The 142,258-nt window shown below is 48.1% G+C and overlaps 3 protein-coding genes and 1 long non-coding RNA gene across 8 annotated transcripts in view; 1 reads left to right on the forward strand and 3 right to left on the reverse strand.

Annotated features, from left to right (window-relative positions):
* Nucleotides 1-1,391: 1,391 nt before the first annotated feature.
* On the reverse strand, nucleotides 1,392-6,863 carry AEN (apoptosis enhancing nuclease). Of its 2 annotated transcripts, XM_077317702.1 has the most exons (4): nucleotides 6,648-6,863; nucleotides 4,056-4,767; nucleotides 3,252-3,452; nucleotides 1,392-2,081 (listed from the first exon to the last, which is right to left on the reverse strand). In XM_077317702.1, the coding sequence occupies exons 1-4, from the start codon at nucleotides 6,698-6,700 to the stop codon at nucleotides 1,878-1,880; spliced, it is 1,170 nt and encodes a 389-aa protein (XP_077173817.1). In that variant the 5' UTR covers nucleotides 6,701-6,863; the 3' UTR covers nucleotides 1,392-1,877. The 2 variants fall into 2 exon arrangements, with proteins under 2 accessions (XP_077173817.1, XP_077173816.1); XM_077317701.1 differs by lacking the exon at nucleotides 6,648-6,863 and having other exon boundaries at nucleotides 1,395-2,081; nucleotides 4,056-6,588.
* An 11,594-nt stretch (nucleotides 6,864-18,457) lies between these two features.
* On the reverse strand, nucleotides 18,458-67,133 carry LOC143827848 (uncharacterized). Its single transcript, XR_013227419.1, has 4 exons — nucleotides 66,933-67,133; nucleotides 64,417-64,482; nucleotides 21,086-21,229; nucleotides 18,458-18,790 (listed from the first exon to the last, which is right to left on the reverse strand). It is a non-coding gene; the product is annotated as an uncharacterized LOC143827848 (long non-coding RNA).
* A 35,614-nt stretch (nucleotides 67,134-102,747) lies between these two features.
* DET1 (DET1 partner of COP1 E3 ubiquitin ligase) lies at nucleotides 102,748-123,038 on the forward strand. Of its 4 annotated transcripts, none has more exons than XM_077317344.1 (5): nucleotides 102,748-103,067; nucleotides 107,473-108,269; nucleotides 113,755-113,945; nucleotides 115,504-115,695; nucleotides 119,497-123,038. In XM_077317344.1, the coding sequence occupies exons 2-5, from the start codon at nucleotides 107,541-107,543 to the stop codon at nucleotides 119,684-119,686; spliced, it is 1,302 nt and encodes a 433-aa protein (XP_077173459.1). In that variant the 5' UTR covers nucleotides 102,748-103,067; nucleotides 107,473-107,540; the 3' UTR covers nucleotides 119,687-123,038. The 4 variants fall into 4 exon arrangements, with proteins under 4 accessions (XP_077173459.1, XP_077173456.1, XP_077173457.1 ...); XM_077317341.1 differs by having other exon boundaries at nucleotides 102,750-103,067; nucleotides 107,473-108,623; XM_077317342.1 differs by having other exon boundaries at nucleotides 102,750-102,979; nucleotides 107,473-108,623.
* A 17,068-nt stretch (nucleotides 123,039-140,106) lies between these two features.
* Nucleotides 140,107-142,258, reverse strand: part of MRPS11 (mitochondrial ribosomal protein S11) — an 8,512-nt gene continuing 6,360 nt past the window's right edge. The window contains exons 5-6 of the mRNA XM_077317392.1: nucleotides 141,451-141,516; nucleotides 140,107-140,382 (exon numbers count right to left, since the gene is read on the reverse strand). Coding sequence (XP_077173507.1) covers nucleotides 140,275-140,382; nucleotides 141,451-141,516 — 174 coding nt within the window. The 3' untranslated portion in view covers nucleotides 140,107-140,274. The remainder of the gene's footprint in view (nucleotides 140,383-141,450; nucleotides 141,517-142,258) is intronic.

Consider the following 142,258-nt stretch of genomic DNA (forward strand, 5'->3'; position numbering starts at 1 on the left):
CCTGTGGTCCTCCAGATGTTCAGGGACTGCTGCCAGGGACTCATGGGAATTGTAGTCCTTGAACATCTGGAGGACCACGGGTTGACTACCCCTGCTCTGGAGCATCAACAGTAAAAGGGTCCAATGTGAGACGCTGACACCAGCTCCTCCTTAAAAGTACAAGGCCCTCTAGGCTCTAACTGTAGGTCTTCAGCTGTCCATGGACTACAATTACCAGAAGTCCCTGCAGGCCAGAATGCTATGGACCAAGTTTACCTTGATTTCATTAAAGCTTTTGATAAGGTACCACATTAAATTCTAGAACAATTAACACAGTTGGTCCTTGAGCAGCTAGAGCAGGTGGCTGTAATTACTAAGAGTCAGCATGGCTTTCCCAAGAACAGGTCATGTCAGACTAACTGTGCCTCTTTTTGAGAAAGTTACTACCTTGCTAGATCAGGGGAATGCTGTGGACATAGTTTACTTTGATTTCAGTAAGGCTTTCAATAAGGTTAACCATGATATTCTTATTGACAAGTTGGCAAAATGTGGTACGAATCCTATTAGGTGGATTGAAAACTGGTTGACAGAGCGGGCTCAAATGCTGCTTTGTAGTTGGTTCATCATCTTGGAGAGGAGCAATGAGTGGAGTGCCTCAGGGGTCTGTCCTGGGCCCTGTGTTGTGCAACATATTTATAAATGATTTAATTCTGCACTTAGGTAGGAAAAATCATTTGCATCACTATAGGTGAGACTTGTCTTGGGGGATCACTTGGGCATGAAATTGGGGTCACTATAGGTGGTTAGGTAGTTGTGAGTTCCTACATTGTGCAGGGGGTTGGACTAGATGACCCTGGAGGTACCTTCGAACTCTGTGATTCTATGAACCATGGATTGCAGAAGCCCTTCTTTAATCATCGCTATCAGAGGCTTTCTTTTAGATTCAAGTGGGCAGCTATGTTGGTCTGCAGAACAAATCTTGACTCCAGGGGCACCTTTAAGACCAACAGAGTTTTATTCACGGTCTGAGCTTTCGTGGGCTTCCTCAGATACAAGGCCATGGAATGGAAGTAATTTGAGGTTGTGTGACTACACATGAAAGCTCTGGTTTTCTTTGAGAAGTTCTAAATTAGTGGTTCTCAACCTTCCTAATGCCGTGACCCTTTCATATAGTTCCTCATGATGTGGGGACCCCCAACCATGAAATTCTGCAGGTGTCCTTTCACAGAAATTAAACCAAAACTGACCAATAGTGTGAAGATCCATTGTTCATGATTGTATATAACTTGTGCATAAATTGGCGGGTGCCTTCAGGAAGAGTGGCATCAGTGGCAGTGTGCCCCCCCCCCAGCCAAGCTGCTTGCCCAAAGAGGTCCCAACCCCCAGGTTTAGAACCACGGCCCTAAAAGCTCCCCCACCCATAAAGTTTATACACTCCAAATAAGATGGTCTTTATTTATTCGTTGTTATTTATAGTCTTTCTCACTTGGACCGAAAGCAGACTTCACAGAATGAGTCAATGCAGCAGCAGAAGACATTCCATGCACAATGTCAGGGAGTGGACGGTGCGGTCCAGCTGCAACTGACTGTCAGCAACCCAGCAGGGTTTTCAAGGCAAGGCAAGAGACTTAGAGGTGGCCTGTTGCTGCGTCACAACCTTGGGCTTCCTTGGATGTCTCCCATCCAAATATGAACCAGGGACAACCCTGCTTAGCCTTCAGGATCTGGCTAGCCTGGGCTAACCAGGTCAGGGGGCGGAGTATTGTTAAATAAAGGATCAACTCTATCCCCCCCCCCCAGTTCCTACAGTGGCGCCAAACCTAAAGCAACTGTCCAGAGCGTTTTTAACAGGTCTCTCTTCAACGCCCGAAGCAAGCTCATCCCTCAAGAGGGAGCCTTCATTTGCAGTCCAGGTTCAGATCCTCAGGCCAGTACTGATCGTCCATATAGTGGTCATTGTCGGTGCAGTGCCCTGGAGGGCTGGAGGGAAGACTCGGGGGCAGCTGGCCACTCATGTCCTCCTCCCACTGTCTCTCCACCAATCTGTACAGTTCCATAGAGGCCTGAGCATCTTCTACTGACGAGTGCCCCTTTGGGCTCACCTAGCAGGAGGGAGAGGAAAAACAGAAACCTGCTTTGAACACAAAGTTCCAGGCCTTACGGTCCACGGCCACTCCGCATACCTCAAGCTGACTGTTTCTCATTGTCGTTTATGCCACCCTTTTGCAGCACAACCCAAAGAGTTAGCGGTACTTTGTGCTGAGAGGAAGCACCCCCTCTCCGGAAAGGCCCAAGGGGAGTCACGGGGATCAACTCACCTGGCCTGGAAAAATAAAACCCCTTGCTTTGAATGCTGAGCCATTTGTGGGAACTTGGGGGAGAAGCCATGGCAGAGCATCTGCTTGGCTCGCAAAAGATGCCAGGTTAAGTCCCCGGCATCTCCCCCTAAAAGCATCTGTCAGTTGGTGGACGTGAAAGTCCTCCTCCTGAGACCCAGCCTGAGTAGACCGTTCTAGCTTCAGTGGACCCGATTCTTGACTGACCATGGACAGCCTTACGAGTCCTGACTGTATTCAGTGATCTCATCTGCCTACTTCAGACCTATCTGCCACTTGGCTGAACTAGACTTTTTAACCTCTGACTAGCCACATACCTCACTGTCCAACATGAGAACATTTGCTGGAGGGGTGGGGTGTCCTCAATAGGAACATGCTGAGAAGCAAGAGTTGGAGAGGCAGGATGGGGCCCGACTGCAGAGAGCTCCAAGGGAGTTTTGGCTGGGCATTGAACAGGATGATGTCACAAAAGCTGTAATGTTCATACACGCAAGCCTACCCTGGACCCCAGATGATGGGTGTGTGGGTGTGAAGCAGTCCACAAGTTCAGTTTTAGGCACCACAACTGAAGAAAGATGTAGAGAAACTGGAGTGCGTCCATGGGGAAGGCTATGAAGAAGGTGAGGGGTTTGGAGACCAAGAAGCGCCCAACCCTAATTATGAGTGGGTGGGCAGGAAGGGATATGTCACTGTTTGCCTCTTGTGGCCCTTCCTTGCATACCTAGGGAACTGCTGGTTGCCACTGTGGGATGGTAGAAGAATTTCCCCCAGGCCAAGCTGGATTCTGGAGACTTTGTGTGTGGGTTAGGGTTAGGGCATCACTTGGGCATGAAATTGGGACCACCATGGGTGGGCAGGTAGTTGTGAGTTCCTGCATTGTGCAGGGGTTGGACTGGAGGTCCCTTCCAACTCTGATTGTGAGATTCACACGATTACCTGGATGTGTTTGTGCAGCAGTGTCTTTGCTAAAGTCTTGAGAGAGACATTGGCTTTCAGAGGCAGCCCCCCGTTCCCTCTCAGGAGGGGGCACTGGCTAGTGTCCCGCGTCCATTCTTGGGGATGGAAATATTTCAGGGCTCGGAAGTCATTGTGAACGGCATGTCCCACCACTATTTTGCCTTTTAAAATCTGCAGGACCTGCAAGGGAGAAAAGACTGTCAGTCCACTCTAGGCCAAGTAGTCAGGAGTGATGAAAATACGCTCCTTACACTTAAAGATTATGCGAAAGCCAGCGTGGTGGAGTGGCCACAGTGTCCCAACTGGACCCATTTCTCAACTGCATGCCTCTCTCAAATGGCAGCACTTAATAGATTATTTTTAAAAGGACACAGATGCTAGCCAATATGACCCAGGAGAAACTCCAAAAAGACAGAAACCAAGAAGCAGATGCCCTGAACCAAGGTTATCTCCTCATTCAAGTCAACAGAGGACAGTAAACCTCCAGCCATGGTTTCGTTTCTTTGATAGACTGTCATCTTGCAGCAGTTAGCAGGCCTTGGTGGTGGAGGAAAGTGCGATCAAGGCACAGCTGACTTATGGTGACCTAAGAGACAATTAGAGTTGTTTTGCCACTGCCCCCCCCCACTGCCCCCCAACCCTGAGATTCCATGAAGGTCCTATCCAGGGTTGCTGATGCTTAATTTCCGAGTCCTGATGAGCTCTGACTATCCTGGGCTCTCCAGGTCATGGCGGCAAGCCTTGGTTACCTCAGCCCTAGCTCTGGGAGGACCTCGCTCTCACCTCTGCCCGTGCCGTCATGAAGGGAATTGCCTTCTGCAAGTGGCGCCAGGTGATGCCACTCCACCGAGTCCTATAATCCACCACGGGGAGCTGTGGCCGAATGTACTTGTCATAGATCACGTCGCCGTCGTAGCTCACCACTGAGCACCGAGCCAGCTCACTCACTTTCCCGGCAGGGCCCGTGCCCACCATTTCACAGTCTATTGCCACCGGCTTGTTAGACCTGGGTTTCACCAAAGAGGATGAATCTGCGTCTGCAGCAAAGCTAGAAGGAAAGGGGACCGCATCCGTAAGGCCTTGGGAAGACGAACATTGCCTGGCTGTTCTTGCTGGCAGGACTGATGCTGCTGCACAGAGCGTGCTCCGGTCCTTCTCCGCCTCATCCTTGGTCCGCTGGCTGACTTCCCCACCCGGCGTTTTGCAGGTCTTGGAGGGGCCTGGTGCCCTGCACAGGGCCTCTTCCTGCAATGTGTGTCTCAACAGCTCCTTCCATTCCAGCAATCTACGCGTCATGCAACGTTGATGTTTTCTGGACTTCTTTTTGTTTTGTCGACCAGCTTCAGCACCTGGAGGAGCTTTATGGGGAGTCTGGCCTGGATCCCATTGACGGCAGGGGCATTTGAGAAGCCGGCCACCCACCCCCAAACCACCCGCCTGCTCCCCTTTTTCTGGATCCATCCCTCCTAATGGATGTTTGCTGCTAGAATGCTTCCTGACAAAAAAAGAAAGAAAGAGCAACACAGTTAACCATGCCAGTGCAGAAAAGCTATGGACCCACATAGGGAAGGAGCGTGGTTCAGTGGTAGGACATCTGCCAGGCACACAGAGGGTCCCAAGTTCAATCCCCGGCATCTCCAGTTCAAAAGAGTTAGTGATGTGAAAGACTCTGGTTAGCTACTCCCAGTCAGAATGGGCAATGCTGACCGTGAGGGACTAATGCAGGGGGGGGGGCAACTGTGGCCCTCCAGATGTCCATGGACTACAATTCCCATGAGCCCCTGCTAGCATTCATGGGAATTGTAGTCCATGGGCATCTGGAGGCCATAGGTTGCCCACCCCTGGACTAATGTAGTTAACGTAATTAGGGAGGGAAATATTTACCACAAACTCATTTTGTTTGGATATCATGAGATTCCTTATCAAACAGCTGAAAAGGGATTGTTCAGAAGGAATGCTTTCAGCCCCCGCTTTTAAGACACTCCCCCTTCAGAGATAGAGGTACCCAGTAAGAAGGAATAGGGCCTTTTCTGCAGAGGCATCCTATTTATGCAAGACTCTTTCCACAAAGACTTCCAGGGCACATCCCTTGTCTGCATTCAGTAGTCAGGAAGAGACCTGTTCTTCCTCACGCCTTCAGGGAATTAGTGGCTGCCCCAATAATTTTCCCCCCAATGGTTATTATTTATTTGACTTTTTATTATTTATTATATTTTAAAGTTATTATAATAAGGTTATCATTTTTATTATTATCCAGTTATTTTTAAACAACTGTAAGCCTCCTGAGAGTTGGTTTTTATTAAGCAGAAAAGCAAAATATAAACATTTTAAATAAACAGATCCGGACTGTGACTGGGATACTGGCTTCGTGATGTTGCCATCACATCTCTGAAGACCCCGGCCAAGCGAGGCTCATCCTTCCAGGTCACTGTCACCGTTCGGAGGAGCGGCACGCGTGTCCTTTCCCAACTAGCTTTTTGCATTCCCAGCCTGGCCTCTCCCAAGCTGTCGTCACTCGCCTGTCAGCCCCAAGTGGACAAAGGGCAGAATTCACGCAGCCTGTCCCAAGCGGAGTGCAAAATCTGAGCCTCCACCATTCTTACTCCTCTACTGTTCCGCATTTTATATAGTTCTGTTTTTGCCTGGTCTGTGGGAACCAACATAATGATCCCCCCCCCCCATACTAGTAAAGGCTCCAGTGATCCACCAAATTGCTCAGGGCATCAAACATCTGCTGGAACACATCACAGCTCTCCCAATTACACTCACCTGACACCCAACCAAATCCCTTTCTCTTCCTCTCCTTAGTGCTGGGTCACTCTGCTTAAGGCAGCACAGGAGAGCCAGAGGAAGGGCTACGAGCTTCAGAGTGGCTGTTTACTGATTGCCAACTCTAGCATGGGAAGTCCCTGGAGGTCTAGGGGCAAGTGCCTGGGGGTGAGTGGGAAGAGTCTGGGGAGGGATGTCACCTGGGATCTCTGGCAGACCAGAGTTGTCTCTCCCACCCACCCCAATCAGCCCAGTGCCGGGAGAACTCCCAAGCTCCACCTGGAGGCTGGAAGCACACACCCTCCCTCGACGAGCAAAGGCATTTAACTTCCTTCACTGAGGTTTCTTTAAGTTTTGTTTTATTTGACATTTATGTGGAAACCTTTTTAGGGTTGCCGGGATCTTACGCCTTGCACTTTCTCGCATGCCAATAAAGGTGACACTGAATGACAGCTGAGGACGCCGAAAGTGAACCCGGGGCCTCCTACATACGAAGAGAAGCCCCACTACGGAGGCTCTCTGGCCGGGGCTCCCTTCGCACGGCCGCCGCCCTCTCCCCCTTACCTGCCCCAATGGCCCGGGGCTGCCCACCTGCGTCCCCCTTACCTGGCCCAGCCGGCTCCCCACGTGGCGCTCCCGGAAGTCAGCGGCGCCGGCATGCCCGGGCAAGTCCGCCGGCCGGCCACGCCCCCTCTCGAGGATTGGCCGCCGTAGCCGCGGGGGCGAGCGCGATCTGCATAAGGGGCGTGGCCTAGGGGCGGCGCCGCGGCTGAGGCTGGCGGGGGCCGTGTTGGTCTGAAGCAGCGCAATACAACGCGAGTCCAAGAGTGCCTTTAAGACTACCAAGACTCGCATTTTTTCCCCCAGCTGCCCTCCAAAGAAAGAAGTCAGTTCCAAGACTCTTTAAATTGGAAGCATCTGCCTCTGAACATGGAGGTTCCGTTCAATTCTCGTGGCCAATAGTCCACTGAGGGATGTAACCGAACGCAGATTACATGCACTGAGTTAATACAGCCAGTAGGATGAGAGAGCTAATGATAAGCGATATAAGAACAGGGTTATAAGCGATATAAGAACAGGAACATACAAAACATGAGTATTAGAATAATAGAATCCTAGAGTTGGAAGCCCCCTTCAAGGATCGCTGCCTTGTTGTGGCAAGGGGGCTTGCGTAGTTCAGTGAAGCTATGAGCTATGCCGTGCAGGGCCACCCAAGACGGACAGGTCATAGCTGAGAGCTCTGACAAAAGGTGATCCACTGGAGAAGGAAATGGCAAACCACTCCAGTATCTTTGCCATGAAAACTCTATGGACAGTTCCAATAGGCATAACGATATGACGCTGGAAGATGAGCCCCTCAGGTCGGAAGGTGTCCAATATGCTACTGGGGATGAGCAGACGGCTAGTACGAGTAGCGCCAGAATGAATGAAGCGGCTGGGCCAAAGCCGAAAGGACGCTCAGTTGTGGAAGTAACTGGTGGCGAAAAGACAGTCCGATGCTGTAAAGATTTTTATTCCATAGGAACCTGGAACGTCAGATCCATGAATCAAGGCAAGCTGGACGTGGTTAAACAAGAAATGACAAGACTGAACATCGACATTTTAGGAATCAGTGAACTAAAATGGACAGGAATGGGTGAATTTAATTCAGATGACCATCAGGTATACTACTGTGGACAAGAATCTCGCAGAAGAAATGGAGTAGCCTTCATAATCAATAAGAGAGTAAGAAAAGCAGTCTTGGGATACAATCTCCAAAATGACAGAATGATCTCAGTTCGAATCCAAGGCAAACCATTCAACATCACAGTGATCCAGGTCTACGCCCCAACCACTGCTGCTGAAGAGGATGAAATTGATCAGTTCTATGAAGCCCTACAACACCTTCTAGAAGCAACGCCCAAAAATGATGTGCTTATCATCATGGGGGATTGGAATGCTAAAGTAGGAAGCCAAAAGATAACTGGGATAACAGGCAAGTTTGGCCTTGGAGTACAAAATGAAGCAGGGCACAGGCTGGTAGAATTTTGTCAAGAGAATACAATGGTCATAGCAAACACTCTTTTCCAGCAACCCAAGAGACGACTCTACACATGGACATCACCAGACGGTCAACACAGAAATCAGATTGACTATGTGCTCTGCAGCCAAAGATGGAAATGTTCTATCCAGTCAATAAAAACAAGACCAGGAGCTGATTGTGGTTCAGATCATGAACTTCTTGTTGCAAAATTTAGGCTTAAATTGAAGAAAGTAGGGAAAAGCACTAGGCCACTCAGGTATGAACTAAATCATATCCCCGACGAATACACAGTGGAGGTGACAAATAGATTTAAGGAATTAGATCTGATAGACAGAGTGCCTGAAGAACTATGGACGGAGGTTCGCAACATTGTACAAGAGGTAGCAACTAAAACCATCCCAAAGAAAAAGAAATGCAAGAAATCAAAATGGCTGTCTGAGGAAGCTTTACAAATAGCTAAGGAGAGAAGGGAAGTGAAAGGCAAGGGAGAAAGAGAAAGATACACCCAACTGAATGCAGAATTCCAGAGAAAAGCTAGAAGAGATAAGAATGCCTTCTTAAATGAACAGTGCAAACAAATAGAAGAAAACAATAGAATGGGGAGGACCAGAGATCTTTTCAAGAAAATTGGAGATATGAAGAGAACGTTTCATGCAAAGATGGGTATGATAAGGGACCAAAATGGTAGGGACCTCACAGAAGCAGAAGAGATTAAACAAAGGTGGCAAAATTATACAGAAGAACTATACAAGAGCGAGCTTAACATCCCTGATGACCACAATGGGGTAGTTACTGACCTGGAGCCAGACATCCTGGAATGTGAAGTCAAATGGGCCTTAGGAAGTCTGAGCAACAATAAAGCTAGTGGTGGTGACAGCATTCCAGTTGAACTATTCAAAATCTTAAAGGACGATGCAGTAAAAGTGCTACACTCAATATGCCAGCAAATTTGGAAAACTCAACAATGGCCACAGGATTGGAAAAGGTCAGTTTACATTCCAATCCCAAAGAAGGGCAATGCCAAAGAATGTTCAAACTACCGCACCATTGCACTAATTTCTCATGCTAGCAAAGTTATGCTCAAAATCCTACAAGCTAGGCTCCAGCAATATGTGGACCGAGAACTTCCAGAAGTACAGGCAGGATTTCGAAGAGGCAGAGGAACTAGAGATCAAATTGCCAACATACGCTGGATCATGGAGAAAGCTAGGGAGTACCAGAAGAACGTCTACTTCTGCTTCATTGACTATGCAAAAGCCTTTGATTGTGTGGAGCACAACAAATTGTGGCAAGTTCTTAAAGAGATGGGAATACCAGAGCATCTTATTTGTCTCTTGAGAAATTTATATGCAGGTCAAGAAGCAACAGTGAAAACTGAACATGGAATCACTGACTGGTTCAAAATTGAGAAAGGAGTTCGGCAAGGCTGTATACTGTCGCCTTGCCTATTTAACTTGTATGCAGAGCACATCATGAGAAATGCGGGATTAGAGGAGTCACAAATTGGGATCAAGATTGCAGGGAGAAATATCAACAACCTCAGATATGCAGATGATACCACTCTAATGGCAGAAAGTGAAGAGGAACTAAAGAGCCTGTTGATGCGGGTGAAGGAGGAGAGTGCAAAAGTTGGCTTGAAACTCAACATCAAGAAAACAAAGATCATGGCATCCGGCCCTCTCAATTCCTGGCAAATAGAAGGGGAAGAAATGGAGATAGTGACAGATTTTATTTTCCTGGGCTCCAAGATCACTGCAGATGGGGACTGCAGCAAAGAAATTATAAGACGCTTGCTCCTGGGGAGGAAAGCTATGGCAAATCTAGACAGCATCCTAAAAAGCAGAGACATCACCCTGCCAACAAAAGTGCGTTTAGTCAAGGCTATGGTCTTCCCAGTTGCAATGTATGGCTGCGAAAGTTGGACCATAAGGAAGGCCGAGCGTCAAAGAATTGAGGCTTTTGAACTCTGGTGCTGGAGAAGACTCTTGCGAGTCCCTTGGACTGCAAGGCGAACAAACCGGTCAGTCCTAGAGGAGATCAGCCCTGACTGCTCTTTAGAAGGCCAGATCCTGAAGATGAAACTCAAATATTTCGGCCACCTCATGAGAAGGAAGGACTCCCTGGAGAAGAGCCTAATGCTGGGAGCGATCGAGGGCAAAAGAAGAAGGGGACGACAGAGAATGAGGTGGATGGATGGAGTCACTGAAGCAGTAGGTGCAAACTTAAATGGACTCCGGGGAATGGTAGAGGACAGGAAGGCCTGGAGGATCATTGTCCATGGGGTCGCGATGGGTCGGACACGACTTCGCACATAACAACAACAGAGTTGGAAGGGGCCATACAAGCCATTGAGTCCAGCCCCCTGCTCAACGCAGGATGGCAGTCAAGAAGAAGAAGACTTGGTTCTTGTATGCCGCTTTTCCCTACCCGAAGAAGGCTCAAAGCGGCTTCCACTCGCCTTCCCATTCCTCTCCCCACAACAGACACCCTGTGAGGGGGGTGAGGCTGATAGAGCCCTGATATCACTGCTCGGTCAGAACAGCTTTATCAGTGCCGTGGCGAGCCCAAGGTCACCCAGCTGGTTGCATGTGGGGGAGCGCAGAATCGAACCCGGCATGCCAGATTAGAAGTCCGCACTCCTAACCACTACACCAAACTGGCTCTCAAGCAGCCTTTCTCAAGTTTTTCACTGTTGAGAAAACTCAAGAAACTCAAGGCTTCAAGAGACCCCAGAAGTTGCGCAACCATACAGAATATGGTCAGGAAGCAGAGCTGTGTGCATGCCCACCTGGGGCTCCACCCCTTCCTACTCCCTCCAGGCCCATCACTGGCCATCAGGGAAGGGGAGGTCGCCATAACCATACATGGTTCTATCACCCGATAAATGTTTAATAAATTAAAAAAAAAACACCTTCCAAGCACTTGGGAAACCCTCCCAGGGCCTTCAAGAAACCCCAGGGTTTCACCAGACCCTGATTGAGAAAGCCTGGCCTAAAGGATAAATCCAGCAACTTCTTAAAGACCACCAGTGAGGGGGAGCTCACCACCTCCTTAGGCAGCCTATTCCACTGCTGAACTACTCTGACTGTGAATTTCTCTCTCCCTGATATCTAGCCAGTACCATTCTACACAGTTTAAAACCATTACCGTGGTTCCTCTCCTCTGCTGCCCACAGAAACCTTTCCCTGTCGTCCTCCAAGTGACAACCTTTCAGATACTTAAAGACAGCAATCATGTGCCCTCTCAACCTCCTTTTCTCCAGGCTGAACATTCCCAAGTCCCTCAACCTATCTTCATAGGGCTTGGTCCCTTGGCCCCAAATCAAATTCGTCGCTCTCCTCTGTACCCTTTCAATTTTATCTACGTCCTTCTTGAAGTGAGGCCTCCAAAACTGCCCACAGTACTCCAGGTGTGGTCTGACCAGTGCCGTATACAATGGGACTATGACATCTTGTGATTTTGATGTGATGCCCCTGTTGATACAGCCCAAGACTGTATTTGCCTTCTTTACTGCTGCATTACACTGCCTGCTTATATTTAGCGTATAGTCTACAAGCTCCCCAAGATCTCATTCACACACATTGCTCCCCAGAAGGGTCTCTCTCATGCTTCTCATTTTTGTGACCCAGATGCAGAACTTTGCACTTGTCCTTATTGAATGGCATCTTGTTCTCATTGGCCCACTTTTCCCGCGTATTCAGATCTCTTTGAACTCTATCTCTATCTTGTGGGGTGTTCACTGTTCCTCCCAATTAGGTGTCATCTGCAAATTTATTGAGGAGTCCCTCTGCTCCCTCATCCAGATGATTGATAAAAATGTTGAAAAGTACCAGACCCCATCCTGAGTCTTGTGTCACCCTGCTGCTCACCTCCCCCCAATCTGGGGTAATACCATTGAGAAGATCTAAGAGTTAGCTATGGTGTGTTAAATAATACATGAAAATGGCATTGCATAGGAATGAAACCAGTGCAGTGAAAGCAAGATAAGAGTAAGGCAAACAGATAACATGCTATGAGTTGCCCTATAGTCCTGTTCTGTTTTTCAAATCCCATCCTAGGTTATTTGATAGGCTTCCTTTTCCCCTGCTGCTCGCAGGAAAAGCTCCCCTTTCCCCAGCATCTGGGAAGGAACCTCTTTTGGTCTGGGGTGTCAGGCTTGAAGTGCGGCCTGTAGACCCTAACTTAGTAGCCAAAGGAGCACTTACTGCTTTGTCCAGTATGAAGCTGCCCAGCCCTTGCAGAAGAGCTCTGTGCTTTGTTCCAGCTCCCGAGCAAGCACGTGGCCAGGGCTCACGGCATGTTGCCCCTGTCTGGAAGGACTTTCATTAGCAGCTCTGCCTGGAGCAGAGGGTCTGGAAATTGCCTGCGATGGCATGCCATGTTTTTCCTGTCTCTTCCTGCCTTGTCGTCCCCCAGCAGATGGGATAGTCTCATCCCGCCGCAGCCAGATATGCTGGCAGAGTGCAAGTGACTTTGCATTAAGGCCCGCTGGCCTGCCCATGGCTTGACTAGCGGGCGACTGAGACAGAACACGCTGGTGTCCGCGGAAGAAGCTAGTAGGGAAGTCTGACAGAAGCTTTCTTTAAAGCTTTTCAAAGAGAAGAAGCCTGACAAATTAGTCTTCTGGCCTGTCTGGTTCCCTACCATGCCCCGCAGAGGAGTTGTCTGTCTTTGTGCCATGAGGATCCTTCTTTCAAGTGAGACAGCGGTTGTCCGTCTCTAGGCTTTCTTTTTGCCTCTCAGCCCACGACGGTTTCGTGAATTCTGCCTGAAAAGAAAATTGCATTCTTCTTCATTGCACTTATTCCTGCACTAGAGGAGTTCTTGGAGAAATGATCGGAAAGTACAAATGTCTTGTGTGATTTTTTAAGAGGTGGATTCTGCCACCCTCTACCCTTGCTTAGCTTTCTTTGTTTTACATTTATTTGTTCATTTACAACAAGTGCACATAAGCATGGTATACATGTCCAAGGCCTGGGTGCTGGAAGGCAAAAGGGTCACCCTGAAAGAGCTGACCCCATTTGGTGACTCAGTCTGCCAGTTGCAGACAAAAAAAAAATCAGGAGTGGGAGGAGTCACAATATTGATTTGGGAGTCTTTCTTCTTCAGGGCACTCCCCCTCCAACAGTCCCAGGCACTGAACGTGTGGGCCTGATGTGGGACACAGAGGAGAGTTTGGCCATCTGGCTGGTGAACCAACCGCCTAATGCACCAGCGGATGCTCTGCCAAATCTCTTGGAGCTGGTGGCCGAGTGGACAGAATGATAGTCCTGGGGGTCACAGATGTCACTTTCCAGGTGTTCTGTTACCTTCGCCAAGCCCTGTCTGTCTGCACCTGACCTAGCCACTGTGATCCATGCCACAGTCTCCTCCAGGCTGGATTACTGTAACTCCCGTTATGCAGGGCTACCCTTGAAACGGTTCCAGAAACTTCAACTGTTCCAGAAACTTCAGAATATAGTTTCACGGGTCCTTACCGGGACTCAACAGAGGGCTCCTATATAACCTGTCCTCACCCAACTGCACAGACTTCAGATTGAAGACTGGATCACCTTCAAGGTTTTGTAATGGAGCAAAATGGGCAGCGGCCCATGACTCGCTAGGATGAAGAACCTCACGGCTGGTCACGGCCCATGGTCAAGTAGACATAGAGATGGGGGCAGCCCAAGACATGGCCGCCATGCAAGTGCACTGGATGTCTTCTTTCCTTAATAAAGACACCCTCTTATACAGAAGTTTGGCTTATTGGGAAATTGAGCACTCTGACAGGTTTTAGTTCTCACTTTCCAAGCCCTAAACAGTCTAGACCAGGGGTAGTCAACGTGTGGTCCTCCAGACGTTCATGGACTACAATTCCCATGAGCCCCTGCCAGTGAATGCTGGCAGGGGCTCATGGGAATTGTAGTCCGTAAACATCTGGAGGACCACTGGTTAACTACCCCTGGTAGAGACCACTGTATCTATGGGACCGCCTCTCTTACTATGTCCCTCCAGAGAACATTAAGTCAGCAGACCCTGCTCAGGATCCCTGACCTCAAAGAGATCAGATCAGCCTCAATCAAAGTCGAGGTCTTTTTGGTCCTGGCCCTGCCTGGTGGAATGTTCTGCCGACTGAGATCAGAGCCCTGCAGGAACTCAGACAATTCTGCAGGGCTTGTAAGACAGAGCTGTTCTGCCAGGCCTATAGCTGAGGCCTAAAAATATCCAATCGACTGGTTTCTCCACTACCCAACTCAAGAGGCCGTCTTTATGATTCTATGATAGAAGAGTGGGCTATTAGTTTAATGCTTGTTCTAATACTTATGATTTTATATGTTTTTATCCCATTGCAATGCCCCCTGACTCTTACAAGATAGGGCAGAAAATAAGTGTAACAACAACAACATTAACAACAGAGCCAGTGTGGTATAGTCAGACTGTTGGACTGGGTCAGGGGGCCCCTATCTCTTTGAGCCTGTGGGCCCCTTAGGAATTCTGTAGAGGATGCTGAGTGCAGCCACAACACGAGTGCCATAAAACAGCTACTGTAGGATTCGGGGCTAACTACACAACGGCCAGCGTCACTTCCCTTCAGCCGCACCGTGAAGATCTGTGCGCTGTAGTAGTACCTGCTGCTAAAGCAATATATTTTTTAAAATCTGCCCAGCCAATCAATGGCCAGTCAGAAACCTTGCTGAGCAAAAGTTGAATCTGCCGTGTCCACTTTGAAGAACCACTTTGGGGACCCTGGAACGAGGATCTGGGAAGAGACTCCCGCTCCAGATCTCATTGCTGCTGTGGAAGCAAAATGTGTCATGGATTGTCAGCCTATCCCACCAAAATCAAAATCAGTCGAAAGCTCACGCATTGAATAAATCTTTGTTGGTCTTAAAGGTGCTATTGGACTCTGATTTTGGTCTGCTACTTCAGACCAACACGGCTACCCACTTGAATCTAGCCCACCGCACAGGATAAAAAGGGGACGAGGAAAACAGTGTGAGCCACTTCCACCTGGGGGAAAAGATGGGATATAAATGAAATAAATGAATAAATAAAAATATTCTACTCTCCCATTGCTCGGAGCAACTGGGAACGGTAGATCTGCAGTTCAGTCCTCAGCAGGAACACACCCTTCCTAAGCCCATGGATTGAGAAGAGTATAACTTTTTTTGTATTGTACCGTAAAAGATTTTCACAGATTAGATTTCTTCCACAAGCAATCCAGCACATCGCCCCAAGTGACACTGAGAACTTTCTCAGCCACACAGAACTTTACAAAATGGGTCCCCCGATTAACCTGTACTTATTTATTTATTTATTTATTTATCATACTTCTATACCGCCCTCCCCGGAGGCTCATGTATGTAAATGCTGTCATTTACATACATGTAAATGCTGTCAAGTTACAGCTGATTTATGGTGACCTCAGCAAGGGGCTTCCAAGGCAAACAAAAAGTAGATAGTTTGCTGTCATTTTCCTCTGCAGAGTATGCATTGGTGGCCTCCCATCCAAGTGAAAAGCCTCCCTAGTTTCTGAAATCTGTTGAGAGCAAGCTATACATTGCCCTCTTCCCTCCTAGCCTGTATTCTACACCAGGGGTAGTCAACCTGTGGTCCTCCAGTTGTCCGTGGACTACAATGACCATGAGCCCGTGTCCTAGAGCAGGGGTAGTCAACCTGTGGTCCTCCAGATGTCCATGGACTACAATGACCATGAGCCCCTGCCAGCAAATGCTGGCAGGGGCTCATGGGAATTGTAGTCCACGGGCATCTGGAGGACCACAGGTTGACTACCCCTGTTCTACACCCTAAAAATTATGCCATTTTGAAGTTGCAGGTCTCTGATCGGTATCTCCTCCACGTTCCCTCCTGTGATTGCAGGCTGCTCTCAGCACAAGTGCAAAAGGCTGCTTCCCTTACCTGAATGATGAGTATTTGCAAAGTAGGGTCAGAAACTGTTTGACCCAGACAGAAAGCAGCATCCTGGGACCGGCCAAGTACGCTTTGTACAAATAGATCACCCCAGGGCCAACCTTTGGTATATTCACTTAGACTTAGTAAGTGAGGTCTGGGACACAGGTACACTTGGTCCAGGCTAGTCAGATCTCAAAAGCTAAGCGAGGTGGCTCTAATTGTTACTTGACAGGAGACAAATGAGGAAGTCCAGGTTTGCTAAGCAAAAGTAGGCAATGGCAAACCAGCTCTGCTGGCAGGGGCTCATGGGAATTGTAGTCCAAAGACATCTGGAGGGCCACAGTTTGCCCACCCCTGACATAAAGCAATGAGAAATAAAATTCCAGGCAAAGACAGATTACAGTGAAAGTGGCTTATGTCCTGCAGCCGATTTGCGTCAGAGGTAGATTGGACCTTAAGGTAATCAACAGGATTGTTGCAGTGTCCCCTATCCGTGAAGGCTCCTCACACACAGCAACATCTTTACCAGGTGTTTCTCATCAGCCCGCAAATACTTCAGCCCCCCAGATAATGATGGTACATCTGAAATTTGGGGCAGCTGAATAATAGAAGAAGAAGAAGAGTTGGTTCTTATATGCCGCTTTTCCCTACCCGAAGGAGGCTCAAAGCGGCTTACAGTCGCCTTCCGTTCCTCTCCCCACAACAGACACCCTGTGGAGTGGGTGAGGCTGAGAGAGCCCTGATATCACTGCTCGGTCAGAACAGTTTTATCAGTGCCGTGGCGAGCCCAAGGTCACCCAGCTGGCTGCATGTGGGGGAGTGCAGAATCGAACCTGGCATGCCAGATTAGAAGTGCACACTCCTAACCACTACACCAAACTGGCTCTCAATAGGTGGGGAACGGTAGCTGGTACATTACATCCGTGCAGGCAACTTCTCTCATTTCGGGGAATTTGAAGGTAATGACCGCTTGATAGATTTGAAGGTGCAAGGAGAAAAGCCCTTTTTTTTGGGGGGGGGGGTAATCATCTAAAACTTATAGGCATAAAGATATTGATTTGTAGGACCAGGGGATGTCCCAGTGACCAGGTGAACAGATCCTATAAGCTGATGTGCCAATTATATGAATATCCTGGTCTTCTAATTTTTTTGTAATTAACTTTACGACTGTACACTCATCATACTTGACTAGAACTGGTAGATCTAATCCTGAGCAACGGAGTTTATGGGAAATTATTTCATTAAAGCCCTTAATAAAATCAGGATCTCCTAACAAATTAGAAAGTAAAGACGCTATCTTTTGGTGACCATTTAACACATTTCTATGTCCCTGGTCTCAAAAGCGAAAAGACTCCATAGGGCAGGGGCCTTCCAGTTTTTCCCAATGACATACTATCAGATAACCAGACATTATCATTGTTACTAAAACAGGACGGCCAGCAAAAGGAATGTCCCGGGGTTTCATCCATTTTACACGGCTGCCTCCTGCCCCCCTCTTACCCTTCCACCTGGTCACTCATTAATTTGCCACGCTTCCCAATGTGCCGAAATGTCCAGCCATCCTCCCTCCTCCCTCCTCCCCTCTCGCAGTCCAGCATGGAGGAGAGAGATGGTAATTTGCACTCTCCTCTTGTGCAAATAAGATTTCTAATAGGGACGGCTGCCTGCTGCTTTCATTGGCAGAGAGATGATGGGAGGCAAGGGGGCGGCAGAAGGCTGCTCCCGGGTCAGCCCCTTCTCTGTGCTCAGACCAAGCAGGGTTGGGGGTAGGACAGGGGCACGGAGGCTGCAGGGAGGCCAAGCCACAGGAAAGAGAGCAGCTGCCAACCAAGAGAGTGGGCTTAGCCCCACCCCCGGGTTAAAATGCGGTAGAAAGCGGCTTTCATTGCTTGTGGTCGTCTCCACGGCTCTCACCGATCCCCCCTTTCTGCTAAAATGGATCTTGCAGGGGATGTTTTTAGTTTGTTGTTTTCAAAAACCTTCAACACCCCTTTAACCCAATCCAGCAACTTCACCGTGTCCTGCAGAATTTTGGAGGGCCCGCTGGGGAGAATCCGGTCGCGTTGATGTTCAGCATGCAAAAGCCAGTCTTCTATTCTGTTTCCACGGCTCCCCTTCCATGAAGGAGGACAGCTCCTAATTCCAAGCTGCTGTCCCTGGGAAGTCACTCTCTGATTTTTCCCAATTGCCTTTGAACATCTTCCAGGGACAGGATGTGTGCCCCCAAATTCTTTGCCTGCTGCCCTCCTCCCTCTGGGGCTGTGGAAGTTAAAGCTGGGTGGATCACACGCTTTCCTTCTGATGACAGAAGAAGGACAGGCCCTTGACTTGCAGCCGGCTCACATGGGATGAGCAGAGGTGGTTGGTGATTCCCTTCCCTTGGGGGGGGGGGTCTCCAGCCAAGGACTGACCGGTCCACCCTGCTGAATTCCCAGCCCTGACGAGCTCAAGCTCAGCTGGGCTACTGGACTGAAATTTGACGACAGCGAGGGATACAAACTGAAGGCAACATTTTATTTACCACATTTTTTTGAACTTGAAAAATAACACCGGTGAGAACAAATTAGAAACAAAAAGCATAGCAATTATATGTGGAGCTTTTAGCGCTGAGAGATTCATGCATGTTTCCTTGCTTTGATCCTTACAGTGGCTGGGGAAGGCATGCCCTGTGATTATGCACACGGCACATCTTTTAGCTAAATGGGGCTCGGTCTCATCAGCGTGTGAATCAGCAAGCTCCGAGGAATCGTTTGTACGCGTGACGGCAGTGAGATCAGAAGCGGGAACGTGCTGAAGGCCATCTAATTTCTGAGCCATTATGCCGACCACCGCCCTGAAATAAATTAAAGGGCATCAGTCTGAATCACGGTGGTCGTCATTCGTTTTTAGTTACCTGTGCTTAGTTACCTGCCTACCACATTTCTGTCCTTCCCTCTTGCCAAGGACCAGACACAAGATTCTCCCCTTCTCCTTTCAGCATCCCTGTGAGGCAGGTTAGCCTGAAAGAGGGCCCAGTGACACCCCCTAGCTGAACAGGGATTCGAACCTGGGTTTCCAGTTCCTAGGCTGACACGCTAACGTAGACTTTGTTTTGAATGAACAACTGACAGACATCAAGACCATCCATATGAAAAAGTAAAGTATTAGCTACACCAATAATCTACTTCCTGCTAATTTTGAACTGACATCTATGGTTCTTGGTCTTTAAGAAGGTGCCCAACCTCTTGCTTCTTGGGTTGCATGTTTCTGTAACTCTTCCAGTCCCTGGAAAGAGGCTGAGATTTGGGGCAGCCATCGTGCCTTTCAGAACACCAGATCTACACTTGCCATGGGCCAGGAAGACGCTCACCCTCTGTGGTTAGTTGAAGCCTTCCCATGGATTTGGTTGTGTTTCCTACTAACTCATCCTGGCTCCAGAACCTTCAAGATTCTGGGACAGCAACATGGTTCTTCTTGTGGCTGATGTGGTTGATTTCAGACCTGCCTTCTCATTGCTTTCCCGTGTAAGACTCACAAAAGCAACAATGGAGGTGATCAGAAACAGAATGGCGGTATTGTCCCACACCCGTGGACAGCTAACTTCTCCCGTGAGAAGAGCATGGAGAGATGAGTAAGACCATTGATGAGTTCCATGGTAGCTACTGATGCAGAGGCCAGACGCTCTAAGGCAGACTGGGACTTGTTGTCATGAGATGAGCTACAAAACAACAAAATCACTAGTCTTCCATAAGGAGCCAGGCGAGGAGGTTCCTTGGGGTCTTGAGATTAATGCATCTGTCAGAGATGAAGAACTGCCCAAGCCCAAACCCCAAAGCATCCCAGAAAGGAGAGAGTTTGGACTGGACCTACCTGGAACAGAATGGTCAGAGCCATCCTTCTTGACCTTCAAGAAATGGGAACAGGAAGAGGAGATTCTTTGGGGCAGGAAATGGGATGAAAGGGGTGGGGGTAGGAGAAGGAGGGACACCATTTCAGTATTTGGGTGGTAAAAGGTGCCATGTTTCCCTTTGTCAATAACAATATTTTCAACAGAGTAAAGTAGCAAAGGCCGCTGTACTTTGTGCCCCAACTTTCTGGGGGATGGTAGAGTGAAGTCCGTCTCTAAGGTGGGGTCTCCACACTGGAATGCCCCCCACAGCTATTTGCTTGAATTTGAGGCACTGGATGACCCCCCCCCCACCCGCAACCTCTGTTTTCTGGTTCTTGATTTTTGTGTGTGTGTGTTTTTTTTAATTTTTATTTCATCTTCCTGTGTTGGTTTGATTGTTACAGATATTATTTTTCATGTTGCTGTTGCTGATTCATGTTGCTGTCTAGCTGATATCATTTTATCATTTTATCATTGGTTCTTGGAAACCACCTCAGGTGCCTATGGGTTAACCGCGTGCAGTGTAAGAATTTTAAATAACCGTTTCTTTGTCTTTACCGCAAACACTGAGGCCTTCCATATGCAACACCCTGGCTGTAGCTTGATACAACCCAGGAATAATTTATCTGTTCTTCAGGTGAATTTCCTCCAGGCCAGGCTGGATTCTGGAGATTTCTGGTGGAGCTGGCTGATTCTTATCTGGGTTTGATTCCCCACTCCTCCACATGCAGCCAGCAGGTCAAAAGTTCTCTTAGGGCTGATCTCACACAGCAGTTCTCTTAGAGCTCTCTCAGCCCCACCTACTTCACAGGATGTCTGTTGTGGGGAGAGGAGGGGAAAGGTAAACCATTTTGAGACTCCTTTGGGTAGCAAAAAATGGGGTCTAAAAAACCAGCTTCTCTGATGGGAATCTTCAATTAATCAAAACTTCCTATGCTAATTTTCTCACAAATGTTGGCCTTGTCAAAGTTTTTTGAGCATTTTGAGATTCTGAACCTAATTGTGGCATTTGTCAGAAAATATTGATTAAAATTTTGTGTGCTGTAGAATCTAAACTAAAATGTCATCGGCGGATGCAGATACTTTCTGCTGGCCTTTTTACTTCCACCTTGCATGCTTGAGAAGCAGTGAGCTGTTGTTTGTGTCCAAACAAATTTCTTGTGCAGCTATAATATTTTTTCATAGCAGCCATTTCCCCCCGCCCCCAGCTATAAGACACCTGGTTAGAAGAAACAAAAATATGTTTGAACCAAGACTTACTATTTAAGTGTCTTCCAGTGTGTTTGGTGTCTGCTCTTGATGAACATGGATCTCCTTTCCTCCCTGTTGGCTGACGTTGGCCTCTTCAACTATTTCCATTTTGACTTGATGGTTGCTGTTCTGCCAGGACATGTGGGGCGTCATCTAACAGCAGAAACAGAATAAAACTGTAATAATGCCAATTTCATTTTTTTACAAAACAGCGATTGCAACCAGCAGTTAAGATACTGACAACTGAAGAAGCAGCCATCTGGCCCTCTAGAACTGAGCAAGTACATCTGCTCAACATGAACTTGAGCAGTAACCAATGAGGTGATCCTATTGTGAACTCACCTTGTACCTATCTGAGGGAGTTGAGCAAGGTAGGTTTCACCTGGCAATTGTGTCTGTGCAGAAGAGTGCCACCTGTCACTTTTCAAGGTGTTCTCTCTACTTTTTTATGAATGTACAAACCTGCCTTATACCAGATAATAGCATACAGAATCATCGATTTGGAAGGGGCCATACATCCATCTAGTCCAACTTCCTACACAGTGCAGGATAAGTGTCTGTCCAGCTGCTGCTTAAAGACTGCTAGTGAGAAGAAGAAGAAGAAGAAGAGTTGGTTCTTATATGCCGCTTTTCTCTACCCGAAGGAGTCTCAAAGCAGCTTACAGTCGCCTTCCCTTTCCTCTCCCCACAACAGACACCCTGTGAGGTGGGTGAGGCTGAGAGAGCCCTGAGATTACTGCTCAGTCAGCACAGTTTTATCAGTGCCATGGCGAGCCCAAGGTCACCCAGCTGGTTGCATGTGGGGGAGCGCAGAATCGAACCCGGCAAGCCATCAGCTTGTGAATTGGCAAGCTCCGAGGAATCGTTTGTACGCATAATGGCAGTGAGATCGGAAGCTTTCGCTGGCAGGGGCTCATGGGAATTGTAGTCCATGGACATCTGGAGGGCTGCAGTTTGGCCACCCCTGCTCTATAGTGTGCTGCTGTGAGTGGCTGGGCCAAGCCCAGGGTAAACATGGCTGCAGTATCATAGAGGGACTTGTTTCAGGGTCTCAGGTCAGAGACCCGATCTCTCAGGCCAAGGCCTCAACAGTTGCTCTGCAGGATCTCAGGAAGAAAAGAGCTCTACTCAGCACCTGCTACTCAAGATCCTTCAGCTGCCATGTTAGGGTTGACTGAGGCCTTCTGCATGCAAGGCAGGGGTGTGGTAGCAAAGGGCCATCAACTTGCCGCTGATCTCTCGGGGCCCTCCCATGGGGGTTTCTAGGCTAGAGACAAGTAAGAGGAGCTCTGCCATAGCTTCTGAGATCTGGTGAGACAGGACAGCCTGATCCATCTAGGACAGGGCAGCCAAACAGGTCCTCTCCCATAAAACTATGACTCCTCCCTTACGCTGGTTTCCTACCATTTCAGGTTCTGGGAGCTGCACCTTCCCTCCTTTTTGAAACCTGACAACGGTCTGAAAGTATGAGCACTTTCGCCTTCCAGCCACCTGAGGCCATGCTCCTTTTCTGGAGGAAATAAGGAAGGTAGCAAATGGCTTCAGACTCTGGATTTCCTGTGGTTTTCTTTTCATCGCTGCTAGCCCTCGTCCCTGAATCTCTCCCTCTCTCTCCAATCTAAGCAATTCTTTCATTGAGCTCTCCCCAGCTGCTCAGCTAATGAATGCTGTCCTAATGATCAAGTCCTTAAAAAGGCACCACAATAACTTCCTAGGAAGTCACAGAAGGTCATTTGGTTTCGTAGGAAATCTCTAATCTTGTTTATTATTCCCCTGCGAAATAGTGGGGGAGAGGCAGGAGGTAATTATCCACATGCTGTTCTTTGGGAATCTTAAGCCCAGTCTTGTGCAGCCAAAGGGTTGTTTGGAAGCAGGGGCCTGGCCACAAAACACGCCTTCTGTCTGTTGAGAAGAAAGGGAATTTGGACGCAGAAGAAAGGAAAATGAAACCCATACAAACACAGTCAAGAGGGTCAACACTAAATGTCAGATGCTGCAGCAGGGAATAGGCCCTGGGGCTCAGCTTCCTGGACCACCAGACCTCCAGAGGGTCAATGTGGTGTGATCGTTAGAGGGATGGACTAGGAGAAGGCTGGCCAAACTGTCGCTCTCCAGATATATATATGGACTACAATTCCCGTGAGCCTCTGCTAGCAAATCTGAGAGACTCAGATTCAAATCTTCACTTGGCCTGGGTGGCCCCAGCGTGGGAGCCCTCCCCCCCCCCATCAGCCATCATCCCACCGGCACTTTTCCCAGTAGCTTTCACAGCCAATTTGCCCGTGCTTCTGTGGTTGTGCAACCAGAATCTCATAAGAAGTACATATCTGTTTGGTCCCCTTGCATCCCATCCATTCTCCCAGGGCTCTTTCTGCTTCATGTTATCCTTACAGCAGGGATGTGAAGCGTGGTGAGCTGACTGGCTCCCGGTGTTCCCTCACGTTTCGTGACAGGGTGGGCAGTTCAAGATCACGTCTCACCGCCCACTGGCTCTCCCCTTAGAGCAGGGGTAGTCAAACTGCGGCCCTCCAGATGTCCATGGACTACAATTCCCAGGAGCCCTTGCCAGCATTCGCCAGCGAATGCTGGCAAGGGCTCCTGGGAATTGTAGTCCATGGACATCTGGAGGGCCGCAGTTTGACTACCCCTGCCTTAGAGCTTCAGATAAAGGCTCATCTAGGCCTGTCCTCTTTTTTTATGTAGCAGCCAGGAAAGTGATCCACGGCTTGTCCCTAACATCTGATATTAAAATTTGATTCCAATAGCGCCTTTAAGATCACTTGAAAGCTCATCTTTTCAATAAATCTTTGTTGGTCTTAAAGGTGCTATTGGAATCAAATTTTGTTGTGCTACTTCAGACCCACTTGAATCTTTCAGCTATTAAAGTTTATTTATGTAATTGTACTTATATCCCGCCCTCCCTTGAGGCTCAGGGCAGTTCATGTGAAACACACAATGCATCAAACTCAGTTATTATGTCAGATAGAAATAACAATAATGATAATAGTAATAACAAAGAGAATAGCATTTTAACAGAACAACAAGCCAACAGCCCCATGGTTGGTCAGTTCAGGTGCATGGTTTCATGGGGCCCAGTGGAAATTGTTGGCTCCGTTTGACCTCAACCAAATGCCTCATGGAGGAGCTCCCTTTTGCAGGCCCTGCAGAATCGTTTAAGCTCCAGGAGCTCATTCCACCAGGTGGGGGCCAGGACAGAGAAGGCTCTGGCCCTGGTTATACTGCCTCTGTCCATGAAAGTTTAATTGAGCTGTTGAGGTATGGGATTCCTTAACTGAATAATTCCCCAAAGGATTAAAAAATACTAATTATGGCAAAGGAAGGGCTAACCTGTGTTTCTTCTAGTTGCTGATTCTCTACTTGCAGGGATTTTTTTCTTAATGCAGAAGAGTATTCAGTAATGATTCCTCCCCGAGACAAGTGGAACAGTCCAGGGGTGGCCTTACCAGTGTGGTATAATGGTTAAGAGCAATGGACTCTAATTGGCAAAGAAAAGTCAGTGAAAAGTGAGTTTCAGAAACCACTGTGATAATACACTGAAAGCACCCATGGCAGGGTTAATAGTGCATGACATTGTTTTTGGTAGTGTTTTTGCTACTTTTTCGTAATGCAGAATTCCCCCCTGGCCCCGACCTGGTGGAATGAGCTCCCACAAGAGCTAAGGGCCCGGACAGTTCCGCAGGGCCTGCAAGATGGAGATCTTCCACTAGGCATTTGGTTGAGGCCAGGCTAAGAAGAGATGCTGAACATGGTCCCTGGAGCCCAAAAAGACATTTTGTGTTAATGATCAGCTTAAAAACAAGGTGCTCAGACCCCTGTATGAATGGGAGAAGGCTGCCCGATCACCCCCCTCTTTCCCAGCTCATTTCCCACCTCCAGAAAACAGAAATGGGGCTGTTTTCACCTGCCCAAGTTGTGAGAAGGCTGCACATGGTCCCTGGAGCCCCAAAAGACATTTTGTATTTATGGGTGGCTTAAAAACAAGGTGCTCAGACCCTTGTATGATTGGGAGAAGAATGTTTGATCATCCTCCCTTTCCCAGCTTATTCCCCACCTCCAGAAAACAGAAAAGGGGCTGCGTTTTGCCTGCCTGATCAAAAGAAGACACTTTAAAGATTTTATTTTACCTTTGACAATGTAGGTTTGCAGTCATGCTGTAACATTAGAGCAGAAATGGAGAGAGAAGAGCAGGACAAAGCTGCTAAGACTATCACGTGTTTCTCCTTCCATATAGGCTTATCCCTGGTTGCTCACTGGTTGCTTAAATTAATGCAAAAGAAATTCTGTCTAAACATCTGGAAGAAGTTCATCACAGAGTGGTTTCTCTGTGGAACAGGCTTCCTCGGGAGGTGGTAGATTCTCCATCTTTGGAGATTTTTAAACAGAGGCTGGATAGCCATCTGACAGAGAGGCTGATTCTGTGAAGGTTCAAGGGGGTGACAGGTTACAGTGGATGAGTGATAGGGTTGTGAGTATCCTGCATAATGCAGGGGGTTGAACTAGATGACCCAGGAGATCTCTTCCAACTCTATGATTCTATGATTTCTATGCTCACTGATGGGACGCATGATTTAGGATGTAAATACAGTTTTGGCGATTCCTAAAATAGCAAGTATAAAATGGCCAAAACTCAACCCAGCTACTGGACAGCCTCGAGATGCAGGTGACGTCATGTGGAGGGGGCTCTAAAAGCTGCCAACATTCAAATGCTGTCCAGGAATAGATTCCTCATGCGGAAATGGTTCAGCTCTTTGTCTATCATGTGATAAGCTGTTTGTTTAGTGCCTAGTAGCCATCCCTATGCACAGGGAAAGTGATTTCAACAGGCTAGTTATGTGACTACAGGCTACATGATCTTACAGCAAACTGCAAAATCAGGTACAGATCTCCTAGTACTAAAGTGCTAGAGATCTTATTATGTTCTTAAATAATTATTTTTTAAAGTGTTTGCGCCTATCTTAACAGCACAATTTAATAGATTTCTTCAGTTTATATCCCCATCTGTGCTAACCAAGCTTCTTATTTAGAAAATGTATATGTCACATCCCCAGAGACCTGCATATAAAGAAACTTGCAAGACAGAAAGAAATAAGAACTGTAACAAGTCAAGTAAACAACATGATTTCATGCTTTTTGTTCATGTTTCTAGAGGCTGAAAAGGCATTTTAAAAACATTTAGGAGCAGATTAGAAGAAAGGTAACGTAATGCAAGAGATTAGTGTTGGCCATTAGCTGCAGCTTTTGCTTCAGAAATTCTGTAAGTGGCTTTTATCCAAGTCAAGAAATTATTTCAAAATTCCAGCTTCCCCTTTGGAAGATTTTTAATTAAAAAAAAAAAATAAAAGCCATTTGCCAAACTTGAAAGCTACCCCCTCTGGTTGCCTAATGGCCAGCCCTTTAATCTGTTGTGTTTAGGCAAAAGAATCAGGGAAGGAGGTTCTCCTCTGCCAGTGCTGGTGGGTTGTGATTTCTGTAGAGCTCTTTGCAATTATATTTCGAGGCAACTGCGACATAAAAAAACGATACATAAAATCTGCTTCTACTCAGGCGACATTATTCTATCAGTGATGGATCCTGTGAAGCACACGCCTGCTTTGCAGAAGATAATTTCTGAATTTTGTTATCTTGCTGGTCTCAAAAATTATGATTAAACAGAAACGCTGGATACAGGCTTACAAAAATTACATTACCCAGCAAATGCAACAAGGCTGACTTTACCTGTTCCTCCATTTAGCTAAAATAGAACCAGAATGTTGACTGGGTACTTTTTCAAGTAAAAAAAAAAATCTTTTGACAAATTATGTAAGAAAACAAGATTCCATACAGGTGAACTTGAACTACTGCTGAATAAACCCACTGCCAAAGGGAGTCCCATGAATGCTGCAGACCTGCCTCAGTTTCCCCCTTCTGCTACACCCCAGAGTGCCCCCCAAATGTTGCTCTTTGTGGATCCTCAAAACAGCGTGGAGGAGGAGGAATCAGAGGCAGATGAGAACTGGTAAAAGTCTTCCACAGTGTCTAAAGGATGTTGCAACCATCAAAATTACAATTCTTCCACCAATTGTGCAGGGGGGTGGACTAGATGACCCTGGAGGAACCTTCCAACTCTATGATTCTATGAATTCTTTTCTAAATGCAGTTAGGAGTCTCTACACTGAAGTGTTGACAATGGTTCACTGCCACACTTTACAAGGAATAATGTTTTAAAAACAGAAGAATTAAACACAACAAAAAGTTGCAATGCAGGATGAAAATAAAGGTCAAACAGCCAGTCCCAAACCCTGAAATGTATTACCGTGCAAAAGCCACCCAATAGGTATCCCTGTAGAAATGGTCCCTTTATCCAAATATGTGTGACAGAAGTCATACAATGGTGCTGTTGACCATAGACATGGGAGGACCACCCAGATATGCTGAAGAACACCTGGAAATTAGTCCTAAGGAAAATGGACAGCCTTGCCAATAAAAAAAAAAAAGAAGTCCTGATGAAGACTCAATAGTGTCATGGAGGTACCAGCTATTGAGAGGAACTTAGCATCTGTTAAATAAAAAATAAGAGCCTCTTGTGGCGCAGAGTGGTAAGGCAGCCATCTGAAAGCTTTGCCCATGAGGTTGGGAGTTCGATCCCAGCAGCCGGCTCGAGGTTGACTCAGCCTTCCATCCTTCCGAGGTCAGTAAAATGAGTACCCAGCTTGCTGCTGGGGGGTAAACGGTCATGACTGGGGAAGGCACTGGCAAACCACTCCATATTGAGTCTGCCAAAAAAACGCTGGAGGGAATCACCCCTAGGGTCAGACATGACTCGGTGCTTGCACAGGGGATACCTTTACCTTTACCTTAAATAAAAAATAAGACAGGGTGATGGCCACACAGCCAAATTAGGGTTCCTTTTGCCCATCCCAAAGAATCACAAGGAGAGAAAAATACAAGCTGGGCCTTCTGATTACGAAACAGTTCGAAACGCCAAGTTTCTCTTTACAGAACAAAAATTAAAGAGAGTTATTTCACTCCTCACTCCATCAAGGGGGAGGAAAAACTGGCCCATTGAAGCTCTGATCGTTTCGACTGGGGTATCATAGAATCATAGAATCATAGAGTTGGAAGGGGCCATACAGGCCATCTAGTCCAACCCCCTGCTCAACGCAGGATCAGCCCTAAGCATCCTAAAGCAATGCTGGCAGGGGCTCATGGGGATTGTAGTCCATGGACATCTGGAGGGCCGCAGTTTGACTACCCCTGGTAGCAAGTCCAATGTGCTTGGGAGCAGGATCTATCTGGCAGAAGGCCAGATACATTTAATTTCTGGTATCTCTGGTTAAAAAAAGATGAAGTAACACATGATGTGAAAGGACTCAAGCTGAGACCCCTGATGCCATGCACAGTGTGGCAGCTGGAACATTGCATTAGGATCTGGGGGGACCCAGGTTCGAATCCCAACTCTGACACGGACACTTGTTGATGACCTTGAGCCAGTCAATTCTCTCTCAGCCTAAGCTACTGCACCTGTCTGTAAGCTGCTTTGGGATTCCCCGCTGGGGAGAGAAGCAAGGCATAACCTTCTAAGTAAACAAATAAAACCTGTAGTGACCCAGATAGAACCATGGCCTGACTGACTCTACCTAACGTTGTGAGTATTAGTGAGGGAGAACTGTTCTTCCTGTGGGCCTCCCGAGAAGCGTTGGGAGGGGGCCGTGGTTTGCAGCAGCGGGAGAAGGGAAGGGAGAGGCTGCCTCTTTGTGCTCGAGATGGGTGTGGGGACTGTACTGGCACCCCACGCCCCTTGGGACCATCTCCGAGGGAAATGAAGCAAAATACGTATTTCATATAGCAGGAAGATAATGGAACGGAATCAAGGGAGGTTTTCTCCCAGCTTCCAGGGGGTGGTAGAGGCCATAGCAATGCCCCAGTTGCTCACATCCAGAGCAGTTCTGCATCCGGTCCTTTTCCTTCCCTCCCTCCCTCTGCTCCTGCCAACACGGCTCTTAGTTCCAGTTCGCATACAGCGATCGAGGTTGGATAGCATTTTCTGACCTTTTCGCTGAGTTGCCTTGTCTCCCTCAGTGACCTGGAAAGCACAGAGCGATGTACCTGCGAGAACTCCCAGGGCGAGAGAGACGGGCCCCTTCCTTTAGTGATCCGTCTTCAGAATACCAGGTACTGTCTACACAGTGTCACATGAACCTTAACAAAATGGATGGTATCGTCACACCAACTGTTGCCATCAAGAGTTTCGCCCTTGGCAGGGAAAGCAGGAAGGTGCTAGCTATGCCCCAGGGCTAGGACTATATTTGCAAATGCAGCTTCCCCACTGCCTGGAAATCCCACTTAAAACACGGCACTTCCCCTCAATGATGCAAAGAAATGCATGCAAGAATGCAGGCCACGCCGACCAGAGAAATCACACCACATAAAAAAGCATCGGGTGCTTCCGATGATGTGCTGGGCCTCTGAATGGCCCTTGCTGGGTGACATGCCCCCAATAGGTGACAGCACTCGCCCACTGAGGGCCAATCTCTGAATCATGTCCTTCTCCCAAGTCCTTTGCATCCCCCTGTGTGTGAATTTGTGATCTAATTGGGCTGGACTTGACTAGTATTTGAGGGGTAGGAAGTGCACATTCTGCACAGCATGTTTTTATGGATGACTTCACTTCCCCCTTGATCTTGCACAAATAGACAAGTGTGAAATAGAAAAATTTGATTTTTCTGACCTTGGATTTTGTTTCTGATGCAAAAGAAATATTGGGGAAGCCGTTTTCCCTCCTCTGCAGGATTGCCTTCCCACCCACTCCTTGACAAGCGACGAGAAAAATTATGAATTGCTCCAAAGCTTTAAATGGGAATATTTCTAATACAATGTAGCCCCTTTCTTTCCAGCCAGACCCCACCTCTTTTATGGATTGTTTTGTTAAGGATCGCTCTGAATCATTTTTCTGGTGCAGGCTGTCCTTGAAAAATCGGTGCCCAGTTTTATATCTCAGAAGGACTCGGAGATTTCTTTTTTCCTCCACCCCACCCCCCCCAAAGCAGGAAAACAGCTGCTCTGCCATCTGTTTGCAACCAAACGCAGGGCTTGAATTATGCAAAATATAGTCTCTCACACCCACTATATCAGTTTATGTTCCTGATCCTGCAGCTCTGTTTATATCACAGCTTTTAAACATTAATGTTTCCCCTTGTAGTCTCATGGAGGACTGCTTTGGACCTGGGGTACTTCTTGTTGAATCTGGTGATAACAGGCATGCAAGGTTTTCCCTTTTCCAGAAGCAAAGGAGTCTCAGACGCAGGTGGACTATGCAGCATGGCTACCTGGCTGCCGGCAACACAAGGCTCCTCTGGATCCAGGGAGAAAGGGATGGTGTATTGCAGGGGTGGGCAAACTGTGGCCCTCCAGATGTCCATGGACTACAATTCCCATGAGCCCCTGCCAGCGAATGCTGGCAGGGGCTCATGGGAATTGTAGTCCAGGGACATCTGGAGGGCCACAGTTTGCCCACTGCTGGTGTATTGATCCAGATGTTATTCCTTCCCCAAACCTAGGCTCATCCCACACAGAGAAACCCCAGAAGTGGCTCAATCATGCAGAATATGGTTGGGAAGCAGGATATGGGTGGAAAGTGCATGCCTACCCAGGGCCCCTCCTTCCCCCTCCAGGCCCATCATTGGCCATTTTGGGAGGGGTGGGTGGGTCAACAGGACCACATGTGGTCATATCACCTGGCAAATGTTTAATATTTTTTTAAATATAAAAAATTAACTCCTGCCCATTCAGGAAACCCTGGTTGAGAAAGCCTGCCATGGATAATGCATTTCCAATGCCCTTTAGAAATAGATGTTCTTGTTTGACGCAGGGAAATCCAGTTGCAAAAAGCACATTGAAAGTGGATGGTACAACAAATGCGGAACACAAGCCGCTTCAGATATTCCTGCAAAAATACCTCTCACAAACCATTGGAACTTGCTGGGAGGCATTACCACAATAACCTGTGTGCAGGTCTAATTTGGTTCATCAACTCTCCTTATTTCTGGTCCTCCTTTAACCCTCCATGGAATTTCTCCCCCCCCACACACACACACTTTCACTCTCTTCCTATCTTTCTCCTCCCCTAATCAAAGCCAGATTTGGGATCCAGACACCACCCGCACTGGCAGGGGGAAGGGGGGGGGAGGCGTGGCCGGTGTCCCAGCACCGGGAGGGAATGCAGGAGCTGCCTGCCCTTCTGGCAAGGCAATTAGCAGGATCATGTTTATGAATGTGGATTAGTAATTCCAGGTAGAGTCCCCCGGAGCCCTAATGCCAAATAACAATGCCTCGTCCCTGCCTGCGGAGTAGCGTGGCAAGCAGAGGGCTTGGATGATGCCAGCAGGTTCCTGACGTGACTCCAAAATGCCTCATTTCCCAGCCCCAGCCTGGATGCGTCTCATCCCGTCTCCTTGAGAAGCCATTATCAGGGCGTCCGCATTGCTAACTTGCCGAGCCCAAAGGATCTGATGCTTAATCTGGTTGTTTGGTCACTGGGGAGGTCTTTGTCCACCTCTGCCTTTCCCTTTTGTTTGCAGCGGCCTTGATCCCACCCTTGCGGCTGCTGTGGTCATTGGGTGATTAGGGAAGAGCTGGCTAAGGGGAAAGAGCTCTTCTAGGAAAACAGAATACACTTATTCGGAGTAGTGGGACATTTCAGAAGGGGAGTTTATTTTCTTGAAGAAAATGTTTCCATGAAAATAATACTGCAACCGTGTGGTGTCCTACCACAAGTGTTGACCTAGGACTGGAGAAACCCAAGTTCAAGTCCCCACTCAGAGCCCAGGGGATAGATTGTTTAGGGCAGGGGTAGTCAACCTGTGGTCCTCCAGATGTTCATGGACTACAATTCCCATGAGCCCCTGCCAGCATTTGCTGGCTCTGGGTTCGATTCCCTGTTCCCCCACCACAGCACTGATAGAGCTGTTCTGACCAAGCAGTAATATCAGGGCTCTCTCAGCCTCACCCACCCCACAGGGTATCTGTTGTGGGGAGAGGAAGGGAAGGCAAATGTCAGCTGCTTTGAGCCGCCTTTGAGTAGAGGAAAGCAGCATATTAGAACCAGCTCTTCTTCTTCAAGTGCAAAATATTTCACAAGAAGATAAAATACAAACTTTTCGCTGTATGCTAGGAAAATACAGCAAAGCATCCACCATATGTAAGATTAAAATTTGACTATATGTAAAAATTGGAAGTTATTATTTATTCTCCTCTAGTTCAGCTTTTGTAGGTCCTTCCGAATGCTGTATACTTGGGCACAATATCTGGCAACATGCAAAAGTTGAGGGTTTATCTTTCCATCGGAGGAGTTTGATGTTTCCACCAACAACTGGGGGTATTTTCAATTGGGACAAGTATTTTCAATTAGGGCAAAATTCAGCCTTGTTCTAGTGGCTTTATAGAGGGTCGTATGTGGAGAATCTACCTCCTCAGAGGTAATAAGATCTTTGTGCTCTTGGCACTTTCTTATAACAGCCCTCCAAAAAGGCAGAGGGAAAACTGGTCCCCTTGCTAGTGAGAAGGTCCTTCTAAGATGTTTCGCTTGTAACAGGAAAAGATACTGTGCTGGGGCTTGTACATACCTGATATTCTTCCAAGACTTCCTGACTCGAGGGCAACCCTAGGAGTCCCGGTTTAGTCTGTTGGGGCAACATGTTGTTCATTATCGCACACACATTTCCCCAATGGGGCAAAGCACGGCCCCCCAGAAGTCCCTCCTCGACGCCAATTAGGAAGACTGCATGGGTGGGATCCCCATTCAATTGTCAGATCCCTGGGAGTAAATTCCTAAGGCTGGGATTCTCAGCATGCTTCTGGGTAACGAGACCCTGGGCAGACACAGGGTTGGTCTGTGAAGAAATATTTCATGCAGTTAGACCCAGAAGTTCAACCAATGGGCCCCTTGTTCTGTCTGATGGAGTTATCAGAACAAAATGAAGAAGTGGGGGAGCTCTTTGAAGGGCCAGTTCCTTGTACTGGAGACTTGTATTTTAGCTGTATTTTAAAAAATGATCATAGGCAAGCAGTCAGTTCTCCTAAAAGAGACAGTGTGTATTAGTGATCCACCCCCACACCCTGCCAGGCTCCTTCTTGCTGATTCTAGACACAGAAGCTCCGAGCTCCAACCTCCATCACCCTTGCTGGCTACACTCTGACCATCAAATTCTCTCCAGCCTCACCTGAGCAGGTGGTGTGAAGCTGCTAGCTACCAGCCAGCAAAAGGAAATCAGAAATCACAAAGAAAATATCTTCAGTTGTTACCTAAACAACAGACTAGAGCAGGGGTAGTCAACCTGTGGTCCTCCAGATGTCCATGGACTACAATTCCCATGAGCCCCTGCCAGCAAACGCTGGCAGGGGCTCATGGGGATTGTAGTCCATGGACATCTGGAGGACCACAGGTTGTGACTACCCCTGGACTAGAGAACATGCCACCTTGACGGCCCTAACATGTGTTGGTAACACATTTCTTTCCTTGCGGCCTAACTCCAAACCAGAGATAAGGAGTTTTATTTCCCTGAAAAAGGGATAATTTGCTCCTCTTCCTGATAAAGGTTCCTTCCCAGAAAGGCCCTTTGACAAACTAATAAAGGAATTGTGCTGGAATATGAAAAGTTTGATGGTAACTTAACCTCATCTGAGCACTAACGAATGCTAAAGAAGGAGGAAGAGGTGGTGGTTGGTTTTTATGCCCCAATTTTCACTGCCTAAAGAAGTCTCAAAGTGGCTTACAGTCGCCTTCCCTTCTTTTCCCCACAACAGACACCCTGTAAGGGAGGTGAGGCTGAGAGAGCCCTGATATTACTGAAGAAGAAGAAGAGTTGGTTCTTATATGCCACTTTTCTCTCCCCGAAGTGGCTTAGAGTCGCCTTCCCTTTCCTCTCTCCATAACAGCCCCCCTGTGAGGTGGGTGAGGCTGAGAGAGCCCTGATATTCCTGCTTGGTCAGAACAGCTTTATCAGTGCTGTGGTGAGCCCAAGATCACCCAGCTGGCGGCATGTGGTGGAGGAGCAGGGAATCGAGCCCGGCTCGCCAGATGAGAAGTGAATTCATCCACACCCTCTTTATCATTTTGTAAAAATGCCTTTTATTCCGCTTGTTCAAATACAAATAACAACAATGATCAATCCCTGTTTGTGATATGACAGCCATTATTCCTCACGGCTTTTGTCCATATTGGCTCCATAAGTCTCAGCACTGTTTTTTTGGATTTGTTGTTTTTGGATGGCTGAAAGGCACTCACCCATTTCCACCATCGGAAAAGCCGGTTGGATCCAGACCTCCACAGATCTGGCCACAGGGACTTCTTAAAGAGGGGAGGATCTGGTGCCAGCTTCAAGGAGCCTGGCCAGCCCTAATTCTGAGCAGCCTGTTTCCACATGGCTCCATTCCACTCACACCTTCAACCGGTTTAACCTTGGAAGAATGAATTACAATTATGGGCCTTTCAGGAGCTTCATTATCGCTCCGGCTTGGCTGCATTTGGCGAGACCCCTTTTACGGCCAAGTTATTATAAGCAAAATGTACAGCTCCGAGCTGTAATTTCCTGTCTGCAGTGATAAGCTGGGTGCACCCGCTGCTCAATAAATAGTTATTTTTTTTAATGTATGTCTCTGTCTTGGGTGGGAAGGGGAAGAAAGGAAGGCCGTGCTTATGTTAATTGCATTTGTTAATGAGATTGACTTTGATATCCCTAAATGAGGGAGGAAGGGGTGGGGGTGGGGGTTGCCCCTGAAGTGCCTAAGAGAGAGAGTCTGAACAGGGAATCCAGAAGAGAACAATCTCTCTCTCTCTCTTGAAGCCACTAAGGTGGCACATGCAAAGAAAGGTGCCACAAAATGCCTCCTGGTATTCCGTAGGAAAGAAATACAGTAAAACACGCAATCCCAAAGGACAGCCAGAAGGGGCTCCCTCCAGCATCTCAGCATGCATTTCCTCCTCTGGCCCAGTTCCCCCTTCCCATCAGACTCCACTGTGGACAAGCGATTCCGTCTCTACTTAACAGAATGGTTCTCATGACTGAGATGCAGTGGGGTAATGATGCTTGCTGGGTCTCTCTATAAGTTTCTGTTGGAAGTGGACTTTTTCTAATCAGAAGACATTCAGGGGCTGGCAGGGGCTCATGGGAATTGTAGTCCATGGACATCTGGAGAGCCACCGTTTGGCCACCCCTGAATAAAGCTTAACATCAACAATAGTAAAACAGCATTTCCAAAGGGTTCTTGAGATGCCACTATTGCCTGCCAGCCAGCCGGCACCACATCCTGGCCTCCTGGAGACTTCTGTGTCCATCCACAGCATCCCTCTGAGTGCAAAACTAGAACCATCCCCAGTGTCCATGTTCTAATTTCGGCAAAACAAAATGACTGGTGATTAAGACATGGGAGGCTACCAAAGAACGGAAAACACGTTTTAAATACGGTTGAAGATCAGCTACGAAGCACTGGCTTTGCACGCCAAAGACACAAGTCCATTTTCCGTATCAAAACCCACAGTACAGGATTTTTGAAATATGTTTATTTCAGCCGTGAAAGCTATTATTCACCTGCACGTCCATTAGAAGAATGAGTCATGCAAGTTAGTGGGGTGGTGGTGGAATAAAATTACTATGCTCTGACCGCCGCAGTGGCTTTTTGCTCCTTGCTGCCTGCCTGTGCTACACCAGGCTAGAGGCATCTGCTCTATGACAGCCATCAAAGGTGACATTTAGCTGCCTCTCTCATCCTTTCCCTCCTCTGTCACCTCCAGAGGGACCACAGTGCCACACCAGGATGCCTCTGATAACCTTGCACTGGGAAAACAACAACAGCAACCAGCCACGAGGAATGGTCCAGGACTTTGCAAGGACCCTGTGGGAGGAAATAGAGATCAGGATTGTAGATCAGTTTTTCCTTCTACCAAGAGATGCAAACAGGCTGTGAAGCTTCCAGACGGGACCTCCCATGGCATTACAGACAGCACAAGTATGATGTGTTATATTTCCTTTTGGCTCTACAGAGAGACTCAAGTGTAGAAGATACTTAGGGGTCAGAAAGGTTTTGGCTCATTTCATACATTGCACAAAATCATGGCTTATTTTCTCTAGGTATGGTTTGTGAAACCGGGATTCGGCTGAAACAGACAGTTGTGCCGATCTTGGTTTGCCTAGAGAAGTGAGTAGCGGGGTACCTCAGGGCTCGGTGCTCGGCCCGGTACTTTTTAACGTATTTATTAATGATCTAGATGAGGGGGTGGAGGGACTACTCATCAAGTTTGCAGATGACACAAAATTGGGAGGACTGGCAAATACTCCGGAAGATAGAGACAGAGTTCAACGAGATCTGAACACAATGGGAAAATGGGCAAATGAGAACAAGATGCAATTTAATAAAGATAAGTTTAAAGTTATGCATCTGGGTCAGAAAAATGAAAAACATGCCTACTGGATGGGGGATACGCTTCTAGGTAACTGTGTGTGAACGAGACCTTGGAGTACTTGTGGATTGTAAACTAAATATGAGCAGGCAGTGTGATGCAGCGGTAAAAAAGGCAAATGCTATTTTGGGCTGTATCAACAGGGGCATCACATCAAAATCGCAAGATGTCATAGTCCCATTGTATACGGCACTGGTCAGATCACACCTGGAGTACTGTGTGCAGTTCTGGAGGCCTCAAGGACGTACATAAAATTGAAAGGGTACAGAGGAGAGCGACGAAGATGATCTGGGGCCAAGGGACCAAGCCCTATGAAGATAGGTTGAGGGACTTGGGAATGTTCAGCCTGGAGAAAAGGAGGTTGAGAGGGGACATGATAGCCCTCTTTAAATATTTGAAAGGTTGTCACTTGGAAGAGGGCAGGATGCTGTTTCTGTTGGCTGCAGAGGAGAGGACACGCAGTAATGGGTTTAAACTTCAAGTACAACGATAAAGGCTAGATATCAGGAAAACTTTTTTCACAGTCAGAGTAGTTCAGCAGTGGAATAGGCTGCCTAAGGAGGTGGTGAGCTCCCCCTCACTGGCAGTCTTCAAGCAAAGGTTGAATACACACTTTTCTTGGATGCTTTAGGATGCTTAGGGCTGATCCTGTGTTGAGCAGGGGGTTGGACTAGATGGCCTGTATGGCCCCTTCCAACTCTATGATTCTATGATTCTATGATGGCTTAATCACGTTGGCAGAGGACCCCGGGAGAGCTTTGTCATAGGACATGCCTGCATTAAATTGGGATAAAGCCAATCCCACATCCAGGCATTCTGCACAGCCGTAGTTTGGACTAATGTGGTTAAGAAAGCAACTTCGATGCTGATCCATTGATCCATAGCTAGTGGAGCAGTTTGCACTCAGTCAAATTAACCATTTTAATTTAATGGTTTCATACAATGTGAGGCTTGATTTTCCAGAATGCAATAGCTGGCCTCCAAGGTTCAGAGTAGAATCCTAGAATCATAGAGTTGGAAGGGGCCATACAGGACCCATCTAGTCCACGCAGGATCAGCCTCAAGCATTCAGGATAAGTTTCTGTCCAGCCGTTGCTTGAAGACCACCAGTGAGGGGGAGCTCCCCACCTCCTTAGGCAGCCCATTACACTGCTGAACTGATCTGACTATGAAATCCCCCCCCCCATGTTCTTTAGCCAATATTGTTTTCCACGTAGTTTAAACCCACTACTACAGGTCCTGCCCTCTGCTGCCAACAGGAACCTTTCCCTGCCCTCCTCTAAGGGACAACCTTTCAGGTAGCTAAAGACAGCATCCAGTCCGCTCTCAACCTCTTCTCCAGGCTGAATGTTCCCAAGTCCCTCAGCCTTTCTTTGTAGAAGTATAACTATGCACTATGAAGTCTGTGTTTTTAAGGCAGATTGCCAAAAGCAGTTTACCTGTGGACACTATAGAGGTTTTCAGTTGATTTGCAGCTCCCAGTATGGAGCTTTTGCAAGTGGAGCTTTGCTACAGCGCTGAGAGCAAAGCAAAAACCCTCCCATCGTTTGTGCCTCTGGAGTCAGGAGCAGAGGGCTGAACAAGGGATCTCCGCCCCGTCTCCAGTGCCGAATGCGTTGTGGGCCTCGCAGCTGCTCTTGCAATAGTCCTTTGCGATTGTGTTTGCGGGAGCAAGAGTGGGGCGGCCTCAATATTGTGCAGACCTTCAATTAGATGACGTATTTCCTCGGCCACTTGGCTGAGGGCTTGGCGGAGCAGCCTCTCTGGCACAATCTATCTAAAGAAAGGGCAACTTTCATCCAGCTCAGGTGCATTTCTGAGCACAGAAGAACCCCCTGTGCCTGCACTGAATGCACCCGTCTACTAGAGGCTGTGCTGGTTTGCTAGTCCTGCCAAATCCCCACTCTCATTGCAACCCTTTTATTTTTTTCTTTGGAGACATCTTGTCAAAATGTTAGTCTAACTGATAAAGTTATCATCCATCAGGGTTTAGTTCGCTTCCTAAGTTTGCTAGCAAAGTGAGATCTCCAGTGAGAATAGGGGTGTATGTGTGTGTGTGTGTGTGGGGGGCAGATTGATACATTCTGCACACTTCTTCAGATATCACCCTTCTTCAAAGGACGGGAGAGTAACTGGATCCAGCAGGTAGAAAAGAACCTTTTGCAGTGTCAGGGAGGACAGCCAGAGAGATGTTAACAGGCAAACCCCCTTCGAGGAAAGACGGTGCTTTCAGGGATGCAGAATGGCCCACATACTATTTGATTGCATTAAATTCTCAAAATAAACCTCTTGGATTATTTTAAGAAATGTAAATGGGATGCAAATGAGAAACTCACTGTAAGCAAGGTGTTAAACGAGGAGAACTCAGCCCACCTTGTGAGGCAAGCTACGTTTCTGTTAGAAGTTTCCAAGGAAAACCTTTTGTATATGAAACAAGTCGTGACCAATTAAGTTAGAGGTGGTTGACTTGGAAGTTGGTCCCTTATATACTCCATTGTGCCATTACTGAATTTAGCAATTATGCCAATAAAGGCATTCTGATCTATCCTGTTTCCATCAAAGGCATCTTGGAAGGTATATCAATAAGAAGCGTGTAGCCCACTGCCCTTAGAAATTTCCCTTCCTGGGCACCATTTCACCACTGATCAGATCCATCGGACAATGCGGGGGGGGGGGGGGAGGAGGATTAACAGCTCCCCCCCCGTCATAGCCCCAGGTCAAATCAGGGAGATCTTAGTGGCTATTTACTAAGAAAAGATGCTCAGGAGAGCTACCTGCACAATTCCCAGCTCCCCTGAACAGAGATTCCAGTTAGCTTCCCAAGCCAGTTTATGCTGCTTCCCCCAAAACAGTTCTGTCCCTGCTACTTCTTTTTCAGGGGGACTGTTGTACAAGGGAGGGCAGCCTAGGGAAGGAAGAGAAGCCAAATGTGTTTGAAAAGACAGGTTGCCTCTTTCCTTCTCTTTTTAAAAGGGATTTAAAAAACAGCCATGGTAGTGAAGGGTAATTATCCCCCGGTTCCAGCTGAAATACAATTAAGGCAGCTCTCAATGAGTCCCTGGGAGATTGTGGTTTACTAATTAACAAGCGGATATGCTGTGGCCCCTGTCAGGGCAATTAAAGCCCAGGACAGAATTCAGGAGTTCTAATTACACATCAGTCGATGACATGCGTGGCTGTCCAAATTAACATGGCTGGCATCGGAAGGCCATTTACCTAGGAAGAGGGGAGGGACAGCCCGCCGTCAGCAAGCAATGGGAGTAGTGGGGGGAAAGCCATGCAAAACACTGGAGATGGAAGATTTATTTTTTCAGTTCCAAGTAACCACAGATGCCAAAAATGCAATATATGTTGGAAAGCAACTGAAAAGGCAGGAGGCCGTTCTCTCCCCCCCCCCTCCCCCAGTACTTTGGCTGTGGTGAACATTTTTACAAGATTTTATTGTGTACTTTGAATACACCAAAGAGCTGTACAAAGGGCAGCACAGACCGATCCCTGCCATAGTAGAACTGATAGAGAAATGGGGGGGGGGGGGGAGAGGCGGTGTGTATCTGAGATTTTCTCAATGATTCAGAATATGAAATCCTTTTCCTGCCCAGGAAACTTTGCTCTCTCCATCTGGATGGGCTTCATTGGCCTTCAGTGGCATGGTGATGCGGCCAGATCCAAATAGTTCTCTTACCGTGCGATTAGGAAGGCCGATGCAACCCTTCTAAAATTCATTGAAGGGTGTAACTCTGCTTAAAATGGCACTTCTTTGATGAACGGTCAAAGAAAATTCCTGAGAACTGGGTCTATACGAGGAAAGGCCAACAAAGCAAAAAGGACAGGATAAAACAAAACAAAATGAATGAATGGCCAGAAAGGAAGGAAGAAAAGTTGGGAATTCATGCTGCTGGATTATAAAGGCAGCCAACTGGAGAACCTCAGAGTGGACATCCAACCGGAAGGGGTCTCTGCTTGCCAAAGGGCCAGTGTTTGTTTTGCATCTCCCATAAAGATGCCAGATGGAGGCAGCCTCTGGAACCGGCTGTACAAAATTGGGAGCACCGGAGGGCAAGCAGAGGGTGCCTGAGCATGGGCAGAATGTTCAGGGTTGTTGCGCTGCTGCCCTTTCCTTGCAATTAGGAGTTGTGGATAGACCGGGTTCTAGCTGAATGACCACAACCACTTTGCACAAATTAGGGATTATGCTGCTGGCTAATTAGAGTCATCTCTGATGAGTTGATTAACCCGGTGCTAGAATGGATGACCAGAATTGGACGGAGGGCATTGAGTTTTATGCTAACTGTTCAAAGGTCAGCAAGGAATGAAATGGGGAATGCTATTGGACACGCATAATGGAGGAAATGGGCGTATTTATACCCGAGGAAATGAGTCCACTTTTGACAAAGAAAGCAACAGGATGACCAGGAGTTTGCTTTTGTGAAGCTAGGAAGGGCTGCGGCTTTGTGTACTTCAGCTTGGTTCGGCTGCCTCGGCACACCAGCCGGCAGCCACATGTAGGCACAGAGCTCTGCCCCTCCTGCCTGTGCTGCAGAGTTGGCCTCCTACGTGCCACTTCGGGCTTCTGTGAGCTGGCCGAATCGAGCCGAAGCTCACAACCCAATTTGGGGGCATGTAGGAGGTCCCAGGTTTGATCCCCAACATGTACAACTCAAAGGATCTTTAAAAACTTTAAAAGCCTCTTATTTACAGTTAAAATGATCTCAGGAGGGTGCTTTGTGCCAAAGCAATTTTCCAGCTGGAGTTATTGGGTCAGTAGGGAGGCAGCCGCTGTTGATCTTATTCCCTGGCCTCAAGCACAGGTCTGGTGGGACAGCTCTGTCTTGCAAGCCCTCTGGAAGAGTTCGAAGTCCCAGTGGGCCATGATGCCTCAGGAAAAGCATTACAGCAGGCAGGGGCTGGGGCCAGGGCCAAAAAAGCCCTGGCGAGCCGGGTTTGATTTCCCACTTCTTTACATGCAGCCAGTTGATCAACCTTGGGCTCATCCCAGCCCTGCTAGAGCCTTTCTGATCAAGCAGTAATCTCAGGGCCCTCTCAGCCTCACCCACCTCACAGGGAGTCTGTTGTGGGGAGAGGAAGGGAAGGCGAATGTAAGCCACTTTGAGACTCCTTTAGGTAGAGAAAAGTGGCATAGAAGAACCAACTCTTCTTCTTCAGTAATCTCAGGGCTCTCTCAGCTTCCCCTCCCTCACAGGGTGTCTGTTGTGGGGAGAGGAAAAGGAAGGCGAACGTAAGCCACTTTGGGACTCCTTTGGGTAATGAAACATAGGGTATAAAAACCAACTCCTCCTCCTCCTGCTCCTTCTGGTTGGGGCCAGTTTCGCTTCCTTGGGGCTGGGGACCCTAACTAGATTCTGGCTAAGGATCGTAATGTTCTCTGTGGGATGATATATGGAGATGGTATGTAAGGTCAAACTCTCTCTAAGATGATAAGCACCAAGTCTAGGCAGCACTGCTTGGGTCTGCTCAGAGGATGGCAGACTCCCCAACGTAAAGAGAGGTTCCTTGATTCTATGATTGATCTAATAGGCTTTAGAAGAACAGGGTGAGATAACGCTCAGAAATGGAATAATAAGACTGAGGGGTAAAAGGGACAGACAAGCAGGGGGGAGGAGTAGCACTATAGGTTAAGAATCTCTCTGTCTCTGTCTCTGTCTCTCCATCCATCCATCCATCCAATTTGTATACCGTGCTCCCCTAAGGCTCAGGTGGTTCACATGGAACGTAACAGAACAATACATCAAACGCACAGATTATAATGAATGAAAGGTAACAGTAATAACAAAAATAAACAGAGAAAATGACATTCAGCAGAGTGAACAATCTAACAGGCCCCTGGATGGTCCGATCTGTCGCATGGGTTCAAGGGACGGAGGATCAGGGCCTAGTATAATGTTATTGCGATTCGGTTGACCTCAACCAAATGCCTGGTGGAGGAGCTGCCTTTGGCAGGCCCTGCGGACTTGTGGGAGTCCAGGAAGGGCACTGATCTCTTCTGGGAGCTCGTGAGGCAATCTATGAGTCTGAGCATGAGATTTCAGCTGAGAGTCTTTGGGTAAAAATAAAAGGAGCAGAAAAGGAGCCGGCTTTAGCCAAAAGAGGTGGGTAATGAATCCAAATAATAATAATAATAATAATAATAATAATAATAATAATAATAATAATAATAATAATAATAATAATAATAATAAATCCAATCCAAAATAATAGTGGTATTGCGGTGAGGGTCTACTATAGACTGCCAGGCCAGACGGAGGACTTGGATGCGATGCTCCTAGACCAGATCACAAAGTGGTCATGGGAGATTTCAATTACCCAGTTCTCTGTTGGAAGACCAGTTCTGTCATGATTCCTTCCACGCCAGGGTGGAGAACTAGGCTAAGCTGTTCTCTCACCCTCCCCTTTTGCTCAGGCACAGGGAGGAGGGTTAGAAGAAGATGCAGTTCTGTCATCGCTCGTCTACTGCACGCAGCAGTCCAGTCCCAGCCCTAGGCAGACAGCCTCAGTGAGAATCAGGCTTCCTGCTGCAAGCCTCAGTTGCTCTGAAGTCATTTGGGAAGGCAGAGGCACAAACAACCAGAAATCAACTCATGATATCGTCTCCTGGCTGTCTCTTTGTCTCCCCATCAGCTCTCCAGTCAGCTGTGTTCCGCACGCATGGGCTCCCGAATGAGCCAGCCGAGGGAGTCTTGTTTTCCATCTCTCTCAGTAGGCATCGGGTGTCATGTTCAGTGAATTTTTGCAAGTCCTTGCAAGAATCCTTTCGAGACGGTCTTCTACAGCAGACTTGTGCTGCTGTTGTTAAAGGTCACCGTCCTTACCGTGCTTGGGGCTAGCCTAGACAGCACTGGAGATCTGTAATCAGATCTCCCCATACATATTTTTAATGCATAAGAAGGACCCTTCTCTCCCTCTCTTTCTCTCTGCAGAAATGCAGAAAGGGGCCATAGCACTGGGCAAGGAAGGGCTATTTGCCTGATCAAGACGGCTCCCTCCAAACTGCATGTATTCCTGGTAGGGAAAGCCAGGCACCCCTGTCTTCCGGCAGGAGCCACAGGCTTAGTGGGGACCCAGGCGGCTGCAGATTTCACATGCAACACGTGCTCGGCCATCTTGAACAGACTGTGCCAACCTGCGATGAAGGGCCATAACCTGACCGCCGGGTTCGTTGCTTTCTGTGCCTTGGGACTCAAATGCCCGTCGAACAGATTTGCATAGTTTCCCCCTCCCCGTCACTGCACACGTGCCAATATGCTGCCAGTCCAAACAGACTGATTTCTGACTGATGCTCCAGTTTGTTTAAGCCATGGAGCAGCAATGCAGGAAGGGCCAGAGAAGCAGAGCCCCACTGGGCGGTGGGAGACTGCACACACCTTGAATTCTGTGCTCTGCTCTGCTGTGAGGAAGGAGCATGAGGAAGCCACCTGCTGAACAGCTGGGGACGGATGAACAGGCTGTCCACAAAGTGGCTTCCTGTTTGTGATGTGAGCTGAACGGATGTGTAAGAATCCTTACTGGGAACCTAGACCGAAAAACGGGTGCTTCACTGGTCCCCCTGAATGCTTCTGCCCTGCAGCCCCCAGTTGACGGATCCCGTCTCCCACAACAGGGCAAACAGGCAACCAGGCCAGAAGGAAAGGGACCAATCGCAGAGGAGAGGGAGGAGTACACAGGCTCTGTAAGGCACTTTCATGGATGCTTTGCAAGAGTAGTTCAGCTGTAGAGTTACGGGATGTCAGACTTGTAGGGTCGCTGTGTCAGGCGTCAAAAATATTTTGTGCGTGTGACGTCCTGTGGGTGCAGGCAATGAACAGTGGGTGTCTAATCCAAGTCACTGGTAGAAATATCTTCTATGAAGACTGAAATTGTAAAAGCTAGGGTCTGCGTGTATATTTGTGGCTACTGCAATAATGTCCAGGTCAACTGCCTTGTCCATAGAGTAAAATCTCGCTGCAAATGACCACCATAACCATAATGCCATATTCAGCAATGCGTGGTCACAGCCTGAAGGCGTACAGGGATTTGCATTGTTTCCCATTCCCGGATTCATCCCCATTATCCCTATTTGACAGATGGGGAGAGCACCCAGGTGAGGCCTTGGGTGCAACGGGGAAAGAATGCCCATTGCCAGTCCCCAGATGTATTGTCAAAGAGCTCCCAGTGAATGTTCTTGTCAGGGCATTGCACAGGGTCAGTTCCTCCCAAATTTTCTCCCAACAACACCCCTGGGAGGTGGATTCCAGACAGGTCTCAGTCTGCTGAGGCCAGAACAACAAGAGTCTTGTGGCAACTCTGATGACAGGCTGAGAAAATATGCCCAGGTCAAGCTCATGCAATAAATTTAATAGCCAGCGTGGGGAACTGAACCTGAGTGTTCCAGACTGCTACACCATGCAGATAACCCTGGGCTGCCTGGGACCAGAGAGCCTTTGCTGTGTTCTTTCTTGATGTTGAGCTTCCAATTGTCTGTTCAACAATTACACCCACACCCAAGCATGCTACCTTTCTAATTGCAGAACATTTTTCTTTTGTAAAGCAAAGAGAGAAGCAACCCTATAGCCTCATTTTTGTAACAGTCCTTTCTGCCCTCTGCTGGGAGTGATGTCATCCATAACCTAGGCTGGGATCTATACAATGAAAACATGTTTTGGTTTCCTTAGCATTGTCTCTGGCTGTTCCCAGAGCTGGAAGAAGAAGTACCTTTTTACAAGCTAGGCTCCCTAATGGAAGGACAGTATAGCAGGGACATACAGAGTCAAAATAATATGCAGGCTGAGCAGGTAGGAAATAAGCAGGCAAGCTGGCAGAATTGATATACCAAGATAATGTATGCAAGACAGTCACAGTACTTTTGAAAAGACTATATCAACTAAGTATCATTGCCCAGGCAACATCAATTTGTGGCCCAAAGATCCTTGCAGCTACTTCCAGCAGCCAAGATTCTCTAGCTGGCTCCAGACTCAGACTTCTTGCCTACATTCAAACAATAGAAATTGTTCTTTCATCAGCCAAGTCTACAGGGGGAAGAAAAGGGCACACATTTCTGCAGCTAGTAGCCATCAGCCACCAACCTTCAACTAATAGTCCACAATTGAGTGCCAGGGAACAGGAAAAAACAGAAGAGAGGGGGCCATTTTATGTAACCAACCCCTGAGGTTTGTGGCATTCTCCTATAGCCTGATCCTCTGGGAGTAGTCTGCACGGGGCTTTTTACTCACCCCCAGTTCGAATAAATTCCTCCCGTCTACACTGAATTTTATTTTTATTTTTAATTTTGGCGCTTTAAATTTTCCCTCTGCAACATGAATGATTGATACGGAGTGAACCTACCTTTCCCCCGCAGTATCCAACAGTGGATATAACCCTCGATATTTGAAAAATCGGCATCAGGAAGTGTGCAGATTCCTGCTTTTTGCGAATTAACTTCCTTCTCTGTGCCCTGTAACAAAGCAGTTTTCCCTGATTGGCCAGGGCAGCAGTTCAAAGACTTCCTGGTTACCCGTTGCAAGGTTTCCCTTAAAATGACTGTGCTGCAGAACCCCTAACTTCTCTCAGCAGAGATTTGCCTCTTGGATTTATTCCCCCTCCTCTGCTGTATACAATCCACCCCTCCCCGCTCACGAAAAGAAAGAGACTCCTGCTGCACTTGGCTCCCCTCCCCGCTCTGAGCTTCCCCAATCAAGTGCAGAACACTTTCTGTTTCAATTGAGGGGGGGTAGAGGAAGACCTGAGTTCAAATCGATCTGAATTCAGCAGGATCCACAATGGAAAAAAACAAAGTGCAGAATCAGCCCTGGTTTATTGTAAAAGGCAAATAAAACAAAATGAAGTAAAATAAAAGTAAAAATGCACAGGATCAGTAACCCCTGTACAACAGCAGGACATTAGAACTGCTTCACTGTGGTAGGCCTAGCCAAAGTCACATGTGGCTAGAGGACAAACACCATGGAAGCAGGAAAGGACCAGCCATAGAGCTGCATTTCTATACTGGAAATGTGGCCTGGACACACCTGGCAATTAAGTTCCAAGCAAATCTGCTGGCAGAACCCATTGAGGATGCATGGATTTTGAAATGTGTGTCTTGAGTTCCATGATATCATCCAGACCAGCTTTTCCCAACCTTTTTCCTGTTGAGAAACCCCTGAAACATTCTTCTGGCTTCAAGGAACCCCGGATGTGATGTCAGCAGACCACACCTTCCTACCATGTCCCCCGGAAGTCATATCACAGAAATATATGTCATATCACCTGGTAATTGTTTGAAAAATTAAGTATATATATATAAATAATTAACTCCCACCCAATCCGCAAAACCCTTCCGGGACCATTGTGAAACCCCGGGGTTTTATAAAACCCCAGTTGATGAATCCTGATTCAGACCAAGACAGTAAGGTAGGTTACAGAGGGCATTAAGGCTGTGGGGACCCAGTTCTAGCTCCCCCCTTAACAACAGATCTCTCCCTTCCAGCAATCTCTGGCCCTCCTCCCTGAGTTTTTACTGCCATTTGGCATTTCCTGCAGCTCTATTGCCTGACTCGTTAATTAACATCATGAAAGGATTCCTTCACTGTGGCTCATTTCTCACTCCTTTCTCTCCCCCACAACCCTGCTGCTCTTTTTGTATCATGGCTCCTTAGTCATTATTTTAAATTGTAAACTTGACTAGAGCGCTTTGGCAGAAAGGCAACAAGACATGTCGTTCAAGGCTAATGAAATAAAGTTTTTAGACCAAAGGTATTATCTATATCGGCCTTTCTCAACTTTTTTACCATTAAGTAAATATTTTTCAGGCTTCAAGAAACCCCAGAAGTGACATGATCATGCAGAGTATGGTTGGGAAGCAGAGATGTGGACATGCCCACCCGGGGCCCCTCCCCTCCAAAGCCATCATTGGCTGTTTTGGGGGGGGATGGGTTGACAGGACCATATATGGACATATCACCCAATACATGTTTAACAAATTTAAAAAATATATTAAAATGTAATTAACTCCCACTATTTTGGGAAACCCTCCCAGGGCTGTCAAGAAACCCCGGGGCTTCACGAAACCCTGGTTGATTCTAGTGAGTACTAATGATTTCATCACCAAAGGCCTTTCACACGCTTCCTCCAAGGAGCCCCAAAAGACATATTTAACAGAAGACCTCTTGCCTGCAACCTGAAATTAACAGCAAAAATATATAATTTGTTTGTTCATAAATATACAATAACACAATCTGTTCTACTTAGTATTTCTGGTAAGGCCTTGGAGGAGGAGCATGTCTCATGGCTTAAGTACCACTCAGTGCTTAATACCCACTCAGGGTAGCTGTCCCACCCCTGAAAGCCTCCTCTTCCAACCAGCTTGCCTGTCTTTCCAGCAGCCAGCCTTCCGTCCCCCACCCCTGACTACCCCTCCTCCTTCCAGTTCCCTCTGAGGCTCGGAGGCTGCAGATCCCTGCCTTCTGAGAGCTGTCCATGCCGGTGAGTTCCCTAAGAGATGCCTGCAGCCATGCCACGTCCTGCGGAGAGGGGGGAGGGAGAGGCCATCCGCAGAGCTCTTCCACTCCACCCCCCTAATCTAGCGCCTCTTGTATTCCTGAATACAACAGGCTTGGCCTCTAGTAATCTATAATCTAAATCCTGTTTATTGTCCAATCCGTGGAAACCAAAGGAAGATCAGTAAGTACCAGAAAAATACCTCCTGCAGTAGCTCAGTTTAAAGGTGAGACACAAGCCTTGTGAGCCAGCTGCCACTGTGAGCTTATGTGCTGACTGGTTAATGATGCTGAAGAAAGTCATGAAACAGGCACATTGGATTCCTGTTCAGAATGTGGCCATGCCAATCCGTAGTAATTTTCCTGGGCTGGAGCTGGCTTCCTCCACTTCGCCCTCCCTTCCAGGTTCCAGTTTGTGTTTATTCCACTGCTAATGAAAGGAGATCGGTAGCAGTACGTTCCTCTTTGAAATGGTAAACATCCCTTACAGTGGCTAGTTGATTGCCCAGCTGGGCTGGCACCAGTTTTCACACTTCTGAGTTCGAACACTTTTTCCTGGAAACCCCGTTCTCCTGCACGGCATTAGGGGACAGCCCCCAAATCTATATACTCTTGGGGGTCCTTATTGTCTTCATCAATTTTTCCGCAGTTCTGTGATGGATTTCCACTGATGCCTGTTCTTGTATGTTCCTTCTAATAAACCAACTTTGATCAAGTACCTGATGCTTGGGACTTTGCTCGGTTGTCTCAAAAGGTAAACTTCGGGATGTGCATTTTGTGGGTCACGACACATGCATTATAGAGAATTTCTCCCTTGATTTCCAAGGACTAGACCAGGGGCAGTCAAACTGCGGCCCTCCAGATGTCCATGGACTACAATTCCCATGAGCCCCTGCCAGCGTTCGCTGGCAGGGGCTCATGGGAATTGTAGTCCATGGACATCTGGAGGGCCGCAGTTTGACTACCCCTGGACTAGACCATAAACAGGACTTCGAATTTTTATTACACATTGTGTTATTACATATTTATTACATATTAAATTGTGTTATTAAATACAAAACTGGCTAGAGCAGCAGGGGGCGAAACTGTGGCTCTCCAGATGTCCATGGACTACAATTCCCATGAGCCCCAGCTATCTGGAGAGCCCCAGCTTGGCCACCCTTGCTTAGAGGATAGACAATGCTGAAACTAAGCTGATTTTAGTCTGTCCTGTTTCTGAATGGTAGACCCTTCTGTGAATACCCTGCAGGGCCTGGTCTGCATATGCAACATCAGGGTCGGTAATAATAGGTTTGGTAAGGCCTTGACTATCCCCAAAATTGCAATGGAAAACCAGACTACATAAATTAGTTCCTGTGAAGAAAATGGAAGCACGCCTCTGCTGAGCTCCCTTTCCTTGCCAGACCCCACCCCCCCCCAAACTCTGCCCCCAAAATATCCAACCATTTCCCAGCCCAGAATTGGTAACTTTAAGTGGTATTGAGAGGGTAGAGTGCCAAGGGCTCAAATGGACTGTACCATGCTCTACCAAAACTATGGGGATGGGATTCTAGCTCAATTTCCTGTAAGTGAAACACTCCCTCAGCATGAACAGAGCCTCTCTCCTAGCTACACTGATTTTATTTGTGCATATGCGGTGTGTGTGTGTGTGTGGGGGGGGAGGACACACACTCCATGTGTGTTACATGGAGGAGCATTAATTTAATTTTCCACTTGTATTCTGCACTTCCCTGCACTTCCCTCCTGCGCAGTTTCAAGTGGTACAGCCCATTTCACCAGAATTCTATCACTGCTCTCTGCTATGCTGGGCTTGAGCCATGCCAAACTCCATAGAATGCATTTTATTTTTAAAATGGCCCTTTGAGATTGTTGAGGCCAAGAGGCAGTAACTTGCTCAAGGTGAAGCTTGTTGCTGGAGTTCAAGTCTTTCTAATCTAAATCCGACTCTCATATTCTGGAGGGCTCGCCCTTCCTTCCTTCCTTCCTTCCTTCCTTCCTTCCTTCCTTCCTTCCTTCCTTCCTTCCTTCCTTCCTTCCTTCCTTCCTTCCTTCCTTCCTTCCTTCCTTCCTTCCTCCCTCCCTTCCTCCCTCCCTTAGCCCTGAGTCCTATTCTCCTTCCTTCCTTCCTTCCTTCCTTCCTGCCTGCCTGCCTGCCTGCCTGCCTGCCTGCCTGCCTTCCTTCCTTCCTTCCTTCCTTCCTTCCTTCCTTCCTTCCTTCCTCCCTCCCTGCCTGCCTCCTTCCTTCCTTTCTTCGGCGGGAATCTCAAGAAGAGTGAGACAGAAAGCGTCACGGTGCTGCCATTGGCTCTGCTTTACAAAAAAGTTGTCAATGGCATCTGAGGTTCCAGACCCTTCCCTCCCCCCCCCCCCCGCAGCCTTGACACACCGTGTTGTTCCTGCAGAAATGTATCTGTTGCTATGGTTTCTTCCGAGACAACACGTATTCCCCCCCTTCTCAATTCTCCTCCCACCATCCCCGGCTGGCTTAACCTTGTGGCAGCAATGATGACGTGCATCTCCTTTGGAAAGGCCACTTCTCGTCACTATGGAAACAATTAGCTCTCACTTTATTTTGCCTTAAGGTTGATCGGAATGAGACAGACGGAGATTTGTCCCTCCCAGGGGCCGAGAGCTTCCTTTGGTCTCCTGACCAGAGCATTTCTAGCAGTGCAAGGCAGAAGAAGTCAACGCATCGTGTCTCTTGGGGAGATGCTGCGTCTCAGTGGAAGAGCCTCTGCTTTGCATGCAGGAAGTCCCAGGTCCAATCCCCACCATCTCCAGACTCGAACCTACCAAAGGAGCATCAAAGTTATTGTTGTCGAAATACTGTTCTAGTCCTAGTTGGTATGTTATTGTTGTTATATTGTTATATTGTTACTGATACTGTTCCATGTAAGGGTTCCAAAATGTTTTCTGTCAACCGCCCAGAGCCGTAGGGAAGGGCGGTATAAAAATCTGAATAAAATAAAATAAAAGGAACTGATACTGGGCAATAGGAAAGACCTCTACATAAGACCCTGAGAGCCATTGCTACTTGAAGCAGACAAGACTAACCCTGATCAGTCAATGACCATCTGTAGGACATAGTTTGTAGGATGTCCCCCCCTTTCAGAATAGGGACTAAAAAGATAAAGCTATCCCCTGTGCAAGCACCGGGTCATGTCTGACCCTTAGGGTAACGCCCTCTAGCGTTTTCATGGCAGACTCAATATGGGGTGGTTTGCCAGTGCCTTCCCCGGTCATTACCGTTTACTCCCCAGCAAGCAAGCTGGGTACTCATTTTACCGACCTCGGAAGGATGGAAGGCTGAGTCAACCTTGAGCCAGCTGCTGGGATTGAACTCCCAGCCTCATGGACAGACAGCTTCAGACAGCATTTCTGCTGACTTACCACTCTGCACCACAAGAGGCTCTTAGAATAGGGACTAGGGGCTTATATATAGTAACATAATCCGGTTTACAAAGATTCTTCCCTTCACCCATCATTCAAGTGCCTTCCACTTTCATTCTACAAATAAGCCCACATTCCCTCCCATCTCTATTAAGAAGTAAAAATATGAAGTCAGGATTGAAGTGGGAGAAGCTCTCTCACTGGGGCGCATATGTCGCTGGGTCACTGATATGCACGTGTGAGTCGGCTGTTGGAGATGCACCACCAGAGACTAACTTCTTGTAGCCTTAAGCACAGTTCTTTTCAAGAGAATCCTTCACACATCCAGCTTCTTGGCCTGGGTTGTACATGAGTGTGTCTCTCTTGACTACAGTACCTAGGCATGAGTTGTACATCTGCATACATCGGATCACCTCTCTCCTTGGGCACAATCTGTTTTGACACATTTCGAAGCACCTGTTTCTTATGCCTCTGAGTGGCTGCACAAATTGTGGACACCGAGACACCATGTTCACCCCCCCCCCCCCAAATAGCCTCTCTTCCAGTGTTTTAAAAGCCAAGAAGGTGTTTGTTGTTTGGTGAGATACAGTAAAAAACGATCACTGCTTTAGAGGGGGTTATCAGCCATTCAGGAAAGACCTCAGTATCTGCTGCATGTGGAGTGGCAAGCAGCATCCTGCCCTGCACATGGCTGTCCATGTGAACATAATGATGCACAGGAGCACTAGGGGCAAGATACAAACACACAGGGGCAGAGATTGAACTGTAAAAGTGAGAAGGCTGAGCCTTTAAGAACTTTAGCCTTAGCAACCGACACTCAGAATGTTATGACAAGAAATCCGCAAAAGGCAAAAAAGAGGGAAAAGGAATAGATGCTTGAGGCTGATCCAGCACTGAGCAGGAAGTTGGACTATATGGCCCCTTCCCACTCTAGGATTCTAGGAGTCTAGTTCAGCAGTGGAATGGTGGGGAGGTGGGGAGCTCCCCCTCACTGGCCGTCTTCAAGCAGCAGCTGGACAGATCCTTCTCCTGGATGCTTGAGGCTGATCCCGCACTGAGCAGGGGGTGGGACTGGATGGCCTTCATTGCCCCTTCCCACTCTAGGATTCTATCATTCCGAAAGAAAGGCTGTCAGTGATCAATTAGAGCACATGGTAAAGCCACACTCCACCAATGTAGTACTCTATAACAAACCTGGCAAAAAGATAGCTGAGAAACATTTTGGCATGCCTTTGGGATGTGCCAAGGGGCAAGAGCTAAAGGGCTGTTGGCTTGTGGATCAAGCTGGGGGACTCTAAGTGTTCCAGAGTTTGCAGAAGGCTGTGATATGCCCTGAGGCTGTGATATGCACTGTCTGTGGCATGTTTGTATTTTTACCTCAGGATAACTTGAAATACATATGCACCAAGTGCAAGTTAGTACCACTCCTGGAGGAGAAGGTACAAAAGCTAGAAGAACGCTTGTCCACACTTTATTCCAAAAAGGAGGGTGTTCTTGGAAAGAATTCATGGAGATTCTGTCCCTCTGATCCTCAGAAATCGTTTCCAGGATCTGCCCGTAGATAGTGACTCTGGACTACAGGAACCAGGGCTATTCCCCCTACTCCTCCGAAGCTCAGGAGATGTTTCACAAGACCCTGACTCTGGACCTCAGGAAAAGGGCTAATCCCCCAGCTCCCCTGAAGCTCAGAAGATGTTTGACAGGCCCCTGCGGATGAGAGGACTAGCGCTTCTGTCCCCCAGTGTGTTAGGACTAGGAGACACATACTAGTAATTGGGGATTCCCTATTGAGAGGAACGGAAGCCAAAGTGTGTTGACTGGACTTCTTGACTCGAGAGGAATGCTGTCTACTTGGCGTGAGAATCAAAGCATGAGCAAAGGACAAAGAGCCCCCTGCATAATTAACCTGTTCCTGGACTGCGTCACTTTAAATCGCAAGTAATTCTTTTGTGGGAGGAAGATTTCATTTAGTTTAGGAAGGCTGGAAAAAGTTTTGTAATAACTATGACATACCCAGGACTCAATAGAGACAAAGGCTCTTTTAAATTCATGCTAACCTTGTTCCATTTGTGTATCCATATTCCTCACTATGTATTTTATTTGTGATAATAGGACTGTAAGATATGGCATTGTAATGGAATTTTGAGTTTGACTCCCTGTCCTTGGGAAGTCACCAGCAATTCCCTGGGAGGAATGTCTCACCATTGTATGGAGCAAGCAACATATGGAGATCTCTCTACCAGCAACACTTGGGTTTCTCTTTGTAAAGTACACTGAATTCTAGGGGATTCATTGGCTGTTTTGACAAAGGATTATCATTGGCTGTATCTGGTTGTGACACAGATGTAACAGAATTAACTTTTGCTTTATATTCCCACTGTCATGAAGGGAGTTCTTCGTCTGACGAAGGGTGCTTGCATTCGAAAGCTCACGCCTTGAATAAATCTTTATTGGTCTTAAAGGTGCTCCTGGACTCTGATTTTAAAGGGGGAAATTTCACAGTCTGTATTAGGGTTGGGCGCTTTGACTGCCCATACAGCTGTTCCAGCCCAAAGCAGCCAGTGCCGTGGTGCGCAGGGGGGAGAGGTGGTGCTGGTACCGGCGTGCTGACTGGCACCGCCACCGGTGCCACCCCTCTCTCTCCTGTGCCGTGGCACTGGCTGCTTTGGGCTGGAATGGCAATGGCAGCCGAAGTGGCCAACCCTCGTCTTCATAGTTCAGCAGCAGAATAGACTGCCTAAGGAGGTGGTCTTTAAGCAGCAACTGGACAGAGACGTAAAAGGGTTGTTTGAGGCTTATCTTACATTGGGCCGGGAGTTGGCCTGTATGGCCCCTTCCAACTCTATGATTCTAGGATTCTGAGATCCCCCCAAATTAAAAACGAAACCTTGAGATTCTGAGGGGGCTAGTCAGACATTCCTCTGTGCCCAACTCCACCTATTCCCCTTCTTCCTCTTCTGTAGCGAGGGAAAGGGGGCCTTCCTGTTGACGGCAAACCTTTACCCATTTCACAGATTAAAAATGTGGAATATGCTTTTTAAAAATACAAAAAAATCTTTCTTCCTCTTTTCTTTTTTACAGAAAAAAGCAAGATTACAGATAATTCAGATATTCGTCCCTGTGTTTTTAAAAATCATCTGGTGGTCTACGGTCGACCAGGTTCTCAATGTAGAATATACTTGATGGTTACACAGCAGCAAACCTTTGTGAACATTATGAGACGAAGCAGGGATGGGGAATTAAAGGTTGTCCATGATCTATCAAACCACATGTATGGTGATGGAATGTTGATCTGCCTTTGTGGTTACAAGTGTGCAACAGAGAACTCTTTATCCGTCCTTTAATTAGATTTAATTATATTTTAAACACTGTACAGGCAACAGGTTGGAATTGTACAGGTTGGAATTGGGACTTCTAATATCCCTTTGGAAATGCTGTTTTGCTATTGTAGCTTTATTCAGGGGTGGCCAAACTGTGGCTCTCCAGATATCCATGGACTACAATTCCCATGAGCCCCTGCCAGCATAGAGCCACAGTTTGGCCACATGTGAGTCAAATGACATCTTTTTAGAAAGTACGTCCCAGTGATCCCAGTATTCTCATTCAGCACCACAATCCGCCCCCACTTTTGCAGGGTACAAAGGTACAAAGACAGATTTCTTATGGATTTATGTACTAAAGGCTTACTGTGATACAAAGATTTTATGAACTACAGCACACATCATCAGATCTGTCCTATATTGGTTGCAAGGGCATGGCTGTACAAATCTCAAATCATAAAGCCATAGAGTTGGAAGGAGTCCCACCCCCTGCTCAGTGCAGGATCAGGCCAAACTAAAGCATCCAGGAGAAGGATCTGTCCAGCTGCTGCTTGAAGACTGCCAGTGAGGGGGAGCTCCCCACCTCCTTAGGCAGCCCCTTCCACTGCTGAACTAGACTCCTAGAATCCTAGAGTGGGAAGGGGCCATGCAGGCCATCTAGTCCCACCCCCTGCTCAGTGCAGGATCAGGCCAAACTAAAGCATCCAGGAGAAGGATCTGTCCAGCTGCTGCTTGAAGACTGCCAGTGAGGGGGAGCCCCCCACCTCCTTAGGCAGCCCATTCCACGGCTGAACTACTCCGCCCCCCCATGACTGAAAGAATTAACCTCCCAATGTTACTGTTAATTGTTATTTATATTATAAATGTGGTTTTGTAATCTTTTGATGCTTTATTGAAAGTTGTTTTGATGTTACAGTCTGAATAACGTTCCATGAAAGTTATATAATGTTCAATGTAAACCGCCCAGAGCTGCAAAGAAATGGTGGTATAGAAATCTAAATAAATAAATATCTAGCTGTTATCATTCTCCACGTAGTTTAAACCCATTACTGTGCAGTCCTCTCCTCTGCTGCCAACAGGAACCTTTCCCTGCCCTCCTCTAAGTGATAACCTTTCAGATACCTAAAGACAGCAATCCTGTCCCCTCTCAAATTCCTCTTCTCCAGGCTGAACATCCCTCAAGTTCCTTTAAAAAATACCAAAATTAGGCACCTGTTTTGGAATGGGGCCATACGGGGAGGGGGAGGATGGTTGTTCTTGGCAGCCTGTGGCTAGACATTGAGAGGCAGATAGAAGAAAGGCAGACATGAAAAGGAAGCTAGGGATCAGAGGTGAGGCCTGTGCCATCCGTTTGTCCCCCCCAAAAAAACCCAGAAATTCAGGCTGGTGTGAAGATGTCATTGTGCCTGATGCTGGGAGACAAGGAGAAGTAGTAAGGGGGGGGGGTTGTACTGGAGAATGGCTCCATAGCAACAGTTGTTTGTCACATAACCCATTCGGGTTCCCAGGCAGTGGTGGCTCTTATTTACATGATCATAAATAATTCAATTTTTTTTTTCATTCACACACATGAACGCTACAAGTCCTGCGCTTGGAGCAGATTTAGGCTCCATCTGCCTGGAGTGGAGGGGGCAGGGCTGAAAGGCAAGGCACAGGCTGATAACGGAGTTAAACATTTGCTTAACATCATGAAGGAAAGGCCAGATGGCCAGGCTGTTTGAGAAGGGAAGGGCAAAAAGAACCAAGAAAGAGACACGTGAAAGAAAGCCGCCTTACCCTGGACATACTCCATGCGTCAGAGTTGGTGTTTGATGAAGGACGGATGGAAATGCTTTTAAAAACAGAAAACAAACAAACAAACAACACCAGGAGATGCTATAGGGCTGATACTCCCTTTGGGGGCTGCTGCCGTTCAATTGTTACTTTGATGTTCTGGGTGTTGATTGTTCAGTTTTATCTTTCACTTTTTTGTAGTTTGGGGTAGGGTGAGAGGACAAAGGATTTAGGAAACTTGCTGATTCTGAACAGAGCTTGGAGAGGGGGCCTATCAGAGAGAGAACTTGCCTATCCTGAAGCAGGGATGGGCCAAGAGACCTGAGCATCTGCTTGGCACACAGTAAGCCCCGGGTTCGGTTTGGACCAGGCAGTAAGAGTTGGGAAGGAAGAGACCCTCCCATTGATACACCAACGGCTTGATTCGTGTGTGAACATCTGCAGGAAACAAATAAGAATATTGCAGAATACACCAGTCACGAAAGCAACCAAACTGGGTAAGCTAGGAGTTTCTACATACTCGGGGAATTCTCTTGCTGTGCAGAAAAAATATGACAGAGAACATCCCACTCCCAAATTAGCCTGGTGCGGAAGGACAGAATATTGAGATCAGTGGAGAGACTGTCAAAGGGACAAATGGGAGGGGGGGAGAGAAATAAGCTCACTCAGGCCCATGAGAGCTCACCCCCTACTCCCCCTCTGTAGCTTTGGTGCTATTCCCTCCCAGCACCCCCACCCACTTTGGAGGAGACTGTCTGGCCTTCTGCTGTGGGTCCACATGACCAGACTTGAATATTGAGTTCTAGTTCTTTCCCATCTAAGAAAGCCTGTGAAGAAACTGAGAAAGGGTGACTCAAAACCAGCCAAGAGAGAAGGGACCTTTTGTCTGAGGAAAGATGAAATATTTGTTTAGGGAAAAGAAATACGGCTAGAGGAGGACACGCGAGCAGCATGTACAGTTTGAACGGAAATTCCTACCAGCCACACCATGCTGGAGGTGAAGTCATTCAATTAAACTGATTGCCTATAAATTTAAGACTGACCAACCGAAGCACTTTTTAGAGGGCAGGCAATTAAGTTATGGAAACTGCTTCCACAAGATGCAGTCATGCCCACTGAGAGCCAGCTTGGTGTAGTGGTTAGAAGTGCGGACTTCTAATCCGGCAAACTGGGTTTCATTCCCCACTCCTCCCCTACATGCAGCCAGCTGGGTGATCTGGGCTCCCCACAGCAGGGGTAGTCAACCTGTGGTCCTCCAGATGTTCATGGACTACAATTCCCATGGGCCCCTGCCAGCGCTTGCTGGCAGGGGCTCATGAGAATAGTAGTCCATGAACATCTGGAGGACCACAGGTTGATTACCCCTACCCCACAGCACTGATAAAGCTGTTCTGACCGAGCAGTAGCATCAGGGCTCTCTCAGCTTCACACACCTCACAGGGTGTCTGTTGTGGGAAGAGGAAAGGGAAGGCGACTGTAAGCCACTTTGAGACTCCTTTAGGTAGAGAAAAGTGTCATATAAAAACCAACCAATATAAGAAGCAACTAAATGGAACCTCCATATTTAGAGGCAGTACACCTGGATACTGAGGATAAACAGAGAAAGACTGTCACCTCCCTGTTCCCCTTGCGAACTTCTGGTTTCTGGATGTTGTTGGAAAGAGTGCTAGGCAAGAGGGATTCATTGATTTTTCATTCTTATTTTAACATTTATCACAGCCAGTTTGTCTTTCATTTGGTGCTCAAACAATGACAGCGCTTAAATCTAAATTACTGAACCTGCAGTAATTGATCTCCCCTCTTGCCCGTACGTATTCTGCACAGGTCAGGAGTCCTTCAGATACATTTGAATGTTCGGTGTGATATTAGCTGCTAAGAAAAACTAGCTGGGCGTGTATTTCCACCATGCATTCGCTGGCAGGGGCTCCTGGGAATTGTAGTCCATGGACTTCTGGAGGGCTGCAGTTTGACTACCCCTGGTCTAGAATCACATCCTTGCTGAGCTCCCCCTTTCCAGGCACAGTCCCCAAAGCTCTGGGGATTTCCCAAGCCAGAGCTGGAAACCCTCCTCTCTGTCACCAAAGGAAAAACTTCCTCTCTGCAAGTCTATATCTTTAGCACAGAGGACTTCAAAAGTTGCTGTAGCTACTTACGGTCTTTGCCGGGAGAGTGCGGCCTGGCTGGGCATTTCTCTTGGGCTGCTTCTCGGGAGCTAGAAGGATCCTGCTGTTTAGTGCAACCGTGGAACCTGAATCTTGTACTCTCCCATGGGCAGCCAGAGGGAGCGCAGCCCCCTTCCTCTTCCTCTTCCTCCTCCCTCGCCCCCCACCCCCAATCGGCTGCCACTGTCAGGAAAGAAGGAAGCTGACAAACACAGAGACGCACTGCAGAATGCCCCTCGTTAGTATAATTAGCTCTGTTGTACGGCAAAGCGGGAGGGGGAACCCAGTGCGGAAGGCTCATTAAGATACGGCGGAACATGCAGAATGGTTAACGGTTTTGTGAACCTTCCGTGGAGGCAGGAAATGGGGCCTCTTCTTGCAATTCAAAGGACTTGACGCCCTTCCTCCTCCTATTGTCATTTGCAATCAGGAACACTTTTGCATTACACACAAAGCGTACAGCCCATTATGGCCTTCAGGAAGGGACACACGAGGCTCGCCGATTCAGACTCTCGGCCCACCAAGGTCAGTATTGTCGACTCAGACTGGCAGCAGGACTCCAGGGTCTCAAGCAGAGGTCACCCATTGCCTTGTCCTTTAACGGGAGAGGCTGGGGAACCTGGCTGCTTGCCAAGCAGATGCACTGACATCGCCTCTCCCAGTGAACCCATGGATGCAAATCCACTGATTAGTATGTAATACTTTCACTGAGCACATATATTTTATAACTATAGATCCCTAAGACGAGTTTGATCACTTTCAAGCCCAGGATCACTGTCTGAGGAGCAGAGGAACTTCTAAGGGTACAGATGTTGGCTACCTCTAATACATCTGCCTGGGTAATTCTATGGAGAGGGACCTAGTGGCACCTCCCAGATGAACAACGTTTTATTTCAGCATGTAGACTAGAGTTCATTTAATCAGATGCAGCGTCATGGATCCTTACGATGTAGTCTTGTTTTTGTAGGTGAAAACGAACAGGGTATAGGGGCCATGAAATGCAGAAGGGATGGGGGAAATATTGTGTAAATGTCAATAATTTAATGAGCAAGGAATGCCAGATTTCACAATAATAGATAACACAAACTAAGAAAAAGGGAACAATCCAAAGGAAGTCTACTCAGAATCATAGAATCATACAGCCCCCTGCACAAGGCAGAAAATTCACAATATCTGCCCACCCGCAGTGACCCCAATTCCATGCCTGGATGATGCCTCCACCCCAAAATCCCCTGGAACCCTGGCCAGTCTGGCCAGGAGAAATATGTCCCATGTTATTTGGTGGGGCTTCCTCCCAGGAAAGGGTCTAGGATTGTAGCCAAAGTCTGAATTCAACCCAGTAAGGGAAATAATGTAGAAATTGGACAGGTCTCTAAACAGGCTAACCAAGAAAAATGATCTGTTTTGCTGTACTCTGGAAAGAGAAATCCGTCTTGCTCGTAAGAACGTTTCCCCTGAATGCAGAAATCAACCTTGCAAGGGTGGGGTGGTGGTCTGACAGTGAGGGTTGGTATTTGGCACAGGAAGCATCAGTTTCCAGGTCCACAGAAACAAGGGTGGAGCACATGCATGAGCCTGCCACTTCTACACTTCCAGGTCGTGCAAAACAACTTGTCAGAAGGCTCCAAAGCCAGGCTCCCCCATCTCCATGAATCTGAAATCTGAAACGGAACAGTGGGCACCAAAAGCAAAATGGCAGCTACAGGGTGGGGGCTGGGCCAATGCCAAAACAATGTGGGATTCCACAAAACCATGGTCTGTTCCGTATGATAAGCTGCCTGTGAATGGGTGCTCTCTGCGGGCCCTTCTGAGGCGCTCCTGTTCCACGGAGGCAGAAGCAAGACAGGAGGGGCTCTTGGCTTTGGCAAGGAATGGCTTGGGGGAACGATTAAGCGAGCACCAGGATCTGCATTGGTGGGTACCCATGAGGGTTGTGCGCTTCAGCTTGGTTTGGTCGCCTTGGCAATCACCGAAGCCCCAAGTGGCGCTATGCGCACAACCCTCAGGGGGACCCACATTAAGAATCACTGTTCTTAAGCCACTCAGCCCACCATCTTTAGAGGGGCATGATAGTAGTGGAAAGTGCCATCAAGCCACAGCTGACTTCGGAAGGCCTCACATGGTTTTGAAGTCATGAGAAGAACATTGCCTGGCCCTGCCCTGCAGCCCTGGTCTTCCTTATGGTCTCCCACCCAAGTAGGGCTGACTCTGCTGAGCTTTTGAGGTCTGATGAAGCTGGGCCAGCCAGAGGCATCCAGATTCAGGGAGAAGCATTATACCACTTCTCCATAGTTGAATGCTGACCATCTGGTGGATTGAATCACTTAGTGATTCTTTTCCTCCGGATTTCATTGGGTTTTTATTGTTTAACCCAACGGGGTTTCCTTGAAGCAGTCGTTAAACTGGATATGCACTTTTAGAAAAATGGAAAGGATCAAGGATGGGGCAGGAAGCATCTGAATATTTCTGTCATTCACAGCATTGGTCTCAAAGGGCACCTCTCTCAGGTTAGAGTTTTGACGTTCTGCAGGGCCTGCAAAATGCAGCTCTTCCGCACGGTCTATGGTTGATCTGATGGGCCCCTCAGTGTTAAGGGAGTAATCATTCACTATGTTATCTATGCTCCTTCTTCCCACTCCTGTACTAGATTTCTGGAAGAGTTAGTGTGCTGCAGACCCCCACGGTTTTAAAAACTTTTCAGGAGTCTGTTTATGGATGGATGTTCTGTTTATAGATGGATGTTCTGTTTATGGATGGATGAACATGGATGGATGTTCATGGATGGATGTCCAGAATTGCTTTAATGGGGGGTTTAATGGGGCTTTTAATATGGACAATTGTAACCCGCCACAAGCCGGTTTGGGAGTGGCAGGCAATAAGTCTAAAGAATAAAGAAAGAAAGAAAATAGATCTGTTATAGCAATTCTGGACACTTCATCTGAAATGCGTTTACCTTGATTAGGCCATGGCTGTATGATCTTTACTAAGTCACTGACACGGATTGAACTACCTTACCAAATTAAAAATAAACGCCTTCCATAGTTCCACAGAGCAGGAATCCAGTGGCACTTTGAAGGCTGGCAAAATTTACTGCCACAGAAGCAGTTGTGAGTCAGTTATCTTCATCACAAGCAGTGGCTCGACGGGAATCCGAACAGTGAGTGTAGTCAGGCCGCTGCTTGAGGTGCTTCATGCATACTATGGTGTTGTTCTGCCGATACTGATCTTTTTTATAACTCCTTCCCCAAATACTGCAAGGGCATAATTTGGAATGTAAACGTCAAAAGGGCCTTATGTAACGCAGGCTGCTGAATGGTGAAAACACTTCTTAAAGTACAAATTTCTTTTAGAAAACCACCATGTTGAGAAAGCAATGAATTCTGAATAGATTTCAGACCTTGCTGAGCATATCTTCCACACATCTTCATCTTAATAGATTTTCTACCCTGCAACAACCTCTAGTCCCTTGAAACTTTCTGGGGATTATATCCAACACCAGCATTTTATCTTCACAGATGGCAACCGCAGCTGTTCCAATTTTAGCTCTTGAATTGTGACCAAAAGCATTTGGGGGGGCTCCTACGCTCTTCCGAAAACTGGAAAGAGTCCAAGAAAACTGCTGGAAGAATGTCCCAGCTCTCTGGAGCCTATTGCTCTAGTCCAGGGGTAGTCAAACTGCGGCCCTCCAGATGTCCATGGACTACAATTACCATGAGCCCCTGCCAGCATTCGCTGGCAGGGGCTCATGGGAATTGTAGTCCATGGACACCTGGAGGGTGTTTGACTACACCTGTATTTCAGGAGTTTACTCATCATCTTTCTTCCCCCAGACTTACTAATTGCTCACTTGATCCTGCTGCTTCAGATTTCTTTTCCTGTCCTGCCCCAGCTAATCTTCCTTCCCTTTTTCTATTCTCTTTCTTCTTGCTGTTCCTCGACCGATTTCACTTCTCCGCCTTGACAAAAAATCATCTTGTTCTGCCTATTTTTCCATGTCCCTGCTTCGTTGACTTGTACTGATATTTCCCAAAGGGAAAGCCATATATTCACAGTTATGCGTGAGTATCTTGAATACAGCAACAGGTAGTCAGCACAGATTTATAAGCAGAAAGGGAAGGAGGGACCAGTAATGGTATTCAAATTGTTCCACAGTTGTTATTGTTGTTGTTGTTGTACTTGTAAACATTATTTATTCTACCTCTTTATGTGCACGGGCTCAGGGCAGTTCTCACCAGCAGGATAAAGCAATCAATTTAAAAAGTTAAAATAGAACAAAATAATAAACTCAATAGTTAAATTATCAGCAGCTAATAAGCCCCCCCCCCCGCCACCATCCTCCATCTGGCCTGCAGGTTTGGGAATATATGCCAGCTGAGGAATGAGAGGAGAGAAACAGAGAGGAGGGGAGGGAGGACAGGATGGTGTTAAACCACCCTGGCCTCAAATTTTGTCCATTTCACCAGTTTGGAAAGGATGTGCAATAACCTGGTCTTTTTGGCAAGCAGTCCAACATCAATGCAGCCGTAACAAGGAAAATCAACATTATAACGTAACAATGATAGCTGGGGAGCTATTCTGTGGCCAGCCAGCGTATGCCTCCCTTCCTACGTGGAAAGATGCTTATATTTTCTGTGAAGGTAGGCCTCCAATCGAGAACAGTGTAAAATGCTCATAGGATCTGGCCCGGACATGCAGTAGACAAAGGGATCAATTAGGTTGTGGATATAAAATTAGAATTATGAAGAACAAAGTTACGGGGGAAAGAACAAACTAGGTTCTATACTGGTTGCTGTTGCAAAATTGGAAAGGGGTTCATATAGAAATGGCAAAAATAATCTTGTATTGTGCGTGTGGAGGGGGGACAACTGAAAGAGAGGGAGAGACAGACACAGAAAGAGAGGGAGAGACAGAGAGAGAAAGATTCATTTACAAAACAGATGGATGGGAAGGCAGCAGAATGGCAGCGTATGGAAGACACTGCTTCAGTGGAACGAAGAGAAAAAATGCGGAAAATGGTGGACACATGTCTTGTCGCACAAATTCACACAACAGAAAAATGACAACTCAGAACAATCTGGTGCTTGCCATTTGTCTTGCTCAGTTGTTTCGTGGTGCTTTGCACATGCTCTCTCAACTCCACCAACCTCCTAGGTGTTTGTAAGCTGCTTTTGGACTCCATTGAGGTATAAAAAGTGAACAGTGGGATATAAAAAGTTAAAGTAGTTAAAAAAAAAACCCCAGCTTTTCTTCTTCTTCTTCATCCAACCCATGTCTAGACCTAAGATCATAACTTGCATGGAAAGGCCACTAACATTTAGGCAAGATGGCTTAGCATTTTATTCCAGATGGTTACTGAATAAACCTAGCAAATGCAGCAGGGGTAGTCAAACTGTGGCCCTCCAGATGTCCATGGGCTATAATTTGTCCATGGACTACAGCATTTGCTGTCAGGGGCTCATGGGAATTGTAGTCCATGGACAACTGGAGGGCCGCAGTTTGACTACCCCTGTGTAAATCTACTTGTATTAGAGAATCAGATACATCAAGCTACGGCTTGATGTATGAACCCAGCACAGGGTCGTGTTAATAGAAAAGAAGCAACCCGGTTTCGTATTTGCACATCTGATGAAACAGTTCTACAGAACACACCTAATTCTCAGTCGCTGACCACAGACTCCTGTGGTGTTTCTCTGACACCCAGCTCAGACAGGGTCACATTTCCACTTAAAAATGCAGAGAAATATCATGGAAAACATACCTGCTTTGAGTCCGAAGCACCTCTCTCCCCAGAGGTGGAAATCAGCACCAGAAAGTCAGTTCAGCCCTGTAAAAAGGAAGAGAAAGACTTTCTCTAGCCACGTCTCAGTCTTCACCCCAGAGCAACGGCTACTCTTCTCTGAACTAGTATTGCACCTGTCTTTGCTGCAGATCTTAATCTGGATAACAGATGGCACCTTCCGAGGTTCTGCCGTTCTGCCCAGCTACGTCTTTTTCTTTTTTTACTGTACAGTACTAAGCACCCCTCCTCCTTTTCAATCCGAAGCATAGCAGCTTCCAAGGTGCTGACACTTTCATGCACCTGTTCCTCTTCTCACCGGGTGCCAAACAATGAGAAGATGCCACCTTGAAAAGAACTGGCATCTTCTCATATACTCTTGCCTAGAAAACAGGTTCTCTTTGTCCAAATAGTCAGAGAGAGAGAGAGAGAGAGAGAGAGAGAGAGAGAGAGAGAGAGAGAGAGAGAGAAGGTTTGTACAACCTAAACAACAAGCACAACTTCTCAACATGTATTCCATAGGTGCTGTGGTGAGTAAACGGCAACACACATCTCATTCTTAGTCAAAAAGATATTGTAGTATGTTTCTTATTACTCTCTAACAGGAATGGGGGGTGCCGATTACCAAGGAAGGCTGTCCGGTCAAGTAGACGCAAGGCCATGCCCTTGCCTCTGTGCGGAGCTGTCCAGGCTTGTAGTGCTGAAAGATGTTCTCCGGCACTAGAAACCCAGTGCTACCAAGGAGCTGTTCAGACAACGGCAGTCCTGGTGACAAACCCAAGCACACAACCCGCCCTACATGGGCACCAACCAGATGATCCGAATTTGACCCACTGGACAAATTATTTTCTTGCTGGTGAATCTTTCAGGGTTGTTGCCCTGCCCATACGCACAGTTCTAGGGGGCCCTATCAGTCTCAAACACAATTGGCACAATGGCGTGTCAAATCCACTCCCGTCTTTATTTAACAAAGCCACTGGAGGAGACACAAATCAGCCGAGGGAAAGCTCATTTTCCACAGTGGTATTTCTCCTCCTTTTCCACGTCTGGGGACCCTAAGCTGAACTAAGGGGACAGAAGATGGAGCTCTAGAGAAGCGTTTGAAAAGCTCAAGTTGCCAACTAGTCCCCTGCTATCCTGACTGAAAAGTCTGCTCACTCTTCTGGGCATGCCAAGTTGCAAAAGGTTCCTTAGGGATCCTTCAATCTCTGCAACTCACCATTAATCCCCTTCCTACACGTTCACAGTTCTGCCAATTTGGGGGCCTAAACAGTGACCAAATCATGTGCATCTGGCCAAAAGAAAGAGAGAAATTGTGTAGACTCTCATTTCTGTTTTATGTAGAAATCAAAAACTGGGACTTGAATTCTTCCCTGCTGTGACCATTTGACAAACAGCAATAAAATCATCGGGGATGACAGTACAGACTCTTTGTTAGCTTTCAGGGCGCAGCCATTTGCCAATTCAATTTGCACTACAGAAAATTCAAAGAAAAACTGCCTTCCCCACCCCTGTAAAAAAATAATAAAAAAGATGGGGGTAGAAGTGCCATGAAAATTAGGACAGGGAGAGAGACTCATAGGTTAGATTAAACACCAGAAATGCAACCAAGAGTTTGCAAGATCCTGTTGCTCGCTTGCAACAAGTCCCGCGGGAAAGAACAGTGGCCCTTCTGCCAGAGCCCCAGACCGCAGTTGTCATTAGCAATTTGAATTCTCCCACCAAGTCAGAGTGTGGAAGGGTCGTAGGAAACCTAAATCAAATGCTCACTGAGCAACAAGAGGGAGGAAGGGACAGGCAAAAGATAAAAGCCAACTCTCCATGGCCCAGGGGGAATGTGCTGCTTTTCAAGTCAGGGTTTTCTTGCTGAGCAACTGGGAAAGATGCGGTTCAAGACCAGGACCCTTTCTGCACACACTAGATAATGTGCTTTCAATGCACTTTCGAAGAAGATTTTCCTTTTCTGCACTGGAAAATCCAGCTTCCAAAGCACACTGAAAGTGCATTATCCAATGTGTGTGGAATGTGCTCAGGAGTGGGGGGAAGGAAAGCCTGCAGAGTAAACTCGAGGCAAAGGGAAAAAGGAGGGTCCCTGACTGGCAGGTCCCATCGGGGTCCATCATTGCTGCTGCCTTTGGCTGGCTTTTTTTTTTTTTTTTGGGGGGGGGGTGACACCAACTGTACTCTCTGCTAACTTTGGAGCTCCCGCCTTGGGGCCGGTAGCTCGCCCTTCTCCCTCCCTCTCCACTGGGAATACCCCCAGAGTTTCGGAGGAGTCCCGCAGGACATCGCCCGAAGTCTTCCCCTCGACTCCACGCGCTTGGATTCCGCTCCAACTGCCCCCGCCGCAGGTAGACTGCCCCTGAAGAAGGGGGCTCTGTTTCCAGCCAGGCGGCGCAGCGTCGCCGAGGGGCCAGGCTGCCGCAGCGCAGCACCCGGAGAGGAGGGCAGCAGACACGCCTTTCCCCCCGCCGCCCGTGCCGGGAGCCGCCTCTTACCTGCGGAGCCAGGAGGGCGGGCAAGGCGGACGCGCATCCCGGGGAAGATGCGCGCATCAGCCGAGCAGTATGGATCGGGCGGGCGGGGCGAGCCCGCGGAGGCGCAGCAGCCTTGCGCTCCCCGCTCCCTTCCGCGGGGCGCCGAGACAATGGCCAGCTCGCCCGCTCCGCGCCGGCGCCTGTCTCTTTAAAGCCTCGCTCAGCCCACAGGTGGGCCCCGTCATCGCCGCGGAGATCCATGACGTCACCTCAACCCGCCGGAGGGGAGGGGCCCACTTCAAAAGAAAAGCCGCCGGTACGGCCATGGCAACCGGGGCTGGGCAGGCGGTCGCGTGCTGCAACGCGCCTCAGCCATTGGCCGGCCGGTGGGTGGCGGGCGGGGCGTTGTTCTTCTCTCCAGCCTTGGCTGGGGGAAGGGGGGGGGGAATCAAGGCTTGGCTCTGGATGGGGAGGAGGACGAGGAGGAGAGTTATGATAATGGAGGTTATTATTTCCACAGGCAGGAGAAATTCACCGCTGCGGGAGGGAGCCTTTGGGCAGCTTTGCCGGGCCTTGGCAGTGCAAGAGTGGAAGAGGCACAAGAACATCAGGAGGGCCCTTCCAGGGTGGAAGGTCCACAAGAACATCAGGAGGAAGGGGCACAAGAACATCAGGAGGGCCCAGCTGAATCGGACCGGGGGGGGGGGGCTGTCTGGTCCAGCATCCTGTCTGGCACAGCGGAAGGCCAACAAAAGGGAACAGAGACGGGAGGCCTTCCTCTGCTGCTACTGCTTAGCTCTGGCATTTGGAGGATCACTGCCTCTGACAGTGGAGGCCCCCTTCAGTCACCACCGCAAGCCCTATTTGACAATATTAAGCTTGGGCGCCTTGAGAGAAGCGACCACACTACAAAAAGAAATTGTCCCTCGTACAGTGATCCAGGTTATTTATGAATTGTCCACTCCAGCTGCAAGTGGATCATGTTCTCTTTCAACCTGTCTGTGCTTGGCAGTGCAGGGTATGGGACAGAGAGGTGTTATCTGCCAACGGACACTTCATACATCTCATGGTGGACTCTGGCTCACAAAAGCTTCTGCCACAACGGAATTAGCAGCTTTACAATGGCACAACAAGAGCCTCTTGTGGCACAGAGTGGTAAGTGGCAGAAATGCTGTCTGAAGCTCTGCCCATGAGGCTGGGAGTTCAATCCCAGCAGCCGGCTCAAGGTTGACTCAGCCTTCCCTCCTTCCGAGGTCGGTAAAATGAGTACCCAGCTTGCTGGGGGGTAAATGGTAATGACTGGGGAAGGCACTGGCAAACCACCCCGTTTTGAGTCTGCCATGAAAACGCTAGAGGGCGTCACCCCAAGGGTCAGACATGACCTGGTGCTTGCACAGGGGATATCTTTACCTTTTACAATGGCACAATATTATCCCTGAAAAAACCCAAACATATTGTACTGGGGATTCATCTGCTGCATCCAACCCCACTCCCCTCAATGGTCTCTCCTCAATTCCATGTTTGTGGCAGGAGAAATGAGAGTCTTTCAGTCCCAATTTATAGGGTTCTTGGATGATATGCGGATCGGAGGGAAGTGCTTGTGGGGAGCGAATGAGAAAAATGTCACAGACCATGCATGGGGCTGTGGGGTGAGCTATGGATTTGTGAAAGAGTTTGCATTTGGCAAAAACCTTGTGTCCTGTGTCCACTGGAATTCAAGAGCTTCTTTTTTTGGGGGGTGGAGTCCTGGGATCCTATGAGGGTCGTGGTACAAAGCTTGGACCAACCAGTCCTTGTCAGATGACACAAGCATTTTTGGGTCGCGCAAAACTCATCGCCAGAAAAACTCTTCCCTTGATAGCAATGTGGGTTCCATTTTGGGCAAGGCTGCTGGAGCACTTAGGTCTTTAAGTCAAAATCCACAGGCTTAACAGCTGCCCTTGTAAATGCTAAAGAACAGGTGCAAATTGCTCCCCTAGCAGCACCACACTGATTACTGAAGCTATGGCTGTGGTCCACCTTAGCATCAGTGGCAAATGCTGGCAGGGGCTCATGGGAATTGTAGTCCATGGACATCTGGAGGACCACAGGTTGACTACCCTTTCTTAGAGGATTTCCTCTGCTGATGGCATTCCTATTCCTGTGCTCTTTGGTTCTGGGGAAATGTTTTGCCACTGCTCTGATATCATGGCCAAAGAGGTCACCTCTCTTGGAATCTTAACCAGGTGTGGCAGGATGCTTCCTAATCACAGGCCAGGCTCCCTGGCTGGGTTCCCAGGGGCTCTGGCAAGAAATACACTGTCCCCCAATGGAGCTGCAAGGCACACAGACAGTCCGGTGGCCTCCCAGGTCTAAGTTAGGAATTTTAGGCACACAAAGCCATCCTTGCAGCCTTGGGAGTCATTTGCATGCCAAACAGTTATGCCGTTTAGGAATCTGATTATATGGGGGGACGGGCGACATTATGACCATTCTAATTACGGCTGCAAGGTTTCAACAGATGACTAATTGTGTCTACTTTTAATACCTAATACTATATTTTACATGGTGAAGCTGAAGTCTTGAGGCATGGTTTGCTTTATTAATGATCAATCCAGATTTCCACATAATTGTATAGTTGGTGGACTGAGCTGCATTCGCATGGCATCCCAGGGAGGTTGGTTGACCTTGTCCAGTATTAAAGCTCTGAAGTATTAAAGCTCTAAAACACCAGAGAAGCCACTTGACTGAATATAATAGAATCACAGAATCATAGAGTTGGAAGGGGCCATACAGGTCATCTAGCCCAACCCCCGGCTCATCGCAGGACCTTCTTGGCCTCAAGAAGAACACCCTAGCATCCTTGAGGAGAACTCTGGAGAGGAGGCATAAGAAGTCACTAAAGAAACCAGCAAGTAAATCCCCCCTTTTTCATTCTTCCAGATTCAAAAATCATAGGCTCAAGCACCCACCTAGTAAAAACAAGGTGGGGGGCGATCTTTTTACGTACAGTAGCCTTCTTGACTGCATGTGAGCCTGCTGTTTTGAATGCTCCCCCACATGTGAACCATTCCCTGTGAGTAAAACAAATAAGAAAACTGGCTCCATCAAGGAGCAAGGTTGTAGCCTAGTCTATTCCCTGAAGAGCTAGCTTTCTACTTGCAGGTATTTCTTAAAACTCTGAGGCAGCATTAAAAGCATGACCTCTTCCACCCATTGTCTGGAGCCTTTTCTCCCACCTCAGGACTCCTGTCCTCTTATTCTGTCACACGCGTAAGCTAAGGCTAACATGTCTCCCCCACCCCTTCTCCTGCTTCACCTCCAGCACGGCTATAATCCTGTTATTACTATTAATTTCATTAGCGATCGCAGAGGCTTCTGCCTCATGGCCGATTCAGCATGCTTCCATCCAGCATGACCGGCACAGGATGGCTGCCAAGGAAATTAACACTTTGCCTGGGAGAGGTGTCTTCGGACTTACACAATGCACAGGGAAGGCGATGCTCACAAGGCCGGAGCTGATGCACACCAAGGGCTGCCCACCCTCCGTGATGTTGCCAAGGCAGGAGGTTTGAGCCTATTTCCCAGCATTTCTCTAAAATCTGGCCGTGTTGAGCAGCAGACAAATCATTCATCCGGGCAAAGTTCATTTATGACAAATGATATTTTGCCCTGCTGAATGCCTCTTTCAGGAACTGTGAGCACATGACAAACATTAATTAAACCTTTGTGCAGCCTCAGGTGGTAAGTAAACACGGCCATTTCCCCACTCTGGTTTTATGCAGCGAAGAAGGAGAGAAAGCAAAGCTCACCCGCTTCCCCCTCTCAGCCATCCTAAGCAGCAGCCGAGGAGACCATTCTTATCCCGTGCTTCTTCCAGAGAGCTTGGGGCCATATGCCTAGATCTCTCCAGGAACTGTGTTATCTCAGCACCCCTAAGAGCTGGATCAGGAAAATGAATGGCTCAAGGTCACCCAAAGAGCTTCAGGACAGAGCAGGGAGCGGAACCCAGATCTCCATGTTGCTTATCTAACATAGTCACAAAGCATGGTGCCCATGAACACCGTGTTTGACACCAACCTCCTCCTCCTCCAAGGAATATGCATACATGGACACTTGAAGCTGCCTTATGCAGAAAGGTCAGTGTTGTCGACTCTGACAGGCAGAAACTCTTCAGGGCAGGGGTAGTCAGCCTGTGGTCCTCCAGATGACCATGGACTACAATTCTCATGAGCCCCTGTCAGCGTTTGCTGGCAGAGGCTCATGGGAATTGTAGTCCATGGACATCTGGAGGACCACAGGTTGACTACCCCTGCTCCAGGGTCTGAGGAGAGAGAACCTTTCCCATCCCCTACTATCTCAATAAAACCAGAGTCCAGTAGCACCTTTAAGACCAACAAAGATTTATTCAAGATTTATTATTTATTTAATACATCTTTGTTGGTCTTAAAGGTGCTACTGGACTCTGGTTTTATTGTGCTACTTCAGACCAACACGGCTACCCACTTGAATCTGCTGTCTCATTGTTTTAACTGAGGGTGGTGGGGATTGAACGTGGGACCTTCTGCATGCCAAGCAGAGGCCCTACCGCTGGACCACAGCCCAGGAGTGTCACAAAGTGTCACTGTTGGAGGCTAGGCTGGGGATATGGGTCAGGTTTCAGCAGCTTGGTGGACTGGAATGCCAGGTGGTGTCAGGCAGAAAGAGGGCTTTTCCAAAATCGCAGTCCTTTCCCGTCCCATGTCTAAGAGCCAGGGAGTGGGCCTCTGTCCTTCCAAGGGTCAAAAAAGCTGGGAGGTGAGGATCTAGGCAGAACTTTGGCACAGTGGTTAGCTAGGCAAAGAGTGCAGTTGCTCCCATGTAGAGCATCACTCCCTGAGCATTCCTTTCAGGTCTCCTCTTGAGAAGATTGAGAGTCAATTAGCAAGCCTTGGGATCTCATGAGATGGGCGTTCCACCTTCTGCTGTCTAACTCCTTCTGACTACGCTGTCTGGGATGATCTACAACTGTTTGGGGGAGCTATCAGCCTGGTGGCCCGCAGCTGGCCTAGAGCAAAGCCAACATGTCTGGCTCAGCCTGCTCCCTAGACGGCTGATTCTGAGAAGGCAAAGGGGTGGCAGGTGACAGTGGATGAGTGATAGGGTTGGGAGTGTCCTGCATAGTGCAGGGGGTTGGACTAGATGGCCCAGGAGGCCCCTTCCAACTCTATGAATCTATGTGACCACAGAGTCAACAAGATGGGGGAGATCTAATGTTGGCTTTCCGAGTCCCTATGGTCCATGGGACTCCCTTCTTTCTATTCATTGCAAATCTGTGTCTCCATTTTTGCCTCTGAGGGATGTTGAAAATACGCCAGTGTTTGCCTTCAGATGAAGAACAGCTAGACCACCAGGTCTCTCTCTCTTTCTCTGCTTTCTCTGTACAAAGTAGTTTATCTTCTGAATAAAACTGTCCTTTAAGAAGCCAGTGTTCTGTTCTTTTGCATGTTTAAACGCTGCCAAGAGTAGATGCCTACTTGTTGCATCCTAATTCTGAAAATTTGTATAGACATTTTGTATAGAAGATTTACATAGACAGACTTTCGTTCTGTCTCTAACTTTCTGTGTGCCAGACAGAAGAGACTTGGGGAGTCCTATCTATCTGTTTTTATCTGTCCTTTTTTTCCAAAGAGCTCCCAGGCCTCAGACTACTCACTACAGCAAGCCTGGCTAAGGATATACTGTACTGTTTGTGCTGAAATGGCTGGACAGGGTACTAACCATGATTTGTGTAGGGCAGTGGTCCCCAACCCGTGGGCCGCGGCCCGGTGCCAGGCCACGAAGTCCTTGGTGCCAGGCCGCAGCTCCCTCTTCCCGCCCCCCCCGAAGCGAGAAGCTCGCCAGGCCGTGAGCAAATCAGCCGCCAAAGTGGCCGATTAGCTCGCGGCCCGGCAAGCTTCTTATTTCGGGAGGGGGGGGAAGAGAAGCTTGCTGAGCCGCAAGCTAATCGGCCGCTTTGGCGGCCGATTTGCTGGCGGCCCGGAGGGGCCGGGAGGGGGAGCCGCGGCCGCCGGCATGGCAGCGACGCAAACGCGCATGCGCGGACTGCCGCACACGAGCGTTTGCTCCCCTGCCAGGCGCAAACGCATGTGCGCGGCAGTCCGCGCATGTGCGTTTGCGCTGGGGCTGCCGCGCGTGCGCAGGGCCCCGGGCCGCCCTCTCCCGCCACTCCGGAGCAGCGGTCCGCGGCAACCGGAAGGTTGCGGACCACTGGTGTAGGGGACTCAGCTGGGGGGATTGGTTTGTTCACCTCCATCATATTCCCAACTTCAAATCCCCTCCCCCAATTACTGCTTGCCTTTATGGGGGGAAACATACAAATTTGAGACTGTGTTTCTTTCAATAGACTCATAGAATCATAGAATAATAGAGTTGGAAGGGTCCTCTTGGGTCATCTAGCCCAACCCCCTGTACTGTGTAGGACACTCAGAACCCTATTGCTCATCTACTGTAACCTGCCACTCCTTGAACCTTCACAGAATCAGCCTCTCCGTCAGATGGCTCTCCAGCCTCTGTTTAAAAATCTCCAAAGATGGGGAACCCACCACCTCCCGAGGAAGCCTGTTCCACTGAGAAACCACTCTCACTGTCAGGAACTTCTTCCGTATGTTTAGACGGAATTTCTTTTGAATTAATTTCATCCCATTGGTTCTGGTCTGTCCCTCCAGGGCAAGAGAGAACAACTCTGCTCCATCCTCCACATAGCACCCTTTTAAATACTTGAAGAAGATGAAGAGTTGGTTCTTATATGCTGCTTTTCCCTACCCGAAGGAAGCTCAAAGCGGCTTACAGTTGCCTTCCCATTCCTCTCCCCACAACAGACACCCAGTGGGGTGGGTGAGGCTGAGAGAGCCCTGATATTACTGCTCAGTCAGAACAGCCTTATCAGTGCCGTGGCGAGCCCAAGGTAACCCAGCTGGTTGCATGTGGGGGAGCGCAGAATCGAACCTGGCATGCCATATTAGAAGTCTGCACTCCTAACCACGACACCAAACTGGCTCTCTGAAGATGGTTATCAGATCCCCTCTCAGTTGTCTCCTTTCCAGGCTAAACAGACCAAGCTCCCCCAACCTTTCCTCATACGTCTTGGTCTCCAAACCCCTCACCAGCTTTGTTGCCCTCCTCTAGACACGCTCCAGTTTGTCCACATCCTTCTTCAACTGGGGTGCCCAAACCTGACACAGGACTCCAAGTGAGGCCGAACCAGAGGAGAGTAAAGGTCACATAGCAGCTCCGATGGGGTAGTTAAGAAAATGCTATTGGATAAGGTTACCAGACAACTCCAATGATGCAACCACAATCCAAATCAGAGGCTTTCCCGCTCTCTTTTCCAATTTAGCACAAGCGTCTCTTAGCGTTTATTCCCAAGACTGAATATTCTGTCATGTTGAAACTGGAAAAACCTGCAAGTTGTCAGGTATCCAAAGCAGGGATCTGCAGCCTTCACCTGGTCGTGGCTGCAAGCTAGAACATGTGGCCATCAGATCATGGCAGTTCAGGGGAGGGGTCTTGTCTTCGATGCCACATTGAGCTTCAGAGAGCTTCAGGGAGTAACAGGAAATCTCAAGCTTTGGTCGTCAGATCAAAACAGTCAACACTGGCTGTTAGATCAGCTCTTCATTAGTGCCAGAACATGATGCACAGTGTACCAAGACCGCACTGAACACCCCCCCCCAAAAAAAAACATGCCAACTTATATACACACAAGGAACAAAAACTCACGGCAGCACATAATTGGTTAGAATCATAGAATCCTAGAATCCTAGAATCCTAGAGTTGGAAGGGGCCATACAGGCCATCTAGTCCAACCCCCTGCTCAACGCAGGATTAGCCCTAAGCATCCTAAAGCATCCAAGAAAAGTGTGTATCCAACCTTTGCTTGAAGACTTCCAGTGAGGGGGAGTTCACCATCTCCTTAGGCAGCCTATTCCACTGCTGAACTACTCTGACTGTGAAAAACGTTTTCCTGATATCTAGCCTAAATCGTTGTACTTGAAGTTTAAACCCATTACTGCGTGTCCTCTCCTCTGCAGCCAGCAGAAACAGCATCCTGCCCTCCTCCAAGTGACAACCTTTCAAATACTTAAAGAGGGCTATCATGTCCCCTCTCAACCTCCTTTTCTCCAGGCTGAACATTCCCAAGTCACTCAACCTATCTTCATAGGGCTTGGTCCCTTGGCCCCAGATCATCTTCGTCGCTCTCCTCTGTACCCTTTCAATTTTATCGATGTCCTTCTTGAAGTGAGGCCTCCAGAACTGCACACAGTACTCCAGGTGTGGTCTGACCAGTGCCGTATACAATGGGACTATGACATCTTGTGATTTTGATGTGATGCCTCTGTTGATACAGCCCAAAATGGCATTTGCCTTTTTTACCGCTGCATCACACTGCCTGCTCATGTTTAGTTTACAATCCACAAGTACCCCAAGGTCTTGTTCACACACAGTGCTACCTAGAAGCGTATCCCCCATCCAGTAGGCATGCTTTTCATTTTTCTGACCCAGATGCAGAACTTTACACTTATCTTTATTAAATTGCATCTTGTTCTCATTTGCCCATTTTTCCATTGTGTTCAGATCTCGTTGAACTCTGTCTCTGTCTTCCGGAGTATTTGCCAGTATTTGCCAGTATTTGGTGTCATCTGCAAACTTGATGAGTAGTCCCTCCACCCCCTCATCTAGATCATTAATAAATATGTTAAAAAGTACCGGGCCGAGCACCGAGCCCTGAGGTACCCCGCTACTCACCTCTCTCCAGTCTGATGAAACACCATTGACAACAACTCTTTAAGTGTGGTTCTCTAACCAATTCCCTATCCACCTGACTATCTGAAAATCCAGATTGCAGTCCTTCAATTTATCCATCAGAACATCATGGGGAACCTTGTCAAAAGCTTTACTAAAATCCAAGTAGAATAGATCCTGACTGATTGATTTGAAACCACTGGATCTTGCAGCAGGGATCTTTGCAGCCTATTGGCTGGGTGCCACGCTAGCTTCGATCCTACCTTGGACCTCAAGTTTGGTCCACTGAGTAAGCAAAGGCAGGCTGGTCTACAAAATCCAAGCAGAAGAAAAAAAAAACCCACTGGCATTCCAATTGCAATAGAGATATTCTGAAACAGAGTTCTTGGTATTCTTTCTTTTCTTATTCCAAAGTTAGTAGCTAATGAATCAGGGTCAAGCCAGAACGGTGTCTAGATAATTAAGCCGTTTTCAAGGGCACAGCCTTTATTCGGTGGCTTTCACTTATGTTTGGGAGTCTCTTCATTTGAGCTACATCGCCTGTAATTCCCAGTACCTGCCAGGAGCCTATGGCTGGGTGATAATACCAGATTCAGACTGTTTGAATGAGAACTTACTATATACAAACAACATTATAGGCATTTTGAAGAGACTACTAAACATAAGGGAAAGCCACCAAAGAAAGGCTGTGCCCTTGAAAATGCATTAATTATCTAGATACTGTTCTGGTTTGACCCTGATTCATTAGCTACTAACTTTGGAATAAGAAAAGGAAGAATACCAAGAACTCTGTTTCAGGATTGCAATTGGAATGCCAGTGGGTTGGTTTTTTCTTCGGTTTGCACACCTAACAGTGGGAACCTGGGAAGCATAGCTGTGAACCCCTGTTCTGTCAGGCACTACTGGGGCAGCCATATTGGAAACTGGCTATGTAGTCTCCTCTCCCAGAATATCAAACTACTTGAATGTAAAATGTGCTTATAGTCCAGGATTCTCTGGGGCTATGTCTGGAAGCCAATCTCCATCATGCATTCTCCCCGTGATTTCTTTATGTAGCATGTCCAGAGCCAAGCATCCATTTTCATTTGACACAGTCAAGAAAGGATTACTCAGATGAGAATGGCGGGTGACTCAGTGGATAGAGGGACTAAAGTTGGCATAAGTCCACTGCATGCACCTTTGAGTGTTTATGATATTCGCCAGGTGGTAGAAATGTAATTCCAGGCTGCTCTGTGCCCTGAGAAGTCAGTTCTTGAGATTCAGGCCTCCAAAAGAAGAAACAAACAAACCAAAAATTCTCAGTTGCTCAATAGTGTTTGTACAAATGTTTTTTTTTCAGACAGATTTCAACGGAAGCTGTATTTTCTCTGCTATGGCACGCAAGCCACACTTAATGTTTTAGAAGTGGCCTGAATTTGAAGTCCTTCTTGGCATGTGGGTTTTATGGTCTGTGAAGTAGAGTGCTGACAGCAAACAATGTATCAAGGGCCTGGCACTAAAAAAAGATCAGATTTGGTGGACATATCTAGACAGTACACCTGTATCCATTTTACTCCCATTTAACTTCATGGCTATTGAGAGTTGCAGACTGGTAATTCCATTAGACCTTCCTAGAGCTATAGATCCACGATTCTCTGGGGAGAACAAAAGCTATGGCGATGATGACGAGGATGAAGAATTGTCGTAGTCAGACAGCAGACTGGTAGGTGGTATTCTGCAATTTGAGATCTATATATATTTTTGCAGGATTCTTGCTGTTCGAAGCAACATTGTCTTCTTGAGCTGAATTGGTGTTATTTGTTCAGTGCCCAGAATGTTCAGATGTTTCAGCCGGTATTTTGTGATCACCGTTCTTTCTTTTTCATTCTGCTGTCTTCTGGGATTGCAGTGTCGATGATTCAAACTATTTCTCATTTTCTTCCTACAACTGTGATAACAGGGCTGTTGGACTCTAGATGTTTATCTGTATGTAAGCGGCACTCCCAAAGAATCTTTGTTTCCTTATTCTCCATAATCTTTTCTGCCTTGCACTCCAGTGCATTTATGGATGATGGTAAGCCATACTGCTTGAAAAGATTCCAGTGCAACATAGCTGCAACTCTATTGTGGCATTCTTTATAAGCAGTCTGCACAGTTTTAATGCAGGCACTGACTATGTGGTCAATTTTTCAACCTCTGTATTGCAAAATGAACATCACTGGTCAGCCAGTTTGGTGCAGTGGTTAGGAGTATGGACTTCTAATCTGCCACGCCGGGTTCGATTCTGCACTCCCCCACATGCAGCCAGCTGGGTGACCTTGGGCTCCCCACAGTACTAATAAAGCTGTTCTGGCCGAGCAGTAATATCAGGGCTCTCTCAGCATCACCCACCTCACAGGGTGTCTGTTGTGGGGAGAGGAAGGGAAAGCGACTGTAAGCCGCTTTGAGACTCCTTCTGGCAGAGAAAAGCAGCATATAAGAACCAACTCTTCTTCTTCTTCAGTAATATCAGGGCTCTCTCAGCCTCACCTCCCTCTCAGGATGTCTGTTGTGGGGAGAGGAAAGGGAAGGCAATTGGAAGCTGCTTTGAGACTCCTTTGGGTAGTAAAGAGTCGAATATAAGCACCAACTCTTCTCCTCCTCCTCCTCCTCCAAGTTTGGCTTTCATACTATTTGTTTTGAGTGCTAGGTCTTGTGCAGATAGAATGAGTTCCTCTGTTTCTTTCTTCATGCCCATTTTAGATCCAATTTCATGAATTTTCACTATGCCTTTCAAATATTGCCCATGCAGTTGTTTATCCTTCCGGGTGTCAAAGTGAGTTTTGATTTCAGTCTTTTTGTAATTTCTGTTGATTTCAGTAACCTTAAACAAGTCTGTCTTGTACACTTCAAGCAGAAGCTTCTCTCTGCTTTTCTTGGTGTAGTCGTTCAGTGCTCATTTTTCTTCTTTAACTGCTGGAAGGAGACCTCTTCCACCTTTTATTTCAGGAGGCCTCTTCCACCTACATTTTTTGGGTAAGTGAAGACGATCAACATCACTTCTAGGCTGTAGTGAGTGATACCCTGTTACGGTTGTGAGTTTTGTGACCTATTGGTTCTGCTTATTTCCAATCAATGCAGGCTGCATGAATTAGAACTGGGTCTGCCCACGTGTTATTTGCCTTTGCTGTGTTGTCTCCATTTATTTTTCTTCTCGGTATATTTAAAACTCTTTGGTTATACTCCTTGGTTGTATTTTCCTTAACAAGAGTACCTTTGATGTTGTCTGCTTCCCAAATTTCACTGTTTTTCTTCAAAGCTCAATGTTTTGATGTGTCTGTTTGCCATTGTGATTCCTTCTTATTCAGTGATCTCTCCTCTAATTCACTGCAAATGTGGCACTCTTGTCAAGGCCACATTCTATTGCTGTATCTTTGCTGACTATTTTAACTAGTATTTAGCAAAGAACCAATCTATGATGATGACTTTCCATACATTTTCAAGTCATCCCTATACAATACATATGAAATTTTTGAGTGCTGGCATCCTAGGCCTGGAAGGGCAATGACAAAAAGCAGTAGTAATAATGCATCTCTTTGGGAAATCTGTTTGATATTAACTGTCCCAATTTCTTCTCCATTCACTGCAAACTTGGGTGCTCTACTTCCTCATGACAGCTTGATAAACTTTGCTGATGCCTATAATTCCAAGTGTTTCCATATATGAGGAAGTGACTTAAATGCCTTCTTGTAATCAATCCAAGCAACATTCAGGCTGGCTTTCTGCCTTTTACAATTTTGTAAGGTCATTTGATCAATCGTCCACTGATCTTTAGTGCCTTGGGATTTTCAGAAAACTCCTTTTTATTCCTGGGGAAAAGCTGAATTGAGCTGTAGGTATCCTTGAATGGGATTGGCCACAGTTCCTGTCAGTAGTTTAAAAGTTGTGGGGAGGCAAGTAATGGGGTGGAAGTGGCTTGGCACAGCTCCTTTCTCTTTGTTCTTCAGAATGAGAAATGCCCTGCTAGGTGTTATCCAAACTTCTACAGCTTTGGAAAATAGTATATCATTAAGCTATTGTGCCAGTCATGGATGAAGATGCTAACTTTTAAAGCTATGGGCAATATTATTATGATGAGATATCTTACTGGTAGATTTTGTTCTGCAGTTCAAGAGTTAGGCAAGTCTTTAGGAACTGTAGTTGTATTTTCACAGGATTCTTGCTGTTCCAAGCAACATTGTCTTATGCAGCTGAGCTGGTGTTATTTGTTCAGTTCCCAGAACGTCCAGGTGTTTCTTGAGATATCTAGGCACTGGTCCAAGGGCTCCAATAACAACTGGCATGACAATAACCAACTTATAGAATAATAGCGTCATAGGGTTGCAAGATATCTCCAGGGTCATCTAGTCTAGCGATCCCAACCTGTGGGCTGCGGACCACATGTGGTCCTTCAATTAATTGGAGGTGGGAACCAAAGGACGCCTTCTGCCCCCCCCCCCCCGGCCCTTTACAACACACTTCATTGTTGTGGCATGTCTGTATCTTATTTTGAAGGAAAGTTTAAACATTACCATAGCGATCAGAGAGCGTTAGGGCAGTGGTTGAGAGGAGAGGAGTAAACTATCCCCCCCACTGGGCCTCAGTAAAAGGCGCTGAGTGGTCCCCGGTGTTGAGTGGTCCCCGGTGATAAAAAGGTTGGGGACCACTGATCTAGTCCAAACCCTGCACAATGCAGGAACTCACAACTACCTGCCTGCCCACAGTGACCAAAATTTCATGCCCAAGTGAACCCCCCCCCAAAAAAAATCATCTCCAGAATTCATCTTCTCCCAGGGGTGCTTTAACTCTACTAGTTGGTCTTGGTATTTAGTGACCTTTTCTTATTATTTTCTATTCTGCTATCTCCTGAGATGGAGACGATCATGAGTGGTCATAGTTGGATTTTTGATTGTTAGATGGTGTTCTGCAATTTGAGATTTAGCCAGATTCTTCAGAATGGTAGATGTATCTTCACAGATCCCCCCCCCCCCCCAATGGGATGCTTATCCTGGATGCTTAAGGCTGATCCTGCATTGAGCAGGGAGGGGGTTGAAGGACATCTCCTTCCGTATGGCCCCTTCCCACTCTAGGATTCTATGATTCTATGCTTGGCTTGCTGTAGTGGTGGGACTTGTGTGCTTCAGTGAAGTAAAGTGATATGATATCAGCAGCATAGCTGCTGGCAGGGTCTCCCGTGGTAGACTGCTAAGGAGTCAGACTAAATACATGCAATCTGGGGACAGAAAATCAAATATGAAGCCTACGCCAATACCATCCTTGGCTGAGTTATCAAGGAATGTGTCTGCTTCAGAGGTTGGTGCTCCCGGGATCTTTGGTGAAAAATAAGCTACAAACCTGTGCCCTTCTGCTGGGTAACCTGGGCAGAGGCCAGATGTGGCACTGGGAGCAGGATCTTCTGTAAAGCAACTCAGTCAAGGATCTGATCAACTATTGGAAAACCAAGCCCTGTGAGGAAAGGCTGAGGGACTTGGGAATGTTCAGCCTGAAGAAGAAGAGTTGGTTTTTATATGTCTCTTTCCTCTATCTGAAGGAGTCTCAAAGCACCTTCCAATCGCCTTCCCTTTCCTCTCTCCACAACCAACCCCCTATGAGGGAGGTGAGGCTGAGGGAGCCCTGAGATTACTGAAGAAGAAGAGTTGGTTTTTATATGCCATTTTTCTCTACCCAAAGGAGTCTCAAAGTGGCTGACATTCACCTTCACTTTCCTCTCCCCACAACAGACACCCTGTGAGGGGGGTGAGATTCCTGCTCAGCCAGAACAGCTTTATGAGTGCTGTCTCAATCTCAAGAGAAGAGAGGAACAGAGGTACTTTGCCATTAGCTGCCCCTGTGCGTTCCTTTGTGGTCTCCCATCCAAATATTAATCAGGGCTGACTCGGATTAGCTTCTGAGATGTAATGCGGTTGAGCTAGCCTGGGCTATCAAGGCCTTCAAGACTCACAAACAGGGTGCTCAATATACCAACCATCTTTCTCATCATGCTCTTTTTTCTCTTGAGCTGACCCACAGGGTGACCTCAGAGCTTTTAGTTACCAGTTCCATTGGCAGGTAGTCCAAAAGGGGGAGCTGTTTTTTCTTAATACTCTTGAAGGATATTCCTTTCCTAGAGGGTTAGGGCAGGTTATGAAACCTGACCTGACATAGTTTCAGATTGCTCAGCCTCTCTAGATTCAGCCATCTGTGCGGTCATTTCGCTGTTATTTAGGTGAGAGTTTCTGCATCTGATGCTTGGCAGTTTTCTGCCATGGACTTCTCAGCAGAATTTCCCCACAACTGAAAGGGGGGGGGGGATCCTTATTCCAATGGGAATCAAATGTGTTTCTGAAATGGCAGGACTCTTCTCTCAGTGTTTAGGAATTCTACTCAGTAGGGCATATTTATGCCACAGGCTAGTAGGTTGAAAATTATCTTCTCTCAAATTTAAAGCAGAGATGGCTTTAAAACAGCCTATCTCAACCTTTTTTACCCAGAAACATTTTTCAGGCTTTGAGAAACCCCAGAAATAGCGTGTTTGTGCAGAATATGGTTGGGAAGCAGAGCTGTGTAGAATCATAGAATTGGAAGGGACCTCCTGGGTCATCTAGTCCAACCCCCTGCACTAAGCAAGACATCCCTATCGCTCATCCACTGTCACCTGCCACCCCCTTGAACCTTCACGAATCAGCTTCTCCCTCAGATGGCTCTCCAGCCACTGTTTAAAAATTTCCAAAGATGGAGGACCCACCACCTCCCGAGGAAGCCTGTTCCACTGAGAAACTGCTCTGACTGTCAGGAACTTCTTCCGGATGTTTAGATGGAATTTCTGTTGAATTAATTTCATCCCAATTCATTCTGGTCTGTCCCTCTGGGGCAAGAGAGAACAACTCTGCTCCATCCTCTATATGGCACCCTTTTAAATTCTTGAAGATGCTTATCAAATCCCCTCTCAGTTGTCTCCTCTCCAGGCTAAACAGACCAAGCTCCCCCAGCCTTTCTTCATACGTCTTGGTCTCCAAACCCCTCACCATCTTTGTTGCCCTCCTCTGGACACGCTCCAGCTTGTCTACATCCCTCTTCAACTGGGATGCCCAAAACTGAACACAGTGTACATGCCCTCTTGGGGCCCCTATCCTTCCCACTTCCTTCACTGGCCATTTTGGGAGGTGGAGGTGGTTGACGTGATCCTATATGGTCATATCACCCAATAAATGTTTAACACATTTTTAAAATATATGAAAAAGTAATTAACTCCCACCTATTCGGGAAACCCTTCCAGGACCATCAAGAAACCCCAGAGTTTCACGAAACCCTGCTTGACCAGCCCCGCTTTAAAAGGAGTGGAAAGTTACATCAGTTACTATCCAAGGGAACCTCCACATCCTGGAGTAGTCAGTCTCTCAATACCAGTGTGAGGAGGCATAATCAAGAAGTATCGAGAAGCTGTATAAGATAGGCCAGGGGTCTGATCCAGCAAAGCTAATTTGTGGGGTGGTTAATACATGGGGTAGATGAGGATTGATGTACGAATTATTTGGCTGAAAGGAATGAGATGCTAGACTAGATGATCTTTAGAGTTCACAGTCTTGTGAGGTCAAGAAACTGTTGTTTGCTCATTCCCCCCCTCCCTCCCTTGTGTCCTTGGCTACTGCTTGCCAACCCTCTGCTGTGTTTTTAGGACATCTTTGGGTATTTTATTGGTTGCTTCTAAGGTGGGTTTTATTTAGTTACACAGAAGAAAACAAAGACCTGAGAGCCATTTCACTCAGTCCTGGCACCTGCTTGTAGGGCGCTGGGGAACATCTCTGGAGCCCTGAGACACTTCCTGTTAGGAGTCCTGAATGCATGGTTGGAGAGAGCTTGCTAAAGAGCCAGCTGCTGCATGGCCCAGCTCCAGAGGTGCCCAGAGAAAGAAGCCAGGCAGGCGACATTCCAGAGTGCAAGAAGCTTGAACCGTATGGCAGGAGTTTGATTCAAGGCCTCTGAAACAAGACCGCCTTCTATTGCATGCCACAAAAGGTGGGGGAAAGCGCCTGACAGGCTGTGTGCAACCCTGTTGTGACTCATCTGTTTGTTGTGATGCCGGAAAGTGTCCTTGGGCTGTGCAAAGGAATTAGAAAACACTGATCTGTCCCCTCTGGTTTTGGGACCTGTTCCTCCAGTCTTCCTTTTGATGCAGCATCAAGCACCGGTCCTCAGTGGTAAAAGAATGTGATGATGAAGTTAGCCATTCAGTCGTGCTCACTCTTGGCGATCCTGTGGCTCAGCTGCCCTCTGATCTTGCACTGCTTCTTTTAGCTGTATAATGCTCTGACTGACCGTTTATGCACTGGAGGTTTCATGCCGGGCTGCAGGCTGGAGTTTTAGTCATGGCAGGTGGCCCCATCTCTTCCTGCACCCACATGGGAGAGCATTTGGCCCGGTGCACCTCATCTGCTCCCAATTTGTGCTCCTGCACAGGAGCTGGGGCAGTGAAGTTCTCAGTGCATAAACGGTCACTGTGTCCCACCACCGCATTCTTTGTCGGCCTAGTTTCCTTTTGCCACGGACCAAACCTAGCATAATTGCTTTCTCCATCCAATTGGATGGCATGATCTGGCCAAAGTAAGTGAGCCGCCGTTGTTATTGTTATCGACCGCCACTCTCAGGCCAGGCAGCGTGCGAGGGTTCACGACAGGATCAGGATTTATGTGTTCTAGTAGTTCCTTGTTTGTTACTTTTGCTGCCCATGTACTTCTTGCTAAATCACAACTATGTAAAAGTGTTGTAAGGCAGAATTGAAGCGTCTCAATGGAAATGAAGAGGACACAGCACCCCTGCTTCTTACACACTAAGCCCCTCATACGGGGCATCTCCCCCTCTTCCATGGAAGACTCACAATCTTCCAAGCACAGTTCGGATGTCCCTGGCTGGTGACATCAGCACTGGGTGGTTGGGTGGGAGGTCTGATTCCTTCCTTTGAAGAAGAAGAAGAATTGGTTCTTCTATGCTGCTTTTCTCTACCCAAAGGAGTCTCAAAGCAGCCTACAGTTGCCTTCCCTTTCCTCTCCCCACAATAGCGACCCTGTGAGGTGGGTGAGGCTCAGAGAGCCCAGATATTACTGAAGAAGAAGAGTTGGTTCTTATATGTTGCTTTTCTCTACCTGAAGGAGTCTCAAAGCGGCTTACAGTTGCCTTCCCTTTCCTCTTCCCACAACAGACACCCTGTGTGGTGGGTGAGGCTGAGAGAGCCCTGATATCACTGCCCGGTCAGAACAGCTTTATCAGTACTGTGTTGAGCCCAAGGTAACTCAGCTGGCTGCTTGTGGGGGAGCAGGGAATCGAACCCGGCTCACCAGATTAGAAGTCTGCACTCCTAACCACTACACCAAACTCGCTTACAAACTTCTCCTCTGAGGGACAGGCTTCTGAACTGGATTGCTGGATTGCTCCCAAACTCCCAGCAGGTTTGAAACTCCCGCATCAGAGAGAAGGCTAGGGAGGAACATTCAGAATAGAGTTGTATAGTAATAGGTGTGCTGGATTAAGATGCGGGAAGGCCCAGGTTCAAGTCCCCTCTCTGCTTCGACGGTTAAGCTCAGAGTGTGTGACCGGCCTGAAGTCACCCAGAAAGATCCTATGGCAAAATGGGGTCCCCCAGATCCTAGACCAACATACTAACTCCTGCACCTCACTGGCCCATCATAAAACTATCTAAGCCAGGGGCCATTATTACATCTCTTGATAACAAATAAATGTAAGTGTATGAAGAAGTACTTTCTATAGTCCGTCCAGATTTCACTGTCAGTTATTTTCAATGGGTTGGGCTGTTCTATTGGAGAAGGAAAGGAACCAGTCTCACCTTAGTTTCTCTAGCTGATTTTATAAACCTCTATTCTGTCTCCCTTTTAGCTACTCCCTACCAGGGGTAGTCAAACTGTGGCCCTCCAGATGTCCATGGACTACAATTCCCACGAGCCCCTGCCAGCCAATGCTGGCAGGGGCTCCTGAGAATTGTAGTCCATGGACATCTGGAGGGCCACTGTTTGACTACCCCTGCACCTAAACCTTTGAGAATCTTTTTGAATCATTCATCTTTCATTTAAAAAACACACACACAAAAACCGGTTGTGGCTGCAAAACTTTGGGTTCAAAAACTACACTCACTTTTGTTACATCTAACCTGTTCACTGGCTTAAATAGGTAATGTTTATTTTGAGCTCTTTCTCATTTGCCCCTTTCCTCTCCTATACTGCTGCATCCATTTTATTTATTTTAGGTGAAATTCCATCTGCAATTGAGTTATGGCTTATTTGGTTGGGTAACAAGGATCTCTCTATGATAAATTACACCTTCTTCTCTAGGAGTGGACAGTCACTCAGAGAGGGAGAGAAGCTCTGGGAAATTTTCCGAAAGCTTCCCAATGAAAACAAACCTGAACTAGGCAGACCTTTTCAGATACAGAGATAAATATTGGAGGAGTGGGGGGGGGGGGGGAGGCACGCTAGCTCTCAGGTATGCAATGAAATGATAAAGGAGGGAGTGAATCTGAACTGGTGCAGCCAGCGTCTCTTCCTCATTCACTAAACCCAATTATGAAATGGGGAAAGACTCCTGGTAAGTGCTGGAATAGGAGTTGAGGGGTCTGTCTCAGACCCCATTGCCTAAGGGGGCCAGCCATACACACTCGGCCTAACCAGCCCCCCCCCCCGGACCTGTCTAATCCCCTAATCATCGATGCCCCGCTTTGCAGCAACCGTTTTCTCAAGGGGGACTGGTCTATGTCATCTGGAGAAAAACTGTCATTCCGGGAGATCATAGAGTTGGAAGGGGCCACCCAGGACAACCTCCTGCTCAATGCAGGATCTGCCTAAGACATCTGGGATAACTACCTGCCCAGCTGCTGCTGAAAGACCAGCTGTGAGGGAGAACTCACTACCTCCAGGCCCCATCTGGAGGTTGGCAACCATAACTCAGATACAGGCTCAGTTCCATTCCACTCCCTGTAGCCCCAAAGGGTGGCATCTCTGCTGAGCTACAGTCAAGTTGGTTTATTTTTGATAGCACTTTGAGAGGAAGATGTCCAGGAGCTGGACAAATTGGGCTCCGATCAGGCGTGGCATTGACCGGAGGCTCCCAAATACTTTCTGGGTGCATGTGCCTTCTAGATGCCAATGTCAAGAGAAACTCCTCACATGGAAGCAGCCTTCCATGTAGGATTGCCGGCTTCCAGACCCATCTGCAAAACAGAGATGGCAGGGCCTTTCCGCACACCATAAAGTTAGCATGATACTCACCCCCTTAAGATGCTATATTCTGGGTGCTCCACAATGACGTCGCCAACCTCCTGCATGCAGCCAGCAAACTTCACACTATATCCACCATTTTAAAGCACAAGTTAATGAATCCCAAAAGGTGGATTCACCAACCTAAAAAGCACTTATACCAAAAAGGGTCAATAATATTTAAAGCTACACCATTCAGCTGGCATAACGCTATTTTTTTGATGTGCGGAAATGCCCTCAGGTCTCCTGAAGGAAAATAGTTTCTTTGGAAAATACAATGTATGGCAGTGTACCTAGCTGAGGTGTCTCCCCTCCCCAAATTACGGGGAACTTCTCCACCTAGAGTTGGCAATCACACTACAGAAAGCTGAGGCTTGCTTCCCTCCGCTCCCCTCGGAGCCAGTCCTGAACTTTCCCCGCAGCAGATGTGTCTCAGTCCGGCCTGTCCCACAAGGCTCCCCTGGTGGCTGGTGAGCTGGACTGAAGAGCCCCAGGACCCATTAAACCCTGGCCAGAGAGAGGGGGGAGCCTGCCCAAGCCCAGCAGCCCCCCTCCCCTGCACTATCGCCGCTCCTTGTTGCAAACGGTCCAAAGGTGGCGGTAACAGATGTCCCCTCTCATCCGCAGAACACCTGAGGCAGGCTTGGTGCTGTTTGCTTAACGGCGTCATCAGTAACTGATTATTGGCCCCGGCAGGGAACATCTGTTCAATTTACCGAAATGGCTACGCAGCCCCTACCCTCACCTGACATCCTCCCCGGGTTTTATTGAATCTTGGAGCCTCACAATTACCTTTAATTTCATTGCTGGCCTTGTGTGAGAATCAGAAGACAAAAAGCACCTCCCCTGAAGCCCCGGCAAGACACACACATTGATGGCTTCCTCCTTCCCGCTCCGCCGTTGCCCTTTATTGGACTCAGGAGGCACCAGGCGCATCGGGGGCTCCTTGATGGCATCTGTCTGGAAGCGCGGCTGGATCCGTGCGCCTCGGGCACCTCAGGCTCCTCTGTTCCCCCAGAACGGTCAAGGTGGAGAGGGAGAGAGGGGAGCCTGGGCAGTGCCAGCTTCCACCCTCGGAAGTCCACAAAGCCCCCCTCCCCCCCCCCGACTCCAGCCTTCTCTCCTGTGAGCGAAGGCAGCCGTCTTCTCAAGGTCAGTCCTGTTGACTTAGGCTGGCAGTGGCTCTCCAGGGACCCGGGCTGCAGCAGCCTGGAGACCAGTTATAATGCCAGGAAATCTCTAGCCCCTACCTGGAGGTTGGCAACCTCAGACTGAGAGCGGCTCTCCAAGGCTTGCTGCAGAGGTGCTCCCCATCATCTCCTACCTGCTCCTTTTAGCTGGAGCTGGCGGGGGATTGCACCTGGGAGCATGTGTGGGTCAAGCAGAGGTGCTGCCCCGGCCCCTCCCTGCAGAGCTGCTGCAGCCAGTCCGAGGAGGCATCAATTGAGCCCCTTCCAGAATCTGCCCCTTCCGGCCACGGCTGCAGAGAACTTCTTCCCTGTGCTCTGACACCTGCACAAAAGTGGCATTCAACAGGGTGGCTCACGGAGGTCCACCTTTGCACTCAGACAGCAGGTGACAGTCACTACGCCAAGCGATTTCTCATGCTGCCACCTGCTTAGAACGTGTCGAATGGAAGGAAGCTGAGACAGTCTTGGTCATTTTGCAGTATTTATTTGTTTGAGCAGAAAAACGGCATAGAAGTCCTAACCATGGGTGGCTCTAATATTTGTGAAAAACCCCTTTAGGCGGAATGATGTCTGGGACGCATCCGGGTGTCTGGCCTGCGCTTCTGCCTGCTTGGGCCAATCCGGGGACGCCTAGAGAAGCTGGGTGCTCCTGGATTGAGCCCGCCCCTGAAGCGCCCACCTCCAGAAGCTGGCTGTGAGGCACTAAGCCAGCCTTGTGGCCAGATGCTGCCTGGCTGCTGAGGAGGCCGCCCCCGCGGTGCCCTGCCTCGGACGAAGGTCGACCCAGGCAACAGCAGCTGTGGTGGGCCGACTGGCTGTGGTGCCATTGGCCCAGCAGGCAGCATGAGGATCAGGTCGACCGCCACACGCCAGGTGGAACGGAAGGTAGGGTGGCGGCAGCCCCCTCTGGAGGGGCCTGCTAGCACCCGTTACATTCCTAGATGCAACGGGCTTTCAGACTAGTGTTATACATACATCAATAATGGCCGATGCCATTGATCAGGCACCCAAAATGAGCAAGGAATATTCAACAGCAAAGTTGCCTCTCCTTTTTCCTCATAGTATTTAAAATTGTGATGGAAAGTGTCCTTTTCATATGTTTGCATTTTTAAAACCTTTTTAAAACCAAATTTTCATAGCAGGGCAAACCTTGGTCGGATGGGGCGAAGCATTATGGGGAGAGGCATCCAGCGTAGTGGCTGTCTGGGTGGGGCCTGGAGAGCTTTTGGGATTTTAACTCCTCTTCAGACTGCAGGGGTCAGTTCCCCCGGAGGAAAAGGCAGCTTCAGACAACAGCCTGACCTGCTCTGGCACCTTAAGCTCCCCCAGACCGCTGTTGTGAGAAAAGAGGTGAGGAGGATGGTGTTGTAATTCACTTTCGGTCTGCACTGGTGGATAAAAGCGTGACCTAAATAAACACATGAATCCGCCCAAGTTTCCATATACTTATATACTTTCCATATTCCCACTGTGGAGATAAATAGGCAGCTAATGAGGCTCTCCCGCTGTTTGCACAAGCAGCCCTATGGTGCCACAGTCGGTCAGTTCCACGGGGGCGCAAGTCCTTGTGCAAATGGGAAAACACATTTTGTGCATGCATCCCTTTCTGTGCATGATGCTTGGGAAGCCCTACAAGATGCCATGCCTGTGGAAGAGCCCCAAGGGACCCTGCTAAATACTGCCAGTCCCCGTCATCATTCTGACATCATCACCCCATAGGCCAGAAAGAGAGATGCTTTCAGAGGATGTGGCCTTTGCATGGGTCTGGCCAGATCACACTTTCTCGGCAGCGACCAACAGGATGTGATCCATACCCACCACTGTGCCCCCCCCCACCTAAATGCAATAGATTTTCCAGCCCCACTTCACCATTCAATAAAAAAATAATACAAACCCAACCCCAGCATTTTCCGCAATACCCCCCCCCCCCCCGCTGCATCTTTCTCTTTTATATTTACGGCACTTATGGAATAGCTCTGAGTGCCTGGACGGATTGTGCTGGGAATGCATAATAAGAAGCCACTCAGCCAGGGAAGGGGGGGGGGGCACAGGCCAGCAGCCTGCAAATGGAACTCAAGAGACCCCTGCCATTTTGTCTTTTGAAGGACCGTGTGTGTGTGGGGGGGGGTGAGGAATGGAAGTGAAGGAGGGTTAGGAAGTGTTCCAGGGCCCCTTTAAGATCCCACTTCTCTCTCTCTCTCCTCCACATTGTTAATACAAAAGGGGCATGGGTAGAGAAGAGAAAGTACAGCTAAAAGCACCAGGGGGCCAGCCCTGGAAGGAATTCAGCTCAAACCTAAGGAGAAGCAAAAAAGCATTCTACCACCTCCACCCCACCCTTAAAGAAATGCTCTCCCCTGTTGCAGAAACTCACAGCCATTGCACAAGTAAATCACAGGTCCAAAGCGAGGTCCAAAGCAATTGACTGGCCTGGTAGGTGGGGCTGCCTCACTAGACTTTGGAGGGGTGGCGCTAAAAGAGAACTGGAAGGGTCAGGGATGGAGCCTGCAGGGATCTGTCAGAGAAGAAGATAGGCTAGTAATTTGCAAGAGAGGTCAGGAGGTCTCCCAGAATTACAATAGATCTCCAGCCTATAGAGGTCAGTTGCCCAGACGAAAGGGCAGCTTTGGAGGGTGGACTCTATATAGCATAGAGTTTCAAAGAAATGGAAGTGTAGAGTGACATCACATTCCTGATAAACTCCCCATATGTCATTCTTCCTAGGCACGTATTCAGGAATTTCCCAGAGCAGATAAGCCTACCAAGACCTTTTTGTAGGGTTGCCAACCTCCAGGTAGGGCCTGGAACTCTCCAGGGCTGATTCTGTTTTTTCCGTTATCAATCCTGCTGAATTCATATGGATTTGAACCTGGGTCTTCCTCCTTCCTCCCCCCCCCCATTGAAACAGAAAGTGTTCTGCACTTGATTTGGAAAGCTCTTAGGGGGGAGGAGAGCGGTGGACATTAAGCTACTTGTTTATTTTTCTTTTCATGAACTGGTGAGGGGGGGGGGAGAGCCTGGTGGTCCAGTCATCACTCGTGCTTTATTTCTTCTCTTCTAACTCCTGATCCAACAGCAGCCTCTCAGAGAATGAGGCAAATCTCTGCTGAGAGAAGAGTGGGCTTCTGGAGCACAGTCACTTTAAAACAGGTAGGGAAGCTTTGCAACCAGGAACCAGGAGGTCTTTGAACAGATGCCCTGGCCAATCAGGGAAAACTGCTTTGCTACTTCAGAAATGCCGGCAGGGAGCAGGAAGCTAATTTGCAAAAAGGAGAAATCTACACCTAAACTGGTGGTGGTTTTTCAAATATCGCGGCTTATATCTGCTCCTGGATATCGTGGGGAAAATTGGCTTTTTTCCGGGGTTTCTCAGTTCAGTTCTGCCTCTTGTCCCACCATGCCGATCTCACTCTTTTCTGCTGCTCCAGGCAGATGAACCCTTTTAACTGCTCTGAGTTGGTGACCCCAACTGCCCCTCTTTAAAGCCATCCATGCTTGTGGCCATCCTTTGGCAGTGAATTCTGCCACTGAATCACTTATTGTGCAAAATACTTCTGTTGCTTCACTGGGTGCCCTCAAGTTCTAGTCCTGAAACAGAGCCCGCTCTAGAACTCCAGCAGCAATTTGGAGAAGGGCTGATGCTCCAGCCGAGCAATCACACTAACTGATTCGGGGGCACAACGAAGACAGCTCCACCATGGCAGAAACTCAGCTACCTGCGAGCCACCAACAGCAGAGAAGATGACCGGCATCATTTCCTGAGTCTGCGCCCCAACTAGCTGTTGGGTGGAATTGCCAGCTGGCCTGAAACAAAACAGCCACTTGGCTAGCTCATATGTCTTTAACAGCACTTGAAAACACAGGACCTAACAGTGGAGGCTTTCCATAGCACGTGCATAAAAGTGATCCTGCTGGCCAAGGGGCAAAAAGAGTGATTTGAAAGGTGGCAGCCCTTTGAAACTATTCCCAAAGGGTAGCCTGCAGGGGCCTGGGGCTGCAGAAAAGGATAGACAGAGAGGCCATATTTTGAGTCAGACCTTTCGTCTGTCATGGTCGGTATCTGCTGGCAGCTGCTCTTCAGCCAGCCTCAGGTGCAGGCTTTTGTGTGCAAGGACAGGCTAACAAATGGGGCCCCACGCTCCACAGACAGCAGAGGTGTAATCTGCCTCTGTACCATGCTGCCACCTCAGCCTACCGTATGGATTAATCCCGCCTGATTGGAAGGAAGAGAGCCTTGTTCTTGCATTCTGAGATTCCGTGTCAGCTGGAGAGACATAACGTGGTTTGGCTGGGGAAGGTGTTAGATTAAAATGCATGTTGCTGCTTCAGTGAATAATTTAAGATGAAATCCTATGGATGCCCAAGCACTTGCCAGTTAGGCTCAGGTCTTGTTCACGAGTTGCAAACAGATAACCAGTTATTCCAGGGATCATTTTCCTTTTTGGTAACCCGTTCAGGGTTGCTTAGCAGTTTACTCCAGTGTATTCTTTCCTACCAGTGCAAGTACAGCACCATGGCCTTTTTGTGCATGCATGTTCTCCCACCGCCCTTTGGCGTTCTGCTTGCCCACAACATGGTTGTATCACTGATCCATTCCATAGTTTAACCGGGCAGTTAAATAGCTCATAAATCATCATATAATATAAAAATAATCCTGCTGTTCTTTGTTTGTAGTCCTTAGCAATGTTAAGGGTTGCTAACTTGTTTGGATCATGCATGCAGACATGTTTGGTCCGCAGTAAAGTTGGTTGATGTTGAACTAAACCAACCTGGGTGTAATCTGCATGGGGCTTTTTATCCACTCCCAGTTTGAATGAAACCCTCCTGTCTACACTGAATTTGACTTCCATTTTGATTTGGGTGCTTTAAATTTTCCCTCTGCATCATGCATGATTGATCCAGAGTGACCCTACCTTTCCCCCGCGATATCCAGAAATGGATATAACCCTTGATATTTAAAAACTGGCATTGGAAAGTGTGCAGATTTCTGCTTTTTGCGAATTAACTTCCTTTTTCATGCCTGGTAGCAAAACAGTATTCCCTGATTGGCCAGGGCATCAGTTCAAAGACTTCCTGGTTCCCGGTTGCAAGGCTTGCCTTAAAGTGACAGCACTCCAGAAGCTCTAACCTCTCAGCAGAGATTCGCCTCTTATTATTTCCCTCTGCTGTCTCCAATCTTCTCTCCCTCCCTTGTTCAAGAAAAGAAAGAAAGAGGCTCCTGCTGCGCTTGGCTCCCCTCCCTGGTCTGAGTTTCCCAATCAAATGCAGAACACTTTCTGTTTCGGGGGGGGGGGTAGAGGAAGACCCGAGTTCAAATCAATCTGAATTCAGCAGGATCCACAATGAAAAAAACAAAGTGCAGAATCAGCCCTGGTGATCATGTCTGATTATCGTGGTTGAACATGGCAGGTTCACTTACCGAACTCATTTACTGCACAACTCACAGCATCCCAAGTGCTATCCTATATACACACATACTTGGATGCAGCCTTCTAATCAGATGGAAGCGCAACCATGTCCGTGTACTTGTAAACACTGTCTGCCAGCCTGGGTCCTAACTGTGTTTATACAGAAGCACATTACAGTCTAGAGATCCAGTTTACTATGATACATTTTCCACCTGTCTTTATCCCTTGCATGGAAACAATTTTGGTCTCATTTTGAGATATATAATCGCCAGAGAGATTAAAGGCTTACATGTATTTACCGTAGGAAGGTGACTAAAGTCAAAACCTGTGGAGAGGTGGCTGCAGCTCTGTATAGCCAAACAGAGCATCCTTTCAACTAGCCCCAGGCAACCGTTTCCTGCCATCGGGACAGCATGAAGTGAGGCTCATAGCAATTTGCACAGATCTGACTCCATCCACCAACTTTTAGGGGACACAAAATCTGCCAAGGAGCAGAGCCCACCCACCAAGGGGCAGGACCAATGAAGTCCAGAGAGGGAATCAGTGAAATCAGGAACAGAGGCTGATTCTGTGAAGGCTCAAGGGGGTAGCAGGTGACCGTGGATGAGCGAGAGGGCTGTGAGTGTCCTGCATAGTCCAGGGGGTTGGACTAGACGTCCAACTCTAGGATTCTAGGATTCTAGAGCTGAAGGGTCAGAGGCCACAGAAATATTAAGTAATTGAAGGTGTGCATTTCTTTCTCTCCTGTCTTTTCCTTTATGTCAGGCTGAGGAGGTAAGGAAGAAGACCCTCACCAGAGCTCTGCAGTGTTTAAGGAAGTTGCTTTTGAGACACAGAAAAGCCTGGAATGAAAATGAAAATAGGCTGAAAGCCTAGTGCAGCCTGCAAAGGTCTCGGAAGGTGCAGTTCCACAAATTCGTTTCCCTTAAAAGGCACAATACAGGTAAAAGTGTTTCTCTTTCGACTTCCTGCCATTATACGAAGAAGCCCAGAAGGAGGTGCGGCATTTCCCAAGGTGCACTGCTGCAAGAGCCTCACTGCCTCTCTGGTTTGCTCCCTGCTTTCCCTGTGTGCCTGTCTCGTAACAGACAGCCCACAACATCTCTGCTGCAGTGACTCTCTTGCCTGGTGCTGTAGGACTGTCTTCTGATGGCTGCTATGGAAATCAAGTGTGGACAACATGACCTTGCTTGCATCCATCCATCCCTCCAATGCTGGAGATGGGGAGAGGAGAGAAGGAATTGTGCTGAAGGCACAGGAGATGTGACCTTTTTCTCCCTTGTCTGTCCACCACATCGTTGGGAGGATGAGCAAATCCTGTCGTTCCCCCCTTCCTTCTCAGATAGCTTCAGGAGGATCATTTGTTGGTATGTAGGGGATGGGGGGAGTTTCCTCCTACTCCCCCCCCCATCCAACTCCCATGAACAGGCGAAGGGGGAGAGAAAGGGCCTTCTTACCACCCCATGCAAAACTGGAGGGACAATGCAGCTGGCCGTGAGTGAATCCCACACTGATAGGGTCTTTAAGGCCTGCTTGACTCTTTCTGGCTCTCATTTAAGCCACTCACTCTGGTAGAGGATGGGGAGATGTGCTTAAAGTGAGTGAAATGCACCCCACAGCTTGCAGCACGAGGGTGACATGTGTCGGCGTAAACGAGCGAGGTCAACTGCAGCCGTACGCGCGATGCCGGAGAAGTACTTGGCCGTCCTTGATTGAGCAGTGCTTGAATAACACAACGAGACAAAGGCAGTCCCTGGATATGTAACATGGGGGGGAGGAACACTTCTCCTTCCTGCAGCAGCATCTCTATGCAGATAGTACACCCTCCAATGAAACCTGTTTAATAGGTAGCCTGCTTCTTTCCCTCCACCTTCCCCCTTCCTTTCCAAAGCATGCTGTTGCCCTAAGCTCCAGACAATGTCATTCCATTTTCTAAAGCCATCAGTGGCCCCAGATTTCAAGGTGCCCCGGCCCAACTCTCCTTTCTTTAGATGGCTCCTTCTCCTCATTTGCAAATCCAGGGAAGGGGCTTCAGAAATGAAGGAAGGGTTGCAAGCCCTTTCATTGCATATGCAATATTACCCGGCTTTTGGATAGGTTGCTTATTGAATTGGTTATTGGCTACCGGCTACTGCACCCCCTCCACTTGAGTCAGAAGGCAGTTGGTAGTTGTGAAAAGATAGTTGTGGGGGCAGAGCTCGGTGGTAGGGCATCTACTTTGTCCCAAGTTCAACCCCCAGCAAAACCAGTCAGAAGGACCAGGCAGTAGATGGTGTGAATGCCCTCCACCTGAGACCCTGGGAAGGCTTTGCCAGTCGAAGTAGACCAAAACGACTCAGGATATAGGTTTGGGCTGCAGCTGTGGCTCAGTGGAAGGGCATCTGCTTTGCATGCAGAAGGTCCCAGTTTCAATCCCTGGAAGCTCTTAGGATCTGCAAGCAGGTGATGTGAAAGACATTTCCCAGACTCCGGAGAACTGCTGCAAGTCAGAGTGGCCAGCGATGACTCTGACGACTTGGCATAAAGCCGCTTTGTATGTTCACCTATTTTATGGCAAGGTGGGAAGAAGGCACTGTCCGTGTGCAGGGTGGGATTGCTAAGGACTACAAGAGAGCTCAAATAGCGTGCTTGTCTCAGAGAACTCATCTGCTTGTACGAATGGCTGCCTGCTTCTCTGTGCTCAGTATGTAAATAAAGTGATATTGCAAAAATTAAAAGATTATTTTGGAGGAGCTTTGGAACAGCTGAGCCTGGGAAGGAGGGAAGAAGGAAAGTTAGTTAGCTAGTTAGTTAGGTTAGGTTTCTCGCTGTTAATAATTACCTGGAAATGCTACAGGTGCTAGTCTGAACTGCTGCTGAGCTGCTGTACTTGAATAACTAAAAGTAAACAAGCCGAAACGAAATCCTGGCAAGATGAAGGCAATGGTGATTGGGAGGGCTGAGACCCTGAAGAACATGGGGCTCCCCACCTTTGATGGGGGTCTTTAAAAAGCATCTTGGAAAGCTACATATCTGATGTTTGAAACCTTGTTTTAGTTTAAGGCTGCGTGGGGCACAGAGAGAGAGCTTAATTGGTCTACTTCTACGTGGTCCTGCCAAGGCAGGCCCTCTTGTTTTTCTTCTCAGGCTAAGTGAAGGGAGTCAGTTTTAGAAGTGGATTAACTCCCTCCCCTTCTGCTCCCAAACTGGGGTTGCCTGCTGCTCAAGGAGTTCTCCTGGCTTTACAGTTCCAGACTGCAGATCCCCTCGAGAAAATTGCAGCTTCAGAGGGTGGATTCTGTGGTATACCATAGATTCCATGGAAAACCCTCTCCAGATTCCCCCCCTCCACAGGCTCTATCCACAAATCTCCAAGAATTTCCCAGGCCAGAGTCAGCAATCCTTCTCCAATCAAAATGACTGCTCCAGTAAATCTGGTGGAAGTAGCCATGAAGATTTGGTTCCCCAATGTTTTTAGGTCAGATGTTTTGAGGTCAGATTAACCTCTGGATTAGCCCAGAGCCTGCAAAAGGGAGCTCCTCCACCAGGCATTTGACTGAGGTCAATCCGACATCAAAACATCTGAACCAAAGACATCTGGTGGTCCCCCTCAAGCCATACCCTCCATAATCTGAAGGATTCTGACCTCCCTAGGGGTCGTTCTATTGAAATTGTTCAGTGAATTGATTACAGTAAGCTGTTAAGCTTATATTTGTTGTTAGAACTGTTCTGATGTGTGACTGTTATTAAATATATGATGTTCTATGCTTCCCAAAATGTTCCCCGTAAACCACCCTGGGCTGTATGGAAAGGGCGGTATAAATGAATGAACGAATGAACGAAGGAACAAACAAACAAATAAATAAATGTGCCCAGAGCTACTGGGGGAGGGGCTGCTAATGCTAACCTAGACAGTAAGTTGATGGTCATTTGCATCTAAGAATGGAAATTAGCATGTACAAATGGCACCCTCTCTTTTTGGGTGGCCACTCTAAAACCAAACCCTTATTAATAAAGCCCCAGAAATGTCTTGCTGGGAAAAGTGGAAAGCATGTAGTAATATTTTATTGTTACTTCCTTGGAAGTCAAGGTGGCAGATGCAGAATTCATGTCCATGCACTGTCCAAGAGCCAGTTTGGTGTAGTGGTTAGGAGTGCGGACTTCTAATCTGGCATGCCGGGTTCGATTCTGCGCTCCCCCACATGCAGCCAGCTGGGTGACCTTGGGCTCGCCATGGCACTGATAAACTGTTCTGACCGAGCAGTGATATCCGGGCTCTCTCAGCCTCACCCACCCCACAGGGTGTCTGTTGTGGGGAGAGGAATGGGAAGGCGACTGTAAGCCGCTTTGAGCCTCCTTCGGGTAGGGAAAAGCGGCATATAAGAACCAACTCTTCTTCTTCTTCTTCTTCCAGATCTGTTTGCTTCAGCAAGGAGATGGTTGTGTGTTTTCAGACAGTACTCTTCTGGAAATCAGGAGAAATCTTTCAAGAACCGTCACAATTAATGTGCCTGCCATTGTGTCTACACTGCCACAACTGTGGATATGAACCTCAATACCAAGAGGGTAGGCATGCGTGCGTCCATGTCAGCATAAATGCTGAGAATGTCATCTCACACTGATAGTCCCAGGAGTTGGGCTTAGAGTAAATAGACCACCCACGGATACTTTGAAAAGGCCCATCAGGGAAGGAACATTGTGGGTGGAGAGAAATCGGCTGCTGTCCCTTGCTTGAAATGGCAATGGGGATACACGGGCCTTCACTTCAAAGGTTACGCACATCATACTGAGTCCAGCTGTTGGCTTGTTTCCTAATATTCCAAAAATGGAACTCTTTGATTTCAACCACATCTAGTCGATACAAAAGAGCCCATGAGGTTTCTTGCTGGATTTGAACACTCAATACACACAGCAGGGACATTGATTCTTCTAGCGTCCCACTAAAACATGTTTTCCAACTACGGGAGAACGACTCAAATAGTATCAAAATGTGAAACCTATGAAAAACTTAGCCTGAGGCATCATGCAAGTCTTGGCTTTCTTTCTGATGAATCATCAGTGTCCACAGTCTAATGTGGACCACTAATACAATAAGGTTGGGGAACAAGTCAAGGTCACACCCCTTTGTGAAATGGCTTATCCTTCAGTGTTGTCTGTGGGAGCTCTTTCATCGTGAGGGTTAGGGACCTTCTAGAAAAATGGCTTTCCTCAGAAGAGGTAGATTTGGAGCCACTGTCTTCTGCTCTTTGAGTCAGGAAAACAGTGTACGTCTGTCTGAAGGAAATGGTATTGAGTAACCACAAGTTGTGTAGCACAGTCCTGTACAGCTTTACTTAAAAGTAAGCCCCATTTGCCGTGGTCACTGAACTGTACATATATATATTCCATATTTTGTGTTGTGGACAGAGAAGTTTATTTCACTGAACTGTGGTGCTATTCCGATGCCGCTCTAAAGGACTGTAAATAAATAAACGAACAAACGAAAGTCCCATTTTGTTCAGTGAGACTTATTGCCAGGTAAGTTTTCTAGGTCCAATCTATTAACCACTTTATGGTCTACAGAAGGCATTAGTTACAGGGTCTGTGGCTCAAGCTATGCCATCTCTGGGTTGGGAAGTACCTGGAGATTGTGGGGGTGGAGCCTGGAGAGGGCAGGGTGGATGGAAGGGAGAGACTCCAGCAGGGTATAATGCCATAATTCCACCCTCCAAAGCAGCCCTTTTCTTCTGGGGAGCTGATCTTGGTCATCTGGAGATCGTGAGAGATCTCCAGGTCACCTCAAGGTTGGCAGCCCTAACCCATTGGCATGAATAAGGCCTAAGGCTCACCTAGTTTGGTCAGAAGGGAGAAGAGGAAGAAGAAGTTGGTTCTTATATACCGCTTTTCTCTACCCGAAGGAATCTCAAAGCGGCTTCCAGTCGCCTTCCCTTTTCTTCCCTTTCCTCTCCCCACAACAGACCCCCTGTGAGGGAGGTGAGGCTGAGAGAGCCCTGAGATGACTGAAGAAGACTTGGTTTTTATATCCTACTTTTCTCTACCCAAAGGAGTCTGAAAGCGACTTACATTCACCTTTCCTCTCCCCACAACAGACACCCTGTGAGGGAGGTGAGGCTGAGAGGGCCCTGATATTACTGAAGAAGAAGAGTTGGTTCTTATATTCTGCTTTTTTCTACCTGAAGGAGTCTCAAACTGTTTCCTCTCCCCACAAGAGACACAGTACAAGGTGGGTGAGGCTGAGAGAGTCCTGATGTTCTTGCTCGGTCAGAACAGCTTTATCAGTGCTGTGGTGAGCCCAACATCACCCAGCTGGTTGCATGTGGGAGGCCGCGGAATCAAGCCCAGCTTGCCAGATTAGAAGTCTGCACTCCTAACCAGTACACCAAGCTGTTTGACTGCTTTGACCAAGGTTTGACTGCTTTGTAATTATAGGGGGGAAAGGTCTTTGCCAAACATCTCCTATGGTTGTTGAATACTGAGGTATTTTAACCCAAAACAGCATCTGTCTGTTGTGTTCAAAGTGGGTTTCAGGAATCCTGCAGTTTCCTATAAGTTATTGAGTTGAAGCTGACACCTGGAGTCAACCCCTTGGTCCATGATAGTCTGTATTGTTTACTCTGGTTGGCAGTGGCTATCTAGAGTCTTGTCTGGAGGCCTTTCTCTTGAGAGCTAGTTTAGTGTGATGATTAAGAGCAGCGGTTTCTAATCTAAAGAGCTGGGTTTGATTCCCCGCTCCTCCACATGCAGCCACCTGGGTGACCTTGAGTTGGCCACAGTCCTGTTAGAGCTGTTCTCACAGCAGTTTCTCTCAGAGCTCACTCAACCCCAAATACCTCCCAGAGTGCCTGTTGTGAGAAGAGGAAGGGAGGGTGATTGTAAACCACTGTGAGACTCCTTCGGGTAGAGAAAAGTGGGGTATAAAACCTCCTCCTTCTGCTGCTTATTGATCCTGGAGATGGTGGGGGTCTTAACTTGGACATTCTGCATGCAAAGTGGATGCATTGGCACTTAGCTACTTTTCCTCCCCAAGTAGAAGGAATCTGGCAGAGAAGATCTTTAAAAACACCCCTCCCTTATAGCTGTAGAGGAAGGCTGGATTGTTCCAAGCTTCATTTCCATTCAAGCATAATGATGGTGAGATCAAAGTGTCCTTCGCCTCTCTACTCCCCAAATACAGAGTTTTGTTTTTTTTAAGCAATGATTTAAGTGTTGGTCAGCTCAGCAGATAATTCAATATTTAAATGTTAATTTCTTCACTGGGTTTGGATCCAGTTTCTCTCATTCTCATTACCAAGACTGGAGGACAAGAAGGGCATATGGCAGACATCCCTCCATTGTGCCTGTACCCAAACTTCACTGGGAATTGCTTTCCTGAGCAACTTTTAATATATCTTCTTATTAATATCAAATGTTTAATCTTCACATAGAACATTTGCCAAAGTTCAAAGAGCTTGAAACAAATCACATTGCAAGACATCTGTATTATAAATTAATGTTAGCCTTCCAGGACCCAATTTGGTGCTGAAAAATGAGGTATGAGTGAAACACAATGACTGTAGGTCTGTTGTCTCTTTCCCTTGCATACAGTTGGGGTTTGTTCATGTGTTTGTGTGAAGGTATTGATCTGCCAGCATGCTTTCAGTTGTTTTTATTAATTGTATTTTATCCTGTGTTGAAAGGCACCTGGGATGCCATTTGCAGAAAGGGGGGTTAGAAATTGCTGAAATCAAAGTCAAGTAAGTTAGATTAATGATAAATATGTACTTTCCGAGGCAGACATTTTGAAAGCCGTGATGGCCTTACAAAACAGGTGTGCCAGCTGTGGCACTTTTCCTTTTCCCAAGGAAAAAAGCAGCTGCCCTGTGAGGGGGGTGGATGGAGGGAGGGATCCCTGACAAATGTTCGCAACTGGTTGCCATGGCTTCTTCTAGTTGTTGTATAGGGTTGCCATTCTTGGTGGAACCTGGAACTAGAGTTTCCCAGGATGGCCTGGAAGCCAACAAAAGATGGGCAAGGGGGTGGGGATGTTGGTGACAGCATGATATCCTTTCTGAGGAAAACCCAGAAATAACATCATGCCTCTATAGGAATCACTGGCAACTCTTTGGTCAAACTATAGAATTACTTCCAATTTCTAGAGATGATGAGGGTTTCTCCAAAGTGATTTCTATCCTTTCTAGGATTCACTGGAAATTGTATGGTTTAATCATAGGTCTTACCATAGATTTTCTGATGATTTCTAGAGAAGTTCCCGCCCTCCCAAAAGTAACTTAATGGTATTGATCCCTTACCTGCTTTCTGTTTTTTGAAAGTTCTTTTGCCACCACTCAAAAGTGGTGGTGGGGAATGGGAACAGCCTGGAGTTCTCTTGGAATGACAACTGATCTCTGGACTATAGAGATCACTCCCTTTGGGGAAAACAGCGGTTTTTCAGGGTAGTGTGGCTTTACATCCCTGCTGAGCACCTTTCCCTTCCTAAGCTCCATCCTCTGCAGCTCCACCCCAAAATCCCCAGGAATGTCCCAACCCAAAGCTGGGTTGTAGTGTTGCCATTCCCCAAGTGTTGTCCAGATGACATAGATAATTTCCTCTGGAGAAAATAGCTGCTTTGGAGTGCACAATGACATTATAACCTACCGAGGTACCTTCCCTGCCCAAACCAGCCCCTCCCCCCAGATCTCCAGAATTTTTTCCACCCAGAGCTGGCAACCTCTAAAGAAGGGCATGTTCGGCTTGCACAGAAAAGAAGGGGATGCAATGATGTCGTGTGCTGCTTAAGGTTGTCATGGCATCCTGCGAGGCAGTGGCTGTCATGGCAAGGCATCCAACGTGGTTGGCATGGCAACCCCAAGGGGATGGGCACGTTGCTCTTCCCCTATGGAGTCCTCCATGGGGGGTCTCCCCTGGGCGTGGGCAGCCTCTGGGAGGGAGGCTTCAATTGGGCCATCCCTCCAGTGCCAGTTGAGGACGGGATGGAAGCCACCCTTTCGGTCCTCTTTGGAGGAGGCGGTTGCCATGGTGCCATCTTAGGCCAGGAGGCGGTTGCTATGGCAGCCACGCGCGGGGCGGGGGCGAGAGAAGGGCCGGGTGTCGTCCCTTCCCGGCGGAGCGTCCTCCGGCCGGCCACCAGGGGCTGCTGTTAAGAGACGGCAGGGCCGCGCGACGGTCGCTCTATCCTTCCTCGGGGTCCTCTATGGTTAAGCCCAGCACTTCCGCCTTGGTGCGCGTACGCTCCTGCTGCCGTCGGACTTGTTGGTCGCGCCGGACCTCCCTTGGCGGAAAGATGGCGGCGGCTGAGGCCGCGGTGTGAGTGAGGGCGGCGATGCGGGCGCCTCTTGGGCCCGTCGCGGGTGGGGGGTCCTGGCTTGGGAGGTCGCAGTGCCCCTGGGGCGCCCGCGCTTCTTCCCGGGCCCGCCGGCCAGTGTGCTACGGAGAAGTCGCTCCCTGCCCGTGTGAAGCCCAGGAAACGCATGGTGGGTTGGAAGAGGCTGCCTGCCGCAGTTCTGCATGAGGCACTGTTCTGAGATGGCTTTCTTCCACGCGGGGGCTGACAGGAGGCGGGTAGGCTGCTTTTCTCCCCTCTTTGGCGTTTCTAAACAGGGTGATGGGGCTGCCCAGGGGTAGAACTACACTGAATGGCCTTTCACCCAGAAGAGGCTGCCTTTTGCATTATTTCTAGTGGAGGGGGGGGGGGGCAGGGTTACTTTTTGGCCTCAGTTTTTATGGTGGAGAGAGTGGTGATTGTGCCCTGTCTCTTAAAATGGTGCCTTCTCTGTTGTGAAATGGGTCGTTTATAGCAGGGGTAGTCAACCTGTGGTCCATGGACTACGTTCCATGAGCCCCTGCCAGCAAACGCTAGAACTAGCCATCCATAGAAAAGTCTCCCTGCTGCATTTCTGCAGGTTTCACTGTCCTAGATGGCTTTTTTCATGGCAGCCTCCTCTGAAGGTGGGTTGTGTTATATGTTTATGTGAGGTAGCTGGATTCATCTGTCTTTCAGTTTATGCTTCTTTTTTAGTCAGAGGCATAACCTAAACTACTTGTCTAGGAAACAGGGTGGGAAATTCTCTTCATTCAACTTTTCAAACACAACTTCAGGTTTTAGATGCACCTTTAAGACCAACGAAGATTTATTCAGGGCATGAGCTTTCGAGTGCAAGCACTCTTTGTCAGACTATGATCTTCTTACACGACAGGGAATATATGTAAGAAGATCATAAGTCTGACGAAGAAAGCTCACGCCCTGAATAAATCTTTGTTGGTCTTAAAGGCACTACTGGACTCTGATTTTATTGTGTTACTTCAGACCAACACGGCTACTCATTTGAAACTTCAGGTTTAATTCAGAAAAATCAGCTTTGTGTCAATTTTAGTAACTTGGAAAACAAGTGATTGGACTTCATAGAATCATAGAATAATAGAGTTGGAAGGGATCTCCTGGGTCATCTAGTCCAACCCCCTGCACTATGCAGGACACTCACATCCCAATCGCTCATCTACTGTAACCTGCCATCCCTTTGCCTTCACATAATTGGCCTCTCCATCTGATGGCTATCTAGCCTCTGTTTAAAAATTTCCAAAGATGGAGAACCCACCACCTCCCGAGGAAGCCTGTTCCACTGAGAAACCGCTCTAACTGTCAGGAACTTCTTCCGGATGTATAGATGGAATTTCTTTTGAATTAATTTCATCCCATTGATTCTGGTCTGTCCCTCCAGGGCTAGAGAGAACAACTCTGCTCCATCCTCTGTATGGCACCCTTTTAAATACTTGAAGATGGTTATCAGATCGCCTCTTGTTCCAAGGAAGCCTGAGTACAGTTATCCACATTGTTGTGAAGCTCATTAAATGGTGTCGTTGTGAAGCTCAGTAACGCACCATCTAACTTTGCTCACAAGTTTGTTGTGAAGTGTGTGTGGAGTAGGCAGGATGACTTTGAAGGAGGAAGGATGAGAATTTTTGGTGTGACACATCAGTCACAAATTAATTAGTTCTTTGCACCCTTTACAATGGTTTAATCTTTGGATATGTCACCTTCGCATCTGGCAGCAAAACAATCTTTGTGGTTAAAGCCTGCTTCTTAGCACATTTGTGTGCAAACTGTAACTTTCTTCCAAACATCTGTTGCACAATTGTGGGCTTTCCCTTTCACAATACTTGCATACAGGCTAGGAGGAAGTGTATGTTCTCTGAGCTTCCATGTTCTCCCTGCATTTTGTGAAATTGCGCAGCTTGCTGTATTAATTGACCTTTCCCGAAAAGAACACTACGGTACCATTTCTTGTGACTGTAATGTTACATTTCAGTAGCAGGGGAAGGGATATTTGTATTTGAAAAAAAATGACTATAAACTGCTATGAGCCCAATTAATATAGTGGATTTAAATTCGTTAAATACAGCTCAGGCACCCTAACTATATGGTGTGCTGTTAAATTGTATCCAACTTGAAAGGCAATTTGGTGTAAAGAGCAATGGCCTCTAATCTGGGTTTGATTCCTCACATCTCCATGCAGCCAGCTGGGGGGCCTTTTATTTACTTTATTACGTTTTTATACTGCTATCCCTTGTAGCTTTGGGTGGTTTACAGTGAAGTACAGAAGAGTGAATGCATCATAATTATGAACTTACAACATTTCTAACATTACAACATTATAACTTTACAACTGTATAACTGTTCTGCACAATTGTAGTTCAACTTCTTCTGAGAGTATTGCTGGATCAGGAGTTGCCTTGTACATCTGCTGGATGCAGTTGGTGGTGAGAGGTGCTTCTGGGGGCTCTAGTTGGTTGGTGTTGTTTCCTTGGCCTTGACTGAAGGTTTGGTGGAAGAGCTCTATTTTGCAGGTCCTGTGGAATTGTTTTAGCTATGGCAACATCCTGATCCCTTCTGGGAGCTCATTCCACCAAATGGGCAGCAGGACAAAGAATGCCCTGGCTCTGGACAAGCCTAGATAAGTCTCCCTGGAGCCAGGGATCACGAGCTTGTTGGTGTTTACAGAGCATAGTGCTCTCTGGGGCGTAGGCAGAGAGGTGGTCCCTCAGGTACTCAGGGCCCAGACTACGTATAGCCTTGAAGATAATTACCAAAACCTCAGGAGGTGGTGGGTTGGGTTCTCCTTTTTTGGAAGTTTTCAACAGAGGCTCGGTAGTCATCTGATAGAAATGCTGATTTTATGAACTTAGGCAGATTGTGAGTGGGTGGGCAAGAAGGGATGTGTCAGTGTTTGTCTCTTGTGGCCCTTCCTTGCATCCCCAGGGAATTGCTGATCACCACTGTGGAATGGTAGGTGAATTTCTTCCAGGCCAGGCTGGGTTCTGGAAATTTCTGGTGGGGGGATCACTTGGGCATGAAATCGAGGTCACTGTGGGTGGGCAGATGGTTGTGAGTTCCTGCATTAGGCTGGGTTAGTTTTTATATGAAGAGTTAGTTTTTATATGAAGCCTTTCTCTACCAGAAGAAGTTTCAAAGCAGCTTACAATTGCCTTCCCTTTACTCTACCCACAACAGACACCCTGTGAGGTGGGTGAGGCTGAGAGAGCCCTGATATCACTGCCCGGTCAGAACAGCTCTATCAGTGCTGTGGCGAGCTCAAGGTCACCTAGCTGGCTGCATATAGAGGAGGAGCAGGGAATCAAACCTGGCTTGCCAGATAAGAAGTCGTCGCTCCTAACCACTGCACCAAGCTGGCTCTCTAGATCAGAGGTAGTCAACCTGTGGTCCTCCAGCTGTTCATGGACTACAATTCTCATGAGCCCCTGCCAGCAAACACTGGCAGGGGCTCATGGGAGTTGTAGTCCATGAACAGCTGGAGGACCACAGGTTGACTACCCATGCACTAGATGACCCTGGAAGTCCCTTCCAACTGTGGTTCTATGATTCTGATCCAGGATTCAACTAGTGCAGCTTTTGGAGCACAGGCTGGATATAGGCCCTTGGGACAGTCATTGTTCTCTTAGAGCTCTCTCAGCCTCACCTACCTCACAGGGTGTCTGTTATGGGGAGAGGAAGGATCGTGAAAGTGGAGTACAAAATACCCCAGCTATTACAGTGACCTAGCAAGGAGCATCCAAGGATGGTGAGAAGCAAAGTTATTGCCATTGCCTTCTTTTGCAAAGCCTACCTTGGTGGTCTCCCATCCATGTATAGACCGTGTAGCTTCTGAGATCTGATAAATTAGGCTATCCCATACAATGCAAATCCTTAGGCGCTCAGTACAGAACACTTAATCAACAGAGTCAGTGAGGTGCATTTGTTAGTGTTTTACTAGGACTAGGGAGGCTGTTTCTTGTCATGAAATTTTAACATGGTGTTCTGGGACAGTCATTCTCTCTCAGTCTAACCTATCACAGATTATTGTAAGAATAGGATGGAGAATAGGAGAATTATGTATGTCAACTTGAGCTCCTTGGAAAAAGGGTGCCATAAAAATGCACTAGTTCTGTTCCACCTTAATGACCAGCACACTTATTTTAGCATAAAGGTAAAGGTATCCCCTGTGCAAGCACTGGGTCATGTCTGACCCTTGGGGTGACGCCCTCTAGCGTTTTCATGGCAGACTCAATACGGGGTGGTTTGCCAGTGCCTTCCCCAGTCATTACCGTTTACCCCCCAGCAAGCTGGGTACTCAGTTTACTGACCTCGGAAGGATGGAAGACTGAGTCAACCTTGATCCGGCTGCCGGGATCGAACTCCCAGCCTCATGGGCAGAGCTTCAGACACCATGTCTGCTGTATTATCACTCTGCACCACAAGAGGCTCTATTATTTTAGCATATTATTTTAGCATAAGCAGGCATAAGTCTTCCTGCTCTTTTCCAGGGTGGATTTGGCCTTAGAGTTGAGTACGCTTTAAGTAGTGATAGATTTTAGTCTTTTAAAATGGACATATCTATATATGAGCATGGGGTTTGACCCTTCTTCCTGCAGCTGCATTCTTATGTTAGTTACTCTCTCCTTTCTTTGACAGCATGATCTGCCTCATAGCTGTCTCAGATTCTACTCACCTGGGGATTTTCTCCCCTTGAAGACGGTGGCATGGATCATGAAGCTCTGACCATCAGGCCTCGTCGGATACAGAACCAGAATGTCATCTACCGCCTGGAACGGCGAAGGATCACATCCGGCAAAATGGGGACGCACTGGCACCAGGTCCGGGTCTTCCACCAAAATGTCTTCCCAAACTTCACAGTGGTAAATGTTGAAAAGCCGCCCTGCTTCTTGCGCAAGTTTTCCCCCGACGGAAGGTACTTCATAGCTTTCTCCTCGGATCAGACTTCCTTGGAAATCTATGAATATCAAGGGTGTCAGGCGGCAGAGGACCTCCTCCAGGGCTACGAAGGGGAGGTCTTGGCCAATGGCAACGACCAGCGGTCCATTAACATCCGTGGACGGCTCTTTGAGCGTTTCTTTGTCCTCCTCCATATTACCAATGTGGCGTCCAATGGCGAGCACTTGAACCGCGAGTGCAGCTTGTTCACGGATGACTGTCGCTATGTCATAGTAGGCTCTGCTGCCTATCTGCCAGAGGAACCGCACCCTCCCTTTTTTGAGGTTTACCGCAACAGCGAATCGGTGACTCCTAATCCCAGGTCCCCTTTAGAAGATTACTCTTTGCACATCATAGACCTCCACACAGGCAAGCTGTGTGACACCAGGACGTTCAAATGCGACAAAGTCATCCTGTCCCACAACCAAGGACTCTACTTGTATAAGAATATCCTGGCCATTCTGTCTGTGCAGCAGCAAACCATCCATGTCTTTCAGGTAACGCCAGAGGGCACCTTCATTGATGTAAGGACAATAGGTCGCTTCTGCTACGAGGACGACCTCCTCACGCTCTCAGCGGTTTATCCGGAAGTCCAGCGGGATTCTCAGACGGGCATGGCGAATCCATACAAAGAGCCGTTCATCAACTCTTTGAAGCACAGGTTGCTGGTCTACTTGTGGCGAAGGGCAGAGCAGGATGGGAGCACAATGGCCAAAAGGAGGTTTTTTCAGTATTTTGACCAGCTGAGGCAGCTGCGGATGTGGAAGATGCAGCTGTTAGATGAGAACCACCTCTTTATCAAATACACCAGTGAGGACGTGGTCACATTGCGGGTGACAGACCCATCACAGGTACAGGTCTGTCCTTGGCAGGACTGGCTGGATGTGAAGTCTGCCTTTGGCCTATGAATTCGGTACATCATGGTTCTAGCGCATATGCTGCTCTGCCTTTTATTGTGTAAAAAGAACATTATTTATTTAGCGAAATGTTTACAGCTCTTACTGTCCGAGTCCAGCCTCAGGGGCCCAAGAGAACTTAATGCGTGGCAGTAAGAGTGCCGCTGGATCAGACCAAGGATTGCTTTTGGTCCAGCAGCCTGCATCCTACGGTAGTATGCCAGGTGGTTCCAGAAAGCCCAACGGCTTGAATGCAACCAATAGCTTTTCTGAGTTGTGTGTCCCTCCATACTTCAAGGATATCACAACTATTAGCTCTTGGTAGACATATTTATTTCAGTGATGTCTTCTAGCAGGTAATTCTGGATATGCATCAATCCATTTCATTGAGTGATCTAGAGCAGGGGTCCCCAACCCCCGGTCTGCGGCCCGGTACCGGGCCGTAAAGGCCATCATACCGGGCCGGCAGTGGCCGCGCCTGCCTCTCTCCCCCTCCCCCTCCCGCAGCGAGAAGCTTGCTAGGCCGCGAGCAAAGCAGCCCGGCTAGTTTCTCGCTGTGAGCAAGGGGGGGGGGGGAAGAGGCAGGAGGGTCCGCTGGCATGCTGGCGGACGCAGACGTGCATGCGCAGAGCTGCCGTGCATGCTCGTTTGTGCTCCTGCTTGCGCAAACGCGGATGCGTGGCAACTGCACATGCACATTTGCACACAGCTAGCGCCCGGGTAGCCGGCTCTCCCCCACCCCCGGAGGCGGTCCTCAACCGCAAAAAGGTAGGGGACCACTGATCTCTAGAGGACTGGTATGGTCAGAGTGGGGTGAAAATGTTAGCAACTTGTATCATGCCTTTCACCTTAAAAAAAAAGGTTTAAAAGTCCAAACACTTTAGCCTGTCTACGTAGGTGCTTCCATGTTTTACATAGGCCCTCCTATGAGAATTCTTAGGATTAGTAATACTGACTAATCTCTCTCTTTATTTATTGCATTTATATCCTACCCTTCCGTGATGGCTCAGGGCAGCTCACAAAGTTAAAATATTCACACTATAATAGGTAATACAAAAATTTTATAATTAAAAATACTCGTAGCCCCAACTTCCTCAAATTCATATACTATTTCCAGGGACTGGGAAACGATACGTCATGATGCGTGTAATGATGTAAATGAGTTTTAAGGAGGCCAGCAGTCATTAGATGTTATCTTCAGGCCTCAACCCTAGTTCTGGCAGATCAGTTCTGTCTTATGAGCCCTGCAGAATAATTTCAGGACCTCGTTAGGCCGAGCATTCTGCCAGGTTGGAGCCAAATCTGAAAAGGCCCTGACCCTGGTTGAGGCCAGTTTTATTTCTTTCGGGCCAGGAATCCTTAGTAGGCTTTAGTCACTTGACTGTAACACTGTTGGGGAACTTAATGGGAGAGGTGGTCCTTCAGATACAATGGTCCCAAAATGTATAGAACTTTAAAAACGATAACCAAAACCTTGAATCTGATCTGGTCTTTAATCTGAAGCCAATACAGTAGGGAAACCACTTGTTGTATATGCATTCTACTGGGTCCCAGTTAGGACTTGTGCCACTTCATTTTGGACTACTTCAAGTTTCTGGAGCAGTTTCAAGGGTAGACCCATATAGGTCATGTTACAGTAATCAAGCCTGGAGGTGACCATTAAAATATGCTGTGCGCAACATTTGCACAACAATGCATCCAGGATCACACCCGGGTTCTTGATGGTTCCCAAAATTGTTAGTAGCACTGGGGCACGTTGACCCAACCAGAGGACCTTGCTTTAAGATGCTTTGGGCTGATCCTGCGTTGAACAGGGGGTTGAACTAGATGGCCTGTATGGCACCTTCCAACTCTATGATTCTATGACCTCCTTCTTAGCTGAATTCAACTTCAGCTGAATCTGCTTGAGCCAGTCGATCACAGCCTCCAGGCACCTGGCAAAATAATGTGGGGAGGAAGATGGATGGCTGCCCGTCAATAGATATAGCTGGGTGTCAGCTGCAAATTGGTGACACCCAAGCTCAAAACTCACTGGGCGAAGGGATGCATTGGAGAGAGAATAGCTCCCTACAAGACCCCACATGCCAGGGCCTGCCGTTGGGAGGTTCTCCTAGCATCACAGTCTGTCCCCACTCTTGGAAAAAGGATTGTAGCCATTCAGGTGCAGCACCCTGAATTCCCTCAGCAGGCCTGTGGTTGACCATATCAACTGCTACCGTAAGGTCTGACAACAATGGCAGCACTGACCTGCCTAGATCCAGCCATCTGCAGAGATTGTCTGTAAGGACAATCAGAGCCGTTTCCATGCTGTGGCCAGGTTGGAAACTGAACTCGAACGGCTCAAGAGCTGATGTGTCTTCCAAGAAACTTGGCAGCTGCTCTGTGATCGCACGTTCAAATACATTACCTAGGAACAACCAAGAACAACCGATGCAGAACTGGGTGGTAGTTGGCTGGATCAGATGGATCTAGAGCTGTTTTTTTTTTCAAAAGCAGCCTAACCACTGCCTCCTTCAAACTCTCTTGGAAAGTCCCTTCAATCAGGGACAAGCTGATATCTCTTGGGGAGGGGCCCAAATCTCTTCTCTGCTGGCTTTCACCAACCATGAAGGACAGGGGTTACGTAGTCGGCCAAACAGCTGCCAGAGTCTTGTCCACCTTGGTCAAGGAGAGCAGACTGGAGCGGTCCAGAATTGTACCTTGAGACAGCCAAGGGGCCTCCAGTTCTCTTATTGTATCCAATTTAAGGGATTTATTGGTGACGATGGGGAGTGACCACGATGCTACAGAAGGATGAGGGCCAAGACACGTTCTCTGGCTGTTGTGGCTTGATCAGCTGTAATCTGAGGGGGGGCAGAATGACCAAAAGGGACTCTGAGCTGACAGAGCAGTGTCGGGCTGAGAAGGGAACTGGCCAGGAGATGCAAAGAGGAGAACGGAAGGCTAGGAGCAGACTGAAGGAACGCAGGAAGGGGATGACCCTGGGAGGGATAGCAGACAGGATGGGCTAACAGGCCATGGCTCACCTGCCAGTATCTGTTTGGCATGCAGAAGGTCCCAGGTTCAGTCTCCAGCAAGTAGTCAGTGACTAGTGGCCAGTGGACTGGAACTGCAAGAGCATTGCAGGTACCTGTTGGATAGTGTCAGTAAGGTTCCTTTTGCTACAGACACATGCTCATCCTTTAACGCTGATGCTTAAACAAAACACCAAGAAAACTCCACCATATTCTATTTCAAGGTTTTAATTCCCCGGTTTCAGTGGTGATTGAAGTGGCAGGGAGGAATCAGAAAAAAAGAAGGGATGGAGACTCAGCCTGAGGAATCTGTAGGGGCAACAGACAATGAAGGGGTAGAATTTCCCCCATGATGTTGTATATGTGTGTGTTTTCTCCCTTTTGCTACATTTGATTGGAAGGTCCTTGAATCTCAGGGACTGGGCATTAGCATATCCAATTATCAACATGGGAAGACCTGTAGATACTGTAATTCAGAATTTGTTGCCATGAACAAACAGAGATCTTCCTACAAACCTGAAAAGCTCCAGTTTGGTGGAAAATTCTGCAATCTTAAAAAAAAAATTGTGTCTGTATGTGTGTGTTTTTGTATGTGTGTGTGTGTGGGGGGGTTAATACTCCCAAAATAATAGAAGTGGTACCTGTAGGTTTAAGAAATGAATGTCCTCAGTGGCCATTGCCAGTCAGCCGCAACAATATTACCAGCCTTCAAGCCTTGGTTTCTGTGAGTAAAACTCAGGGTGGAGAGGCAGGGTCCTTTGTGGAATTGTTTTGATCTTTTAGGGAGAACTCATTGGGACTGGTCTCAGCAGTGACTTGTTGTCTCTTGTCTGACAAAACTTAGACAGGCTGTGGTGCTTGCTGCAATTCCCAAGGCTGAATTCCCCATTGCCATGAACACTCCCTAGGTGACTTCGGGACAGTCACACATTCCCAGCCTAACCTTTCTCATAGGGTTATTGTGAGGATAAAATGGCAGAGAGGGGAATGATGTAAGCTGCTTTGAGTCCCTGTTTTGGAGAATGGCAGGGCATAAGTGAAGCAATTAAATCATAACTACTGCTGAAGAAAGGGGGCAAATAAAAGGCCGGTGGGAGGGAGAGAGAAGCAGGGAAAGGTGAAAGTGTAGGGCAGGAGTAGTCAAACTGCGGCCCTCCAGATGTCCATGGACTACAATTCCCATGAGCATTTGCTGGCAGGGGAATTGTAGTCCATGGACATCTGGAGGGCCGCAGTTTGACTAACCCTGGTGTAGGGGTTGCCAGGACAGGGCAAAGGTAAATAGTGTAAGGAAGGCAGATACAGCTTCAAACACTGGGCTTTCAGATGTGCAAAAATCCCCCAAGTCTTGGTTGTTTGTAACCAGGGAAAGATTTAGCTTGTCCCCAGCTGACTGATTGCAAAGCCAAGCTGCAGCTTTTGGAAATTCTTGGATAAGAGCGTCAGTAATTCAAAAGAAATAGTTAATGGTGCTCAGCCTTTCATTTCCCCAGCAGCAGGGGACCTTGGAGGGGACGGCGTTTGCAAGCAGCCCGTGAGCACAATGCGCTTTACACGGCTCATCTCGGCATGTTGGAAATATTAAGGCAGGAAAAGAAAACAGCAACACCCCCCCCACCCCTCCCCAATAAAACCAACCAACTCTCACCTCTCTGCATATACAGTGGAGGAAATAATTTATTGCCTGGCTTAAAATCGTTTCCCAGCAGGTACTAAAATTAAATCTGCTGCTCTGGGAGAAGCGGGGGACATTTCATTTTTTTGGCAAGGGAAGAAAGCAGGAACACTGATGGATCTGGTATCAACTATAAACAATCCTCCCCCCCCCTCCAAAAAGAAAAGAATTGAGAGGAATTTCACATTGCTTTGTAAAATAATTTCACGACAGTTAATGGGGTGCCCATAGAGATAGCTGAAAACACAATAAAGTGGCCTGTGAAATGCTGGGTCCTCCTGGGCCAGCTGCAAAACCAGCATCTCTGTGCCTTAATTCTTGGTGGCGGGAGTGGCCAGGCTGCGTCTTTCACCAGCGCTCAGCTGGACAGCTCTAATTCTGCTTCTCCCCCTCCCAGCCTTCCTTCTTCGTTGTATACAACATGGTGACCACTGAGGTGATTGCGGTCTTTGAGAACACTTCGGACGAGCTGCTAGAACTCTTTGAGAACTTCTGCGACCTCTTCCGGAACGCCACCCTGCACAGCGAGGCGGTTCAGTTCCCCTGCTCGGCCTCCAGCAACAATTTCGCCAGGCAGATCCAACGCCGGTGAGCATTGTGGCTTGGGGTTGGTAGTTGAGCTTTTTGGCAAATCAGTGAAGACAGAGGGACTTGGTTGGCTTCGGTCCCAAAGCTCTATTTTAACAAATGATTTTGCTTTTGAAAGTGTACACAGGGTGGTTTAAGCAAAAGGTTTCAAATATGTTTCCCTGACTTTCCGCAAAGGTGGATTGGAACTAGTGCAAAAGGCCTTGAAGAGGTCTAGTGGTTGATATCAACCTTGGAATGGAGAGTCTACGTTGAAATCTTCAACTGAGCTTTTTACATGAACTTGATCGCGTCACTTTTCCTAACTTAACTCATGGACTTGTTACGAGGGGGATTGGTGGAAGGGAAGCAGGATAGCACCGCGTACACCAGTCTGAGCTCTGCAAAGGAAGGATGGGGTAAAACTGTAGGATTGGAAAGCAGCGACCAGCTTAAATCTCCATAGTTTGGGCCTAAGCAGAGTTACACCCTTCCAGCCTCTGTTGAAGACCCTGGGTGTAGAAATTTAAGGTGGCCTTAGGGAAAGTCCTTCATCTACAATAAGGGAGAAGTCACCATGACCTACCTTACGGGGCTCAGTACAGCAAGGTGATTTGCATGAAAGTATTTCAGATGCTGAAAACTGTATATGTACATGCAGGTGCAAAAGTAAGAGAAAATGCCATGCTACCAAAGCTTTGCCAGGTGCCAGTGTGATCTGGCACAGGAGATCTACAGGAGCCCAGAGCCAAGTGGACAGCTCTGGGAAGACAGGACATTACTAAAAAGGAAGGGTGCCACTACAAAGAAGGCCGTGACTCGGTTGCCCGGCTGACCAATCTTTGAATGTGGGCCTTATTACAAAATTACTAAAAGAAATATTTAAAAGACAAGATTGACTACAAAAATAGCAGATACATATTTGTTAATATGCCATATAGGATAAATAAACCATACATTGGGCATGAAACAACCATCAAAATGCAGAATATATATATGAAAGTACAGACCAGAACTGGCAACTATCCACAGCAAATGAATTCTTTTACAGTACGGAGTGACACAGCATTTTTTTCTACGTTCAGCAATTAGCTGAGCAAGGTCAGAATGACTGCTTTTAATAATTTTGTAATAGTTTTACAATGGAGTCTTTCTACTGTGTGTATATATATTAAATATAAAATTCTGTTTTTATAGATTCTCCCTGACTCAGGCTACACGGCAAAATGTGTAGGGACTTTGTAAAATTATCCCTTGGCATTTTCCCGTTTTGTTTTTGTGACATATTGCTGGGTGCAGCACACTTAGTTCCCTTTATCCTAGAATCCCAAATGTCCCTGCAGGCTCAAAAAGGTTGGGGACTCCTCCCGTAGTATTGAGTTCAAAATGGTTCATGGACATTCCCAGCTATAAGAGGTGGGTCAATATACAAGGTGGGTCAGTATTACCTTTCTCTGATCCAGGCTGATCCTGACCCAAGGTCTAGGGGCAGGGAGGACGATAGGAGCAATTCTTTTTGTGTGTGCTTTGGTCAATGCCTCCCTTACATGGTCTCTCTCTCTCTGTCTGTCTCTTTCAGATTTAAAGACACAATTGTGAATGCCAAATATGGCGGGCACACAGAGGCCGTGCGGCGGCTCCTGGGCCAGCTCCCAATCAGCGCTCAGTCCTACAGTGGCAGCCCTTACCTTGACCTCTCCCTCTTCAGTTACGACGACAAGTGGGTTTCAGTCATGGAGCGCCCCAAGACTTGTGGTGACCACCCAATCAGGTATGCATCAGGAAGCTGCAGGTGTGCATTTTGGTTACAGGAGGGGGTGCACTTTTGAAACAAAGGAAGCAAGGTGGGACCTTGCTTAGGGTCAGTAGAGCATTCTCCTCCATCCGGCCCACTTCTCACCTGCCATGACAGGTGAGACTGGAACAGCTGAATAGAACCTCTGTCTGTTTCCCTTCATTTCTGTCCCTCAGCTTGGCTCTCACTACTCTTTCATTCTGGTCTGTGTGGGGAGTCAGGCTGAGTGGGAGAGTAATTGGTCCAGTGTCAACCAATGAATTCCTTGGTGATTGGGATTGGCGTGGGGCTCTCCCCTGGTGTTAGTCCAGCACCATAACCACTGTACTGCCCTGCTCTCAATACCTGAGGTTGGGAATAAGAGATTGGCTGCTGGAAACAGAATGCTGGACGGCATGGACGTTGGCCAGAAGTAGCCATGCTGCTTGTGTTTTAACGCAATTAAACTGACTTTCTTAAAATCAGGTGCTGCTAATTGTTTTCATCTTCCCAAAAGGTGAGATACCATTTGAAAGCCATATGCTTTATTACCATCCAGGGAATATTTGGAAGAATGTCTTTTGGAGTTGCCACAGAAGTCCATCCCTCTTATGTTCTCCACAGATCTTGGGGAACTTTTGGACAATTGCCACATAACACTGTTTTCCCAAGCACTTGATGCTTATTCATTATCCAGGCTCCCCCCTCCCCCTTATCCTTGAGGTCCCTGGAAGGCCCCAGCAGGCAGCCTTTGTCTGTAGGTGGCAACACTGCTTTCCACAAAAGGCTGACAGCACGACAGCTGTTTTCAGTGGGTCTTTGGGAGAGGAGGCAAGCAAGTACCCCTCTCCCCCCACCTCAGCAGCTGGGGCTTCAGATGGTGAGAGGGCCCAGAGTATTTCAGAGTGGTTGGGTTCTCATGTCTTTGGCACAGGTTGTGACCCTCTGCAAAGTCCTTTGAGAGGAGCCAGAGACACTTCAGATTTCTAAGCATCTGGCTTAAACAAGGTGGTTCAATATCTGGTGATAAAAATGCCACATACTTTGGGAAAGGTAGAGGTATCGGTAGCTATAAATGGCATCCTCCTTCAATGGCAATTCCAGTCATCCCAGCAGTTCTTTCTGTTCCCCACATGCTGGCACAGAAGCTGCTGCCCAACCTCAGCTTTGGCCATTATGGCCTTCCGAAGAAGGTTAGGTAGGCGTCTGCAGACGAGAATCAACTGTTGATGGGGGCAGCAAATAGAAACCACTATGCCCCCCCCTCACTGTAGCTTGTGGGGTGCCTTCTGGAATATCAGTTTTTATTGTACGTCTGCATTTCCACTTTATGTCTGTTTGTGACCTTGGGACTTTGTTGTTGTGAGGAGGAAATGGAGGAGAGGAGAACAATAGAAGCTGCCTTGGGTTCCTGCTGGGAAGGAAGGTGGGTGAAGTAAATAAAATGAAAAAGGGAGAGTGAAAGAGAGCCAGCCAGTATCACCCAGTAGGTTTGATGATTCAGGATTAGAACAGACTCTACCCAACCCTAGTCCTGGTCTCTTCCCTGGTTTTCTCTCGAAGGTTCCTGCTGTGTGGTCTGGGTCAGGAATGACCCAACCCAACCCAGCCCATTCCCCACCCCCTCCGCTTTCTGGCCTGTTGCCGCACACAGGTGACGATGTCCTCCTCCGGGCCCTACCTGGCCTTCAGGTGTGCTGTACCCCCCAGCCCCCCTTGCTCACAGAGGAGCTTCGAGTCCTGCCATCCCTGTTCCCAAGGAGTTCTGTTGCTGTCAGCTCCCATCCAAGGGATGTTCGGCATTTCCTCTGCATAGAGAACTGCTGTTGTTATCACTGTTCTTGCCGTTCCTCTAGTGTGCCTGTGCTGTCGTTCCATGTCCCCATTTCCCCTGCCCCTATCACCACCGTCTTCCTCCTCCCACGCCAGTCTGCAGCTGCCGGAACGGCCCCCCCCCCCCTCAGTCTTGAGCTTCTGGGCAGAGCAGAGTGTCTCCCAGGGACTCAGAGGCTCCCTTGCAGTGGCTGTAGCAGCTGCCCCGCCATAGCTAAGTGTGGCACTTGGGGCAAGAGCAGCGCAGTTTTCGGTACGCAGCCCCCCTCCCCCCTCCCCCTTGTGAGGAGCCTGCCACTCAAGCAGGTGGGGGGTGGGGATGGGGGTGGGGAGAGACTGGGAAGTTTAAATGAGGAGCCCATTTGGAAGCCTTTAAGGGACAGAAACAATTTGCAGGCAAATGTTCCGTTTTCATAACAATTGGCACGGGGCGAAAAAGCCGAATCTCTGCATTGCCGTTCTTCCCGACACGCATCTTGCATTTCAGCGGCTAATTTCTCCAGCGTGTGTGAGTCCATGGAAATGGCCTCTGATTGCAGAGCACTCTTCAAATAGATTTAAAAATACCAAACGGCGCCGATCTTGGAGATTACAGGGCGCTTGTCTTGAGTACAGCAAATTGCCCTGAATTGGAGTAAGAGGAGCAGACCACAGACCATGTTTTATTTCAACACACACATACACACAAAACCTTCCCTCCTCTTTTCTTTCTCCCCTCCCCGCACCCCCCCCAGTGCTTCCCCCTGTGAAGGGGGGGGGGAACCATTTGGAAAGCCAACTGTGCTTCCACCCAGTCCTTGTCCTTTCATTGTCTGGCTGGCTAGTGGGGGGCAGATTCAGGGGGGGAGGGCAGAGAGAATAATGCCCATCTCACAAGAATGCCTGGAATTCAAGCCAGCTGCATTGTCAAAAGTCCAGAGGGTGCCTGCTTGTTTGAAAGAGTGTTTTCCTTCCTGTTCCACCTGCTGCTGGGAGAAACTAGGCGAGCAGCTGAGGGTAGCCCCTGCTGCGAATCGGCTTGTGTGGGACATTTCGAGTGGAGGCCCGGAAGTTAGGCAAGTGTAGTCCTCAGTTGTAGAAGGGGGTATGTTTATTTCCAGCTGCACTTATTCATTTGAAACGTTTCCATCCTGCCTTTCTAATCCTGAAGTCTTCCAAGCGATACCCACAGAAGCTCAAAAAGAAGAATAAGGTGCTGTCGAGAGACGGCTGATTTATGGTGACCTTATTCCTGGGGCCTTCCAGGCAAGAGGCAAGCAGGTGGCTGGCATAGGACTTCCTCTGCATAGCAACCCTCGCCTTTCCATCCAAGGACTCACCTTAGCCGACCCTGCTTAGCAACCAAGTTCCGAGGAACTCGAGCTAAGCTGGGCTATTCAAGCTGCTTAAACCGTCCAGTGAAAGCAAGGGCTAAAAAATAAAAAGTCATTTCGCCCAGCCAAATTCAGCGACCTACCACTATATGAGCAGCAGGGGGAAAGGAATTAACGCGAAATCCAGGTAAACCAGAAAAAATCTTTGGACCGGAGTTTGGCAAGCCTCTGTGGGGGATGGATTCCACAAGCTGAGAGCTCCCCCCCCCCCCGAAGGCCTCTGCTTGCCTCTGAAATGAAACATCCAAAGCAGGAGCCCTGTTAAGCTTGGGCGGGTTGTTTGCAGAGGGTCCAGGTCCCAGGTGAGAACGGGGCTCCAAAGGTCATCCTAGCTAGCCTTTTGAATTACAGCTGGCAGCAAACCTGTAAACCGCGGAGTTCTTTTCATTTTGGTCCCCATCATGGTGATTGGCACCTGCCAGCAGCCCTCCTGCTGCTTCTTACAGAAGCTTTCAAGCTGCTCTCGAAGAAGGAGAGCCCCACACAAAGTGTCTTGCGGTCGCTTAATCCTGCCGGTTATCCATTGCCAGGCAGTGACATGGTGTGTCGCACGATCCTGATCCCCCATTGTCCCCTGCCCCTCTCTTTGCAGGTTCTACGCCCGAGATTCTGGCCTTCTGAAGTTTGAAATCCAGGCGGGACTCCTGGGCCGGCCTATCAACCACACCGTCCGACGCCTGGTGGCGTTCACCTTCCACCCGTTCGAGCCCTTTGCCATCTCCGTGCAGCGGACTAACGCTGAATATGTCGTAAACTTCCACATGAGGCACAGCTGCACCTAATCCAGCTGGCCATACCTGTCAGCTAAAGGTGTTTTGTCCCAGACTCACCAAAGCCTCACACCCTGCTGCCCTTCGAGGAGCTGCATGGCCAGTGGAATTCTCCTGCCCTCAGAGCAAAGCTGCTGCCCTGGTTCTCATGGATCGGCTGAGGGCTGATGAACTCAGTTACTGCACTTTCTCACTTCCTGACCCACAGCTGTTTGGCCTGGGGCTTGCTCTTGTGCTCAGTCCAGCTCCTTTCGGTGCTTTTGTGGGGAGGGAGATATGATCTGTTGAACAGAAGGCAGTGGAGAATCGGCTTCCCTTTAACCAGAGAGTTCAGGCTTTAGAGAGCTGTCCCAAGCTCTCTATTCACCAAGCTAAGGCAATTCACCCTTCCAAACCACAGAGCTCCTTTTCTGCCCTTTAGGGCTGTGAAGATCTTTTGCCAGTGTCTGAAGGCTCTCATCTTGCCACGCTGACTGGCACAGTTGGGCGCTGATGATCCTGACCGAAGGGTTGGCGAAGGTTGGGCATTGGTTGTTCCAAATTCACAGCTAGGAGGAGGGCACTGCTGGGCTGATGGGGGGGGGGTGGTGGTCAGGTAGTCGTCTACTGTGACTTTGCAGTTCACGGAAGAGGGATGGGTATGGTGTGCACCTGTGTGCGTTTGGGGGGTGGGGCTGTTCTCCCCTTTCTACTGGCACAGAAGGCAAGAAAAGGAGAAGCATGTATGAGGAAGCTGCCAACTTAATTAAGCATCATGGTAGACATCCATTGAAAGCCGGGTCCTCAGAGAGAAGGACGGGGGGCAGGCTTTCCTCACCTCGTGGCTGTATCTGGAGACCGTGAAGGCTTTTTAAACAGCTCAAGTAGTCAATTGAGGCTTTGACTTGTCTTCTGGAAATTGTTAATGTCCAAGCCACTGAGGAAAGATCCTCGAAAATGAAATAAGATCCAGAGGTCGTTCTGGCTGGACTCCAAAGAAGAGAAAAAGCTTTGAGAGTTTGTGGTCCATTAACTTGGTCGCTTCCTCCCACCCATGTCCCCCCCTTTTTTTTTGTTTCCCCCACCCCTGTGCAGTTAAGCAGTCGCTCTTTTTGATCACGGTGGTCCGTGTTGCTGAATGTTTGGTGCCTCCACCCCTCTGTCTTACGCAGTTTTGCCTCCGGCTGCAGCCCTGCGCCTCTGGGGCCAGTCTCCCTGCTTTTGGAAGCAGCCTGGCACGTGGGCTGCAGCCTAGGCCTTTCGGTGCCTTCGTTTTTACTGAGCTCCCTGCGGGGCTGAAAGGAGGCCTGGAAACAAAACAGTAAAAAAGTGTGTGTGTAGGGGGGGGGGAGGGTTGTCCCTTGGAGAGAAGCGAAATGGCAAAATACCCACAGCTGAGTGAAGTAAGCAGGAACAATGATCCAGGAGGCAATTCCTTGGAGGGGGGGAATCCTGGAAGGGAGCAGATTCACTAACCCCCCCCCCCACCAGCCTGAGGTGTTACGATGGAGCAAAATTAGGAGGATGTGATTTTTAAGGGCACTTGCCCTCCAAACAGGTTGCCCTTTGCCTTCATGTGGTCCAAACTCATCAGCCAATGCTGTTAAGGTGTGGGGTGGGTGGGTATGTGAGTGCCAAAAGAGGGTGAATGGGGCAGGCCTACAGGTCGCGATGGGTCAGACACGACTTCGCACCTAACAACAGCAACCCAGGTTAGACTTCAGAATTATGTGAACCTGGAAGGTGCCAAACTGGGTTTTTTAAATCACCCATCCATTTTCCAAATCTTCACTGTCGCCCTTTGTTGATTTATAACCCTTTGGGGATATTCCAAACATGATGCAGGGGGAGAAAAGCCAAATGGACATTCTGCTTGTGGACAGCAGTTCCTGGGATTACAGTGAAGGGCGAAATCTGAATCCTGGGAGGCAGGGGGGGGGGGCTAGCTTTGGATTCACCTTGTTGATCATGTTGTAACCCGGGAAACATGCAACCCATCTGTAGATGTTCTTAATAAGCACAGTAACAGGACAGAGATCCCCCCCCCCCATGTGCATGTCCAGGATATCTAGAATCACCCTGTCTCCTGGCCCATTTTGGAGTTATGCCACGTGACTTCCTAGCTGAAGACTGCTTGAATGATTCCCCCCCCTCCCAATGTTGTGTTTTGTTGCTGAGTCTTCCCTGCTGCCCTCCTCACATGTTTGTGTGCGTGTGTGCCTGCCTGCTCCGAGCTCCAAGCCAAACCAACACTTTGTCTTCCTGCTGATTGACAGCAGTTGACAGGAGCGGTTCCATTTACAAGTTAACATGCACTTTTCGTGGCTGCCTAAGAGAATGTTTGTAAATTGGGGATTGCTGTAAAAGGCTTGCAAAGTGGGTTGCTGGCAGGCGCGCGGGAGCGTGATTGAGTATCCCTTGTGGGGCTGTGTTGGGGAGGGGGATGTGCCTCAGGAGTATGCAGGCACACTGCCCGTGGGGCTAGTAATCATAGCAATGGGAACTGGTGCTGACTGGTCAGGTTACTACCAGCCCCCCACATGACAGCCATGCATGAGCCCCATCACCCCAAAGAAACCAGCCTCTGGATGAACAGGGCTCAGGAGACTCCCTGGCTGCACACGTTCCTCCTTTGGAATCAGTCGCCAACATGGTGGCTTCCGGCCGAGGAACTTTCCTCTGACGCGAGGGGCTCTTCTGCACATGGAGGAGCCCACTGAAGTTGGAGGAAGGCTTCATACTTCAGGCCAAAGGAAAAGTGGAGTATAAATGTTTAAATACTAATGGGTGGCTGAAGATGGCTCTTTAAAAAAAGGAAGGTCTTGCGGAAAGCCAAGGAAACAAATCTGGAATTAGAAGTTTGTCTAGCAGCTCCTGGAATACATAACCCAAATTCTGTAGCTGTGTTTGTACTCGGTTTCTTCAGGGCAGGAAAGAAAAGAGGATTTGGGTACTTTCTAGATGGGGTGGGCAAACTGTGGCCCTCCAGATGTCCAGGGACTACAATTCCCATGGGCTCCTGCCAGCATTTGCTGGCAGGGGCTCATGGGAATTGTAGTCCCTGGACATCTGGAGGGCCACAGTTTGCCCATCCCTATTCTAGATGCTTGCCGAGAGTGGCGAGAAACAAATAGAATAAATAATAATAATAAAATTTGGGATCCAAAGATTTGCGAAAAGTGATGGGGATGGTGTGGCTGCTCAGCTAAGCTCCCAACTTCAGCTGCTACAATTGAATTATCTGCATTTCTGTATAACCCCAACTTTTGACTTTTTAGGAACCACGAACATAGTGATTGAAGAGGAGCCGGATATTTTATTCCCTTCCCGATCTTTTTTCTTTGTTACCCTTGTGACTTTTTAAACAGCAAAACAGTATTTTTAACACGTCGTCCTGTCTCTGCTTTGCTTTCTCTGGGCCTGGGCCAAGCCGAGTTCTGTAAGAAAGAAACGGTGCCGTTATCAGAAGGCAAAACCTCCATGGCTGACTCCATGGAAGGAAATAAAAAGCACTCCGCAGCGTCTGGAGCATTGAAAGAACTTCCCATTTCTTAGTTCAGTAAAGCAGGTGATGCCCCTCTGTAAGTTTATTTATACCTTCCTAATACACTTCTTCAGCCAGCTTGTCTGCTGGAGTGACAGGCACAGTGGAAATGAAATTATGGCTTCCTCGGGAGGTGGTGGGTTCTCCATCTTTGGAAATCTTTAAACAGAGGCTACATAGCCATCTGACGGAGAGGCTGATTCTGTGAAGGTTCAAGGGGGTGGCAGGTGACAGTGGATGAATGATAGGGTTGGGAGTGTCCTGCATAGTGCAGGGGGCTGGACTTGATGACCCTTGAGGTCCCTTCCACCTCTATTATTCTATGATTCTATGAAATGCTTCCTTGAGAAGGGATTCTCAGCTGAAGCCAGGCGCAATGGGGTTGCGCTGCTGCTCTCTGCCCTCCTTGTGACACTCCCCATACACACCCACCCATGACAGACAGGCATCCTGGTGTGGAATCTGGCCTGGGGGAGGGGCTGCTCTTCCTCTGACAAGGAATGTAGGAAGGCCTTGTGGAAGGGCACCTCTTGTGTTCAACTGGGGTCTTGGTGGTGGGGTTTTCAAGGCAAGAGACAATTCAGAGTTGGGTTGTCATGGCCTCCCTCTGCATCAGGACTCTGATATTCCTTGGGGGTCTCCCAGCCAAACACTAGCCTAGGCTGACCCTGCTTAGCTCTGACATCTCTCGAGATCTGGCTAGCCTGGGCTCTCCAGGTTGGGACAAGCGGGGGGCTTGTTCAAGAAGTCAGCTGCACGTGGGCAAGGAGTCTGCCTTCTACTCAGACACAACACCAGACCGCCTGGCCTACCACTGTCTACAAAGGCTTTGGGCCGAGAAGAGTCTTGGCTGGCACTTGGCTACCTTGAGATCCTTTAACTGGAGGTGCCAGGGCCTGGACCCGGGGCCTTTAGGGTAGAAGGCAGGGGCTGTATTAGCAAGCTGTCGTCCCTTTCTGGAATCTGAACTCGGGTGGAATTCTGGTGTATTACATTATATGACCACTTTAGTCGCAAGAGCTTTCAAGTGTACAGGCGTAATTTGAAGAGAGCAATTGTAGCTGGTATATAAGCAAGGAATTGGTGAAGATCGGACTATGATTTCTTCCTCCCTTGTTGGCTCCAGATTTCCCTACTCCTGACTCCTGAATATTTCTTCCAGGTAGCTCCCCACCTTTTTCTCTCTCCCCCTCCGTTCTTGCTGTTTGTAACTTTCCTCTCTCCTCCCCTCCCTACTTGGCTTCCCTCCCCTTCATCACAGCCCTGCAGCCTCTTCCCTCCTGGCTCCAATGCCTCCTTTAATTCCACTTCACCTCCAGAGGTGATTAAATACTTTAAAAGTGCTGAGATCTTGAGATGTCAGCCTAGGCTGTGCTGCCTGGGGTTGCCTTGGCAGTGCAAGTTGGTCGTGCAAGATGGCCTACGGAGATTTCTGGGCTTTTAAACTCGTGTGGGTTTTATTCCCCCCTGCCCTTGAAGCCTAAGATTTTTTTTCAGCAAATCCAGGAGCAAATCAGGTTTACGGAAATGCCTACCTCTTGGGAGGCCCCACTTAAGATGTTTTAATTCGTGAAATGGCACACAAAGACCTTTACTAGGTGAGATTGCTCAGAAGCGAAGGCAATTTGATTTCCCAGTCCGTGCCAACTTCTTCCTTGGTCTCCAGCACCAGACAGGGCTGCTTCAGTGCAACTGGGGGAGAACCAGAGTATTTTTTTGGGGGGTGGAGGGTGGTGATTCCACAAAGGCATCTCAAGAATAGTCCTGCCAAGGTGATGGCTGTCCGTGGTCTGAGATGCAAAACCAAAAAAGGAACACAAGCCAACCTTTACAGGTAGGAACTCAGAAGTTGAGCAGTACAATAAAATAATGTAAAAATGGTAATTATTTATTATAGTGCACAATTAAAAACAGAATAAAAACTACATAAAAAACTATACAGAACTAACAGCACATAAGACCAAACGTGTTTCAACCCTACTGGGTCTTCCTCAGTGGTCAGAATTGTGACAATACACTCTATATAAAATGTCTAAACTCATTATAAAGTGTAGCTGAGTGGTTGAATGGGATCTGTGAATTCTGGCTCCAACCAATATGTAAATGTTAGACTTTTTGGAGGCCACCTCCTATGGCATATGCCTAGGCTCACCACTCTTCGCTATGATAGAATTCTGTGCTGAGAGTGTGTCTCATGATAGCTTTTTTTCTGACCTTCTGGTCTGAGAAGGCCTGTTCTCACATCTGCCCCTCAGCTTGTTGCTGGGCTTACTGAGTGGTGAACCTGAGGTGCTGGCGCACACAGAGCCCTGCGTGTCTTGGATGGGAACGGGCAGTGACCCCTTTGTGACTTCTAAGGATTTCCAGGCAAGACCTTTGTGGAGCACTCAGCAAAGGTGGGAAGGAAACAAGCCAAGCTGTGACAGCAGTCAAATGCTTTTTTTCTTTTCCAAGGGCGGCAGATACATCCTGGGGAGGGGGGGGGGGGAGGCTGTGTGTGTTTAATAAAATCATTTTGCAACTCCCTTTTATGAAGCCTCAATATGGATCCTTTGAGTCAGTGAGAACCTAGATCAACCTCTCTGCCACACCTTGTAATGTCGTAAAGGTAAAGGTATCCCCTGTACAAGCACCGGGTCATGTCTGACCCTTGGGGTGACGACCTCTAGCGTTTTCATGGCAGACTCAATACCTGGTTGGCCAGTTACAGGAACCCAAGACTTCTAGCTGGGGTAGCTTTATGACTAGAACTGGGACAGGGCTCCATTGAAGCCAGAGTATGGCTGCACTCATTTAAGCAGGCTAAAGGTCATTTCCCCCACTAAGACGGCTGGACTGCTCTTTGAGCTTAACCAAAATCAATTCTATTCCTACTGGGTGCAAGAAATGTACAAGAAACTATCTTCTCATGGCTTAGCAATGGAAGATAGGTGGAGTGGGGAAAGCGAATCCTTACTAATCCTTATCCATTGTTGTTCCTCTATATTATATATATATGTATATGTATATATGTATGTATTTTTCTGAAACAGCCTATGGGGTGGGATGTGTCCAGCTGCCCAAGTTGGAATAGGGCCAATCAGGGTGCAGCCAGCTTTGTTCTGATTGGCCCTGCCCCTGCGGCTCCTGCCCTCTGGCCCTGGACTCTAACCTCTTTGCTCTCAGACACCTCAGTGCCTGGAGCCAGCAGCAGGTAAGGGGAGAAGGCCCTGGGCAAAGGGCCATGGTGGAGGGCTTGCTAACAAGGGCCTCTTGGTCTGCTAGACTGGACCTGCTCACGAGGGCCTCCCGGCCTGCTGACTGCCTGCTAAGGAGCTCTGTCTCGGCCCTGCTAATGAGCTGCCCAGCCCCTGCCTGCCCCACTTGATTTGGCTGAGCGCTGTGGCCCAAAGCCACCCTAAGCCAGTGGTCCCCAACCTGCGGGCTGCGGCCCGATGCCGGGCCGCAAAGGCCATGGCGCAGGGCCGCGGCTCCCTCTCCCCGCCCCCCCCCCGCAGTAAAAAACTTCCCAGGCCACAAGCTTGCGGCCCGGGAAGCTTCTTACTGCGGGAGGACGGGGAGAGGGAATCGGGGCCGGGCCGCGCCCATGTGGGCGTGGCCCGATGTGCGGGCGCGGCTCGTGTGGCGCGGCCCGATGTGCGGGCGCGGCTCGCGGGCGCGGCCGGTGCGTGGGCGCAGCCCGCGGGAGCAGCCCGATGCGTGGGCGTGGCCCGCGCCCCAATGCCCTGCCGGTCCCCAACCTCAGAAAGGTTGGGGACCGCTGCCTTAAGCTGCTTGGCCAGGGGAGGGGACCTTTTCAAAGCCCGTCCTTAGGAATGGGCTTTGATGCTAGTTAACATATAAAATCGCCTTGAGCTGTATGGGAGGGCGGTATAAAAATTTAAGAAATAAAAAGACTTTGATTACTCCAGCTCAGTTTTATGAGCTCAGAAAGTATCCTCCACCCAGTTTTTTTTTTTTTGGCATCTTTCCATCTCCAACTAACAGCCCATTGCTACGGTAGAGCATTAATGCTCGCACATGTGAGTGTGGCCCTTTCTGCTGTCCTACATGGGAGATACTGTAACTAACCTTTGCCTGTGTGATTTGAAAAGGGCCGACTCCCTGGCCCACGTGCTGCTGGAATGCCCTTAGTACAGTTTTGATGGTGAGTTATGGGTTATCCCTATGTTAACTACCTCCTATAATAAAAGATGACAAAGACCCCTAATTTTTAGGTGGTTAGGGACCCAAGGCCTACCCTGTCAGTAGCCAAGTATTCCTCTGCCACACTTTCCTTCAAGAAATAAAGACTCCTTATTTGTTGCTCACTGAAGTAGAGGACCTTAAAAGGGAAAGGAAAGAAGCCGAGGCCTGCATACCCTCCGAAATCCCTGCCACCTTTTCAGCCTTTGATTTGATATACAATCGGTCCAAGTATGCTTTCCAGATGTAGCCCTAGAATTGGTTGGTTGGTTGGAGCCTGCAAGCCTGACCATACCAGGATCTCGATGCACCTGTTGCCCTTGGAGAGGACGTTGGGGGAGCATTTTGCCCCTCCCTCCCTGCCCCCCACTCCAGGATGGCGCTCTTGCTAATCGCGGTAGCCATGGCAACTAGGAATGACAACCTGCAAGTGTAGCTCTTGACGCAGAAATGGCCGCAGTGCATCCCACTTCTGGAAACAGCAGGAGTGGTGCTTTTGTGCTGGCGCAGTGTTTTCTGATCACTCCAGGCCGAATGACACCCTGGTCCTTATTTGAGCCCCGAGAAGCCTGTTCCCTCTCGATGCCATCTGAGCACCAGCCTGGCAGACACACTGGTGAGCGTTCATGACCGTCTGCAGCTGCGGTTTCCATGTGTTAATTCGGAGTGCCTCTATCCGTGTGTCCCAGGCAACGTTCCCCCATACAGCGCGAACATGGAGGATCACACTTTGGAAGGCTTCCCCGTGGTCAAAGTCACCTTGCGCTTCAAAAGCCAGCAAAGGCAATCAAGACATGGTACTACCTTGCAATGCTGGTTTTCTATTAGCAGAGAGTTTTTCCACTAAGGAGTGTTCAGAGCAGGCGGTCACTGACTGCAGTTTCAAGTGGATACTACTACTACTACTACTACTACTACTACTACTACTACTACTACTAGTAGTAGTAGTAGTAGTAGTAGTAGTAGTAGTAGTAGTAGTAGTAGTAGTTTGTGCGAGCATTCAGACATGGGAATCTCTAGGTGAAAACTGGAAATTGCAAAGCTCTTATAGTCTAAAGCATCAATGAAACCCAACAAGTTTTACAACAAAGTCAAAGCACCTTTATTGGCATAACAAAAGCATTTATGTTAAACGACAAGGCATTTCAATTCCCAATCCATTTGAAGAAAACCCTGTGGAGGAATTTTGCAATAGCCTCAGTTGCTTGAGAGTTTTGATCCAGTAAGAGAAAGGGCACTATCGTTGAGGGATCGTGAATCTCCCCCATGAGAGGATTTATGAACCGATCTCTTGAGCTGGTTGTGCTGATTTACAACATAAAAGCAGTACTCCACAGGAAGGCAATTAACTCATCAGTCGGATATTCTTCAAAGACCAATAGTGGTATGCAGGATAAGGTGGGGGTAGGAGGGGGGGGGAAGTTGCATATTGGGACCACAACAATATAACAGAACCAAACTGGTTCAGACACCCAGGAGGAAATGCAATGCTCAGCTGGCCACTCTAATTCTGGCACAAGGGTTTGTGAGTTTCCCCTCACTCTCACTGCCTGACTTCCGTAGAGATTTCCGTTGCACAGCTTTGCTGCGAGTGCCAGATGTTTCCACTTCAACAAGCTGGAAGTAGATCTTTCTTTGCACAATCTATTTCCCTCTTTACCGTGCAAATATATTTTATAAATAAATATTGGCCTCGTTCAGCACAGAAATTCTTACAGGGTCCCAAAATGTATTGAAATATTGATTCATCCTTTCACGCATTACAGCAGGGGTAGTCAAACTTCGGCCCTCCAGATGTCCATGGACTACAATTCCCAGGAGCCCCCTGCCAGCATTTGCTGGCAGGGGGCTCCTGGGAATTGTAGTCCATGGACATCTGGAGGGCCGCAGTTTGACTACCTCTGCATTACAGTGTAATTAAACTGTGTAGTTTATTTCAAATATATATAGATGCCACCTCTCCATATAGATTAGTCTTGAAACATGACATATAAACCATAAGCCTTCTAAAAACCAGCTTGGACAGTTCCCTGCAGGAGGAGTTTCTAGCTCTCCAGGTCCTCATCCTGGATGTCTCTGGTTTCTGCTGCTGCCTCAGTAATTCTCTGTGCGATGTCTCCTGACTTGTGGGGGTGTAAACAGGACTCTCTTGCCATAGAGTTAGTGAGATAGATAGGACACTGACCACTCTCACCTTTGATCTCACTGACCAGTCCCTAGAGGTTTCCACAGTCCCCATCCTCTTTCTCCTCCATCTTTCCAGCAAGCAACATGACGGCAGAGAGATGTGTCAAATATCTCTCTCCATCCAACTATTTAGAATAGAATAGGAACCTCATCTTTACCTCTAAGTATGTAGCATTGAGTTCTTTATTAAACAGTTGTTATATTAGTGAAGTACCATGTTTGTGAATGTGTGTTTCTTTGTTATTTTCACTCCACAAACACTCTGCCAGACGCTGCGTTACACACCTCACTAAGGCACTCTGCTAACTTTAAGGATATTAAGATTTTACCAGTCCTTAATATCAGCCCTGACTGCTCCTTAGAAGGCCAGAGCCTGATGATGAAACTCAAATACTTTGGCCACCTCATGAGAAGGAAGGACTCCCTGGAGAAGAGCCTAATGCTGGGAGCGATCGAGGGCAAAAGAAGAAGGGGACGACAGAGAATGAGGTGGCTGGATGGAGTCACAGAAGCAGTCGGTGCAAACTTAAATGGACTCTGGGGAATGGTAGAGGACAGGAAGGCCTGGAGGATCATTGTCCATGGGGTCGCAATGGATCAGACACGACTTTGCACTTAACAACAACAACAATATCCAACAAGTGAGCCCTACCTTGACTTGAGCTTGGCTGCCTTGTGTGAGCCCTTGTGCTGTCACTCTCCGCAGGCCAGGAACGTCCCAAGCCCTTCTGGTTGCTGTAGGCCTTTCAAGGTCCTACCAGAGGGTTGGCTATCTTGCCATGGCCTTCCAGGGATATATTTGTCCCCATTGCTAACGTGTACCATAGGACTTCCTGGCAACTGTTGTTTTCCTGGGCTCCAGGGCAGATTAAAGTGCCCTAGAGAAGCCAGCTGCCTCTGGGAATGCTCATCTCAGCAGGCATTTCACAGGCATCCCAAGTGGACACTGTTCCTGGCTTCTGCCGCTGTGGAGGGTTTTGCCTCTCTCATTCCCCTTCCCCCCCCCTCAGAAATGGTGCTTCAGTCGATCTCCCTTCCTCCATTACAGAGCCCTTCCATCAGGGCTGCCTCTTGGATGCTCTTAGCCAGTTCAATAACAAAAGCATCACAGCAGCTCCCAAGATGGAAAGAGTGCCAATTAAAGCCAGGGTATCTTGTGGGGAGCAGAGCGTCTCTGGTGAAAGTACGAAAACAACAACTGGAGGGCCCTTGATCTTCCTTGTGCTGCAAAGTTCTGTTTGTGGAACCTGGAGAGGCAGGGAGCTTTAAACCGTCCGGCTGTTGAGCTGGAGCGCTTGGACTGCGGAAATGGAAGGAGGTCAGGTTAGCATGCTCCCCTCCTCTCTTTCTGGAGAGGAGCAAAAAAAGAGTCTCCTTTGTTTCATTGGCCACGTTGATTTGTCAGCTCCTTCTATTTGCAGTCGCCGGCTGTCTCCTTCCATTCTTAGGCATGCCGAACAAAGCTTTTATTGTTGTTTCACAACTAGCTTGGGTTGAAAAGCAGATATAAGGATGGGTGTGTATCTAACGAAACGTCAGTGGAGCCCATCTCCAAAGAAATGGCGGTCCCTTCGTGCACGACCAGCTGTGCTATACATAGCCCTAACATTGCGCTAAAATAAAAGTTCTTACAGTTGGGAAGCTGACTGCAGGACACCTGCCACTGGCTTAGAGAGAAGAGTGGCGGAGCTCCAAAAGATCAAGTCGTTACAGTTGATCGGCAAACCAAAAAGCGATGAATCCTTGCAGTCCATTAGGCCTAAGGTGTGCACACACTTTCAGATGGTGGCAAGGTTTGAACGATACAGGTGTAACTCTAGATGTGCAATTTAGCCTTGAAAGAGAAGCCACAAGTGTGGCCCCCTAGTTCAGGGGTAGTCAACCTGTGGTCCTCCAGATGTTCATGGACTACAATTCCCATGAGCCCCTGCCAGCATTTGCTGGCAGGGGCTCATGTGAATTGTAGTCCATGAACATCTGGAGGACCACAGGTTGACTACCCCTGCCCTGGATGGAGACCACAGTGCTGAGGAAAGAAGGGTTGTGCTCTTCGAGGCTACCTTGGGCGTTATGATCATTGTCTCCTTCCTCAACACAGTGTGGGCTTCCTCACAGGCTAATATTGATAAAGTTTCCCCACTAATGGGTTTTTAACAAAGCGATATTTTTTTTAACCAATGAAATGTGCACTTAACTTCCTGTATCCAAAAGGGCTTTGGACTTTGTTACCCTCTGAGTGCGTCTCTGTACTTTTGACGCCTATGAATTGTTCCTTTCAGAAATTCATAAGCCGAAGCCGAACAATTCAGAAGCTTTTACCCAGTTATAATGAACACTTTCCATAAATCAATAAGAAGAAACTCCTTATCCCAGTTAAGCACGGCCCGTTTTTAAGCAAATTGTCCTAGTCTAAAAAGAAACCAGTTCTTTCTGTAGGAAATGTCACAAATTAAAAGCCTGGGTTTTTTCCCCCCCTTTGTGTGAATCTGGCCCCATTTGCTCCAACCTGGTCCTTGAACGTGTTTAACCCATTTCAAAGAGCAATTAAAATTGTCCGGGTTGTTATTTTTGTGACAAGCAGCATTCGGAACGCTTTACAGAGAAAAATAACAAAAGCAGGGGCATGAAAGAGGCACATAACGGCGTGTGGGAGCCAACGGCACAATTCTTTCTCCCTGCCTCACAAGTACCAGAACTGGAGCCTTCACCAGTGCAACCAATCGGCAGTTTCCAGAAGACAGTTCTTTCTCCAGCCAGTAATGATAACCTTATCACCAAGAGGTGTGATGGCTCTGCGGCACCTTCATGTCCAGAGGCAACATACCTCTTGATGCAAAGCTGGAAAGACTGACACTCAGCCCAGGTTAGACAGACAGGCTGTTGGTGGATGCAGAAGCTGCTTGGCACCCGCAGAGCCAGCCTGTCCTGGAGGGGGTTGTGCTTCCCCTAAGGCAGGGGTAGTCAAACTGCGGCCCTCCAGATGTCCATGGACTACAATTCCCAGGAGCCCCTGCCAACGTTTGCTGGAGGGCCGCAGTTTGACTACCCTATGGACATCTGGAGGGCCGTAGTTTGACTGCCCCGGCCCAAAAGAGCCGATTGGTAGCCTGGGGGCCTGGAGTGGGAGGCCTTTTATATAGCGGCCCATAGCGGGAGGCTGCGGATCATTTGCCAGCCTCTCTGTCAGATGGCTACCCAGCCTCTGTTTAAAGATCTCTAAAGATAGAACTTCTTTCGGGGGTTTAGACCGAATTTCTTTTGAATTAATTTAATCCCATTCATTCTGGTCTGTCCCTCTCGGGCAAGAGAGAACAACTCAAACCATCCTCCATATGGCACCCTTTTAAATACTTGAAGATGGTAATCAAATGTTCAAGAAATGGAGGGATGGACCTTTAAAGAAGAGCATTTGCAGGTTATTGGGCACTGTTGGTCAGCCATCAGAGAGGCCAAAGCTGGGAGTGAGCTGAGACTGGCCAGGGAAGCCCACTATAACAAGAAAAGCTTCTTCAGATATGTGAGGAGCAAACATAAGGTAAATAAGGCAATAGGCCCGCTGTTGGGTGAAAATGGAGAGACTCTGACAGAGGACAGAGAGAAAGCAGAAAGGCTCAGTACCTATTTTGTCTCTGTCTTTTCCCAGAATATGGTCACAGGCAAGGTATAGTGTCTGGGTGGCAGGTTGACATGGACAGAGACATTGTTGAGAGGCACCCAGCTGCACTGGATGAGTTCAAATCCCCTGGGCCAGACAGTGTGCACACAAGAGTGCTCAAAGAACTTTCTGGTGAATCTGTGGAACCCTTGTCCATCATCTTTTGGACCTCTTGGTGGACTAGAGAGATGCCAGAAGACTGGAGGAGAGCAAACGTTGTCCCAGTCTTCAAAAAAGGGAGGAGAAATGATCTGGAAATCTATAGGTCAGAGAGTCTGATTTCAATTGCAGGGAAGAAAATGGAGAAGATTTTAAAGGGGGTGATCTGCAAACATCTGGAGAACAATTTGTTCATCTGGGGAAGTCAGAATGCATTTGTCTCCAACCTCAGAATTTGACTGACAGGCTTATTTGTGGAAACTCAGTGGATGTTGATTACATGGATTTCGACAAGGTTCCCCATTATATTATGATGGGTAAACTGGAGGACTGTAGACTGTATATTCAGATGAATAGGTGGATACAAAACTGGCTAGAAAGGTGAGTGGTGGGGTGCCACAAGCTTGGTACTGGGTCTGGTACTTTTCAACATTTTTATCAGTGATGTGCATGAGGGGGTAGGGGGACTCCTAGTTAAATCTGTGGAAGATACCAGATTGGGAAGAGTAGTGATGGGACTTAGGACGTTCAGCCTGGAGAAGGGGAGGTTGAGAGGGGACATGATTGCTGTCTTTAAGTATTTTAAAGGTTGTCACTTGGAAGATGGCAAGGGACAGTTCCTGTTGGCAGCAGAGGATACAGCCCACAGTAATGATATTAAACTATGTGTAGAACGATATTGGCTAGATATCGGGGGGGGGGGGGTCTGCCTAAGGAGGTGGGGAGCTTCCCCTCTTTTGGTGCTACTTCATATGGATTCTGAAACATTCTTATTTCCTTTCCAAGCTTATGGCAATCAGTGAATCTGTTCTGAAATTACACCTGTAATAGGTTAAACAGGGAACTGTAAATTCCCATCCTTCTCAAAATTTAGTCCATTGCAGCATGAGAAGTTTGAAAAGTTATCTTCACTAACTTACTTCGCAAAAATGTTTAGTTTTGCTTCAAAAGCTTTTGATTCAGTATATGTGCCACACACAAGCTTTCCTTTCCCATGCAACCTTAGATTCAGTGTGTTCAGATGCTCCATGATAACCGTTAAGAAAGCCAAATAAAAATCCATACAGGGTAAGAAAGTGCTTCTTGACCTATTCCATTCTCCATCAATTTTAAGATGAAAAAATGTTTGAGGACTTTGCCTCTGCTAAGCCAACTGACTGCTGTAGGGTACACTACTTCCCCATATTCTGTGTCTATCTGAGAGAAAATTTTGAAACAGATGATGAGCAAGGCCATGTTGCCTGATGCTGGATCACACTTTCCCACTGGAGAATCTTACTACACAAGCCTTGCTGATGGATGGTGCAGTGAAATTGCATGGGAAGTGTACCATTTAATTTCAATATCTCTTCATTGATTTTTGCAATTACAACAGTTTTACTTCCCACCATATTTCTTGCACCATCAGTTGTGATGCTTTTCAATTTATCCCAAATCAGTCCAAGATTTTCTACTGATCTTTCACACCTTCAATAATATGTTTTCTGTAGATGTGGTGCCTTTCAAACTTTGCAGTGCACACAACTCTTCTGTAATTCTGAAGTTGGAATCCATCCGCCTGATAAAAATTAGTCATTGAGCAGTGTCTATAATATCATTGTGCTCATCTAACGCCAAAGGAAAAAAAATCAAAACTTTTTGCCTTGACAACCAGTGACATATGCAGCTCTTCTCCTAGTTCTTCAACATGCCTGCTGATTGTAGATGCAGATAAACTGACACAACTAACACAAGATACCTTCTCAGGGTACATTTTGTCCATTACAAATTCACCATCATCTACCACTCTCAGCAATACATTTAGCAACATGATAGCTGGCCCTCATAGTAGACAGGTTCTCTTCAACATGCTTTCTAAAACTATTTTGCTGCAAAAACATTGATTTTTTAAGAGAGTTTATCTTGTTCACTCATACCTCTCCTTGATATATTGAGTAGCTCTTGTGACAGGATTCAAAGTGCCTTTTAATATTGTGCTCCTTTAATACTGATACAGTTTCAGGACACATGAGGAAAACTGCTTTATCCTTGTTTAAAACAAAGAAGTACTCAGTAGTCCATTTGTCATTAAAGACATGGGGCTCATCTGTAATTTTTCATTTCTTTGAAACAGAGCTAACTTTTGCAGACCTCTTACGGGTTTTTTTTTTAGCAGAGCAGCAGTTGCAGAGTTTCAATGTTATCCTTGAATAAATAAAAATACGAGTAGCATAATTTTAGAGGCCTAACTCCTCCCTTTCCCATTAAAGAGTAGGGACACTGTAGGACAAGAAAGTGAAATTATAACAGATGATGAAGAGAGGGCTGAACTGCTCAACTCGTATTCCTCCTCAGTCTTCTCTTGTGAGGGAAAACATGCTCAGAGTAGCAAAAACATATTGCAATAGGGGGGATGGGAATGGTGGCCTAGGATCACTGTGGGGGCAGTTCATAAACACCTAGTTTCTTTAAATCAGGGGTAGTCAAACTGCGGCCCTCCAGATGTCCATGGACTACAATTCCCAGGAGCCCCCTGCCAGCATTCGCAGTTTGACTACCCCTGCTTTAAATGAAACAAAGTCTTCTGGCCCAAATGAATTGCATCCAAGGGTACTAAAAGAACTTGCAGATGTCATCTCTGAACCTCCCTTGTCAGCCAACTCCTTTCATGGGCAAACTGCCTCTCCTTGTGCCCACCCTCACGTTTGTTGGGGTGGTGGCAGCACCAGCTGCTTGGCTTCAACCCCCATGTAGTTAGTGGCTTTGTGAATCCTCACTGAGCTGAGGGGAAAAATCCCACACCTTTCTTTGTTTTCGCTGCCATTCTCCCCACATTATTTTATCCCAGTCTTATAGTCGTGTCCCCCCAGCGATTTCCCTTCTATTTCCTGACTCCTTCAACCACCCACCCCTCACTGTGTCTCCACTCCCACAGCCCCAGCAGCCTCCTCTTCCACGATCCAGTTGCTCGTGGGCTGGATCTGAGCTTACCTTATCTCGATCCAAGAGAGGGTTTTCTGCAAGAGCTGCTCATTTGCAATGTCTTTCCTCTCCCCCTGCACCCAATGCCAGGCATTAAAAGACACTGACCTTTTAATCAGCAACTTAATTGAAATTTGAATATGCGTCAGACCTAAGCGCCCAACAGAGGCGCATAACTGACAGAAGGAGACACCAAGAGGTTTGAATTCTTATTGAAATAGGAGCATTTTTTGAAAACAAGATAATTATAACTTCTTAATCAGCACCAAATTGTCTCTCCCTTTCATCTTCCTTCTTGATCTTAATTAATTGCATCTAATAAGAATTGGAGAGTTTTCCCACCAAAAAGAAGTTGACCAGGCAGGAAGAGAGTCTAGGGAAGCAGTCTGAGACTGCTGAGAGAGGAGCTCATAAAAGCACACTGACCTGCAGCTCTGTGTGCAATTCTAAGCAGGAGTGACGAAAACCCACACTGGAAACTGGAATTGCTGGAGCACAAGGGGTGGCTACAACTTTGGGCAGGATCCCTCGACGGAAAGTGAAGATGAGCTTGACCAAAGCGGCCTCTTTGCAAACCCCTTGAAGAATTTGTATGACTCAGAGAAGCTGAGAGGAAGGAAATGTCAAGGCAGCAGGGAAGGGATGTTTATGACAGACACCCACGCACTTCCCCACTCTAGGGACGCCAGCCTGGGGACCTCCTGGAATTTCATGTTATCTTCAGGCTAGAGAGGAGAAAATTGATGTTTTGGAGGATGGAGTCTATGGCCTTGTACCCCACTGAGGTCCTCTCTATGCCCCATCCCCAAATCTCCAGGAGTTTCTCAACTTGGATCTGGCAGCCCTACCCCCTTGAACAGGGGGTTGGACTAGATGGCCTTTATGGCCCCTTCCAAATCTATTATTCTGATTCTATCCCGCCAGTGGCCGACCCTTCCTCACTCTGTGGTAAAATTTCCCCCCAACATAAAATGTTGTCCCCTCACAGCCTGAGCTGCCCTTGTTTTGTGGCTCCCTAGTTATCAAATGACACTCACTGTCCCATTTGGGGACTGACAGATCTTTTTGACTTTACTCAACCCAGGAACGTCTGGGGAAGTTGCAGGAGCTTTCTTTCATGTCACCTGCCAGAAATGGCACTGAGGCATTGTTGACAGCAATCAAATAGAAGAATTTATTTTACAAAGGGGAATAGGGTAGTTGTAATGAGGAAGTTCAAGCTTTTTCTACATAAATCTGATATTATTCAGTTAGAAGTTCTTAGTTACAGGCTTTCCAATAGTTCATAGACATTTACTTTGCTTTTAAACTGAGAGGTTCCGTTACTGTGTTTGTGCAAAGACACGTCTTTTTCTTTTATCTTTTTACCTGGATTCACTTGTAGCAGAGAGCCCTCCTCTCTCCTTTCAAGTGGGGCGCTACTGGGTCCTGTACTTTTCAACATGTTTCTCAATGATCTGGATGAGGGGGTGGAAGTACTAATTGAATTTGCAGATGACACCAAATTGGGAGGAGTAGTGAACACCCCAGAAGATAAGAGTTCAACGAGATCTGAACACACTGGAAAAATGGGCAAATGAGAACAAGATACAATTCAATAGGGACAAGTGTAGAGTTCTAGATCTGGGTCATGAAAATGAGAAGCAGGCAGACTGGATGGGGGATACGCTTCTTGGGGTACTTGTAGATTGTAAGCGAAATATGAGCCGACAGTGTGATGCGGCGGTAAAGAAAGAGAATGCAGTCAACATCAAACTCACACGATGTCATAGTCCCACTGTATACTGCATTGGTCAGATTGTGCCTGGAGTCCTGTGGGCAATTCTGGAGGCCTCACTTCAAAAAGGACATGGACAAAATTGAGAGGATACAGAGGAGAGCATCAAGGATGATCCGGGGCCTGGGGACCAAGCCCTGTGCGGAAAGGCTGAGGGATTTGGGATTGTTCAGCCTGGAGAAGAGGTTGAGAGAGGACAGGATTGCTCTTTTAAAGTCTTTGAAAAGATTTCACTTGGAGGGCAGGGAGCAATTCCTGTTGGCAGCAGAGGAGAGGAACTACAGTAACAGTTTTCAGCTATGTGTAGAAGAGTACCAGCTATATGCCAGGAATTATTTTTTCACAGCCAGAGGACTGGGCTGGCTAAGGATGTGAGGAGCTCCCCCTCACTGGGGGCCGTCAAGCAGCGGCTGGACAGATCCTTCTCCTGGCTGCTTGAGGCTGATCCTGCATTGAGCATGGGGTGGGACTAGAAAGCCCCTTCCAACTCTAGGATTCTAATATATATGAAGAGGCAGGAGACATGGCACTACTGCTGGTCATTCATGTGCACTAGGAGCAGGTCTTTTTGCAATGTATCAAAAAAAACAGCAGCTCTCCTGGGGCTTGTGACCCAACAGGAGAGAGTCTAGGACCCAAAGGTTCAAGGCCACTGGTTTAAGGGCAAGGTCCAAATTTGAGTTCTGTTCCCTTGCCTCCCACCTTCCTCGTGTTATTTCCCCAGCCTCATATTACTGAGAACCAGTGTGGTCAAGCAGATAAGCAGACTAATTCCCTAAGAGACCTGGGTCCAAATCCCCCCCCCCTACCATGTAAGCTCGCCAGCCGACCGTGGGCTAGTCAAAAACTCTCAGCCTGGCCTACCTCACAGGGGGAGGAGGGGGAACGATGTTCTAAGCCGCTCTGAGCCCCAACTGGGGAGAAAGGCCAGTTCGGCGATCACTGATGCCTGAGGCAGCCTGTAGGAAGCCTCCTATGAGCCGCCTCGGGCATCGGTAACCGCTTAGGCAGCCAAACCGCACAACGGTAATTTCAAATACATCAGAAATGGAAAAATAATAATAATTCTGTCCCTCCTTCCTTCCTCATACGCCACGAGAGGACATTTTCTCCAACCTCAGTTTTGGGAAAGCAATCCTCCTACCCTGCCCTCTTTGTCTTCTGCTTAGGGACGAAGGCTGCCAAATGTGAACAATCCGCTCACATCTCACTAAGTCCCAACTCTTCAAGGCAAAACATGATTTTTTAAAACACACACACTAAAACGGTCTGTTCAGCATGTCACAGGGCCTGGAAAGAGTTAACATGGCTGTCTGGTTGCCATGGCACTTTTTAAAGAGCAGCGGAGTTGATTACAACATCGGGAACCAAAAAGGAGGGGGGGGGGAGGAAAGGGGGGCATAAGGGAATGGGGGGAGAGGGAGGCAGGGGAGACAATATTCACTCCAGAGCTGGCAGCTGGACCAAAAGGGAATCCACACCCCATTAGCATTCCCACCCAAACAAAGTGTATTTTCTCTGGCTGTTTGTGGAGCGTCGTGCTTCTTGGCTTCCTGGCAAGGCTGGCTTCGGCTAATCAGCAGCCTCTCAGCCCCAACAGAGAGCAGTGGAGGAGAGAGCTGCTGAGAGGTTATCAGGAGCAAATCTTTTCCTCATGCGCAGTTCTGCAGGGCCCGCAAAATGGAGCTCTTCCGCCAGGCACTTGGTCGAAGTCGACGGAATCAATGAATCAACCACATCTACTGGGCCCCCCAGGACCCCCCCTGAACTGATCAGCGTTTGGGGGTCATAGTTAATATGTTAACTGTTGCTACCATTAGTCATGTAATGCCATGTAGCCACTGTCAGCACTGCTGCCTATGTGATATTATTGACTTATACTGTAATTCTCCTTATGCTCTCCTGTTCTCTGTAGATGCAACTGGGCCTTGAACTAAAACAAAACGCAACTCGGCAGGCCAGCCTGAGAAAAAGGTGGACAAGGGTTTAGCATACAGACTTTATAGATGTTTCTTGTTCAGATGACAATAAAATAACGTCTTGCTTTTAAAAAAAAAGCCTTCTTGTTTTTCGTAAGAGCGTTCCAAAACCAAGGATGAGATGACCACTCTAGCCTCCTCAGGACACGCAAATGTCTCGTCCTTCTCCTGGCCTCACAGCCTCCGTACCTTTCGTGGCCGGCAGCCGTTGTGCGGGATGGGGGTGTTGTCTGTGATGGAGACCACTTGCAGGCCCCCCATGGTGAGGCCTTGGATGGCGGCCTGGAAAAAGGAGAGGGGCTTTTAGAGAGAATTTCAGGCCTGCCAAGTGTCCCTGTAATCTCGGACTCTGTTTCCATGTTGGGGGGGGAGACAACTGCGGAGGGAAAAATGCCTTGGGCTCCCTCAGTGAGCTCAGGAAGGGCCCCCTCCTCGTTGGGTCTGCCTGCCCATTTTAAGGTCTGCACTTTCACTCTGCGTGTGCCCACTCTGAAGTACTAGGTGCATGAGCATTAGATGACGGGGTCTCCTCAGCCGTGGCCCCCAATCTGAACTTCTCTTCTGGTGTTGCACGTACAAGCTTTTCAGACAGTGGATGGAAATATTTTTTCTTTTTCCGGGGAGTTTCAGGGCCCCTTCCCCTCCCTCCTTGTGCAGTTTCACCACTGTGCTGCCTTTAAAGGTAAAGGTATCCCCTGTGCAAGCACCGAGTCATGTCTGACCCTTGGGGCGACGCCCTCTAGCGTTTTCTTGGCAGACTCAATACGGGGTGGTTTGCCAGTGCCTTCCCCAGTCATGACCGTTTACCCCCCAGCAGCAAGCTGGGTACTCATTTCACCGACCTCGGAAGGATGGAAGGCTGAGTCAACCTTGAGCCGGCTGCTGGGATCGAACTCCCAGCCTCATGGGCAAAGCTTTCAGACGGCTGCCTTACCACTCTGCGCCACAAGAGACTCATTATCCCATGCTGCCTTTATCCCATCTTAAAGAAGGAAGGTGGAGGGGACTTTAACCCTTTCTCCACCTGCTGCTTTCTTGTCAGAAAAAGCCACATTAGTTGTTTCATCCTTGGCAGTGGTGGGAAGAAGAGTTACCTGAAACATTCCCCCCCCCCCCCAAAGAGTACGAAACAGCAACAGGTCCTGCCTGACTGGAGATGAGGAGGGACCTGAATGGGGTGGTGGGAGGACCACAGCAGAGAGGGAAAGGGCACACGTGGGGGCGCTAGCCGAGGTGTGATAGAAAGCTGAAAGGGGCTCTCTGGAGCTGGCGTGCTCTTCGGGACGGGGACCTGTCTTTCGGGTTCACAGACAGTGTGGGAAGAAATACAGAGGAGGGGCAAGCACCTACCAGTCGTCCGGGGCCCATGCCTTTCACCACCACGCGGACGTGGGATACTCCCTTGGCACACGCTTTCTGTAGGGGGTGGGGATGGGGAGAGAGACAGAAAACGATGTGTGCTTTTGGGTTCAGAACAGAACTGCTTGGTGTCGTGGTTAAGAGCAGTGGACTCTAATCTGGAGAGCTGGGTTTGATTCCCCACTCCTCCACGTGCAGCCAACGCGATGATCTTGGGCCAGTCACAGTTCTCCAAGAGCTGTTTTGGCAGAGCAGTGCTTTCACAGCTCTCGCAGCCCCACCTCCTCATAGAGGAAGGGAAGCTGCTTTGAGACTCCTTCGCGTAGCGAAAGGCAGAGTATAAAAACCAACCCTTCTTTTTCTTCCTTCTTCTTCTCTCGCCACAGCTCGCCCTTCCTTGACGCCCTCCCACTTCTAGCAGAGAAGCCCTAACTAGGGCTTTTTTGTTCTCTTGCCTTCCTATTCAAACAGCACACACCGCTTGGCTTACACAAAAGCATCCGTCCCCAGTGAGGGAGACTGGCTGGGCTAATCAGCACAAGCAAACAAGCTCCCTCCAATCAATCAAACCCGGGAGTGATAGAAGTAGCAACCGTCAAAAAACCCTGAACGATCTCAGGGCAAACTATAAAAGCGAATTCGTTTCAAAGCCTCTTCTAGACAAACCCATCTCTGTGCCACTGTGCAACGGCAAGAGGGCACACCCAGGGCACACCCAGGCACCCCCCCCCCCGAGGTCTCGTGGCTGACCTAAGCAGCTCTGCAGGGAATCCTTCGGATGCTGGCCACAAGCAGCACT

This window comes from Paroedura picta, chromosome 18, assembly GCF_049243985.1.
Source record: "Paroedura picta isolate Pp20150507F chromosome 18, Ppicta_v3.0, whole genome shotgun sequence".
Taxonomy (NCBI): domain Eukaryota; kingdom Metazoa; phylum Chordata; class Lepidosauria; order Squamata; family Gekkonidae; genus Paroedura; species Paroedura picta.

Bases quoted from the DNA above. Each gene is read 5' to 3' on its own strand.
- AEN (XM_077317701.1), bottom strand. From the start codon at position 4,907: ATGCCGGGGATTGAACTTGGGACCCTCTGTGTGCCTGGCAGATGTCCT. The intron at 3,453-4,055 runs GTGAGAGCGAGG...TCTCCCTTGCAG, and splicing joins TCATGACGGCACGGGCAGAG to GTCCTGCAGATTTTAAAAGG. The intron at 2,082-3,251 runs GTAATCGTGTGA...CCCTCCTGCTAG, and splicing joins TGCTGCACAAACACATCCAG to GTGAGCCCAAAGGGGCACTC.
- DET1 (XM_077317341.1), top strand. From the start codon at position 107,541: ATGGATCATGAAGCTCTGACCATCAGGCCTCGTCGGATACAGAACCAG. The intron at 108,624-113,754 runs GTACAGGTCTGT...TCCCCCTCCCAG, and splicing joins GGGTGACAGACCCATCACAG to CCTTCCTTCTTCGTTGTATA. The intron at 113,946-115,503 runs GTGAGCATTGTG...TGTCTCTTTCAG, and splicing joins GCCAGGCAGATCCAACGCCG to ATTTAAAGACACAATTGTGA.